The sequence below is a fragment of the Elaeis guineensis genome, chromosome 7, assembly GCF_000442705.2.
Source record: "Elaeis guineensis isolate ETL-2024a chromosome 7, EG11, whole genome shotgun sequence".
NCBI classification, from domain to species: domain Eukaryota; kingdom Viridiplantae; phylum Streptophyta; class Magnoliopsida; order Arecales; family Arecaceae; genus Elaeis; species Elaeis guineensis.
The window spans coordinates 94,709,006-94,853,184 of NC_025999.2; the positions used below are offsets into that span (position 1 = coordinate 94,709,006).

Here is a 144,179-nt window from a genome sequence, read left to right on the forward strand (position 1 = left end):
CCAAACAAGGCTGTCTTCTTTTCACCATGGCATGTTTGTCACCCATGGATCTCATATTTCCGTAATCCTTCACTAATAGTCTCGAATTAATTGATCATTTATCACAATATATATTTTATGAAGCTTTCTTCTCTAATTTATGCTAGCCTGATATGCACACCCTCTTCATCCAAGAGAGAGCATAATTTGAGCAGAAAGTGGATGGGATTTTTTAATTTCTGAGTAGTACATCATTTTCTTTTCAAATTGATATCAATAAGTGGTTTCAGATCAAAGGAGGAGAACAAAAGGTTGATCCAGCCTTTGCAGGAGCAGGCTCCACCCGAAACATGCTATGCAAAAAAAAAAGGGGAAGAAAAGAAAATGATACATAATGAGAATAGGGATGACAATGGATAGAGTTTGAATTAGATATTGTACTGTCCATCTTCAAATCTGAACTTAATATCTTATACCCAAATTCTACCTAATATCTGAGCGAATAAAAAAAAAAAAACTTATCCTCGTACCAAACAGATTCGGAGATACCCACGGATAATCCATTTTTCCATACTCAATCTATACCCGCCCCATGCCTATCCCATATCCAAAAAAATAAACAATCAAAATAATTTTATATATATTATCAATCAAAATAAAATTATCAATTCAATATAGAAGATAATTTATAAATCTAGATTTATAGAAATCAAACATAAAAATAGAATTACAATTTAACATAAAATATATAAATAATCAAAATAATTTTATACATATTATCAATCAAAATATAATTATCAAAATAAAATTATAAATATATATATTTGAATATGAATTTGGATATTATCCATACCCATAGATTCAGATCGGATTCGGATTTGAGTCGAAAACAGCACTATCCATACTCTATCCATATTCGTGCTATAATTTTTAAATTTTATTCAAATTCAAATTCAAATTCGATCAAATTTTATTTTTTAAATTTGATCAGATTTGAATAGGATGTATACTCACCGGATCATATCGATTTTATCATTTCTAAATGTGAAGAACGAACAATATTAATAAATTTCATCCTAATGATGCCAAATACGCGACATTTCGGCCGTGATAATGTCTACACATGCTCGTCCTCGATTAAAACCCCCCAAATGGAGGGCCAGTGTTACCAGCAAAAAAATATAAACAAATCCAGTCCAAGTCATCAAATTTTTATTTTACCTCACGCAATGCAAAATTATAATAAAATGAAGCATTAGTCATTTTATTTTTGCATTAACTTCCCAAACTCACCCCTCGACGCCAGTTCCGATCTCGTAATTATTTCAAAAAATTTACACAACCACAGATGCTGCAATTCTTTTCCCTCTCCACCAACCAGCAGATAAACCACAGTTATATAAATATAACAAATCCAAACAAAGAAGACTCGATCGTCACACGTAACAGATTACAGCACCGATATTAGTACCCAATCCATGCATAAGTCCATTATCAAACGTATATGCTCCTCCGCCCCCGCCCTCCCACCGGCGGCGTACGATCACCGCCAGCGCAGCTGGAATCCGGTGTGCTGTACCCTGCGTGCCGCCGCGTCTGGACGCGAAGCCCACCGCCGACGTGGCTCGGGCTCCGCCTGGCTCCTCCTGAGCTCGACGAGTCCCCACCGACCCCTGACCCCGCCCTCCAAGTCGATTGGTTCCGCTTAGCCCCATAACCCCTGGCCACCGGCGCCTGACTCCGAAACTTGGCCCTAGCTGACTGAGTCGCGGCCATATAACTCGGTACCTCACTGGTCTCGTCCCGACGAGAGTGGACCGGGTTGAATGGGCTTCGTCCAAGGTCCATCTCGACCGTCTTCTCCGACAAGTCGTCGGTGTTGGTGACCGTGACGTAGGAGCTCTCCTGCGGCAGCGACTGCGGTGCCTGCCACTGCTGGGTGGCCATCCAGCGTTCCAGCCAGTTCCAGCCCCACTGGGGCTTTTCAGACTTCCACTGCTGCTGCTCATAATATATTATAGAGTAGCTAGTAATTCATCATGAAGTGTATTTACGAAGGAGAAAGGAAGAGATAGATACCTGAGAGGCGTAAGCATAGGCAAGGGCTCTCTCACGACGAATGACGGCGTCTTGCTTGCGCTGGGAGTTGGCCTTGATGGTCTCCAGGCTCTGATGGCTCGTATCCCAGTCTCCGAAGCCCAAGTCCTTGGAGGGGTTACTGATGGGATGGGTTCCCTGCTCTTCTTCTTCCTCGTCGTCAGCGGCGAAGTCTTCTTCATCATGGTGGTCTCGGTCTTTTGCTTTGAGGTGGTCGAGGTAGTCTGAGAAGGGGTCATGGGGGAGGACTTTGGTAGTGGTGGCGGTGGTGGGGGTCGTGGTGGTGGAGGAGGAGGGAGGGTGGGGGAGGAGGGCGTTGTGGGACTGCTGGGAGAGTTGGAGGCGGCGGGCGCGGACGCCGGCCTGGACGCGGACGAGGGCCTGCATGCAGCGCATCGTCATCTGGGCCTGCTTCCGGACATGGTGGCCTCTGACCAGGGCCTGCAACCGCACCAGGCCCCTCAGCGCGCGCAGGGCTCTCCGGGCCTGTAAACATTTTACTCATGTTACTTAAAATGTAAAAAAATGCTATCCATCCCTGTTTTGCTAACCGATAATGACGATGAAGCATGGGACGATTTTAGTTGTTGTTGTTGCTGTGGTTGTTTTTTTTTTCTTTCCCCTTCTTTCTTTCGATCAAAAGAGGAAAAAAAGTTTAAATTGTTTTAAGATTTTCAAACAATACTGAAATTAAACGTCCGATTCAATTGCCTAAAGGTCCACCATCTAAGCCTACTGATTCAATCACTGGCATTGCTTTTGATGGATGCGGAGCACAAAAGTTTTTTAAAAAAATGCAAATCAATATAAGATCTTTCGAGAGAAATGCTGGATGTGCCTTTTAATATTGCGTTAAGGCGTTTGCAGCTAGCAAAAGTTTTATATTTTTTTTACAGAGTCATGGAGCCAAGCTGTGTAAGCATTGAATATTTGACTTAATCACACAATCATTTGGTATGATGCGTGCTGGCTCTCAACCCAGCCTTGCAAGTATCGCTACAAGGATCTTCATCATCGTATAAGAAAAAGAATGTGCAAAAACGCATATCATTTATCAAACATAATACGTGGTTGCAATATTGAACCCTGCAAGTAAGTGCACATGAATAATAACATTAATATTGATACCAAAAGCTTCGTGCAAGCGAACTGAATGACTCTACTTGGGACCATGACGGTCAAGCCCTAATTCATCTCTGGCGATATAGACCCCTTGGGTGTGCAAATTGTTAGATGGAGGATCTATCAGCGATGGAAATTGTTAGATGGAGGATCTATCAGCGATGGACTTCCAATAGAAGTAATATCTGGAACCAAAAATTGCAGACAGATTGAAAACGGTCCATAGGGAAAACTCTTTTCCTGTCACCTCCAAAAATTTATGGAAGCCATCGTACTTGAGAGAAGACAGAGACAGGGTGAAAGCGCTAATGTGTAATGGCCGAGTCATTCATGTGACCATACCTTGGAGATAGCCAGGCAGTGTTATATATATACTGATAGGGACCGGGTCATATGTTGAGGTCTTCCATTCTAAAAGGTCATCAAGCCTAATCCATGCAACCAAATCTTATTCTCTAATCTTTACGCATCTGTTTTCAAGGAACACATATTGAGAGATAGATGGTACCAAGGATGAGCCAAAATAAAGATTTTGTTAATTACAGTCTGAGTTAGTTGAACTTAATTAATTCGGATCAGCTTTACATATATGGTATCATATTTTTTTACTCTTCGGCAAAATACAAGGATTCATATTGCTGGCCCCCCACCTCAAACATCAAATAGGATCCCCACAAAATGCTATGCTTCTCTGGATGGCTACCATCAGAAAATGGCACGCATTAAACAACGACATAAATACTCAAAGCAGTATTATAAGCCAGCCTACCGCCACCGCCACCTGTCCTAATGGCGGTGCCAAGTTCCAATGGTCTCTGTTGGAAGTCGAAACCTGACCCTCTACGATCTAGACCCAACCTAGCATCCGTAGGCCTTGGGTCCACGACTTTTGCCCTTTTGGTCTGGCAAGTCAGCCAAACCCCCTAATGGACCAAAAAAACCATGACATGCTTAAAGCAACCGCTATCGTAATAATATCATAACTGCCATAATATCCACATCGGCAAAAAAAAGAAGTACCAATAATAATATAAATAACAGGAATACTGGAGTCTCTTGTGTTACACAGACACTAAAAAAAATAGTCGCAGGTTCACATGATTGAAATATAATACTCCTAATTTAGAATCTCTACAAAAGTTCAAAATAAAACGCCTTATTTAATGATATATTATGATGTTATCTCATCATTAATGACAATTATTATTGCAATTATAACTGATGGCAATGTTATCGTAGTCCATATTTTGTTCCTCGAAATATTTAATCAAAAATAAGATTGAGATGCCATCTTGAAGAGGAATTATTTGATGAGAATTATGCATTTTTTTTTAATTTTGATAAAAATTATGCATCTATTTCTTATGAACCGAAAAGGGCGAAAGAAGCACCGCTTAGAAAAGCTATGGAGGATGCTGCCATGCAAATATGGCCTTATACCATACAAAGTTCGTCAGAAAAGCTGCATGTCCTCAAAGAAAAACGAATTCATCACAACCAGCTGTAATCCAAGGATACGCTTGCGCGTCGACATTTGGAGCACCACCGAATAGTAGTACAATCTGGAAGAACTTCTCGCAGAAGTAGTGCTTCTTGTGTTCTTGAAGATTTTTTTTTTTTTTGAGAAAAAAAAAATCTTCACACACACGGAACCGAGGTTACATCATTAAAAAGTGGAATTTTTTTGATAAGAAAGAGGATTTTCGATTAATTGTATTCCATGAGATTATGGGAAATGGAGGAAGGGGAGAAGCATACCAGGTAGCCGCGGTAGTAGGATTGGATCCGCACCGCCGCCTTCTCCTCTCGGGATAACCGCCCGTACCCCGCCAACCTCACCACCTGCGCCGCCGCCTCCGCGGCCGCCGCCGCAGCCTCTGCCGCCGCGGCCGTCGCCACCGCCACCGCGATCGCGTGCTCCCTATCCTCCTCCACCGCCAACCTCGGCGACCCGCCGTCGTCGTTCGTGGCCTCCGGCGACGTCTCCGCCGGGAAGTGCTCCACCGACACTATCTCCAGCGCCTCATTCCCCTCCGCCTCCACCTCCCTCTCCCTCTGCCTCTGAAAATTACAAATGAAAAAAAAAAAAATCAATTTAACCGACGGCGGAGGGCGAATAGACCCAATTTGAACGGTGGGGAAGATCGTCGGAGGAGAGGGGGAGAGACCGACCCTTCGGTCGAGGTCTTTGGAGGAGTGTTTGAAGACTTTCTTGACGGTTGACAGCCAGCCGGTCTTCTTCCCCATTCGTCGAGCTGGTTTCGATTCGCTGCGTCGCGATTCTGCGTCAAAAACTCTGGGATCGCGGGTGCGTCATAACGGGGGTGGGGAAAGAGAGATCGAAGGCGGTGGCGGTGACGGACGGGGTCGGGTGAAGTAATAACTGCGATGCCGTGCAGGGGGCAACGTATTTATCGCTTGTCACGGGCCGCTGCTGCAAACCCGCGGAGATCAGAAGGAAAGGACTAGAGCGAGAGGAAGCAAATATGGTAGTGAGAGGAAAGACGTGGTTGACTAAGGACCCAGGTAGGGACCACACAGTTTGCTTGGGTCTTGCCGTCTTGAATTGGCTCCGGTGCCGGAAGGGGACAAAAAAAAAAAAAAAAACCTATGTCAAAGCCATGCACTATTTGGAACAAGGGGGGTGGAAGGTTACATAGATAATCTTCAAAGGGAAATTATTACCACAGTACCTTCTAAGGAAATTATGATTGGTATATGAATAGCAAACTAGAGATACGAAAGATCAATATGGGATAAGGGCAATCACAGGATAGATAAATAGACCAGACTTTGAGCATGGATGCATTCTTCTTGTACTGAATTAATCCGACAAATGCCACAAGACAATGGAAAACATAAGTAAAGTGAATCTTTGTAAAAAGTAGTTTTGTATTTAGTGAGTCCCTTTCCTTCTTAATTAGCAGCAGTCTTCAGCGGGGAATTTAGCGATTATCTAAAAAAGTATAGAAGTTTTCCTTTTACTTCTAGATGTCAGTACATATTTTGATGTGAAAATTCTATCATTGCAAGCCTTCACAAATCCATAAAGACCCCTTTAAAAATGCTGTGGATGGTAAGAATTTACTACTTTATCAAAAGATACGACGTGGATGGTAGAAATTTCCTACCGCATCAAAATGTAAATTCGTCACCAGGAGAAAAAGGTTATGGAGATTATAAATAGGGAACCTTAAAATGTTGAAGTTATAGTATGCAAATCCAAAAGATAGCAATGTCTTCAACATTATACCAAGAAAATTTTGTTTTGGTATAAGTAGTTCGGAATAAATACCAACTTAGGAGATCTATTCAATAAAATAAGTACTTTAGAAAGGGAGAGTAATGGCGGGAGACCCACTTGTCCTATTAAGATTTTTTGAGATGCACTATCTGGGAATCCAATCTAAAATCTCTAGTTAATAATGATGCTAATTAATATATAAATGAATGTATTTTGGCTATTGACCGGTACTAAATAATGAAGCCATGAGCTTAATTTTTAACATTAAGGAGTAGCTTACATACATAGAAAGCTTTTGAAAACTTGAGATCACACCAATACTTATACACGAGCCATACGTGATCAATTCAATAAAATAGTATTGAGATTGAATTGTTGCACCACCAAATTTTGATTTGGATAGGCGTTCAATTTACAGGGCATTGACCTTCGCTTCTGCCCATGGTCTATTAAGAACTTGGCCCCATGAACAATGGCTGTGTCTGCCCGGGGCCTGAGTTCCATCCTAGTTCACAAGCCTCATGGAAAATCAAGTGCCAAACAAGAAATGCACGGTAGACATTAATTGGTTCCTATTACAAGTCCATATCCCTATCCTCCCATCCAATTGCAAGATCAACTTCGGCAACTAGCAATCTTTTTTGCCGACCCTTCTGACTGAACAATATCTTAGCACTTCTGAGATTAAATGCAAGCAACTAGAGGGATATAAAGTCCAAGTCTAACATAATCTCAGAAAAGCCCGAGGTTTAATTTAAGCTTCAAGGAACCGTTCCATAAAGACAACACAGCTTCAAGAGTACCTTTCTGACTCGCTGGTGATGGTCAAAAAGCTACAACCCTTATCACATTCACCACACGCAATGGCCTAAAAAAAAAAACACGTTTTAAAAAAAAAAAATTTGAAAAATTTTTATTAAAGGGAACTAACTGTAGGACAGGATGGGGATGAGCACGGTTGCTCTAATTGGAACGTCAGTGGATGGTGTTTCCTTCAATGTGAAGATGGACATAGGACCAGAAATTCAGTATGGTTGGCCATTTGTCGCTTTCGTCATGTCACATAGTACCTTTACTTGCTGAGGAATCGCCATTATTCTAAGAAAGAGTGATTACCTTAATAGCCCTATCTTTTAGATGAGGATTATGTCGGGGCAACAAAGTTGCACCGTCCCTGTCATGTGTCAATAGATCACCATCAGTCGATTTAATTATAATCTTCTTCTTGAAGGGTATCCGATTATATATAATTAAACAAGCTTCATGAAAGGAGCATTTTTTTTTTTCAAGAAAAGAAAGTATCAAGATCTCACCTGCATCATCATTAAAAACCGAAAGGCATATTGATGTTGAGTATTTCTGCAAGGATAACAAACAAGTTGATAGCGGTATTTAATTGACTTGTAAGTGATACAGGACTATCAATTTGGAGAAATTATACTCTACATGCACAATGTAAGTGGTGCACCACAGGAACAATCCAACATGAGATTTAGAGGATGACATTTGGAGACGAGTGGCATCATGAATGGGATTCATAAGAACGAGAAATGTAGTTGGCATTGTGCACTACTGATGTGGTGCACCTGGTATAAAATATAATTTCCCATCAAGTTGGCAAGCCTTTTGCTTATTATTGTCAGATGTGGAACAGCAAAAGTTATGGTTCTCCCTGCCCTGGTTGTAAAGAGTTTGCAACATACATACATTCTGCATTTTTGTATTGGAAAGTAATAGTGAATGTCTACAGATATTGAGCAAATGAACAGCTAACAATAGTAATAGGACTCGTCTGCATTAATTTTCTGAATCAGTCATGAAACAAAGACACCTTGGGGTCGTCATCTTTCCGTGGCGGATTAATATTTCTCTGACATCTTTCAATGGGAAAGCCAATGTGCTGACTTCATTGTATCTGCAAGCAAGTAAGTGAGACTGCGTTCATGCACCCAAACAAAACAAGCACGTACACACATGCATGTACTGAAATGATATGACTTTTGAGCAAGATGTTTGTCCTCACATATTGTGCCCTTGTGGAGCTGTTAGTTCTTGTGAAAAGAAGATTGAAAGCCGCTATTTACAAAATTCAACTGGATTAGTCTATCCAGAAAGAGAGGACTGGTTGTTATAATTTTCGTTATCAATCATTGTAGTGGAAAATAATGGGTAGCTTCCAATTCATGGTAGGTATTTAAGTTCAAAAGTGGCATTTTAGCAAAATTATTAGTGAAATGTATGAAATAAAGATTGTTGTATATGAGGACAAAAAACTAAATAATGATAATTATTTGAATTTCTCCTATTGTTCCAGATAAATAACATCATGTTATGCCTCCCAAATGGCTTTGATGGGTCTTATTTCAAACTATCTTGTGGAGGGAAGCATGCATATTTGATCATCTGAAATCATCGAGGACTGGTAAGAGCATATATTTCCATTATATGTCAACCAGAAAAACAAAATATTTTCATTGTTCCTATTTTCGGTATTTTAGAAATTATATGCCAATGATACGATCTAGTTCGCGACACTGGATCTCCACCCCATGCATCCGTGGGAAGAGGGGTGTCCATGGGCCATCCCACCAGTTAGACCAAAGGTTGCATATAGTGATTTTGATTGCTTCTTTTTGGGGTGGCCAGCTGCAAGTCAGGAATATATTAGGGCCTGGGTAAAATTGCATGGTCGAGTCCCAATTTGCTGGAGTCCAACGTATCAATTTATTCCACTTAAGTCAAATATTTTGTTGCCTTCAAACATCGTGCCTATGACCCAAGATTCTATCCAAAAAAAAATGCTAGCGAGAATGTGTGATTTCAATTTTTTAGTCATATATGACTATTTAGAATCTACTCAGTGCATAACCGATATAGAATTAAATATATAATTATATTTTCACATAAAGGCATACAATCAATAAGAGTTAGGTCTACACTAGTTTGAGACCATCTATCCAAACATGAGTTCCAATGATAAAGGATTGTTTGGAAAGTTAGACCATCCATAAATATGGGAGATTTGTACTTGAGATATCTCACTGGGGAGAAAGACAAGCATTGTTGTGAAGATGATAAGGAGGAGATTTCTTTGAAGCCAGTTTATCACCATCAAATGAATCACCTCCAATCCAGAGACAATCAGCAAGTGGTTGCTCCATGGTGTATAAGAATTAACACCACCATCTGTCTCTTTCCTATGAGCAACCTCCAAATTTAGCTTCGTAAATTCTGGATTTGGTACAATTCTTTGGCTGATGCATTGCAGTGTTCACAATCTAAGAGGGAGATTTGGAGGATCCTTTCATTTCTGGCTTTCCAAATGTTCCAAGTTAGACAAATAAATCTAATCCAATCCAAATCTCTAAATCCTTCAACTCCAACCCAATCCAAATCGATCTAAATTTGGGATTTTGCTAACCTAAATTAACCCAACTATACCTTAAATTAAATTCGGGACAAGTAAGGTTGGACAGGTAGTGCCATGTTAATTGGGTTAAATTGAATTGAATAGAAATTTTAAGGTAGAAAAGATGTTTGAGACATTATGTTAGATTAATATTGTTGAATCGAGACTTCAATCATTCATAAGATATCCTGCATATAATTTATCAAAAGATTAAATATATAACTATATAAATACATAAGTAATCCATATAAGATGTATATGATTTATTTATTTATTTATATACTATGTTGGGCCTCATCAAAATTGGGTTAGAATGAAGGTGAATTCTCAATCCTCACCACCTCTGTTGTGGTTGGGTTTAGATTTTTAAGCCCATGCTAAATTTATAAATTTCGATGAGCAGGCTTGGTGGGTGGATTCATGTTGACTACAAGTCAAGTTGCACCCCGTGTATTATTCCTTTGTTACTGGGGTTAGATAATTGAAATAAGAATTACAGTCTTTTGCAAAAAAAATTATTTTTTATAAAATTTTATTTAAATTTTATTTTATTTTTTCTCTCAATTGAAATTGGTCCTACCTTTTAAAGACGTAAATGCTTGATCAGGTTCTATCTGCCCCAATCAAAACCAGCCCAATCCAAGTTCACTACATCCGACAATTGATCTAGACTGTGAGCCCAACCCATTCTGAGTATCATCCCCCCTCTCCCCTTCACTCTCACAATTTCATTTTGAGACTCTTTTACGTCTCGGTTAGGAGAGAATAATAGGAGAAAAAAAAATAAAAAAAAGTTAATATATTTTTTTATTTGAAATATTTTAGTAAAAAAATAAAAAAATAGAAAAAATAAAAATCTTTTCGAATCTGTAATTTTTTCTCTTTCAAATTGAACAGGTTTAGAGAGAAAAAAATGGAAAATTAATAAATATTTTATAATTTTCATCTTATTTTTTTAATGATAAAAAATAAAATAATATTATATTTCATTCTTAGGGGTTTTTTTTTCAAATCTTCTACTTAAGCCTCCCATCCGATTCAGATTCTTAAGGACGATAGAAATTAATAAAAATTAAAAAAATTAAAAAATTAAAAGATAAGATTTTTTTTGATTCTTTTCTTAAATTTATTAGATTCTTTTTGAAGATATAATTCCCTCCTTCGGCGAGCCCTCCGTTCGAAAACCCTCCTCAGCTCTCGCAGGTGGCTCCTCCTCGATTCTCGATTTCTCTCTCAGGTAAGTCCTCTCAACCCCCTTCTTTGGTTCTTTTACATAAGTTTTATTACCAATCAGTCCCTATGTATGGATCCCCAAAAACCTTAACCATTACCCCCTCGTCCTCGCTCTGATGGACTTCAACAGCACCGCAGCCCTCCAAATCCTCTCCCAGTGGTTCCTCCAGTCCCTCTCTACCGACCTCGAACCAGACCCACACCACTGCGTGGAATCCTCCCTCTGTGCCGCCGCCACCTGCTTCGCCCTCACTGTCTTCAATCTCATCGCTACCGACCCCATCGACGCGCAAATCCACTCACCGCCGTCCACTTCAAGAGCCACATCCACTCCCGCTTGTTTGCTGTTGGGTGAATGTTTGGCCAGGACACCACCTCCCAATATCTTTTCAGTACCACGCGATACAATAGGAAGAAAGAAGAAATAAAATAAAACAATCAAAATACATGGATCAACCACAAAAAGGGCTCGCCTCCACGGGGCATGCAAACTTCACTATGAAAAAAAAATTTTACAAGAGGAGATCTCACCCTCAACCCTCGTACATCCAATTTTTCTCTCACAGAAAGTTTTCCTCACAAAAACTCTCTCTTAGAAGATCCCCCTGAACCTTTGAAGCGACCGCTGTCTGCTGTCCAGAGCCTTCCTGTTCTTCTTAGCATCGCATGCTCTCTCTCTTCTCCATGGGATTTACTGTTTCCACTGCGCCATAGTCTTCACAAACCACCATGGGTCGCCGTCCAGGCTTTTCTCCCATGAAAAGCCAAGCCCAAAGACCACGGGTTTTTCTCGTGAGAAACCAAGCCACCATAAGAGCTCTGTTGCACGATCTGGGCCTTTTAAAGGCTTAAAGCCCTAAATAGATCCGTATTAGGACTGCTAAACCAAGCCATAAAACTCCAGATCAAGCTCCAAGCCGTTGGATTACGACCGCAACACCTCAGAGCCGTCCGATCGTGATCGGTCTACGAAATAGTATCATAGACCGCGCGAAATGCATGGAAAACACCCACGCAGTCCACGCACCGAGCTGTGGACTGGGGTACAGGCCCCAAGCACGGCGCCTGGGCCGGCCTGCGTGTGCAGGCCTGGGCCACGCCACGCTTGTGCCAGGCGCCTGGGCCTGGGCTGCGCCCCGCGGCTGGGCCGGGCCGCACGCCCCCGCCTGGCCGCACGCACAGCGCCTGGCCTGCATGTTGCCGCGCGCTGGGCAGCACCCCATCTTTTGCGGTCGCACCGCCACCGCTCCACCGACCTGCCATCGGCCACCGACAGTCCTCCGTCGTCTTGGGTTTCGGGCAAGCTTTAAAAGCACGTATCTCGGCCATCCGGACTCCGTTTGAGGTGATCTTGATCTTGTTGGACTCCATTTTTTGTCATAAACCTCGCTGTGGACTCAATGTGGATCGAATCTCGAGGTATTAAATCCTAACAATCTCTATCTCGACTCGATATTCGATCTCCTCCTAACTCCGAGAGCTTCTGGATCTCCTCGCCCCTATGTTTTGGGACAATCGTCTGCTGATAATAGATGGGCAAATATGGGAGTCAAGCCAGACCGCTCGATCCCATCTCCATCGTATGCTGTGCTCCTCCTGATCTGAGACCTACTCGGGATATTATCATACGGCAATAGAATTCTCACCTTGCGACGTCGCCTCTCATCCTCTCGAGTCTCCTGTCTCGTGCTCGATCCATCTCCACCTGGAGCTCCACCTCATTCTGGGCTCTACCTGGATCTTGAAGCTCCACCTCGCACTAGGATCCTTGCCAGATAATAATGTCCTCTGCTCTCCTTCTTCCCCTCTAGCAAAATCCTATCGCCGCGAAGCACCTTCAGGATTTCTTCACCAGCTACCGTCCTATAGCCTCTCGAAACCAGCCTGCTCAGTGAGATAAGATTCTGCCTGAAATCGGATATGTATCGGACCTCCTCCAATCTTCTCACTGCACCATCATGTGTCCTCCAGCTGACCGTCCCGATGCCTTTGATCGCACAGCTCGATCCATCCGGCAGATATACAGTGTCCTTACTGTTCTCCAGGGAGTCAAACTGCTTCTCTCTGCAACATACATGATGGGTGCATGCAGAATCTAATATCCATTACTAGAAAGAAGTAGATACCTCATCAGATATCTCCAGGATATTTTCATCTGAATAGCTCCCGACCGTCGCTACAGCAGCCACCGTCCGATTTTTGAGTTGAGAGCAATCTCTGACTAGATGCCCAAATTTCTCACATTGGTAACACCTGATTTTGCTCCAATCCCTCCTGGACTTGGACCGCCCTCATCGTGATCTCCTATCTCTCTGTCTACCGCCTTCTGCTCCTCCAGAAGCCACTAAAGCTGAGCTACCTCCACTTGAGCTCGAAGCCGGATTCTTCCTCTTAAGAACCTCATTCTGGAGTATCGCCGTGGTGACCTCGTCCATCTTGATGATGCTCTTCTCCACTAGAAGAGCAGTCACCAAGAACTCGTACGAAGGGAGAAGCGACGCCAACAAAACCAGCGTCCTAATCTTCTTCTCAATATTCTCGCCAATGCTGAGGAGGTCGGTGAGGATCTTCTGCAAGTAGCTTAGATGCTCCTGCACGCTCTGTCCTTCGGCCATCCGCAGCTGCTAAAACTACCTCCAGAGGAAAAGAGTGTTGGTGAGAGACTTCGTCATGTACAACTCCTCGAGCTTCGACCACAGTACCGTCGGAAAAGTCTCGTTCAGCACATGGATCACCACCTCATCCGCTAGGTACATGTGGATGGTACTCACCGTCTGCATCTGTAGCCGTTTCCAATCCCACACATCCATGGTGGTTGGCTTCTCCTCGCACAAGAGAGCATCTATCAACCCTTGTTGGATGAGCACGTCCTTCACCCTTGCCTGCCACAAAGAGAAATTGTCCTTACCATCAAATTTGTTGATCTCCATCTTGATTGATCCAGTCTTCTCCATCTTCAGTCTTGCTCAGCACCGCTGCAATCTGCGTCCTTGTACCGCCTCGCTCTGATACCACTTATTGGATGGATGTCTGGCCAAGACACTACCTCCCAAGATCTTTTCAGTACCACGCGATGCAGCAGGAAGAAAGAAGAAATAAAACAAAACAATCAAAATACGTGGATCAACCACAAAAGGACTTGTCTCCATGGGGCATGCAAATTTCACTATGAAAAAGAAATTTTACAAGAGGAGATTTCACCCTCAACCCTCGTACACCTAATTTTTCTCTCACAGAAAGTTTTCCTTACAAAAATTCTCTCTTGAAAGATCCTCCTGAACTCCTGAAGCGACCACTGTCCGCTGTCCAGAGCCTTCTTGCTCTTCTTAGCGTCGCATGCTCTCTCTCTTCTCCATGGGATTCACTGTTTCCACTGCGCCACGGTCTTCACGAACCACCACGGGTCACCGTCCAGGCTTTTCTCTCGTGAAAAGCTAAGCCCAAAGACCACGAGTTTTTTCCGTGAGAAACCAAGCCACCATAAGGCTTCTGTTCCATGATCTGGGCCTTTTAAAGGCTTAAAGCCCTAATTAGATCCGTATTATGACTCCTAAATCAAGCTATAAAATTTCAGATCAAGTCCCAAGCTGTTGGATCATGACCGCAACATCTCAGAACCATTCGATCGTGATCAATCTATAAAATAGTACTGTAGACCGTATAAAATATATGAAAAATATCCATACGATCCATGCGTTCAGCCATAGACCATCCGATTTATGGTGGATAGGGGTACATGTCTCAGGCGTGGGGTCTGTACCTAGGCTCGGGCCGTGTCCTGAGCGCTCGCGGTTGGGTCGGGCTGTGCATCTCGCATCGGGCCATGCCCTGCACCCTTGGCCTATACGCTGTCGCACGTTGGGCGGCGTCTCATCTTTTGCGGCCACATTGCTACCGCTCCATCGATGATTCTCCATCGCCTTAAATTTTATACAAATTTTAAAAATATGAACTTCGTTTGAAGTGATCTTAATTTTGTTGGACTTTATTTTTCTATCGCAAACCTCGCTGAAGGACATCAATGCCTTCATCGTCTCGCTCATGCTCAAAGTTTCCCGCCGCATCCGCCCCCAGCTCCGAGGCCCTCCCCATTTTGATATCCCACGACTTCCCCCAGGCCTGCCGCCTGGCCCTCCCTCCTCCCTGAGCTCGTCTCCGACTACTCCACCATCAACGGCCTCCTCGGTGCCGCCAACTCACTCTTCCTCAAGTTCCATCACTCCTTCGACACCCCCGCCCTCCGCGTCGACCGCAAGTACTGCCTCGATGGCTTCGCTGCCCCCCTACTCGAGGTCTTCCTCAACACTGCGCAGCCTATATCCGCCAATGCCACCGCTGGATCCCCCGACGTCCTCTGCCCCTTCTTCGAGTGCCAGCGCCTCACTCCATCAACTCTATCGAGCTCCCCGAGTTCTTCGAGGACCACATGCGACAGCGGATGACCGGGTTCCGGAACTACCTCACTACCACGTACTCGCCGGCAATCGAGGCCGAAGGCACTGTCGATGCCCTCCGTGCCACCATCTGCGAGAATCTCCAGCTATACCTGACCACCTCAAGGACTTCGCCTCTGCCATCTGGAATCTTCTCACGACCTCTGCTGCCACCACTTCCCACGACCACCTAACCATCACTGCTATCAAGTTTTTGACCACTGTCAGCACCAGTGTTCCATTCGCTCTTCGGGTACCCTGAAGCTCTCCAGCAGATATGCGAGAGCATTGTGTTCCCGAACATCCAGCTCTGGGAGGAGGACGAAGAGCTCTTTGAGATGAACTAATTGAGTACATTAGGTGGGACATCGAGGGCAGCGACATTGACGCTTGGTGGAGGATGGCCTGTGAGCTCCTGAAAGGGATTGCCTTGAACTACAAGGAGCAGGTAACGGCACAGGTGTCAGTGCAGATTCAGAGGATACTGGTACTCTATGCTGCTATCCAGCCAAGAATTGGAAGGCAAAGGACAGTGCCATCTACCTTGTGGTCACGCTTGCTCCCAGGACAGGCACCGGGGGTGGGGCTACTGGTTACCTGGTTGATGTTGAGGGCTTCTTCACATCGGTGATTGTCCCTGTGTTACAGGGTTAGGATGTGAATGCCACCCCTATTCTGAAAGCGGGTGTGCACAAGTTCTTCACAGTGTTTCGGAAGCAGATTCCAAAGCGCGCTGCAATTGCCCTGCTGCCAGATGTTATGAGGTTCTTGGGTTCTGAATCAAATGTAGTTCATTGATATGCTGCAAACTGTATCGAGAAGCTGTTGATGGTGAAGGATAGGGCTCCTGCTCTCACCTGGGTTGAATGCTGTCAATTTTGTTCCTCGTTATGGTGCGTCAGATATCAACCCTCTCATGCAGCAGCTGATGAGCAATTTATTCAGTGCACTTCAGTTCCCAGATTCACAGGAGAACCCATATATCATGAAGTGTATCATGAGGTTCCTTGGCATTGCCCATGTCACTGGTGAACTTGCTTAAGCCTGCTTGAATCAGCTAGCATAAGTACTTGCAGAGGTGTGCAAGAACCCAAAGAACCCAACCTTCAACCACTACCTATTTGAGGCAATTATGGCACTGGTAGGGCGTTCCTGCAAGGAGCACCAGTCGCTTATTGGGGGATTTGAATGGTGCCTTTTCCAGGTCCTCGAGAATATCGTGGTTAATGACATCTCAGAGTTCTGGGCCTATGCCTTCCCGATATTTGCTCAGTTTGTTGAGATAAGAAAGCCTCCTCTTTCAGATAGTTACATGCAGCTGTTCCAGGTCCTTCTCACTCCTGAAACCTTGAAGAAGTTGGCAAACATCCCGGCATTGGTCGGGCTGCAGCAGGCATACCTGCAAAGGTGCCCAACGAGCTCAACAATGAGGGAAGACTGAGCCAAGTCCTTGGGATATTTAACCAGCTGATCTCGGCTTCAAATACTGAAGAACTGGGTTTCTTTGTGCTGAATACTGTGGTGGAGAACCTTGGCTATCATATGATAGCACCTTACATCAGTGGTATTTGGAATGTCCTATTCATGCGGCTGCAGAACAAGCGTACTGTTCAATTTGTGAAATCTCTTCTGATATTCATGTCATTAGTTTTGGTCAAGCATGGGCCTGGCATTCTTTTGGACTCCATAAATGCAGTTCAAGCTAATATATTTGGAATGATTCTTCAGCAGTTTTGGATTCCTAATCTGAGGTTGATTTTGGGAGCCACTGAGGTGAAGCTGACTGCAGTTGCTGCAGCAAAATTGATTTGCGAGTCTCCAATCCTTTTGGATGCTTCAGCAACTGAACTTTCGGGGAAGATGCTTGACAGTATCCTTACATTGCTAAGCCAACCAGATGAATTATAAAGGGGACCTAGAAAATGATATGCTGGTTATGCATGAGACAGTAGGCTATTCCACAGCCTTTGCCCGGCTTCACTATGCTGGGAAGAAGAAGAGGATCCTGTGAAGGAAATAAGGGATCCAAAACAGTTTCTAGTCACCTCAATAACTAAACTTTCAGCAATTGCTCCTGGAAGGTATCCTGCAGTTATTGAAAAATATGTGGGGCCTTCTAGCCAAGCTGCACTTCTCCAGATGTGTGGCACTTATAATTGTGCCATAGTCTAGGGTAAGAAGATGTCTGACTGACTTCACTATCATTGATTATCTATGGTAAATCATGTTTATTTTTGGCCTTGTTCTTTTCTCGATGCAACTAGTTCTTTAAAAAATAATGTTGGCCCGATGCTATTAACTCATTTTGTATTTTTAAAATTTGTTCCAATTTTTTTTTTGATGTTTGCTTTGCATTGTTGTGGTCTAGTTTGATTCTGTTAGATATTGTTATGGTGTAGAAGAAAGGGCATCATAGTCCCACATTGGTTGGAGTCAAGGGAGAATCTAGCTTATATAAGAAGGGACCATTCTTCCAACGTGAGGCATCTTTTAAGGGACAAAACCGTGAGGCCCAAGAATGGCCCATATAGCCCTCAGGTTATGGGCTGTAGTCTAAAATAGACAATACCTCATGTGCCAAGCCATGAGTCCTTGACTGCAACATTTGCCCTAGAGGAAGGGAATCACCCTTAATGGACTGTGGGGTTCTTTTCGCCTAAACACCACTTTATGGGAGTACACAGATTTTCTCTTGACTGGGGGGCGGGGGTTAGCCCATATAGCCCTCGGACTATAGACTGTAGGGCAAAGCGGACAATACCTCACGTGTCAAGCCATGAGCTCTTAATTACAACAGATACCAAAGCAGCTATATGCTTGCTTGTAATCATGATATTTAAAGCACATAACTTGTCCAATATACATGCTGATTATATCAACCTTTTTTTAAGGAAGTGCTGAACTTGTTTATGCATGTACTGGGAAGAACTAAGTAGAATCTCACCTCTAGTGTTTCTTGCCTTTGATAAAATAGTGCTTCCACTTTCAATATACATTGTTTTGTAACCAAAGACATCCTTTCCAGACATCTGTATGCTAATTTACAATACATAGTATGTTGGAGTGTATCTCCTTTTTCTTTGGAACTAAGCAATATGTATGGTAATATTAATGGATCAATAGGGTTTTGGATCCATTTTTCTGTTATACATTTTTGTTGGCATTGCTAGGCAAAGTGGAAGGAGGGGAGATGTTTGGGAGGATGCTGAGTGGATACTTTTGGAGGTCTGCCTATGCCATAGGTAATGTAGGATCGTGGAGGAAATGGAAACTATTAAGAATGGACTAAGGGTTATTACTAGAAGAACGAGTGAGGAGTGGATTGGTGTTTGGATGTTTAAGTGGTGAACCAAGGTGGTTGATGTAATGAGGGGAGACTAGAATGCAAGAGCTAGGAAGCACATTCGCTTATTTTTTATTGCCACATCAAAAAAAAAAGAAAAATGCTTGATGTTGTCTCCCATGTGTTGGACAAACTAGTTGTGAAATGGAGTTGGCACATAAAATTCTGTTGCACAAAGACACTCTATTCTTTATGAAATCCTAAAATCTGAATACAAATCCATTCTAATTAGGTGCATACTTAGACTTATAATTTTAATCATATGAATTTATTGATGTTAGAAGCATAGAATGCAGGGGTGTGCATGCACAGAAACATGCATGTGATATTATTATTTTATCTGTCTTGGTTATCTTAGCAGTTATTCAAAATTTATTCCACCACCAATTTCAGTCCAGCTAGGTACCCAAATCCTTTCCTCTGGATCTGTTTCTGGAATTCTGTGGCTGTTTTGGATAGGTTATTCGGATATTGAGCAGCTGGCAGCTCCTTTCATATTTTAACTATCTCCAAATAATAGATCAAACAATAATCTTGAAGTTGTATCGGAGGACCTTTTTTTATGAGGTGACACAACATTGATGATTGAAGAGAGAGAAAACTAGTTTGTTTGATTAGAACAATTGACTGTGTTATTGTTCAATTGTCTGACTAAAATAGAGAGTTTAGGGCATTCAAAATCAGCAGACTTTCAAATTGTAATTTTACTTATTGTACTTTTTGTATTTATTTTTTTGGTAAATTTATGTAACCACAATATGGAGGTGTTGTCAATCATGAGAATCCTTTGGAATCCATTATCCCTAAATTTTAAGGATAATATTGATCACATATCTTTTTATTCTATTATCCCCAAAAATTAAGGATTGTTGGATTGTCAATTGATCTCTCTCACTGATCATTTTTTTTTCCTTGCTGCTTCCTGACCATTGTGAGCTTTTGATTCGATAATGCATTATGATTTGCAGAGAAGACATAATTGTAGACCCTATTCAGAAACTCCCTATTTGGTAAGCTTTTGATTCGATAAACTACATCCGCCTTCAAGATCTGATTCAAACTTTTTTTTAAAAAAAAAATATTTGAGTCCCTAGACAAGATCAAGATCTCAAAGTAAGCTCTGAAAATTAGATCATTTGTTTGTTTGTGTTATGGCATCTCAAGTCTGTTGAAGCCATGTAGGTAACTTAAACATGGGACGTAGGGAATCTGCAGCAAATGATGACTGTGCTCTTATATTACAAAAAACATGAATCTTGTATTTTAAAAAGCATGATGTTGGTTTGCCTTGAAGTGGATTATGTATGATATCAACCTCAATAAGAGAACAACTTTAACCTTGTTAAAGATTGAGACAATTTAAAAACCAACCTAAATCTGATGAATGTATTCGTTTTTTCCCTTCCCCCACTCATTGCCTACACATATGGCAGTTAGGTATCACCAATTTGATAAAGCCCAATTTGCAAACTAAGCTTCATTCTTGATATTGGCTCATGCGTGCATGAGGGCTTCACTTGATATGTTTTTTATCTAAAAGGGCAGCTGTCCTTCTTGTTAGTTTATGCCTTGTTCTGTTCCACCTTGGCAAAAAAGTGGGCTGGCTATTGGTCCTATGAGAGAAGAAAACAGACGAGAAGCTGCATCTGGTAGGGAGGTGAATGGTACTTTTGAACTTTGATTCCATAGGTTTCAATAATGATGATGTTGATTGCATGATGCCAGGAAGCTGATAACTCTGCAATTCCTGCTTATATGCCTCCACCGGAACTTTTAGCTTTTTCAGTCACAATTGCATTAGCCATTGGTCCTAGATGAGATATGCACGCTGTCTTTAAGGAATGCCAGTCCTGTATGGTAGATATAATTTGAGGTGTGCATCTTTAACTTTTCTAGGGTCCATTGGCTAACATTATATTAAGATGTCTGAAGAGGAAGTGTGGAAAGTGGCATATGTTTTCTAGGTGCATTCTGGATTTAAGGGACCTGTGAGTCTGTGACTCCTTTGAGGATGTCTGGTGACCTAGATGGTGAACAAGCAAAGCCATCAGAAGTGTTGGAAGAAGAGAACAAAAATGGATGAGAAGGGGTCATAAGGAAACATAAGAATTAATGTAGGAAGAAGAGAAAAAGGAAATGAGAGGAAGGTAAATAACGACGACAACAAATTTTTTATATCAGAATAGAAGTTAGAAAAGTAAAAGAAAAAGAAAATACAGGAGGAATGAAAAATTGTCCACAAAGTCCACACTGCTTAATTGATTCTGGTATTTATATGGAAACATGTCATTATTATCTATGCTGCCAAAAATCCATGTTAGATTGTATGCATTGTAAAAAAGAGTGAGGTTACTTGAAAGTCAAAAAGTGTTGACTTTTTTAAACGAGCATTGATTTTCTTACAGAAAATTGTGACAGATGAATCCTCCATCCAACAAACACAACTAATTGATCATGGAAAGTCTACATGTTGGCTTAGGAATGCCTAAAGATCCAAAACCTTAAACATTCCAGGCAGTATACGGGTTGCTTGGGGGTTGTGCTTAGAGGTCTTGGTAGCCAAAAGGTAATAGTTGAAAAACTAATAAAAAGGAGAACAACAAAAAATAGTTATAATGCCAAGGGAGTATAACATATGGAATAAGATGTAGCAAGTCAATGAGAACTACCAATTTGGCAACATTCAGTACCAATTCATTAATTATCCTCCATACCCAAAAGTTGATGCAACATATTAAGGTGGATGTCTAGGTGGCAATTAGGCAACTTGGATTTTTAAGTATTGCTAAGATCCAGCTTAAAGCATATATTCTCATGTGGAAGTGCGAAGGGTTTGTGTCTGTCGTTTAGCTTGCAAAGTGCTAATCCAATTAATTTTCATGCATTCAGGAGACTCTAAAGATTAGATTGGTGACTAATATATGGTGTAATAATGAACTGAAAATGAACACCTGAAGATCGAGTACCTATTTAATTGATTTTTTTGTGTCTTTCGTGCAAGTAGGTAATGTAGACAGCAAGTGCTAGATACTATATTCCATTACCTGTATCCGTGTCCTGATTTCTGGTGTGGATATCTTGCACCACAAGTCATGCAAATTAGTAGTTATCAATTTTCATTTGTTGTTAGAATTTCATTGTTTCCATCTTCATTGTCTATCCTTTAAGTTTAACCAAACAATGTTATGCTTTAGTTGTTTTATCTGCTTACTAATTAGTGGATCCTGCAAACTTCTCAGAAATCAGCGGAATTGAAGGTGGTGGATTTACTCTAGTGAAAGTTTTTGTCAAAGGATAATTTTACAAATGAGCATCTGGAATTGTGGGTGGGATCCAATCTCCGAGATGCACCAAGTTACTGAGTGCTTTGTCTCATGTCCTTCGAGTCTTCATCAGTGATGTTTGCTTGAGAGCATGTTGTGTCTTAAACTTGCAGAAACAGTGTTTTTGCGGGGAATGGTGTCTGGTATCTTTACATGGAGTTGTCTGGCAGCTTTCTCGCTATTTCTTATTTTATTTTATTTTATTTTTTATTTTATTTTTTTAAATGAAAAGGGAGGCTAAGAAAGTAGCCACTGGGCCTTGTCCTCGCTTTGTTCATTTTCTCAGTATAGCGAGAATCTCAAGTGTCTTTTTTTTTTTTTTTAATGTTTTGAAATGATGTTATAGGCAAAAAAAAAAAAAAAAAAATGCTGATATGCAAATTGTGGAAAATTCCAACTTTTGGCGTTTAGACGAATGGTTTTTATTTATTTATTTATTTATTGTATTTAAGTGGAACGCTGTTGATATGTGGTATTCAAACCATTCTGATGGTCAGCAGGCGGTGCTTGATACACTGTAGCCTTCTGGTCTGCCTGCTCCGAATACGCGCTTGAGTGCTTGGAAGAACAAGTGTCTTCTCGTTGCCAAAACTAATTGCGAGGCCCAAAGTTGTCCGGTCTCCAGAAAAGACATCTTACAGTGCAACAATGAACATTTCTCGGAACCAATTGAACAAAGCTGTAGAAATAAAAAATGCTGAAATCAGGGGATGCTTGATTCTACACAAACTGGAACGTCCGTAATATCAAAGCGGGAAAAAAGACATCTCCCAACGTCCAAACAAGCACCCATTCATAAAGATTCAAGCTACTAGAATGAAGCTAAAGATAAATATTATAGTGGTACCCAACAAGAAGAAATTCTTCAAGTAGAGACCATTCAGCTTTCCAAAATATATCTGCATTTTCAAAGAAATCAGTGGAATTATGTGGGTATATTCAATCAATTTAACCATTACCGTATGAAACAAAAGATTTAACCATTAAACTTAGGTTTGAGGAACAAAAATGGAATTCAGATATTCCTGATGGCTCAACCAAAAGATACCAACATTCCTCATTGTACAAGTATCAACAAAAAGAACATCGGGGGAATTCTCTGCACAGAAGTTATCTACAGAACGAACATGCTAATAGAAATTATCCTGTAATCCTAATCCATATTCTCTTCAAATCATAAACAAAGCGGAAAAAACCCAACCAATTTCTTCTATAACACAAACAAATAACCTCAACAGGGGAAATTTTCCTACTTTCTATGTAGCACAATGCGGTATCTTCCCTGCCATGCTTCGAACCTTAACTGCCATGCTCCGGTGGAAGAACTGCTCCCTCGACAGCGCCCTTACGTTCTTCAAGTACACATCAACAGCCACACACTCCTCGGTCACTGCCCTGTCCAAAGCATAGATGGTGTCCTCCAGCGCCCGGTCCGCCGCTGTGCACTCCATCATCTGCCTCGAATACACATCAGACGGCCCAAATACATCATCCACGCTAACTTCCCTGGCCTTCCTTCTCCTCCCGTTCTTTCCCTTGGTCTCCCGCACCCAACTCTCCATTACATCGGTGTTCGTTAGAATGATCTGAAGTTCTTGTTCCAAATTCTCCCTCTCTTCCTCCAATTCTCTCATTCCATGGACGATCGCTTCTCTCCTTCGCTTCAACTCCGCCTGGACTCCAAGAATTCCCTCCATCTCCGCCTCCCGCCTCCTCCCCAGGCCGGCGAGGTCGCGCTGCACCTTCTCCAAGATCCATTTCATCTCCGCCGGCTCCTTCTTGGGGTCGGTGCCGGTGTAGAGGGGGGATTCGAGGCTGAAGAGGGGGGAGAGGGAGTGGACGAGGTCGGCGAGGTTGGATTTGGGGAAGCGCCAGGAGCGCAGGTAGGGGGCGTCGACGGCGCCGGAGAGGTCAACGTGGGGGTGGCCGGGCTTTATAAGCGTGCCGCGGGCGGGGCGGAGGAAGACGGCGGGAGGGACGTGGGGGTAGGCCTCGAGAAGCCAGATGGAGGCCGGGAGGTGGCGGCCGGGGGTGGCGGGGATGATACCCTCGGCGTGGAGGAGGGTGGCGGTGCGGCCGTCGTTGTAGGTGAAGGCGGCGGTGGAGGGGCGGAGGGAGGGGAAGGTCTCGGAGAGGGAGGCCAGGTGGTGGCGGATCAGCCACCGGTCATCCTCTGCGTAGGGCAGCGCCCCCGGGCCGCGGTGCGAGAGGGCGGCGGTCAGGTACTGGTGCACTTGCCTCGCGTCCGCCATGGCCGAGACTCGCGGTGGTTGCGCCACCGGTGCTTTTGGTGGTGGTCGTGCCTGCGGTGGTTGCGTTTAATCCTTGGCTCTATTTCGCGTGTCTTCTCGACCCCTTCTCATTCTTCTAGAATTCCATCGCCGGGTTAGACTTCGTAGAGATAATTCGCGATCGGCTTCAAAAAAGTCAACAACAAACCAACTTACGCTACGCGTGTTGCAATCTGCGGTTTACCGAGAAAAGGTGTTCGCTATTTGCTGCATGGAGGCCGGTGCAAGGAAAGGAGACGGGCAAAGGTCGCGGACTCACGGTCTTAGAGTGTTTTATCTAAATAATTTAAAAAAAATTATTTATAAAAATAATTTAATTTTTAATTTATTTATTAATAATATAAATATTATAAAACGTCATTCGAAATGATATTTTATAATAACTACATTATCATCTTTTTCTACTCTTTTTCCACGTGAACAATGAAAAAAAAAATAAAATCATCATTTCAAATGATATTTTTTAAAACACCATTTCAAATGACGAGTTTAATTATTAATTTTTTTTAAAAAAATAAAAAAATAAAAAATTATAATTATAATTTTAAATTTTTTAAAAAATAAAAATAATAATTTTGATTCAAATAAAAATCATCACTTCAAATTAGTATCCCAATTTCAAATTATCTTTTTAAAAAATATCTGAAAAAAATGATGTAAAATAAAAATAAAAAATATCATAAAATAAATTGAAAAAAATAAAAATTATAATTTTAAATTTAAAAAAATAAAAATTTTAATTTTAATTCAAATAAAAATCATCATTTCAAATTACAATCCCCTTTTCAAATTATTTTTTTTAAAAAAAATATTATAAAAGAAAAAAAATGAGAAAAAAATAAAAATTATAATTTTAAATTTAAAAAAATAAAAATTTTAAATTTAATTTAAATAAACAACATCATTTCAAATTATTTTTCCCATTTCAAATTAATTTTTTTAAAAAAATATTCCAAAAAAATCTTAAAAATTAAAAAAATAAAAAATACCATAAAAAGAGAAAAAATAAAAATTATAATTTTTAATTTAAAAAAATAAAAATTTTAATTTTAAATCAAATAAAAACATCATTTTAAATTACTTTCTTCATTTCAAATTAATTTTTTTAAAAAAATAATTCAAAAAAATATCTTAAAAAATTAAAAAAATAAAAAATACCATAAAAATGAGAAAAAAATAAAAATTATAATTTTAAATTTTAAAAAATAAAAATTTTAATTTTAATTCAAATAAAAAATATTATTTCAAATTACTTTAATTTGAAATATGGAAAGTAATTTGAAATGATGTTTTTTATTTGAATTAAAATTAAAATTTTTATTTTTTTAAATTTAAAATTATAATTTTTATTTTTTTATTTTTTATGATATTTTTTATTTTTTAAAATTTTAAGATATTTTTTTGGGATATTTTTTAAAAAAATTAATTTGAAATGGAGAAAGTAATTTGAAATGATATTTTTTATTTGAATTAAAATTAAAATTTTATTTTTTAAATTTAAAATTATAAGTTTTATTTTTTTCTCATTTTTTTCTCATTTTTTATTTTTTTTAATTTCTTTAAATTTTTTTGGGATATTTTTTTAAAAAAATTAATTTGAAATGAAAAAAATAATTTGAAATGATATTTTTATTTGAATTAAAATTAAAATTTTTATTTTTTAAATTCAAAATTATAATTTTTATTTTTTTCTTATTTTTTTCTTCTTTTATGATATTTTTTAAAAAAAATTAATTTGAAAAGTAGATTGTAATTTGAAATGATAATTTTTATTTGAATTAAAATTAAAATTTTTATTTTTTTTTAAATTTAAAATTATAATTTTTATTTTTTTTTAATTTATGATATTTTTTATTTTTTTTACATTAATTTTTTTTCAGATATTTTTTTAAAAAGATAATTTGAAATGGGGATACTAATTTGAAATGATGATTTTTATTTGAATCAAAATTATAATTTTTATTTTTTAAAAAATTTAAAATTATAATTTTTAATTTTTTAATTTTTTAATTTTTTTATTTTTTTTTGAAAAAATTAATAATTAAACTCACTACTTGAAATGGTATTTTTGAAAATACCATTTCAAATGGCATTTTTGAAAACACCATTTCAAATGGCGTTTTCAAAAAACGTCATTTTCAATGATGTTTTAAAAAACATCATTTGAAATGATAATTTTATTTTTTTTTCATCATCCATGTGGAAAAAGAATGAAAAAGGGGGGGTGACGTGGCCATCATAAAATGTCATTTTGAATGACGTTTTATAGAGTTTGTATCACTTTGATAAATAAATTAAAAATTATATTATTTTTATAAATATATATTTTTTAAAATTATTTAGGTAAAGCACCTCACTGTCTTAGGGAGGCTGTTTGGAATTTTGTGGGGTTTGGAAAGCGGTAACCTGCCTATTGCAATCCTCATAACAATCACAGCATTTTACCAAGAACGTACCAAGGAAAAGTCAAACTGCAAATGATGCCGGAGATGTCGAACTATTGTGATGTAATGTAGAAGCAAAGTTCACACGATGGATCCAAATTGGAATTACAACAACTCGTGACAAAGTCGGGAGACATTACTAAAAAATTGAAATACGAGAAGAGGATTTTCCAAGAAACATATAAGCTGCTTTACCAATCGAAGAAAGCAACTGCCTGTGATATCCCAAGCTTTGAGATAAGATTTTCTGGCTGGTTGTTTTCGGATCTAAGCAGATTCAAGTACAGTGAGAGAAGAAAAGGGATTTCAAGTAGATTTAAAAGAAAAATAGAGAAGGAAAGGAAGAATTTAGAGGAGAGGAAGAGAGTTCTGGGAGTTAGATTTGAAGAGAAAATTTAGGAGGGAAGTTTTCATTCATTCCTTTTTTACTTTCAAAAAACCATTAGCTCTCTGTTACATGCTATTTATGCTTTAGCTTCAGCGTTAAACCGAGATTACAGTGAATGGGTCTGTATGTGTTTCTATCGTCTTGGGTCTGGACTGCACTTGCTTGCTTCTTAATGGGTTCGAGGTTCGGATCTGAATTTTACCCATTACCTACACACCCATAGAACCCAGATATTTTGGGTTAGGTCGGTCGAACACTCTGAAATCCTCCAGTCCTATCTTGTTAGGATTGGGGCAGTTGTCATTACCTTTTTTAATTTCTCAAAGGCTTCTTGAGCCTCCTCATTCCAATGTAAGTTATCTTTTTTGAGGAGTTCAGTCAAGGGTTTGCTAATGGTTCTATATCCTTGTATGAATCTCCTGTAGTACTCTGTGAGATCCAAAAATTCTCTCAATTCTTTGAGTGTAGTTGGTATAGGCCATCTTCTCATTGCTGCCATCTTATCTGGATCAGTGGCCACTCCTTTTCTTATAATAATGTACCTAAGGTACTCCACTTGCTGTTGCCCGAAGAAGCACTTGGATCTTTTGGCATATAATTAGTTCTTCCTTAATAGATTCAGGATTTCCTTGAGGTGTTTCACATACTCCTCCAATGTTTTGCTGTACACAAGAATATTATCGAAGAAGACTCATAAAAATTTTCTGAGATAGGAAGAAAAAATCTCATTCATGATGGCTTGGAATGTTGCAGGTGTATTGGTTAGCTGAAAAAGCATGACCAAGAACTCATAATGTCCCATATGAGTCCTAAATGCAGTCTTATGCACATCTTCAGGGATCATCCTTACCTGGTGGTATGCAGATCTTAAATCTATTTTAAAATAATATTGAGACCCTGCAAGCTCATCCAATAGATCATTAATCAGTGGGATGGGATACCTGTCCTTCACAGTTGCCTTGTTCAATTGCCTGTAGTCCGCACAGAATCTTTAACTCTAGTCCTTCTTAACTAAGAACACAGGTGAGGCATAAGGGCTGGTACTGGTTTGTATGATCATAGATTTAAGCATTTCTTGAATATGCCTTTTTATTTTATTTTTTTGCTCAAAGATGTACCTGTATGATCCAATGTTAACAGAACTGGTTTCTAGCAGCAGGGGTATTTTGTGATCTTGTGGTCTGCTGGGGGATAATCCTTTAGGTTCTTAGAACACATCCAAGTATTATTTTAGGACCTCCTTCACTATATAAGGTATCTCAGCTTCTCTTTTGTCTTTCTCAATATTTACCAGGTGCCCAATAGCATAATAATTTTCTTTCAGTCCAGTCTTGTACCATTGTATAGCTGTAATCATTTGGAGTTTGGCTTTAGTAAATTTCAATTTTGACCCTTCGATTATGCCTTTAAGTGTCATCTATTTTCCATCATTGGTAAATGTAACAGAATTATTTTGATAATCAAAAGTTACCTTCCCATAGGTTCTCAACCAATCTATTCTCAAAATGATACTAGATCCATCCAGGCTAATCACCCTTAGATCTGTCTGATATGGTTCTCCTTGCATGGTCTATCGAAAATTGGCACATTTTAATTTATTGAGGACCTTGCGTCCATTGGCCACGGTCACTATAAGAGGGGTTGCAGAGATAAGAGTAGCTTTTACTTCTTTGACTATTTAGAAATCTATGAAACTATCAGTGCTGCCAGTGTCAATTAAGATGATCGCTATCTTATTACTTGCTTCTCTCTGTATTTTGATGGTTTCATGCTGATTCTTTCCAACTAAAGCATAAACCACAGTTTCCAACTCATTTTCTTTTTCATCTTCCAACATGGTTTCCTCTTCTTCTTTCTTCTAATGTAAAAGATGCTCATCAAATACTTCATCTGCCTCTACTATGGTATTGATGGACTGGGCTAACTTCTGTGAGCACGGATGGCCTATGTGGTATTTTTTTTCACATTTAAAACAGAGGCTAGTAGCACTTCTCTGTTCCCATTGTTGCTTGCTGACTCCTGAAGTAAGTTGATATTTTTGGTACTTTGAGGTTTGTGGTTTTCTACTTGTGTAGCAATTCTTGGAACATGATATCCAGTAGATTATGAGGTGGTTGTTCTATTAACCATTTTACTCTTTCTTCACATTACTGCCAATGCCTGTTTATGTAATTTGGCCTGTTCATATACTTCTTCCAATGTGGTAGGATGAGATAAATCAATAAATGGTACCAGCTCTTCATTTAATCTACTGATGTAGCTTTTTATGAAATGCCTTTTCGGTAAGTACTGGATTGTAATACAGCATTCTAGCTTTTAGATCTTCAAACTTCTTTCGATACTTCTCCACAGTCCCTGTTTATACCAAGTTGTTAAATTTTCTAATTAGCTAGTTCATACTACTATTATCAAACCTTCTGTTCACTATTTCTACTAGCTCCTTCCAATTCAGATTTGATTTATCTATCAGGTATCCTTCCTTCCATCTGTATGCTTTTCCTATAAAATACATTGCGGCTATTTTCACCCAGTGAGTAATAGGGATTTGTATATTTTGAAGTATTGCTCACATTTGTTGCCCCATTCTCTAGGTTCCTCTCCACTGAAGGTTGGGAATTCCTACTTTAGGTAAGGTATATGAAAGTTTGTTTTATCTAGAATGTCCTCCATCCTATCCATTGGCTTGTATGGAGTGGATAATATTTTCTTGCCCTTACCTTCAGCTGCTAATGCTGAGAAACTTGTGCTAGGTTGATTTTGAATATTTGTCTTTCTATTTTTTATAACCATGGGCATATTGTGTGCAGAGTTTGGAGTAACGGACTGAGATACTAATGGCTGGGCTGGCATAAGCTTTAGCAACTACTCATGCCTGTGATTCTGTTCCCGCATCATGATTTCATGCCTTTTTGCTGTTTTAATCTATAGTGCTTCATATCTCTGCTTTTTTTCTAGTTGTCTCATCTGACTGCCTTGCCAAAACTCCAATTTTGGTGTTATATTCTTCAGTGACTTGCTGAATTCTTCCTTCTATCTGACTATGGCATTCAGTAGCAAGTACCTGCAATTTTTCTTCTAAAATTCTGAGGTTCTCACTAATTTCTCTCAATCTGGTTCTCTCAGCCATTCCTTCTTCTTCTCAGAAGAATTAGTTTTGATATTTATTTCTCTTTCTATTTTTCACCTCTATTTTGAATTCTTTTGAGCTATTTTGAGTAAATTTTTATACTACTTCTTTACTCTCCTGGCTACAAAAAATTTATAGTCAAGATGGCCGATGATGATCTTGAGGTCTGATTGCTGTTTTTAACTTTTTTTTGGAATAGTAATCCCTCCTAGATCTTGATACAGGTCAGATCTAATGCTATTGTTGTCTATTGTGTAAAATTCAGAGATCAAACTCTTGATTCAGATCAGATTTATTGCTATTACTGTCTATTGTGTGTGAAATTCAGAGATCCACTGAATACCTGTTGCTGATCGGCTGAACTAGATAGATCTATGTGAGAGTGGCATCCACACCCTTAGATCCAAAGATTCCACTTCTCTGATATCAAATTTATAATATCTCAAGCTCTGAGGTAAGATTTTCTAGTTGATTGTTCTCAGATTTGAGCAGATCCAGGTACAGTGAGAGAAAGAAAGGGATTTCAAGTAGATCTGAGAGGCAAATAGAGAAGGAAGGAAAGAATTTAGAGGAGAGAAAGAGGGTTTCGGGAGCTAAATCTGAAGAGAAAATTTAGGAGGAAAGTTTTCATTCATTTCTTTCTTACTTTCAAAAAATTGTTAGCTCTCTATTACATGCTATTTATACTTCAGCTGTTAAGCTAAGATTATAGTAAACGGGCTTGTATGGGCTTCTACCGTCTTGGATCTAGGCTGTACTTGCTTGCTTCTTAATGGATTTGGAGTTCGGATCTAGATTTTACCCATGACCCACACACCCGTGGACCCCAGATATTTTGGGTTAGGTCGGTCGAACACCCTGAAATCCTCCAATCCTATCTTATCTGTCTTTTCTCTCTTATCCTCTTTCCGACTGCAAATCCTAACAGCTGTCTATAGTTCAATCTCCTTCGTTGGCCTCAGATCAGTGCTCCAGATGGACAAAGAAGCTCTTTCCGTCCCTTGCACTAATGTTTCTTCATAGATAAATGCTTTTTTCTTCCTTTTTTAGCTATTTCTTTTCTTTATACAACTAAAGGTCTCTCTTTTATTGTAGAGAGTGTTGCACTGCCCAAGTAGGCCAGTATCCATACAGTCTTTGTGCTTACATTGGGATAGGATGGGTAGAGTCTTGGAAAACACAAAGCCCTAAAAATACAAAGCCCTGACCATCGTGTAAGCTTTCAATATTCGGCCATCCCACATGATTGAGACTCTTGAGAATGCAAAGCATAAAGCCATAGCCATCATCTAAGCTTTCCCTATTCGGCCCTCCCATCCGATTGAGACTCCTAGAAAACATGCAGCCCTAGCCACCATCTAAGCTTTCCCTATTCGATCCTCTCACTTGATTGAACTCCTGAGAATGGATAATGCGACCTAGCCATCCTCTAAGCTTCCCTATTTGGCCCTGCCACAGGATGGAGACTCTTGAGGATGGAAAACATAAAGTCCTAGCCATTGTCTAAGCTTCCCTATTTGGCCACTTCAAGCCTCCCATCCGATTGAGATTTTTATGGATGGAAAAAAAATAGAGAAAAAACCAGGGAGAAAATAGAGGAAAAATCAATGAAAATAAAGGAAAGATGGAAAAAATTAAAAGGTAAGACCTTTCTAACATAGCTTGATCACTTTTTTTTGCTTATTAGCTTTTTTTCTTCTTCATTTCATTTTTTTTTTGGAGATATATAGAGAAGGAGAGCACATGTGAGAGATCAAAGGCCCGGAAGATTTTCTTAGGTTCCAATTGGGGAGGATTTTCTTGATTTTGTATGAGTTGTGGCGGCTTGAGTTGGTCCCTTGGGGTTTCGGGAGGTTAATCTTGGTAGAAGCATGATAGTTTATAGGTTTTAGTGGATTGGTGATCAAAAAGATATCCCTGGGCTGTTTCGGGCTTAGTAGAAGCACGATAGTTTATGGATTTTGGTGGATTGGTGATTAAAAAGATTTTCCTGTGCTTTAAAATTTTTAATTTATCGCATTTTGTTCTCCTGATAATATGAATATGATATCAAATTCAAAGGAGTTGAGGGTGTGAGAGATAATGGATCGTATGAGACCCAATCTAATCCAATCCGATTCAACCCAATTCAAATTAAGATAGATATATTCGATCTAATCTGTACCCTCAATTTTATCCGATTCATTTTGGATATCAAGGTATGAATATAGATTTTTTCATAATAAGATAGATACAGATATTGATCGATCCGATCTAGATCCACCGCCATTCTTAATAATTGGACATTGCATTAAAGGTGTATATTATCTTATGCACATAAAAATTTGTAGTCACAAGTGCATGTCAAATTCCCACTTTATGTTTTTATTACTAAAAATGGATTTAGACAAAAACCATCACATAAAGACATTACAAAAAATATCCATGGTAATTGGAATAAAATCTAGAAGAAAATAATGGATGGATCTGCTACATAAGAGCTTAATAGCAAGCTTATAAATCAATTATGGACAGCGTGTGCATCAAATATTCTAGATCAACCTTGAAATTTCCCCCATGAGAATGTTGATGATATTGCACATATAAACAAACTAGTCATCAAATTAATTCCTTCATTGAGACTATCATGTGATGGGAGCAAGGATATTGGAGTGGAAATATTCAAAAAGTTTTTTTTTTGTTTCCTTTTTTGCATCTCAAGTTGATCTTTTGCATTACCCCAAAAAAAAAAAAAAAACATCTAAACCAGAACCATCGTTGACCTACAAAACTAAAACCTCAATCACGGCACCAAGTCTGTAGGTAAAATCCCTAGTCCGATTAACCCAATCCATCGCCATCTTATAAAAGTGATTATGGACCGTGTGTGCATCAAATATTCTAGATCAACCTTGAAATTTTCCCCATGAGAATGTTGGTGATATTGCACATTTAAACAATCTGGTCATCAAATTAATTCTTTCATCAAGATTATCATGTGATGGGAGCAAGGATATTGGAGTGGAAATATTAAAAAAAAAAATTTGTTTCCTTTTTTGCATCTCAAGTTGATCTTTTGCATTATCTAAAAAAAAAAAGCATCTAAACCAGAACCATCGTTGACGTACAAAACTAAACCTCAATCATGACACCAAGTCTATAGGTAAAATCCCTAGTCTGATTAACCCAATCCATCGCCACCTTATAAAGGTGACGAAAACTACACAAACCCATGATGAGATAGATTTGGGGATCAGGTTCGAGGGTTTGCATCAATCAAGTTGGATCCGAGCCATCGTATCCCCATCGTTAGGGTTATGTGATGCTTGGGGGTTTCAGATTTGGAGGTGCTTGCGATCAAGAGAAGGCCCATTGTCCCCTATCCCACCATGACCAAACCCTTCCCTCCGATCCATTCCGCTCCCCAGATCCTCCAACAAGGATGGCCTCCTTTTGGTCTCTCCCGATGTATGGCAGGAGATCGTCCATCAATTTGGCATAGAGCTTTCTCTCTTTAAGTCTAATAGAGCATTGTTGGAAGCTAGATAGATTTTGTTATGGCCGTTTCGAGTATGTGTGTAACTTCGCTGATTATTCTTCCTGCAGCATCTAATTTTTCTTAAACTAGCTTAGAACTCCGTACGATGCACGGCATATAATTATTTTTTCTCAGATAAATCTTATGATAATCAACAATTTTAATTCCGTAAAGCTCTTTCATAAATTCATAATTTTTTATTATTTTTATTTTTAATCATTTTTTAAATTTTTCTATCTTTTATTCTCTTTCTCTTTCAATCTTCTCCTCGCACACCCTCCAACTCTTTCAATAGTAAAATTAACAAGATCGACTACCGGCCACCACTATCATTAATGAGTGTACCTCTAATTAATGAGTTATGAGAGATTTAAATTTTAAAAATTAAAAATATTAATATTAAAATTTTAGAGATCTAAACTATAATTTTTTTTAAAAAAAATTAGAAATCTAAATTTTAATTTTTTTCTCTTCTTTTAATTATTTTTTAAATAATATTTTTATATTGTTTGAGTAGAAAGAAACAAAAGACTAGAGAGTTAAAAACTATTTGACATCAAAAGTTTTAAATTTTCTCAACAATCCCCGATCAATATTAATTCCATCATTCCGTAAATCTAGGATTAAAAGTATATATTATTTTTTTCTCATTTTTTTTCAAAAGAACAGACAAAATGATGAAATTACGTTTTGTAAACAAATTTGAGTGTGTCGGATGGAAACGCCTTAACACGGCTGCTTCATTTATATATATATATATATATATTTATATATATATATAATAGATTAGCATCGATATTATAATATTATTATATTAAAAATTATAATTTAACTCTTGAGATTTTTTTATAATTAAAATTACAACTTATTATCAAATATCTAGATGCTTCAAATTCTAATTTACAGCAAATGGGATTACAAACAGTCCTAATCCAAACCAGTTGGATCGACCAAGTATCCGTGCAGCTTGCGACGTGTTACCACGTGCGAGTGAGCTCCTGCGGTGGATCCATCCCGGTGGCACGTGTTTCGCGCACGCTCGGAGGGATACTCCTCGGAGTCGTTCCTCTTCGTCGTTTGTTCGCGGGTCTCTTTCTTGACATCCATGGAATAAAAATCTTCGCCCATGTTGCGCCTTCCCCCAGTCAGCTACAACAAAGCCACCGGTTACTCCCCTCCTCTCCCAAGCTAACCCATGTGTCTCCTCCGTTCCCAATCCTAATACTAATCCTAACCCTAACGATCGCCATGGACGCTGCTCGGCTCCTCACCCCCTGCTTCTCTTCACCCATTCGATCCCCTTCTTGTCGACCTCTATCCTTTCTCTCCGGCGCCTAAATATATGTTGACCCTGCTTGTCCCCTGCTTCCGTCGCCCTTAAATCCCTTTCCTCTATCCTTGAGCACCTTGTCCTCGCACATAGCCACTTAAACTTTTCTTTTTCCCAAGTTTTCTTTTTTACTTACCAAAGCTTTTTCTTCTTCTCTTCATGGAAGCCAGGGTATTCTGGCCAAAGTTAAGAGACCCTGGTGGTGGCTACGGGGGTTGCCACCAGAGGAGGGCTTCTTCTCTGTGTATATGCGCCAACTCTGAACGCATATGAAGAAAAACAAAGAGAGAGGAAAAAAAAAAAGAAGCAAGACGTTGCAGCTACCGTCTCCTCTGCTCTGCCTTCCGAAGTCCCAGCCTGTTCGCTCCATTTCGAGCCGGACGTCGCCGGAACCTGTGCTTGACCTGCGCGGTGGAGACCCTGGTCGCCGGATTGCGAGGGAGGAAGGGAGCTCACATGTGCTCGGAGGCGAGAAAAGAAACGTATTGTTAGCCACGCGTCACGCATTTTTTTAGCCACGTGTCAAATGGAGACGCTTTAACGCGGCTGCTTCGTTTTTTTATATATAACTAGATATTCACCCGTGCTTAGCACGGGTGAAATTTTGTTTTACTTTAGATGTTATATGAATTTAATAATTTAATAATTATTTATATATAATTTATTATTTTTTTAATAAATTTTATTTATATATATTAAATTTAAAATATAAGAATAAAAAATAATAGGTAGATATATATAGAATAAAGAACACACATAGATTTTAAAAGAATGTGAATTAGTTTTGAATAGATGGTATTTGTTAGAATAAAATAAACAGTTCAACTTTTGTTGATGTTGAATATTTTTTTGTCAATATCATACAAAAATTTTTTCAAAAATAAAATTTTTTATGGCATATCCTTGCAAATATTATCAAAGACATCATCTATATCTTTTAATTTTAAAGATTAAATGACAAATAAAGGAAAGAAATTGAGATAAGTATCAAATCAACTTATCTGATAAAAGAATACACAGCATGTAAATATGTTAGACAAAGAAATGCTATTGGATTTTGGCATTTTACGTGTTATCTATTTTCTAACCAATAATGCATGAAAGAAATTTCAGTTTATAGCAAAAGACTCTAGGAACAACCTATGAATGAAATTTCTTAACTCTAATGCATGCGGTACATGACTGAATTTATGATCTGCATTCTATTCTAGTGGCCGCCACCACTAAGTTGAGTGAGAATTGCTAAGAATTCTAGAGAAAAAATCTAGATTAGAGACTTGAAAAATCATATTTTCTCTCCTATTTTTATAGATAAGGCTATAACAGGACATTGCTCAAGAAGGCCATTACCAGTTAATGGACTACCAAAATAGATCTTTGGAAAGAAGATCCATATGTAGCTTTATGCTTCACAGTATAAACTTATACAAAAAATAGGTAAAAAGAAATTTTTGTTCATGCTAATTAGAAAAAAAAAAAGCTGAGCGATTTGAATACATTGTACTATTTTTACATTACATTATATTCAATTTCTACTTCCTTTCTCATATTTAGATAGTTTAATGAGAAATTGGACCCATTATCTTTGAATTATTTTGCACAAAGATGTTATTGAAAAAATAATTACAGTCATTTAGAAAGCCATTATAGTGAAAACTGTAAAGCCGTTTAATTTTTCAACTTAATAATAACTAACTCCTGATCATCATCCTGCATGGTTGTTAGCATACACGCATTAGAAAAATCAAAAAATTTTTCTTTCTGAAGTTATATAAAAATAATAATAAAGTTTCAACATACTTTTTCATGCTATATTACAGGGTTGTCAACGGTAAATAATAAGTCAGTAGTTACCTTGTTGAAAACAGCTAAACTTTCGATTGGAAGATACTACATGAAATAATAAAATAGTAGACCAAGTTAAATCAAGCAAGATGATATGAATTTAGCTTTAAAAATTTGAAACAAAAAAAATTGAGCTGAAGCATAAAGATTTTTTTACTATGATGATGAATGTTTTCATCATATGCCTGTATTTATGAACATTAGAAGAACGCACCTGCAAATAAATAATAAAAAAATATTTATTAGAAATTATTACATACTCAACTAAGTACTGAAAACATATTAGTAGAGATGTTAGAAAATACTTATCTATCTCAAATTTTGGAAGACTTCTTTATACACTATATTAGTTGTATTATATGAAATCTTTTTTTTATTGTCACAGATTAATATTTTCAAACCACTTCGACTTCTAACTCAGAAAATTACAACATAAAACTGACCATGGCTAAAGACAGATCTTCTAAGATATAATTCAACATGAGAAAGAGATTGATTTTGACTTTTATTGATGGTCATAGCAAATAAAACTGTCAAGGGATATTGTCTACGTTGAAATTTAAAAGGTAATCTTGAGTCTGATGGAGTTAAAGTCATGCGAGTAATGAAGACCTTTTGTCCTATATTACTGGCTGAAATAACTTTGGCCTCAACTACATGAGTGCCTAATTGAGTGATCATCAATTTGGTACCATTACATAATCCAAAAAATTGGTCTATATTTCTTAACAACATTACAGGAACCCCACATTTGAGCTTTAAACAATGAGTTGGAAGATCGAAACATTTAATACTATTCAAGAATTCAGGTGTGTGAATATCATCAGGGGTATTATAATTTTCATCTATTTTGCAAATGGTGTCAAAACTTAAATATGTTCTTTCCTCACCAGGAACCAACGTAAGCATAAATTCATTGACCAAGTCTACAATATCATGAGTGGGAGCAAGTATTGCTCTTTCTTGCAAATAGTTTGGATCCTTTATCTTCTCCAAAAAAGATGGATATGTGCTTTCTACAATGGCTGCAAGTGAATTATTTGACTCTTTTATCAAAAGATCATCCAGAATTTTAATGACTGCTTCACCATCATTAGGCCCACCAAATAACCCATCTCCAATACTCAGTATCCAGTCTGAAAATTCTTTTATTTTATTTGAATCAGAATTAAAACTATCTGTTTGGAGCCTCATATTTTTAGTTAAAGTCAGCACTTTACAAAAAGACCAAAGATACGATGAGTTGATCGTGGTGAGTACAATATCCTGTCTGCTACCTTTAGGAATGACAGAGAGAATTTATCCGAAGTCACCTCCAAGCACAATAATTTTACCCCTAAAAGGCTGTTTCAAACTATTTGGATTAGTGAATATGAGAATATCTCTTAAAGTTCTGTCTAAAGCTTCAAAACAATATTTGTGAATCATAGGAGCTTCATCCCAGATAATAAACTTAGTCTTAGCTATCAATTTGGCCAATGGACTTCCTTGTCTAATATTGCAAGTTGAGTCTTCATTTGCATTCAAAGGGATCCCAAATCTGGAGTGTGCTGTTCTCCCTCCAAGAAGAAATAGAGATGCTATTCCACTTGATGCTACTGTGAGCACGATCTCACCTTTTGACCATAAAGCAGTAGATAGAGTTTTTCAAATAAATATTTTTCCAGTGCCACCATAACCATAAATAAAGAAAATCCCATATTCATTTCTAGCAACAGCATTCATAATCGTGTCATAGATTTTTTTTGTTCAGTTGTAAGACTGAAAATAAGCTTTTTGTGCTCTTCAACCAAAGATAGTTTATCATAATGAAGCTCATCATGAATAAGCTAATTTTGAGCAACTGAAAGGATCATCTCATTTAGAAAAGGCATTGGAGGATAATCATGAAGATTTTTACCACTACTTTGAAGAAATTTTTCAATATCCACAAGTGCATAATTTTTTAACTTATCATCACTCAAATGCAAACCTGAAATAGTAAAAGAACACATTTTCTTTTAGATAATATGGCAACAGCATTAAGTTTTTTTTTCCTATAACCATATAATCACAGCAATAAAAATACAAAGTAAATTTTTTAAGTAATCAAAATGATAAACGAAAAAATAGATAATGCCATACTATCATGATGTAGAAGAGTCGTTTGCCTCTGAAGGATGTCTTCCTTTAAGTATTGCCAACTGTTTTCCCAAATGAATTCAGGCCTTGATAGAGAATTTGACAATAATAACATTGCAAAGAGTCTTCTCAAGTAATTTGCAGTATCCCAAAAACTTGCCTCTGCTATGCCATCAATATATTCTTTGTCATCATCAAGCAAGCCTAATGCATAGCAAGCCTCTTTAAATGAAGGATATCTAACACCATTGATAGTCCTTATATCTTCAAAACATGTGGCACCTCTTACTATATTAAGTAAGATTCTCTCATAGTACATATCTCTACTTCCAGGAGGGACATAAAATACTCTACCAATAGAGAACCCATGTTTTCTTGGAGTCCATTGAAGCTCAGATTGTTTCCATACAAATTTAGTAGGAAATTCTGCATAAGTCAAATCTCTTGCTTCCGGATACTTTTTATTGGCCTCCATCCATGCCAAAAACATTAACTGATTGATTCCAGGTTTGTTTAGAATAGAATCAATTGGATCCTTATCACCAAATACAACCATTTGCTCATCTGGTAGATGAAAGGATAGCCGTTCAACAGGAGGATCTCTATAATTGATATCAAAGCCAAAAATCCTCCAAGCAGCTTCGCATGGAGATATGTACCTACAATCACAGTACATACTTATTTCATCTGCTTCTTCTTGATTTTTTAGGACTTCGATAAAAAGCTACAGTAACACGATCATGACCTTTGTTAATATATTTGAAAAGATATTTTATTGATCTTGATTGATTGCACCATTCCACATTGATATGTGCATGATACTTCAGGAGAAGATATGGATTATATGGAACGACATATCTATTATCAAGAATAACACCATTCTTTTTCACAGTTCTACCATTATCCCTTCTTCTGTAAAGAGGATATCCTTCTTCATCAATAGATGTGTAGCCTTTGAACTGTTTAGGAAAATGTTTCGAACATCTTCCATCCTTCATATATGGGGAACGTGGATTGGAAGCACCACAAGGACCATGGATCATAAAATTATTCAGAAGTTCATATAGCTTTGGATAAAACTCTTGGTCAGGTATCTCAGCTAATATGATTTTATTGATATCTTCACCAGTAGGATATTTGTCCTCAGCATGCAGAAAAACTAAAATATGAGCATGTGGCAAACCACGCTTTTGAAACTCAATAGTGTATATCACTACAAATTAACAAAAAGTACCTTCATCAAATATAATGATATATATGTGCATCTTAATGAATTTATCTAAGTTGGATTATGTATTATACAATATGCATGAATGTTAGACTAATGAAGATTTAAATGTATATGATCTATAAGTTACAACTAATCAATAATTTTAAAAAAAAATTAGAGAAATACAACATGAATGCATATTTACAATTAAAAGATCATTGAAAAAATTCATAAATTTGTCTAATAAACCGGATGTTGAAAAAAATACATGTAAATATAATAAATATATCAGGGTAGCCAACTCACTGGTTCTAACCTTTTGGTGGATGAAATAGTTTCTGAATAACTCATCAAGTATAGATCAAAGTATTAGATATCGCAGAGTAGGCATAAAAATTATTCTATTGCTTCTTTAGATTCATAGTAATCAAATTAGTAAGAATGAAATTCCAGTTATGTTGCATTATATGTGAATCAAACTTGTACTTTGATCGTACTTTTATTTTTTAGTTTTTATCTGATTTTATACTTTATTCTTTGTTGTTGTTAGTAATTAGATTTGGTGCAATGTCTAGTGAGTTTTCTGTCGTTCTAATTGTCTAAATGAAATATGGTTGGTCTTTGGATGGTTATACATGATAGTTTAATTAAACACTTAAAACTTATGGTGAGTTCAATGTGTTAATCAAATTTGTTTATATCATATTGGGAAGGCAATAAAATGTAAGAGTTTAAAATTATTAGTATATTTAGTATAATAGCTGAGTAATGGTACTAATCTTACCAGAGCTTTAGATATCATGGGAAGGCAGAATAGTTATTTTTCTGTGTTACTTTGGTCTTTTAGTTTTAGCTTTTATTGTTTCATCAAACTTATTATTGGTGAATTTAGCTGTATCAGACAACTTGATGTTTTAAATATATCTTCTATCTGATCCTGGTTGAATATTATTTACAAATTGAAAGATACACAGATGATTTATTTTAGAATTTTCTCTTTTCATCAGTAATCCCAAACCATTGCTCTTTTTTCTCAATCCAGAAAATGATTTTATAGAGAGAAGAGAATGTCAAAGAAGAATAAGGGGTTGTTTAGAAAATAATTACTTTAGATTTTAGTCTTTTTCTATATTTAGGCAAGCGTAAGTTGTTTGTATGTGGGGCTTGGAATGGGAAAGTTTTATGTGTCCATTTTCTCTACTCATTCACTACTCATGAGTCAGTAGCTCATCAATTTTTTTAAAAAAAAAAATGAAATAAAAGTAGATAGAGAGAAGATAATATTTTCTTCTTTACACAGTAGGTATTTCTTTTGTTAAATTTCAAACATTATGATCAAACCTTACCCTTGCCGCTAAAGAATGAACCAAAAAAAAATATTATTGTTCACAGATTTACTTCCCACCTTTTCAACCAAGTGTTTACTTATTTAAATTTTTGAAATCTATTTATGTAAAATACTAACTAATAAATAACTACAAAAGTTGTAGAAATGCAATAAAAACTTACAGTTGCCATAGCTTTACAGTTGAAAAAATACATGAAAAAAATATAAAATAATGGTAAACAAAAATATTGGTCCCATTGAGGTTCTGAAAACGGGATACTTAGTCCCATTGATTTGGAGACGTTGGGTTAGGGGCACAAAACACACAAATACTTCACAGAAGAATATGATCTCTAACATGTAAATAAGGTTTATTCATTATATTTCTTTCATTTTGGAAATAGAAAGCATTTAGATTTTATTTTAATTTTGGATTAATCTAATCATGAATGTATATAAAGAATTCAAATACTTCAGAAAAAATATGTAAATAGTAGTATAAAGTGGATGTTGGAGAAAAAATGGATAAAGAAGTTAGATGTACCAACTTTAGCTCTTCCGAAAATATTTTTTTGCTTCAAATCTTTGATGAACTGATCAAGTTTAATCTTGAAGATCCTACAAAGAATATCTGGACGATCAGTAGGTTTAAGGCCTTTATGCTGAACAAATCTGAGAACCTCTAACCAGTTTGGATTGCATGTAAATGTAATAAATAGATCCAGATAGCCAGTCCACTTGCATATAACCATGGCATCTTGATAGTTTTGGATCATGTATCGAGCACCACCAGTAAATGATGAAGGAAGTATTACACGTTTACCTCTTGAAGAAGGATTTGTTTCTCCTCTCAAAATAGCTTCTGTAAGTCCTTTGTACATATCTGCTCTCAAATTATATTGATGAGACCGAATGTATTTCAACCTCGATGATTCAATCATTGTATAGGCATCAACCAAAAACTGATGAAATAACCTCCTAGAATACAATATAGTAGGAGCTTCATTCTTCCTATCCTGAATTCTGTAGGCAAAAAACTCTCATAGATAATTTTATCCTCTTTCTGGAAGAACCACTATCTGAATCTCAAAATTGGATATTCTCATTATAACCGTCTTCCCCATAAGGGAATAGCAAGGAGTATTGTAAGCCAAGATAAGCAGGATTCAATTCAGTGATTCGCTTCAATAATCCAGATTGTGTCTCAACTATAATGTCTCTATCACCAGCTGAGCTTTCAAAATCTCCAATAATTAGTACAGCTACTTCAGATATAGTGGGAATATTATATCTCCTTCCATCACGGTCCCTTTTTTCGATGAGCCTAGTTTAACATTGGACTCGTCTTTCTCTTGATACCTATCTCTAACCATCCTGAATGATTGGGCCAGTACATTATACTCATCAAGCATATATTTCAAATCAGTAACAATTTCAGCATGCAATGAATTTGAATCACCATCTGAACTATTTCATACAAAAAATAGAATATATTATTAAATTCAAATACATAATTATGATAAAAAGAGTATCAAATCCTACATTCTTAAAAAAGTACGTACCTCATAGTCTTTATTCTATTTGATACCTCATTTTCAGTATCATATATGTATAGTTGAGCAAATTTAGGAGATGATCCTGGAGTAGGCAGTAAACTTTCAATCATATGGTAATTTTGGCCACTTAATTTAAAGACAGGGGGACCATTTCCATCATTCATACTTTTATCAATTTTTTCCCCCATTGATGTGAAAGAGAACATCATATTGTATGATCGAATATTCTTTATAAAATGGTTGCTCTTATCATCTTGATTTTGCATATGAGCCCTCAAAATTTTAAGTGGATCTCGTAACAAAGGAAGCTGAACTTTTCTTTGCATACAGCATAGTGAAAACTTTGGTTTTTTTGCATTATAATGCTTCATTATTCTTTCTTCATACCACATCAATGCACCGCAAAATTCACATTCCTATTCTGGATCTCCAATGTCCCAATATTCTGTTTGTTTATTAAATGAATAATTTTAATCTCAGATGATATATCATGATTTATTTATAAATAAAGTTAGTTAATGTGACAACAATGACATACCTTCATTTTGAATAGCAGTATAGTCGATTTCACCACTGGCTGTTTCTTCAAATTGTTTATTATCATTATGTCCTACATTGTCACCAGTATGATTACTTCCTATATATTAAAACAATGATGAATTTATTATGGAAAGTGATGAACTATGACTAAAGAAGTAAAAGAAATTATTAAAGAAATGGTTGGTCAATGGTGAATAAAGTTATAAATAAATAAGCAAGGGTGTTAAAGTTATTACCCACTGCATCTTGTACTACACCGTTGGTGTTATTCCTATCTTCAATATTATTACTTTCACCTACACACAAAAAAATTATCACATTAACCTTTGACTAATAAGAAGACAATGTTATTCAAAGTGATTGATAAACTTGTGATAATGAGCCACTTGGGCATAGCTTACGTATGGAATATCACTCAATCAAAGAATAATCTCATAAGAAACTTACAGATTTAACTGACGTTAACAATAATGTTATTGAAAAATACTCAAATAAGAAAGTTTTTGTGTTTACCATTTGAAACATCGCTCAAAGGAGTCTTCCATCTCTTCACTGATGTCAGTTTTGGATTGCAATTGTAAATAGATAAATTTTCTGTTCCTTGACTTATATAGTTTTCATTCTCTGATCACATATAGAATTATATTTACGTAAATTTTCAGATGCTTTATTGTCATAAAGCATGAACATATAGAAACATGTTTACCTTGAAATGTAGAAGTTGTTCGCATACGTTTCTCACTCCTGATCATTGTCCTCACTATATGGAATATAATGTATTAATTATTAGGCTATCCCAAAAATAATGATAACAATAAAAAAATATGAAGGTATAAATTCAATTTGCAAGGCTCATTCCCCTAATGAACCCATTTTATTTCATCTATCAAGATAAATAGTTTTTAATACATGAAAGAAAAGGATTATGGCAAACAGTGAAAACAAAAGTAAAAGAAGTGATGAAAATCTGTTATGAAATATAGATTGGCATATTTGAGATACAATAAGATACATCAACCCATGAATAAAAGATAAATTTTGATTATTTTATTAGCCATGCATTTTGTAAGAATTTTTTTTTTATTTTTCTATCATTTCTCCACCACCTTAGAAATATCCCTCTATAAAGTCTTGCATAAGCAATCAATATCGAGTGACTATAGAGAAGTTAGAGAAATTGAAGCACAAAAAATCCATTGGTGATGATGTAGTTAAAAAGTGTTCTTGCACTTGCTTTGCTCATGTTGTTGGTGCTACAGCTTTCAATAACAAAGAGTCAAACCTATTGTGAAGTTAAGTGTTCTCTAGACTATCTGAACTGCTCGAATTATTAGGTTGGATGTGAGACTAATATGGAGTGCTACACCATATGTATTAAAAATTATAATTCCCACTAGCTTTTTCTGATAGCCATTCAGTATTGCAAGCTGGGTTGCTCCATTCATCTTTGTAAGAAATTTCGCAATGGTAACCCTATTTTTCAATCATATTTTTGTTTATTTTTTCTCTATAAGTTAATTTGAAGTATTTCTTATATATTTTTAACTTTCAAATAAGGTAGATAAAGAGAATGAAAAGATGTGTAATCAAAGAATACTTAAACAAATACTGCAATGCTCAAAATAGCTTTAACATGGTTGGCAATCCTAATGTTGCAGTTTCCTAAGGCTAGTTAATTTTTTTTTTTCATCTTCACTCTATGTTTCTGGTATTTCTAAATAAATCTTCCATGGATTTGTCTATTTTCATGGCAAATTTGGTTGATCTTTCAAATATATCCTCACTGGGCTAGTGTGTGTGTGTGTGTGTGTTTTTTTTTTTTTTAACTCTCCTTTTGTGTGATGTTTATAAATAAATCTTCTCTTAATCTGTCCACTGTGGTGGCAACTATTTTGTTATTATATCTCAAATCTGTAAATCTATATACCATAAATCTTGGCCAGATCTTATAGTATTTATCTTTCTTCTATAGTATGTATCTAAATAAATCTCCTCTTGTCATTGTTTGATTTTTATAGTCAATAGTCATGAAATAATCTTTTACCTTGAGTAATGCTAACTGTGTTAATGCTATTGATTCCATATGTAACGTGAGTCCCTACACAGCAATGCAACCAAAAAATTATTATTAAAGTAATATGCTAAATTTAAATTTTGTACTTTATAACTGTAAAATAAGAATGATAAAAAAAGATTTAGATAATAGATTCTTAATACCAGGTAAAGATAAATCAATATCATTGATATCCAGATTCAGATTATGAACATTATTATTTTTTCTCATTTCAAAAATATCTATTAAATTATCCCCATTAGATTTGATAGTATGTAGCATCCTTCTTTTTTTAATAATGTGCTTTTCAGAATTCATCGGAGGACTACTTTGTTTGAATAAATTGTCTTTTAAGGAAAGTAGAGTTTCAAAATTTTGTTGACCATTCATTTGATTTGAATTCTGAACATTGACATCCATCAATGATTAAGAAGACAATGTTGAAGCAGCCATCCTGTTCAAAATCACACTCGATGCACATATTGTAGATGGTAGATGGTGGTTATGTTTTTTACGATTGCATTCTCTAAAGATTTATTTTCGACTCTTTTGGATTTAATGGTACAATTGACTTCATTTGTGAAAAAAGAATAAACTGCATGCGTTAAAATATTCACAGATGTTAATAAGATTAACAATAATATTTTTGAAGAATAATAACATGAGAAAGTTTTTATGTTTACCATTTATAACATCATTCAAAGGAATCCTTGATCTAATAACTGATGTCAGACCTGGACTGCAATTGAAAATAGATAAATTTTCTATTCCTTGACTTGAAGAATTTTCAATATCTGAATACATATAGAATTACATTTCAGTAGATATTCAGATGAAAATATAGAAATATGACTACCATGAAACCCTGATGCTGCTCACATATGTTTCTCTCTCCTAATCATTGCCCTCCTCAACCTTCTTTCTTTCGGACTAATATGCTCCATTAATGGATTTTCTATGATATCTGCTAGACTCATAAAGTTTTCATTCATTAATACAATCAAACAAATAAAGTCTCAGATTCTCAAGGATCTCATCCAGCAGAAAATGTTTGTCATAAAAAATATGAAATCAATTAAACTATGTTATAAAAGCCTATACATGAAGGTGTGGGGTGATTGCTTTTTAGGTCATGCATCTACAATTAAGTTTTAGATCTGAAAATGATCGAATTTGAACATAGATCTGAATTTCTGTTGGAGTTATTCACTCTATATTGGAACACTTTGACCATAGATAAGAATTTTCCATACATTTGTTTGTAACATAGATATTCTTTTATTATTAAAAAAATATAAAAGAATAGAGAAAAAAGGAGAATGTACACATACAACAAAAGAAACAAACTTACCTGAAGAGTTCTATGAAGGTAATCTGTCATAAGCATGAGCAATAGAAATGAAGCATCAGAGAAGAAAAGACACAATACGTTGAGTGTTATGTTTTAAATGTTAACTAATTGCTAAAGGTGAAGATGAAGATGAAGAATCTTACTTTTAATGTTTATAAACATGATAGTTATTAGGCTGCTAAAATAGAAACAAAAGAAGCATATTAACGTGTGACCTTATAACCATCTCATTGGAATCTTAAAAACTATCCATTTACTATCACAATAGTTCCTGACATTGAAATTATATTGTACCATTAATTCAATTAAAATAAGTAGCTGATGGTTAGTATTAACCAAAAAAAGTTATAATTCCAAGAATAGTGAACATTAAATTTTGTGATAATAAATGGACAGGAGAGATATAGATGAGCATATATTATGGTAATTAAGAGTATGGTTACGTATCAATGGAGAAGTCTGAATTGATGTGAAGAAGATAAAGAGTTGCATGGGTTGGTGTGCATAAAGAAGCTTATTCTTGCATGAAAAATCAAGTGCTGCTATTATTAGTTGCATGGGTTGGTGTGCTTTCACAACGGAGTTCTAAGTAGAGGGAGATCACAGAAGAGCAAAAAGGAAAGGCCATAGCTTCCCAAGGAATGACTTCTAATTATTTTTAGTAATTACTGTGAGAAGTGTTTAAAACAGCCTAGAAAAATACAAAAAAATAGAGAAAGAAGGGGAACGTACACATGCAACAAAAGAAACAAACTTACCTGAAGAGTTCTATAAAGGTACTCTATCATAAGGATGAGCAATAGAAATAAAGCATCAGAGAAGAAAAGACACAATACATTTAGTGTTATGTTTTAAATGTTAACCAATTGCTAAAGGTGAAGGTGAATAGTCTTGCTTTTAATGTTTATAAAAATGATAGTTATTAGACTGCTAAAATAGAAACAATAGAAGCAGGTTACTGTGTGACCTTGTGACCATCTCATTGGAATCTTAATTCATTTACTTTCACAATAGTTTCTGGCATTAGAATTATATTATACCATTAATTCAATTAAAATAAGGTAGAGACAATCAATGTTGATTAGGGTTAGCATACATTAGAATTTTAGCTCCAATGTATGTTTTAGCTTTCCCTTACCTTATTCTATCTACTTTTGGGATGTTGGTTGGTATTGCTGAAAGGAATTTCCAATTTAGTAAATGATGGTGTCTAGAAAGAATCATTATCAATTCCTACTTTTGCAAGAGAAAAATTAGAAATCTTTACAGACCCTGTTTGGATTTTAAACGCTTTATTAAATCTATGTGGCAAAGATGGTTGTATCATTGTATGAAGATTATAAGCTCCTTATTAAATTCATTGGAAATCTTTACGGACCCTGTTTGGATTTTAAACACTTTATTAAATCTATGTGGCAAAGATGGTTGTATCATTGTATGAAGATTATAAGCACCTAATTAAATCCATTGTATGAAGATTATAAGCACCTTATTAAATCCATTGTTGTTCACCTAGCAAAAAAAAATTCCCAAAAAAATAAAGAGTTTAGCAAACAAATGACAGGAACATGAGTGGCAGTTGGAAGGATTGCTTTTCTCACTCATTGGTTTTTGCTCTCCTAATTTGTGTTGGTCTCTTGGCCATGGAACTAAGGATGGTCCCTGACCTTGGAAGAACAGACATCATCCACAGGCTGAGTCCAGAGCATGAGCTGGTAGCAAAGGAGCCACACATCCTTAAGAATATTGGTGTTGCGAACTTGATTAGTTCAGCATATGTTAGAAGTTTTTTTTAAGAATAGCATTCTTGTTACAGGGAAACATGGTCTAAAGCTATTAACTTGATCGAATAATAAATGTCATTATCTATGTTGCCAACTGTCAAATGCTAGTGGGCTTAACCAAGACCATAGCAAACAACTGGGCTTCTTGCCTTGTCAAAATTGAGGATGATAGGTAGTTGCCAAGGTTTTATATGTTTAACATTTGTGTTAGTTATTCACATAGAGTATGAAGTAAATGAATTAAGATTAAATAAGATAAAATAAAGTATAAAAAAAAACTCTAACCATTCTTTGAGCTTTATTTTTTTTTCTGATGATGTTTGAAGTCCTAACATGACTGTCAGATGAATCAGCATATAGTGATTCAAATTTTGAATCAGGAGAACATTATTTTTCTTTTTCTGCTTTCTGTTTAATATACTTTATGGTACCATTAATTTACTTTTGGAGATAATTGAAACTTACTACTATTACTGGTTAATGTGCCTGATAGCAAGTGCATAATTCAGTCGATCACAACAATTAGAGCTTTTGAACTTGTGTCCTGTATCAATTATTTGATAATATGAAGCTGTTGGGAATAGTATCCCAAAGTCAATCGCCAGCCTGTTGACGGTTGTGCTCCTTTTGTATTAGTACATGAATTATAAATAAATAAAAATTATTTTGATATTTTTTCATCACAAATATTTTATCTTCTAATGAACTCCTGTGTTGTGGCGAAGTCTTTAGGACTATTTAGACTCGACAAAGGAAGATTTATCGCTTAGTCCTTAAACCTGTTCGTGACCAAATGATACATTATTACCAAGGATGACAACGTTTATCGAGCATAGGTCGTTGTGTGCCATATGGGTTGGTTGTCCTCATAATCAAGGAGTGTGGAGACACTGGTATGGCATACAGATGAGATGTAATGGTACATCTGTACTGAATGTGACCGACTTCGGAGCTATTTCTGCTGTCAAAATTTGCTCTGATGGGATATGGGTATAAATGTCCCTCCGACCTGAGACCGCCACGGTGACTTGCAAGCAACTCACTGCACTTAGGCACTGGACTACCTGAATTTCTAATTCAGTGACGGAAGGCTGCTGGGTGTAGTCAAGTACTTGACTTGTCGGTGCGTGTGTCAAGATGGGATTGACCACTCCAGTTTAGGAGCTATGTACAGTCGTGTTTCAATTTAGCAATACCTTGGTCAGGGTAGTCCTAGTGAGGAGTCACAGGACTAATTGAGTTGAGCACGATTCGGATGATCTCATCAGGGTTGACAGTTTAACCCTGAGTCATCCTAAACACAGGGGTCAAAAGGGATGAATTATACGGTAACCATATTCACGTAGGTTCTGAATATTGCGATTGCTACTATTCGACCTATCTGATCGTCGGGTACCATTACTAGATGGTCACTTCGATTAGTACAGAAATCGGTTCCTGTGCTACCGGCTTAGGTTCGAACCTGCGGGATCACACACATTAGAGGTTCCTTTCTGATCTGATGGCTGATTATGAGTCTTATGTGTCTGGGACTCTATGATTGAGAATTAGGATTCTCTGATCATGAGTTCCACACATTTTGGGTATCGAGGTCAAAATTTTGAATTTTAAATTTTGAATTTGAAATTTGAACTCTTTGATCAGGGTTTCATATCGATGGTCTCTGATGCCTAATTGCCCATCGATTTGGACTCAATATTTATGAGAGGTTTAATTAGTGATTGGATCACTAATTAACTTAATTTGATTGAGTAATTATTTTAAGATCAAGTCCAATTGAATTGGATTCAGTTTGGATTAATCCGATTAGGTTAAGTGTTGATCTAATCGCTAAGGTGGTTTAGTCCCTGATTTGATCAGGGGTTAGGCTTAGTTAATTCCTGATTTGATTAGGATTTTATTGAGCCTAATTAAGCCTAATTATGTTGGGTTTAATCTGGTCTAATTGTGCTTAACCTATTTTAATTAGGTTGGCTTAATTTGAATCAAACCACCTTGTTTTAAATTTTCTACGCCACCCAACTTCCTTGCGCCCATTTGAATTCACGAGAAGAAATTTTCTCATAAATTTTCTCCCACACAAAGCTCTCTCACGCCCATGTTTCTGTGCGCCAATTATTTGGATTAACTTGTTTGTTAGCCATCCAAATTCAAAAGGGTTTTGAATTTGAATGGATAACCAAATAATCATGCGCCAGCTTATCCTCTTTTGTACGCCCCATATTCCACACGAGAAATGATTTCTCATGAAAGTCTCCATGCACAAAAAAAAAGCCACGCCATCTCTTCTTTCTCGCACAAATGGATGAGGATAAGATTGGTTGGCACTTGAATTCAAATTTGATTTGAATTCAAGTGAGCAACCACTTCTTCTTATCCACTCACACGCTTTCAACATTTCTTGCGATGTTTTATAAAATGAGAAAGGGAGGGGGTGTGGGAAAAAAAGAAAGAAAGAAGAGATAAGGGGCGTGGGGAGGTTCTGAAAAAATTTTGAAGTGTTCAAAATTTATCAAGAGGAGAGAAAAAGGAGAGAGAAGTGGGCGCAGAGTTTTTGGTGTGTACCCTAGGGTTTTTACCTAGGGTTCGAAAAGTGAGATTGGTGTGCCACGAGTATCGTGAGGCCACCAAATTTTAGAGAGAGATCCATCAGCCTCTCAATTAACCATACAGACGATCTGGAGCATCTGAGGAGTCGGCACACATCGATCGAAGGAGTTCGATCAACATCAACCATCAAAAGGGTGAAATCATGAACTAGCATTCGTGAGGAGCCGATCAGACGGAAGCTTCGTGTGGATGATCCGCAGAGGCTAGACACTTGTGTGGCTGTGACGTGATGATCAGAGCCCCCCGACGGTGATCAGATTACAGTGATCGATTACCCGTAAAAGGTGATGTGTTCTGAACACAGTACAGTAAAAAGTTTACTGTTTCAAATTTGAATTTCAAATTTAAATGCATGCTGTTGTATCATATTTAGATCCTAGTGTAGAATTAATTAGTATTAATTAATGAGATTAATTAATAATTCTGCTGTAAAATAGTAATTTTGAAAAAATTTTAAAATTACCATTTTGCCCCTGCACTGAATTTTCGCTTCAGAAGCATACTACAAATATGCAATAGATGCTCATATGAGCTTACTCAGAATAAAATATCCATTCTTTTAACTATAAACATGCTTAATAATCATTAGTTGTTTAAAATATTTAAAAACATCAAATATTCAAGAAAATCTCAATAGAAACACCTATGATTCTGCATATTTTTTGATAATAGAGCTAGACAAAATAAAATATTTCCAGCATTATTCCTTCTCTTGCTTGATTTTCTTCATTTTTTTGTTGGTTGAGAGTTGTGCAGATAGATCTTCATCACTGATGCTTTCATTTACTCTTTCAGTAGACAGATGCTTCATTGATATTTTATTTGGAGATATCACTTCTGTTTCGGATAAAACCGACTCCTGCTTTTAATGACGATAGGATTCACTTCACTCGTTTGATTAATAAAAAATAATTAAATTAAAAAAAAAAGATAAAGCAAGTTTTATGATAATAAGCTGTAAGGTTAAAAGATTCATCACCTTCAAATTATCAGCAACATTGTTAGATGTAACATCTAAGTTTTCTATCAGTTGTTCACCATAGTCCTACAATTCTCGTGTTAATTAGTAAAATTTATGATCTAATCCATATTAGGAGAACTAATTTATGATGTGTCAAAGTCAAAACCTGTTCAGGCTGAGAAGTTGCAATAAATCTGTCAATCAATTTCAGATTATCTATTATCTTGACAACTGGATAAATTTGCCAACGATCCTTCATCTCAATGTTAGATTGCTTAATCTGAATCTTGAACAATAATTTCTTTTCCAGTATTTCATTTAGCTCTAAAAGATAAGTGTCATCAAGTCCATCCTAAATAGCATGTAGGTAAGAAAAAATCATTACAAATTTATGGTAATTTCAAGATTCATTGAATAGATGTATATTAAGCTGGTGCAAAAATAGATAGTAAATATTACCTCTACTATCCTATCTCTAATTTCAGAAGCAGTCTTTCCTAGAAATTGCACAGCTTCACGATCAAATATTAGAAATGAAGTGGTGCCAGTCTTATCACCCACTTTCACTTGAACCTACAATATAAGATTTTACATAAAATATAAATATGAATAAAAGTTATATATGTATAATAGATTAACACATGAAGAAGCATCTTACTTTGCGACACCAGAGGGATAAAACTTATCACACTTCTCACAAAAAAATATTCCACCAGCTTGTTCCAATTTTTTGGGACATCTTCTATAGGAATTGTAATACCAGCCAAACTTTGTATTTATTGCTATTATTGTTGCCAAGGTGACACATGTGCAAGGCTGTAGAAGAAAAAAACTCCCAAAGCATATTTATTTGTTGTTAAGTATGCAAAAAAAAAAAATCGACAGCAACAGTTATCCATTACATGAAAATAAAGAGTTATTAAAATAGTAGCTCAATCTATGATTAGATATTTCTTCTTCATCAGTATATTTCTTTAAAGCACAATTTTTCAACATATACAGAGGAATCATCCTTGGAGAGCTAATTGGTGCTGGACCGACACAACTTTTTGGAGTTACAAAGGATAGTCCGGATAATTTACCCTCTTTGATTATTTTAAGCACTTTTAGCTCATTATTGCCTTTGCCACTTCTAGGCCTCCTTCTCGAGGATGCATTTGATGCAATTTTGAAAGAGAGTGGAGATATTGAGATAAAGTACAGTTGAATTTAAACATTTGCTTTCTTGTCTTTCAACATGCATTAAAAGAAATTTGAGTCAAAGATGCTAACCCTAACTTGTAAATTTTTTGTTCGATTATAACTTCTTGATATATACCGCACATGTAATACACAAATGGAGAAGGAGAGAGATTTTAGATATCATAATTTCTATTAATAATTTGAGTTGTTGTTTTGTTTCATGTAATGGGCTCAACCTCTCAATGAATATGATATGACATGATTCTAAGCTACCCAGTTAGCATGACTGTGGCAAAAGTGATCTGACTGGCATAATTAATTTAAAGTTGGTAGCTTAGATGGAAGATGGTTAGATTAATTATGAAAAAAAATGAATCGAAGAAATGATTTTTAGTGTAGATTCCATTTTGTAAATTCTTGATATGCAGATTTTTTGAAATTCAAAAAATGAAGATGGTTGTAGCAAATTTAAAAGATGAAGATGGTTGTAGTCATCTAGCTCAAAAAACTATAGAATTTGAGTATCTCTCTCCTATACAATAAATGTCATAATACCATAACTTGATTGTCTCAATAATTTATCAGTAAAAATATACCTCAACAGACTCAATAATTTCATCAATGGTCTTCCTTTCAATCTGATTTAGAAAATTATCCATGATTGAATAAGTTGATTGGCTCGATATTTGACTGATCCTCTGAGAATAAGACTCTTCTCCATTGAAAAGTCTATATGTGAAAAAATATAATGCATATCTTAACATGTTTCTAAACTCATATTTTTTCCTTGATGTAATTATTTGAAAATAAGATGCAGTAATTACTTGTTTCTAAACTCAATAGCAACTGCAATATCTGGATTGATCATCAATTTTGTCCCAAAATAAGCATTCGATATCTTAACCTCATCTGCAATTAACAAACCATAATTAAGAAAAAAAAATTATGTTTTGAGTCAAGAAACATTTATTTGATTTGTATTAGTAAAGTATGATTATTTAGTTTATTATAGGAAAAAATATTATACCTTTAAATATTTTAACACGACATAACTGTAAAATAATAATTATGGGCCCTGGTATTTCCTCCACCATATAGGAATGCATTTTATCTGCAAATTCACCCCATAAAGTACAGGATAATTTGTTCTTCCTGAAATAATATTGTTTTGAAGTTATTTTTTCAAAAAATCAGACAATCAATAAAAATCAATTTTAGGATAGAAACATTAATGTCAGCCATATTATTGCAACATACTCTAAGTCCTCAAGCAAAATATCCATTCTTCGGGTTTTTTTCTCTTCAGTTCCACTCTCAATTATAACGCCTTTCCCAACAACCTCACCAATAACATCTGCAGAAGTATGAGATAGTAATTGTTAAGATTATAAACATGTGTTCTAAGACTTTACTACAATAATCATGAAAATTTACCAACAAAATATGTCTCATCTTTTGCTAAAATAATTTCAGCAAAAGGCACAAATACAAACCCATCTCTTGAAATGTTGGCATGAGCACATACAACCACAGAGGTTTTTGTCATAAAGTTCAACATGTACTTATGCTTTGTTGTTCTATACTTGCCGTTATTGTATCCAACAATAAAGTTAGACATCACATAGTCAACACCTTCTTTCAGGATTGATTTGAACATGCTTAACAGCTGCCGCTTGATTGTGGCATGTATCTTTCCTCCCTAATGACATAATGTAAAATACCAAATTATGTGACAATCTCAAGAAAAAAAAAGGTTGATAATGAAAGAAGGACCAATCAACAAAATACCCTTTCATCCATAACAACCATCTCAACTTTATTGATTTCAATAGGATTAACATATCCCGGTACTTCTCACAATCAAATGATCCGAACCTTTATCCTCCAATCAGTTTTGTGATCAACATTGATTTGATCAACAAAATCAATTCTGGGTGCCATTGTTCTTCATGTAGCAAAAAAAAATTTCAAAAAAAAAAAAAGAGTTTAGCGAATAAATGACAGGAACATAAGTGGGAATTGAAAAAAAAAAGTTTAGAGGTTAGATAATAGATGACTTAAGATAAAAAATATTATCAGCTAATCACTATAAAAAACAATCTTAGATTTATGTGTGTGAATTTTATGTGTGAGTAAAATTTTGTGTGTGAATTTTATGTCTTGGATGTAGCCATAGGATGTCTCTTAGTCCAGTGTTAAGCATAGGTTTATCATTACAAAGCCATATAGTTCAATCTAAAATACTATTAAAAGTTTTAAATGACCAGGTTTGAGGTTGATTTATAAAACTTTGTAAGGTTATTACAATGTGTGTCACAACAAAAGGTCATAAACAATTCCACAGAAATAGATTCTCGGAGCAATGGCTCATACCTTAAATATCAAACAATAGGGAGAAAGGGTTATCTCAAAATAAAAAGAATGTAAAGAAAAAAAGAAGAAGAAAGAAAAGTAAAAGTAAGAAAGAGAAGAAGAAGAGAGACTTGGGTGAAGCCATCAGTACTCGGAAATGAGAAGGAACAGTTATAGAATGATGAGGGTAAGTGAAAGAGAAGCTCTTATTTAAAAAGAGACGAAAACTTTTCTTTTTTCCAAGTTTTCTTTTTCACTTACCAAAGCTTTTTCTTCTTCTCTTCATGGAAGCCAAGGTATTCTGGCCAAAGTTAAGAGACCCTGGTGGTGGCTACGGGGGTTGCCACCAGAGGAGGGCTTCTTCTCTGTGTATATGCACCAACTCTGAACGCATATGAAGAAAAACAAAGAGAGAGAGAAAAAAAAAGAAGCAAGACATTGCAGCTACCGTCTCCTCTGCTCTGCCTTCCGAAGCCCCAACCTGTTCGCTCCATTTCGAGCCGGACATCGTCGGAACTTGTGCTTGACCTGCGTGGTGGAGACCCTGGTCGTCGGATTGCGAGGGAGGAAGGGAGCTCACATGTGCTCGGAGGCGAGAAAAGAAATGCATTTTTAGCCATGCGTCATGCATTTTTTTAGCCACGTGTCGAATGGAGATGCTTTAATGTGGTTGCTTCATTATTTTATATATAATAAATATATAATAACTAGCTTAGAACTCCATGCGATGCATGGCATCTGATTATTTTTTCTCAGATAAATCTTGTGATAATGAACAATTTTAATTCCACAAAACTTCTTCCTAAATTCATAATTTTTTATTATTTTTATTTTTAATTATTTTTTAAATTTTTCTATCTCTCATTCTGCTTCCCTTTCAATCTTCTCTTCACATACCCTCCAACTCTTTCAATAGTAAAATTGATAATATCGACTGTCGGCCATCACTACCATCAATAGTCACGGTATCTTTGAGCTCGAGATGGAGCAAAAATATAGCAATATAATGATAAATGATAGTTTTGATCAGAATCTTGATGAGTGTACCTCCAATTAATGAGTTGTAAGAGATTTAAATTTTAAAAATTAAAAAAATTAATATTAAAATTTTGAAGATCTAAACTATAAAAAAAATTAAAAATCTAAACTTTAAATTCTTGTCATTGTAACAAACGTCAATTCTTAATAACCCCTTCTTTTTTGAACAAACTCAAAATACCTAAGGTTATTTTTATAATTCACTATTTTTTTTAATCTTTTCTTGACATCATCGGATCCTGATGCGATTGAGCAGATGGTCTCCGGTCACTTCTCTATCGAGAATGCTGTACCACATCAGTGATTCATTTTCGATCAAAAGAGCAGTGGAATCCTAGGCCCTACCTTGCTCCTCCTCCACCAACGCCAGCGATTGCTCGGGCCAACCGGTGCCGTAGCTCCGCCACGGGCCATGGAAGCCGCGAGTTGACTCGGTGGCACACGTCGAGCCCAGGAATCACTCCAACGATGATGTGCGATGGCCCTAGCTCCTATGATCCACTTTCGCCTAGCAAGATTCTACCCCCGCTGTCGGTGCCACCTAGGAAGACGACTGTCGCCAACATCAACCGCTCCTTCATAGAGATGGCAATGGGTAGGATTTGGGTTGGGTATTGTACTACCCATCCCCAAATCCAAACTTAATATTCTATACCCAAACTCTATCCGATATCCGATCGGATAAAAAAAGAGATATCCATCCCCATACCCAACGCGTTCGGGGATCTATTTTTTCATACCCAACCCATATCCGTCCCATACCTATCCTATATAAAAAAAATAAATAATCAAAATAATTTTATGCATATTATCCATCAAAATAAAATTATCCATACAACATAGAACATAATTTATAAGTTCAGATTTATAGAAATCAAATATAGAAATAAAATTATAATTCAACATAGAATATATAAATAATCAAAATAATTATATATATTATTAATTAAAATAAAATTATCAAAATAAAATTATAAACATATATATTCGGATATGGATTCGGATATTACCTATATCTGTAGATTCGAATCGGATTCAAATTCGAATTTAAATAAAAAATAATACTACTCATATTCTATTCATATTCATACTATAATTTTTAAATTTTATTTAAATTTAAATTTAAATTTGATCAAATTTTATTTTTAAATCAAATTTGGATAGGATGCATGCCATTGGTCGATTTTGCCATCCCTCCTCCTTCACCGCCCGCAGGTAAAACAAAAACCCTAATGCAGAAGCAATCAAGAAAGAAGATCAAATCACCGAAAAGAGAGAATAAATACTGCCGAGAAAGAATAAAGAAGGCCTGAGGACGCGGCGCCGGGACACGAGGAGGCCGTTGGAGGTCGAGGGAGAGAGAGAGGGCGAAGAGAAGAGGAAGAGAGGGAGGAAAGAGGCTTTCGCACCGATACAGTCACCCTCTCGTTCGTTTCCATAGCATCCTTTCCACTTCTGCCTTCGCCTTCTTCGCCGGACGGGGAGGGGGCGAAGCAGCCGCCCTCCTAGGCGGCCTCCCCACGCTCCTCTTCGCTGGGGTGCTCAGCTTCGCCGCCCGCTTCGACGTCGCAGCGCCGGAAGAGTGACGGGAATAACAGTTTCTTCGATCCCCATGCCCTACATTCTTCACCTGCTCGGTCCCCTTCCCATCGTCAAAAGAGGAGGCGCTGCTCCTCCGCTTATTCAGTAGCGCCCCGTGGGACGTCGGCGAGCTCCGTTTCATCCGATTCATGATCTCCCCTGCACCTTTTCTCTTCGACGCCGACACGGCTTCGCCAACTCCTGTTTCCAGCGTTCCCACCTTTTGTCGACTTGGGTAGTTTTTTCTCCGCCATCGATGTTGCTTAGGCAATTGAGAGCCCATCGTTCTTTAGGGAGACGCTTCATCAGTAATAGTAGTCATGATCTTGTAATTTCCGAGCTTAATAAGGTACATCTGATTATTGTTTTTAATTATTGAGAATATTGTACTTGTTCATTAAATTAATTTTTATTATCTTAAGATGTAGATATCATGTTGGTATTTTGCTCAAACTTCTCTTGATATTATTTCCTATCGAAAAAAATCGAAGCATGATCTTTCCTCTCCCATATCTCAATGATGATGATATGACATAATCTAGTATCTAGTTTCACATTGTGCATGTAATTTAAAAGGAGATTCATATATGTATGTATTTTTTTCATGTTCCATTTGATTGTAGATGAGTTCTGGGAACTTTGTTGAAACATTCCTGGAATCACATAGTACCAGTGATAATATTGGTGCTGACCATAGCTGATATCTTAGGCCAAAGTAATTAGTATTCATGCTGTGGAAGACCATTGTGAGGCATTATAACAAGTACATGGTAGGGATTTAGTATTTTAAAGTTGATCGGCGGGTTGTCTCTGAAGAGACTTTGCTGACACTTTGAATGTAAGGGCCCGACAAGCTGCTCTCTTGTGGATGATCCCCAGAAGTTAGATGAGAGATGACAAAATTATGGAGATCGTCCTTTTTGTTGTAGCAGATAACTATATCTATATCACAAATTCAACCTAGCTGTTTCTTTTCTACTTTTACAATCTTACATTATAGAGTCTCTGTTTTTCTTTCTTTTTTTTTTTTCCTGAGGAGAATCCTTGATCCTTTATATGACAGTATATTTGACCTATTAGAGATAATTGTATGATCATTGTTGGGGAGACACATTCGAGAATCGGATTTGGACCGGTACCTAAGTTTTTGACTTTGCAAGAGGGTAAAAGAAGATTGGGGATACATGAGATAAATTATAATTTAACTAAATTATATATTTATTTGTTTGGACATTAAAAAGAAATATTAAGAAAAAAATTTTTGTTCAGACTTTCCAGTTAACTTAAAGATTTGAGAAAGATAACATTTTGCAAAGTTATTCCAGTGCCTATATCCTCGATCAATTATTAGAAACAATGACTACTTACTTCTAACCTGAAAGTGGAGGGTCCAACTTGTCGTTGGAAGAGCTCAACTATCCGCTTTTTAAAAGAGGGAACCACAGAACTTAAATAAGTATCCAAGTACCATATATTTATATATATCCGACTCAGATATGTATTCAACATGGCTTTTAGTGTCGGATGCAAGTGTTTAGGAAACAGAATATATTATAGCTTTACGATTTTGGATATCTTTTGTGATGTATACATGTTCAATTAGCTATATATTGACATGTACACCCTATGATTTTCCATATGAGCCTCTGCACAGGTAGTTAGACATATTTTATTCATGCATGTACATCTATCACAGTCTCAAGCTCAATGGATGGAAGTCTGACAAGTGTATTAGATCCTCATAAGCACTGATACAACTCCAACGCAAAGCTTGAAAGACTTATGATATGAGATTTGACAGTAGATATATGATGGCTTGCATCTTTTCTGTGAGAATATTCCAGTCTATTGCTCAAGCTTGGTTACTAGTTGCCAATGGTTGCAACAAAGGCTGCAGAATGTTGAAATATCTTACTGCATTTACACAGATCTTTAAATCAGCCTTACTTCTATTGCTAGAAGGTTGCTGGACTTTGGAGGTTTCCTATGAAACATTTTAGTGGGGTGACTAATTTACCTGTTTTTTCGCTTTTCTTTTAGGTCTCACCCTCCTGCCACTGCCAAGGAACTTTTATGCCTCATTGATTATTATTAAGGTGAGCGAAGCCTCCCATGAGAGCATCAGTTTTTTTCCTTTCTGGCAAGCCCTGTTTCTATCTGATCCCAACGTAATAAACTTGATTAAATGCTTCCCTTTTGTTTAGCCACTTGTTGCTCTGCTGGGCATTCTTAAACCTTTCTCTTCTCTGTCCTTATTTCTTTGTGCAGTTTGAGTTTATAGGCCTTATCTTGATCATCCATTTATCATATTTACAGGTCATGAACAATAATTTGTTAATCCTCCATCTTCACTGTCATGAACAATGGCAGGTAGTATCCCCATTCAAATCTCATTTGAGAATTATTTTAACCTTTTAACATACTGTAATAACATATTTGTCTCCCTTTTTAGGTTGTTGCTTGCTGGCTTGACACTATTCCTTTGATTTTTATGTATGAGACCTGCTTATGGATTCCTCTAAATGATACCCATCATGTATTCCACTACCATTATGGCCAAGTGTCCCCTTTGGTGCTCTTAAACTAGTATTTTACCTTGTCTGTTATTGTTTTCATCATTTTCCAAGATCGGGACCCAGTTTAGGCCCAACACCTTGTTAGTTTCTTTCATACACCTTGGTCACCCTACCACAGAGCACCTCTTGTCCTAGACTAGCTGGTTCTTATGAGCCCTGCATCTGTTTTGAGAGACCTAACTATTCCTATGAGTCCGTGCTATTGTCATCTTTTACTGCATGCAATGTCCATCTTACCAGGGAAATTGCTTTTTTGAGCATTAGCATTACCTGCTTGATTGCATGTTGATTGGGGGTCAATGCCCTTTTTTTTTTTTGGGTGTTTGTGGGATGTTGGTGGGGGGGCTTGTTATTGTGCTTTCTTTTGTGTGCTTCTTCAAGTTTAAAAACCCCTGTTTGCATATTTTTGAGCCTCAATACTTGGTGTGCTTATTCATTCGTTAACACGTCTATTTAATTTCTCATGACTAGCTATTCATTTGTTATCCAGTGTCCGATAGCTCACCTAGTAACATCTAATGTCTCATGCAATTTAGCATTTTGCATGCGAAAGACTGTTACATCAATTAGTATATCAGAATTTTTTACATTTAGCACATTATCAGTGAAACATCACTGGCTACCGTTCTTCTTTTCTTCTTGTGTGTGCGCAAATGCCTTGCTACTTTACAAGTTTTCCCTTGGCTCTCTTTTTATGTTTGTGATAGTGTTCACATTACATTAGATTTCTAAGATACAAGATTTGCAGCAATTTCATTTTGTACCTAATATTTAGTGGGTGCACATATCTTTAGCCAATTATATTTCTCAAAAAATCATGCCATGAGTGTTACCTAATGCTTCTTTTCTTCAAGTGTGCATGTTCCAAGCAATTTAAGACTGTAATCTAGTAGAGAAATTAACAAATATAACCATCGAAGTATTTGAAAAATGAATGAACTAAGTCCTCACAGTAGTCTAATACAGAGCCGATAGCGGTGTTAAATATGATGATGATTTTAATCTTGTCACGTTTTCACACTAGGACAGGAGACCTTACTGATTGATAACATCATTGTTGATTGGTTACACAAAAATATTGATGCTTTTAGATTTGTTTTCAGATCAATTGACGAATTAATTGAATTGTAAAGCTTGGTTCAGTTTGGCTACAAACCACAGACATGCACATTTATATCCTTTTATCATCTTACTGGATTTACAACCAGATTCTTGTGACATTCTCAACTGCATTCATATATTCAGGAAATGGAGTCAATCTTTGGTGAACCTCCAGCTGGTTTCAGTTCAAGTACTTCTCAAGAGTCTCATTTCATTTCCACTGGATCTGGTGAAAGCCATCAAGGCCTCAGTCATGTTGACAGCAGTGGGCAGGCCAGGATGGTAGATGTTTCCTCAAAAGAAGATAGCAAAAGAGTTGCTGTGGCTTCTTGCAAAGTTCTTCTAGGCCAAAAGGCATTTCATTTGGTTGCTTCTAACCAGGTAGCAAAAGGAGATGTCCTGAATGTGGCTAAGATTGCTGGGATTAATGGAGCAAAGCATACAAGCAGCCTCATCCCTTTGTGTCACAATATCAGTCTTACCCACATTCGTGTCGATCTAGCACTTAATGAGAAAGACTTTAGTGTGGAGATAGAAGGGGAAGCTGCAACAACAGGAAAGACGGGTGTGGAGATGGAGGCAATGACTGCAGTGGCTGTTGCTGGCCTCACAGTATATGACATGTGCAAAGCTGCTTCGAAGGACATTTCAATCACTGAAATCCATCTTGAACATAAGACTGGAGGAAAGAGTGGGGACTGGTCCAGAAAACAGTGATTATCTGCTTCTGTATAATTCATACATGATCAAATTGCTATCTAAGGTAATGACAATTGATTTATGGATTCTCGGTTGCTCAACATTAGCCACTAGAGAGGACTGGACATACAAAATTGTGTTGTTCCTAAAATAAGTATATTTGAGCCTTCATCCATCCTGACTTATTTTTATGAGCTTTTGTATTTGAATCTACGTGCCCCTGTAAAGGGAATCTCAAAGTTCAGTTTACACTAATTAGCTCCAATCAAATGAATGAGCCAGACGAGAATGACAAATTTTGGAGGCAAATATTCGGTTTTACAACACTGAGTGATAATCTTATTGACCTTCCTTTAAACTATCAACATTTCTAGCAATGCAGAGTCTTATGTTTCCTATATCACAGGAAAATTGTCAGCTAAGGCAACTAAGTCACTTGGTTATTGGGTTGTTTAGCCATTAAAAATTGTATGAGTAATTAAGATGATCAGAAAGTTGCATGGATGTTTATCATGTTTGAATGATCTTGCTTGTCACCACTCTTGATTCTGACCATAACCTTTGTTTATGCAACTTTTTTATTAAAAAAGCTAAAGTCTGGATTGCTCTTGTAGAAATTCATTTCCAATCCCTTGCTTTACCATCCATTTGACTCTGTGTAATGTTTATTACTCCTATGTCAACACGATTTGGTAAGGATGCCGTATACAACAAACATGCTTCTCATTGTGGGAGAAAAAAAAGAGGGGAAAAAACAGATTCTGCATAAGAATCAAGCAAATTAAAATGCGACAAAGCCATCGAGCTTATTTGGTGGCTTAAGTAGACCTAGATTCAACCAAATACCAAACTTGATCGGAACCTACTTCAGACTTCCAAGTTCAAAGCTATTCTTTGGATGTTGGTTTTTAACTGGTCCCACAACTCCAATTGAGTTGAACATGGATCTCATAAATACGTGCACCCCTTTAAATTTTGGTGCCAGTCCCGAGCTAGCCGCAGCCTAACTGGACTTGCATTCGGATGTAGCCTAATCGATCAGAACTGGAGGCCGATTGGGTTGCCGTCCTAGATCATATAATAGCAGTAAAACCGAGAGAGGCACCGGCGGCGCGATAAAGAACCTCGCCAGTTATTGTTTTCTTCCTTATTGCACTCCAAATTGGAGCTTAAATAACCGGTCCTGTTTCTTCACTGCCATTTTATGCTGTTTCTTTGATCGTAGCATTAAATTTTTAATACAACACATTTATTCAAGATTTGCGCACACTTGTATTTATATTGTACGTATGTATACTAATTATTATATATAATCATATTTTTGTCTCTGTATATAGTGATATTTTCCTTGCATATACTTACATGCTGGGATATAACCCGCATGATCGGCAGGCTGCATGTAGTTTTTTCTCTTTTTTTCAAGTATTTCTGAAATACAATATAAAATAGGATATAATAGAAGGAATAAAAAAAAAAGAATAGAATACAATAAATTATAAATTCATGATGTAACCTGCATATAATGATAAATAAAAAATATTATTATATTTTAATAAAGAATCATGTTAAATAAGAGTCCTATCTGTTATCTAAAATAAGTCAAATTTAATAGCGAGCTCGACATCAAACCTCTAACCGAGGCTGTCTTCAAACTCGGAGCAGAATATATCTGAGATGTCTTAGTGCTCTTTATATTCAGCATAAATTCTAGCCTTCTATCCTATTCAATTTTGATTAGACTATGGTTGTGTAAATGACTACGAGGACAAACTTTAGAGGCTAGAGAGATGATTTTTTATTTTTTTGGATTTTTTTTTTTATGATTGTTGTATTTGTTGAATTTTTTTTTTTGATATAGTTGGATCTGTATTTAACTTAAATTATTATATTTATTAGATGATTATATTATTATTTTAAAATTATTGAATTTTTTTAATAGTTGTGTTGTATCTTTTGTCATTTGTTAGTTGAATTTGTATGAATTATATAGAAATTATAGGTGACATCTTTAATTTATATATTTATATATAAAAATTTTAAAATAGATTAAAAAATTAAATAATTTTTATTTTAATTTAGATTTTGCAGATTTTTAGTGGTAATTATGAGCTTTTTAATTTTAAATATCATTGGTTTTGATTACGAAGAGTGGTAGTGGATTTTGGATTTAATTTTTTTTTTTTTTTCACTAACTATGTCGGACCTATCCTGCTGACATCTCTCCGCCGATTAGTGTTACACGTTAATCAAACTAAAAAGATAATGGCATAGTACAAGACCAAGCACATCATTATTAGAGGGAGTAGATAGTTAATGAGATGTGGGGAGTAGAAGTACAATAGTTCGGATGGTTAGAGCTATCAAAGAAATTCGAGCCTAATCGTGGATTGGCACCGGATCTGGTTGGTTATCTTGCTACTTATCAAATTATATATAAATAAAAAAATTCAACCTCAAAAAGGAAACTCTTCTACCTATAAATTCATCATTGTATTTATTTTTTAAATTCGTTTCTTTTAGTTATTTAGTCTAACTCTAGATTATCTGTAGCTGTAGCCTAAACACGTAGTTCCGGCTAAATTTTAGCTCTTTCTATTTCAAATAGATGAGATTATAATAATAAAAATCCTTAAAGATTAAAATACTTGGAGATAAGCTTTTAGCATTCCGTCTTATCCTTCTTCCAACCATTCCATGCAGAGAGGTGCTCTTGTTGTCCGATTCTCTTTTCACACTAGTATATTTCGATAAAGAAATATATTAAATAAAAACTTTAATTTATTTTTTAAAATAAAAATTAATACTATATGATTAATTGGGAGCTCCTCACAAATCGTTTTTTTATTTATATATATTATTATATGTATTGGGTTAGGTGCGCATCGTTGTCCGTACATGTGTGAATTAAGAAAAATTAAATAGCCCAGCAATTATAGGATGGAAACTAATTCTTCGCTCAGCAGATGTTGGACGGCAATCAAAATTTTTTTTTATCAAAATAATATTATTTTTAAAATAAATTATTAAAATAATATTTTTTAAATTATTTATTAAAATACTATTTGAAACAAAATCATCTTATAAATAGGATGATTTTTAATGCTGGCTCATCACTCTCTCCGTCAGCTGAAAAATAGATGGACAACAGCATGAGTCATCTTATCATAGGACGACTTACAGAGTCGTCCTATTATATGATAGGACGACTCTATAAATCACCCTTATAATAGGACGATTTATAGAATCACCTTACCATAAAGCACCTCTGTTAGTCATCCTATCATATTACAGTACATTATGTTAATATCTTATTTTAATATTATAATATATATTATTATATAATAATATATTATATTATTGTTATAGTATTTTATTACTATAATATATTATAATAATATAGTATATCATATTATAAAATTTATTATCGTATTATAATATAATATTCTATATTATATTATAATATAATATAGTATATTGTATTATAATAATATATTATATAAATATTATTATATATAATAATATATTATATTATTATGATATACTATATTATAATATATTATTATATTATATTATTATAATATTAAAAATATATTAGAAATAAATTTAAAAAATTATTGCTGTGCTACAAATAAAAACAGAAAATTTATTTTCATAAGTACACCAAACTCCAACTATATAATCTGTGTCAAACTCAATAATTAATTTTTTATGTAATCAACAAAAATTATAATATGTACATTCAGATTAAAAAATAATTTATAATATTAATTTCAAAATAATATAATTCAATAGTTGATGATTACAAAATTTTTTAATAAAAAAAAATATACAAATATCACAACTATCGAGAGACGTATATATCAAGATACTGAAGCTTCCTCCGCATCTGCCTCTCGTAAATGTATATCACCTCTGACCACTGTCGTGATGGCTTAGGCATAGTATCGACCGGTGGGGAGGGAGGTATTGGCATGCTCGGCCTATCAATATATGCCTGGCGTCTATCTTGAAAAACTCTTAGTCAACCCCTGCTTCTGGTCCTCCCATGCTGATCGACGTACTACTCATCGGGTCGGTACGATGTGTCTCCTGGCTCGCTTATCCTCTGTGATATAGACGCATCATCTATGGGGAGGTTGAAGTCCGAGAAGCCAGGATATGAGGTGTGCTAGGCATACAATGAGGTAATCAAATCATCCATCGATGGCACAGTCTGAAGTCGTCTATCCTTTAAGACTACTCGTATAGTATCGATAAGACCATCCATAACATTGGCAAGTACTTGGTCCTTGCATCCAACAGTGACCGAATGGAAGTCATTCTTTATCTGATGGTACAGTAATGTGATCCTCTAAAATTGTCAGTATAAAAAAAAAATAAATATTATTCATAAATGTAACAATAACAATATAATAAAATGGGATAAAAATAAAATGTACTTACCACAATATCCATCACGCTGTTCGAAGGATAGAACTTCATCTCAGGCTGCTCACTCATGAATGGCGAGATGAATCGCCTAGTGATGCTTCTATACCACACTAGATATGGATTATAATAATCTATTATGGGGAGCATGGGTGGGCCATCCACAATCAAATCCTTCCGTTGCTCCCATGCGTCAATATGCTCCCAATGCTCTCTATCCCAATCGTGGTGATGCCACCCTTGTCGATCCAAACTGTGGAGACCATCGTGAGTGTCGCATGGTGGGGGGATGTCCTGATGGATGCCAAACTATCACATCATGCGCTTCGGACTATAGATCTCTATGATGTCGAAGTAAATGAGAGGTGCGCGTGTTCTCCATACATGCTGATCTGATCGGTATACCTCGAACAATGTGGCTAATATTTCTGGTGTGTAAGGCACCTATACTATTTGATTGTCGTGCTGCTGGTCAAGCTGATCCCTATAGTATGTGACTGTGTGCGGCACCGGATTGCTAGCACTAATCAGTCGAGTCCTCCATCTGTCCAAAACAAAGTCAGTACGATATTGTGCTAAAATGTGTAGTTATTTATCATATAAAATTAGTGATACTGATTACATACCTGCATCTCAATAGATCAGTTTGGTCATGCTGTATGCTGCCAAATGGACCCTCAAAACCAGCATCATTCTCATCTAACGGGCTATGTCTTGCTACATCGTTTCCCGCCGCCGGCTGGTGGGCTCCTACCTTGGGGAGCACTGTATCTAGCCATCCGATGTATAAATGCTTCCACATCTAAAGTTGCAGTAATGCCAATGGCCCAGCTATCTCACGTGCATCCGATCTACTGGCCCAGTAGAGCATGCGATACAAGAAGGCCAAGATAGTGCTACCCCAACTCAACTGCCTATATGCGTAGAGATCACGTAGCAGGGGTAAGTACAATAACTGCACGTTGGAACCAGACTTATAGATGAACAGATGGCCACCGATAAGGCAAAGAATAAATGTTCGTGCATACCTCTGCACGATCTCATCATCCGATAAGTGGTGGAACGTGTTGCGAAGCTAGTGAAATCTCAGCGAAGATCCTGGTAGCATCGACTCTGATGGTCTAATCCCGAATAACTCCTCACATAGATCCGACTAGATGATCCCCGCAGTATCGATGATGGCAGGCACATGCACCTGTAATCTAAGAAGAACTACAATGTCCTGCAATGTGATTATTGCCTTCTCGCAGGTGGAAAGTGTGAGTATCCTGACACCATCGCTCTACTATGGCTGTGATGAGGGCCCAATCCATCTGTACATTACATACTCTAAATACTTCATAAAAATTAGCCATATGAAGATACTTTCGGAGCCTCTCATATCATCGGCGCGCATAGCAATCGAGCCTCCGTGTCTACAGCGTCGGGGCTCCATGTTCTCTCCAGAATATATAAGATCGCTGTGGTGTCGAGTCTGAAGATACAACATGGTAGGGTTTGTCGGCTCCGGATGAATATTGGAGTCTGAACCTATCATGTTTAAGGCACAAAATAAAAAGACTATCTTACCACTAAGAAATATCAAAGATGATAAGCAACACAAATGATACATAGAATAATTTAAAAAATATTTACATGACATTATTACATAACCAAAATAAAGGGACCACAGATGATACATAAAGTCAGTCTATATAATATAAACAAATACATAAATCAGCACCGTTGGGGACATCTGCGTTAGTTGTGCCCTATCTCTTTGCACAATTCACACCATACAATATTTTGGCGCTCCATTGCGTCCATATCATTTTGGATCTTCCTTGATTATGGACGCCGCTTTTCTTATCTTCTTATGGATGGATGTGGTATGAGTCCAGATGCAGTCCACTCAGACCAATAATGTCGACTCTCTGGGGGATGAAAGGTAGGTGCATATGACTACTCATAACATGCAATAATATAACAATCATCAACGAACTGCTTTCAGTCTAAGTTCTCACTGGCATATATAGCAAACAAGAGGAAGCACGGGTAATGCAGTAACTGTCACTTCCTACATGTGCATGTGCGTGTCTCTAAGTCGACTGTCTGTATATAATCAGGTTCATCAGGGCTATAATACCTTTATTTCAATCGAATCTGATACAAATCCGATTGGTTATTGTACTTAATCATACAATATTCTCCAGACTTCAGCTGGCGTCTATTTAACTTTCATCTAATCTTATTTGTGAATATCCTGTCGGCCTTTCTTCTTCGTACTTGGTCCGAAAGAATGCATGGAGATACCAACTGTAAGTATTAGACTGTTTACACACGATGCTCTATTTAACTCTAGTTGATTTGACAACTTTGAAAGAATGATGGGTGCGAATGGCATATTGTTTTACGGCATGTTGGACTTATTCTTTCGACTCGAATACCATTTCCTTTCTTAACTCTTCATTTCCATCAAAGAATGGATGTTCTGACAATGCTCCATTGGCTGCGGCCTCATCATCGTCGGATGCATCAACTAGTCCAAATTCAGGAACAAGAGATGCCTCATGCGGTGGGATATTCTCTTCTACACTAGACTCCCCACTATCACTGCCATCAGACTCTGCATCATCATCCTCATCTTCATCATCAATAGGATTATGATCCTAACTAATAGCGGCTTCATTTTCAAATAAAGTTGTATCGACTATTGCGGTTCCCAATCCTCTAAGTTCGGTATGTGTTGCATGTGGCGATTAGATGGTACAGGGTCATAAGATTCATATTCCACATACTCCACGATAGTTGCCACATAACTAGAACTGACCCCTGCATCATCAAATGCGGTGCTATATAGATGTTGATATGCAGATTTTGTCCTTACCATGTACTGAAGACTATTAGTTATGGATACTGCTAGTCCACCAATAGTATATACAGAGGTGCCTCCATACTCATATCCAGCTTCATCGATCATTGAAGTTGCATTAGGTAGAGATCCCCCATCTCCAATTGCGCAAGTGGGGAAGATACAGCTTGAGATGCACTCACATGCTGTTCACCACCACCCGAAACTCTTATTGCTGCCGGCTCAATGAAAATTTTTACCGCTAGAAAAATCTTCTGTGATGGGATGCCCAATATGGTGTTCGTGTTCTGATCATCTTCAATAGGTACAGTCAAATACTATCCAGCAGTATGAATCGAAAATCTACATACTAAGAAAATTTTACAATAATTGAGGTTCCATCCAATGACAGTATAGTAGATCCGCACAAATTCTTGATATATTACATTATGGTCCATCATAAATATTTGGATCCTTCCACCATCATAATATGTACCATTAGTATCACGACTGACCTCCAATTCTAATGGAAGATAACAGTGATAAGATTTGGATTCATTTTGTTGGAATTTATTGTGAGAAGTAACTACATGAATATATATTTACTAGGAGAAAGTACTTAATATTTAAAATAGTTTACATAATAAATGTATCATATCATCAACTAATAGGTATAGAAGATCCTATTCCATTCAGGAATTATATTAATTCTATAGGCCAATTACAGTAATCAAATGATACGCAATAAGGGCCAAAAAAATTTTTGACAGTATTTTTTCTTTGTTCTTCCTACACGGTTGAAGATGTATGAGGAGAACTAAAAAAAAATACTATCCAAAATTTCTTCCAGCCTCTATTGCACATCGTTTGATTACTGTAATTATCTATAAAATTAATTACAATTCTCAAACTGTCCAAATTGAAAGTCAATTGATCAATGTACATAATTTTTTCAATTGTACAAAAAAATATAAATGTAAGGACGCCTTAGAATATGTACAATAATCAAAAGATGGGTCTATAGTTCTATATAATGTAAAATTTTTAAAAACAAATGACTCAGTAGAAAATTATTTTGATAATTTATTTATAAATTAATATTATTTTGATAAAATTGCCTTCCTTCTGAAGTTGTTGAAGAAATAAATATATAATTAATATAAAAATAAAATTATAAAAATAAAAAATATCTTTGATGGTTTCTCTGGATGGGAGGTGGGGCAACGCACCAGATAGTCATGGAGGACTGTCGAGAGAAGGAGAGGGGGGCGGGGTGGAGAGGAGGAGGGAGGAGCGGCTGTATGTTGGGGAGAAGAAGGGGGGGTGGGTCGAGAGGAGGAAGAAAAGGCGGCGGGGATTGAGAGGGAAAGAGAGCGGAGGTTCTTGCACTGGAGATCAAGAGGGAGAGGGAGGGTATAGATCTGTTTTTTATTTTCTAAGTGATGGAGAAAGGAGGGAGGAATTTAATCGGAAGGGTTTAGGCCTTTTTTTTTTTTTTTCTTTTTAAAATTTTAAGTCATCCTATCACTTAGGGTGATTTTATAGCTGCTGACTCTACATTTTACATAGTGTGGAAGCACACAAAATGGTCTTATAATAGTGCTCTGATAAATATTCTATCAAGAGCATTATTTTTATAATTTTTTTTAAAATAAATATTAATTCAATAAAAAATCTCAATCAAAATGGAACCGGTGTCAATTATCTCAATTTTTCAAAACAAAATCCGTTGGCCCGAATGTCCATGTTTTCTTGTCCACCCCTATCTCTTTCTCTCCTGTCTCGATGTCTGCCACCTTGTGATCGAGGGCCGTCGGGGCGGCGGCGACGGCGACGGCGGCCGTCCAGTCGGTGTACATTTCCTCCCCCGGATGCACGTTGGCAGGATTTCCGATATCCATAGGAAATGCCGTCGGCGGTGGGACGACTTCCGGTTCCGGGCCCCCGGCTTCTTCCGCCCCCTCGAGTTGGTCTCCCTCCAGGGTCACCTCGTCGACCGGGGTGCCCTTGTCCGTGCCGCGCCCTGGCCGGAGACCACCGGGCGGTCCACCGGGGAGGCACCGGAGATCTGGCAGCAGCACGGGGATTCCGGGGTCTCCGTCCACTCGGCGAGCCTGGGCCGGATTAATGTAATTAAGGTTGGAGGAGGAGGTGGAGGGGGCTCCGGGGCTGGAGGCGGTGGCGGAGGGTCTGGCTCGAAGGAGGCGTATTGGGGCGGTTCCGGTCTCGGGAACAAGTTCCCGCCACCCAAGGAGATCTGCTGAGGTCTCGACAAGTTTGTGACCGGCAGGAGCACGCAAAGAAGGTAAAAATTTTCGAATATGTCGATACTGGTTGTGTTATTGTATGAAAAATCAAAAGTCGATCATTGTGCAGCTCCTTCAGAACCTTGAGCAATTTCATTTGATGTTTTATGTGTTATTTTGTGCTTTGTGTTTTTCTCTTATAATTTCTGCGTTAGTTGCTAAAATTCTTGGATGAAAATTTTAAAATTGATCGTCAGGAACTACTCCAGACCAATTTAATCGGATGTTAAATGGAGTTTTGGTGGCCTTCATAACTGGATGTCTGCATTTTAGATCATTTATTCCTGTCGTAGTCCTGAGAGGCAGACAAAGGTCACAGTCACAGACAAGGGTCGGTGTACTGTGAATTTGGAAGAATTTCCCTTCCTGGCGTTTGCCTGTCTTGTACTTGGGAGGCCGACTGCTTTTCTTTGCATTGCTTTCTCATTTATTACATTAAATTTGTTAATGATCATGGATCCTCAAACATGAAACACAAAGTCAACTGGTCACTATTAATTACATTGTAGTTGTATCATGCATGAGCGAACTTTTAAAAAAAATTATATGACCATATGTGTGCCCTGCAGGTACTCTCTGTGGCAGTGTACAATCATTATAAGAGGATATATTATGAGTCCTTATCAAAAGGGTTAGATTCTCACCAATCTTAGTACATTTTGTATTGCAGAAACATGATCATTTTTTTTCTTTTTTTTTTTTTTTTACAATTTAAATCTGTTTGGTAGATTGTGAAGCGATTTCTGGGGCCTTTCATGATTGAATTCACATCATTATGCTGAATCTTAGGTCCACAGGTGATTCCAATGAACATGAAGCTAGTACAAATGACTCTGATATGGTGGAACTTGAGAAAAGCAACATTCTTTTAATGGGCCCAACAGGCTCAGGTATCTAAATCTGCTGTACTTTTCAAATATTTGTGTTATTATGTTTTCGTATTTATTTGAGTTGGTATGCTAATGACCATGCTAAGTATATGACAGTTAGCTAACCTCTCAAGATCCTATGGCACCTGTAGGTTGTCCTTGTCTGGCTTTTGGATCATATCACCTTCTATTGCTAGCCATGTTTGAATGTTTATTACTACTATAAAAATTGAAACTTTAAGTATAGAGTAAGGGATTACTTCCTTTGCATTTTGGCTTCAACTAACACTACCCTTAAATGTAAAAATATTGAACAATCTATTTTATTTTATAAACCAGAAGAACATTTTTTTCAATCTAATCGTAGCCTCGTGCATTGGAATTAGAATGAGCCTTAACATGCTCTAATAATGAGACTCTATTAGGATCAAAGATTTATGCCATGTTGGAGACTTGGGGCTATCATGGTCCATCTACTGCAAATGTTATTCTTTCTCTTTCTCACTTGTTTTCTTCATCCCGAAGAGCTTTTGATTTTGTTAAGATTTATTTTTGATCAGAAATGCAAAATATGATCTCTTTGATTAACTCTCGATCAGTCTCCCAATTGTTTGTTCCTTTAATCCACAGAAAATTGGAATTAACTTTATATCTATTCAAGGACCCAGATTTTTTTCGGTCTATGGTGATGCAATCTGTTCTTCCTTTTTGTAATGTAGAGATGAAGCCCAACCACTGAGAAGAGCCAGTCTCTCCCAAGATTTTGATTAACTTCAGATCTAGTTGTAATATAGGGATACCAAATTTAGTTCCTGTCAATTGGTAAGTGGATATTAGGCAGCAGATGAGATAAATCTGAGCTAATCTTCAATCACTCTATTACTAAATGCACTAAGAATCTCCTTATTGGATAACTGCCGAGATCTTTCATTTCCTTACTTGAAAATCTGGCATATTGGATCCTCAGTTTGCATTTGGGGGGGGGGGAGGATTGATGTAATGTTGTACATGAACAGCATGCACGAAATGTTTACTGGACTAATTCTTACAATCCTGGTAAAGCCTGATTATTTTTGTGCTAGTGATAGTTCTCACTGGTAACCTATCTCTGATTTTTACACAATTAGTTTTTTTTAATATATCAAATCTGTATATCATCTAATAATGATATCGCATTATTTGAGATTCTTGTTTTTGCTTAGTTGACACCTAAGGGGCTTGCCTGTGTTTAGGTGTAAATATGTGAGGGCATAAGTGGAAGTTGTTTTATGCTGTATTCACTTCTCTGATTTTGAGAGAAAAATGAGAGACATACTTGTTCCAGTCCTGTATGCTTGTTTTTCACTTATGTCCTTGTAACATTTCTTCAAAGACAGGGAAAACATTATTGGTAAAAACATTGGCTCGATTTACGAATGTACCCTTTGTAATAACTGATGCAACTAGTCTCACTCAGGTAATTTTCCATATCATATAGGAGTCTGATACCATATTTTTACTGTCATTTGGCAGTATGACAGAACTAATGAAAACAGTTATATGGATATGCTATTCTTGTGTTTCCTTGGCTTCAATAATTGTTATTCCAACTTTATTTGACTGTCAATTCATCTTTGTAGATAACAGCTTTTTGCACCCTCTTCTGTCTTTCTTGCTGGAAATCAGTTGTTTCTTGTGGAACAATTTTTTACAACATAATTAATATAAATGCTAAAAAAATTATGACTATCTTTTCAACATGATGCATCATATTTTTCCTTCATTGATTTGGAATGTACTTGTTGATTCTGGATTGTAATAGGCTTTAGAAAAAAATTGATATGAATATAGGATAAGTAGGAATTACCTTATGATATTCCAGTCATGCATCACTTTGTCAATTACTGAATTTTGGCATGAAATTTGGCATTAGAATTCTTATTGCTTTATCCAATCTCTTTCCTATGCACGATGCTCTCTCAATTGTTACTTGTAAAACATGAGACATTTTGTTGTAGAAATGGATGTTCTAGATTTTGTTATGTTCTCACAGCTAAACTTGCTGGATCAGCTGTTTGGTATGACTGGTATATTGCTATGTGCAGGCAGGATATGTTGGTGAAGATGTGGAATCTGTATTATACAAGCTTCTAGTGGTACTTGTCAAGCTTTTCATGTGAAAGTATCTTAAATATAATTCCTTTACTTTTTTCCTTTAAACATGTGATTCATTCTTTGCTGGTCAATTTACCTATAACTGATACTTCCATTTATATTACTGTACTTGTTGAGTTTTGTTTGCAATTTTGCTGATCTTATGGGCGACAACTCTCTGATCATTGAGAATATTGCTATTGCAAGCTTGATATATGTTACTTAATTTGCAATCAAATTGCATAACTTAATGAATTATGGCGTCCTTGCTGCCTGGGGTTTTAGGACAGAGGATATTTGAGACAACCACCATACAAAGTCCTTTTGAATATTGTGCTGACTTGTATTGGGACATGCATGTTAGAAATCCTCTTACTTTCTTTTTTGTTGAGGATGGGGGAGGGGGAGTAAATGTATTGGCTTGGTGGTGGATCTTTTGTCCTGAATTGCATTCTAAGGATTGTGCCCTTAATCACAATGTCAGATCATTTATTTGTTTCATCATAACCACCGAGCAGCAATTTCCATTGCTGTCCAATATATTTCATTTCTACATCTTGCTCTAGCTTCCATGCCCCTTATTTAACTTCAAGTTCCAGTTTTTACACAGTTTCCGAATGTATCAATTGTATTAGTAGAGACTCTGCAACTTCAGCTAGTAGATGTAAACATTACATTTAAGTACTTGAACCTCAGTTTGTGTTCATAATGGGAAAAAGGGCGTTTGCCCCGCTAGGGCGCTCTTTTTCCTGGGCAAATCATATAGCACTTGAACATGGAACTATTTCAGGGTAACCTCAAGCAAAGAAGCATAATCTTTCTTGTGATGTGCTTCAGCTGGGTGGGCAGAGTCTAGAATAATATGCAAGAAATGCAAGGGTAGATTGTTTTTCCTGTAAATGTCTTGTGGTTACTTGCTCAGTACTTGGCAAATCTAATTCTTTAATTTGGATTCACCTGGTTTTATTATGTTCTTCATTGCTTTCAGACTAGGTTTGTATGCCCTGAATTTACATAACTCAAGCTCTATTTTTTTTTTTAGCTTGGGGTTTTTGTTAGTTGATGACTTAGTTTATGTCAACTATGAGACTATACATTGAAAATGCCAGTAAGCATTTTCAAAACAACCACTAGATCTTTGAACCTATAAATTATGCGTTACTAATCTGAGTTGTTGTTACGTCAGGCTGCTGACTTCAATGTAGCGGCTGCACAGCAGGGCATTGTCTACATTGATGAAGTTGATAAGATCACCAAGAAGGTTTCTGTTAATCTTGTTGGAATGCATGCTACAATTATTCTATGTACTTTCTTTGCAGTAAAGACTTTAACTTTTTAAATTGGGCAGGCTGGGAGCCTCAATATTAGCAGAGATGTATCTGGCGAAGGTGTTCAACAGGCATTATTGAAAATGCTTGAAGGAACAGTGAGCATCTGAACACTCATTTGAATGCACATGTTGCAATCTTTCTCTTATGATCTTTATCCAAAGTTGATTTTTTCTATTTACAGAATTTTTCATGTATTACTGATTATATGAGACTCTGAAAGTAGAAGCAAAATTGTTCTTGTCGATAGAAAACATTCTTTTGATCTGATGTTAGGGTTTCTCACCCCTACAGCCCTACCTGTATGGTGTATGATCTCTACATTGGCAAGTTCTATGGTGCTGCCGGAATTACAACTGCTACTTGAGAAACAAGTAATTAACAGGACTTTAAAAGTGGGCAAATCTTTGGCTCTAGTTATTACAACTTCTCAAAGACAAGGGATTCAAGAAATTAAATTTGGCTACCCAGCACCTATTATTTCTGCTGACTGCTGAGTTCTGACCTCATCTTTTGCTTAGAATTTGCCACAATTTTCAGGTGTCATAATGATTGAACATGATGATATCATAAAACAAAAGTAAAGGTAATTTTAACGAACTTCAACTTTATAACTTGTATGCATAAATTGGACATATGTACATCAAGTTATGTAAAGAAAATGCCTAGCCTTACCTTAAAAACAGAATCAAACCACAGTAGGGCTCCTCAAAGGCATCGCTGATTCAAGACAGACCATCTTACTGGAAATATAATTTGAAAACATCTGAAGCCAGCCATGCTTAGACGGTAAAAGAGCAGAGCTTGAGCAACTCAAAACAGCTCATGTAGGAGATCTAGTGGGAACACTAAAGTTCCTCAAGGATTTCATATGTATCCCTTGAGCTAATTTCATTTGGAGTGCACTCTTCTATAAGTAAATCACATAGGTTTTAGTAATTATGATATAACTCTACTTTATGAGAAATATCATATATTTGAACATTATCAAACAAAGAGCTTGAACCTGCCAAGCCTGGCTTTAGAGTGGTTCATTTACTATTTAAGTAGGCCAAATTTGAGCTGAACAAGAGAATACTCACAAACAGCTCTCATTTGACAGCCCTAGCAAATGAGGCTGGCCCCGCAACCGCCACCCGCCGCACCCCCCCCCTCCCCCAACCAAAAAGCCCCCCACCCCAGGGGAGAGAAAAACGCACCCCCATTTGACTGAGTAGTAATGAAGTGCACTAGCAAAAGTTATCTGTTCGTGAGTCACATAGATAATAGATAGAATATGTGATTGCTAGGGAGATCAAAGTCATCCATTCTCTTTCATGTTCATTGCACCGCCCAATACTGGTAACCTAAAATGTAAACAAATATGACATTGTCATTAGCATCCACTTTGTCGCTTTCAGCTTAAGTCATATCAAATGGAGTACAAATAGGATTATAGTTTCAACCATTTCTTGTATGATGTTTGCAAACATAAAAAAATTGAGTCTATGCTGAATTACTAGTACCTTAGTAACATGAGAATTTTTCTTAGTTGTTATTATATAAGTTTTCTTATGAATCTAAATCGCTTAAAAGATTTCTCATCATCTGATTTGGTGTAAGCACAACCTTTGCTTATAAAACAATGGTTGCGGCTTGCATTCTATTCTAACAGAAATTTTCTGGCCACAAAGGGCACAAAAGGTCAGCGGTATCAGTTCATGATTGTAAACTTGAACATCGTTTTATAAATATTCATAAGGATAATCAGCTAAACTGGGTTTACTACGTACCGAACAGATGATCATTTTGGTTCACAAACCATAAGTTCTTGAACACTTCTGTTGAACTACAGTTAAGTGTGATCTGTGACCTTAATATTCTGATCAGGAATATTAGTCAGCTTTGGATGGACTGCTTAACATTAATTATGGGAGCTTTGGCAAAGAGTTGCTTCTAGGTGGCAATCTTTCCAAGCATTAAAATTTATTTCAAAAGAAGGCCAGCATTTTTAGTGGCAATATGGAATGTGAATATCCTTCTGGTTTCAAAAGGCTCGGTCCAAGACTAGCTATGTGAAAATTATTGTTAATCTCATATAGGGGTTTAGTTCATATGCAGTGAGATTTAAATCCAATTGACCCAGATTCAACCCATAGTTCTCCACTGAGCCTTGTAGAGGTTTCCGATATGATTTCCTGGATCCAAATTTGAAATTGTGCATCAGATTGGACCTGTGTTTTTGGGTCACCAAGACCATGTACTGGCTATTTTTAGGGGTACTACTCCCTTCATGCAGACTACTTTCATTAGATGTTAATATTAGGTATATTATAGATCTGATCGAGTAAGTAAGATGGCTGAAGCAATCTTAAAAAACTAGCAAGATGGGGATGAGATCATTTTCTTTTGTTTTCTTTTTTCAAAAAAGTGAATTCCATATCATGACAAGAGTCTGATGTAAATGTTTAGCCCTCATAAGATATCCTTACTGCAATCGCCATGCCAAAATCCTATGTTGGAAGTGAGATCCTCCTTGGATTTCCTTTTGTTTGATAATAAGATCGGGGAAGATATTTTTGATTATTTTCTCCATCAACTTTTGCGTCTGATTGTAAATGTGATATAGAAGCACTATATTTTTTTTTAAATTTAAGAAATCAATGGTGGAATAGAAGTGGTATTTATAGTGAGCTTGATCTATTCTCTTAATTGAATATAGATTTCATTTCAGGATTTAATATTTTATTGGAGATTTTGTGGGGTCCATTCTCTAGTTTTGAACGTTCAGAGAAACTCTGTATAAGGTTGCCCTACAAATCGGGATGTGGAATTAAAGTGTGGGGAACTTCATTCTGGCTGAACAAGTCAAGTGGTTTGACAAGGATTGAATGACAAAATGATGACTTACTGGTGGTTGATATGGAGAAAATCACTGGAAAATTTAATATTTTCCTATGTTTTGGACATTTTGGAAGTAGATAGCTCTAGTTCTTTCCTTAAGAAAATCTTTTATTTTCACCATAACATCAGATATATGAGTTTCAACCTATCTTATCCTTTGAAGAGAAAACAAAGCATGAAAGTAACATCATTTTATAGGCTTCTTAACACTTATTTTCTAAAACTAATTTAGATACTTCTTTGACAACAAGAATTTGGTTCATGTGATATCATTAAGCTCCCTATCTTTTGGATTTTTGGTCTCCTAAACAGCAGCAGACTAAAATCCTAGTGTTATTGATTGCAGGAGTGGTGAGGGATTTGCAGGGCATTAAGATTCCTAAAATTTGGTAGCCACTGTGGGCATGGATATTGGTTTCGAGTTGGAAATTAAACTCAACTGCCAGGGTGTTATGCTGGCTTCACTAGAAATCTATAATCGTGCTTTTGTTATTTTTTCAGCCTAGTTGATAGATCTGGACTTCTTTTCTTCATCCTTCTCTTTTTGTTTGGTTTGCTTACAAATGCAGTACCTAGCATGATACAAAATTATCTATAATGTTCAATATTTTCATTCTGGGCTACAATATTTTAAGCCTCCAAGGTATGTTTTTCTTCCTTTTGGATTTTAATTTTGTCTCTTGCACTAGGTTGTTAATGTGCCTGAGAAAGGAGCTCGGAAGCATCCAAGAGGTGATGGTATTCAGGTATTTCTTTATTCAATGTCAAAAACTTATTGCGATATGAAATATCATCCTTCTGCTGATAGACAATTAAATAATCTTTTTGTCCTCCCAATTCATGCTTAATATGCCTCTTTGTTGAGTTGAATTTGAATGCCTTGTTGCTTAAGAGTTCTTATTGCACACAGCCTTTATAGCATTAAATATTTAGTTTGTTGTCCTTATCAAGATCTATTTTGTCCATTGAGATCTTTAGGAGACTTGATGCCTTGATGGGCTTCAAAATGAATGCATGTACTTCATTTTCTTGGAAAGTGGCTGAGTTGGTTCATAACTTCAAATAGCTGATTAGCACCCATGCAGATTGTTCAAAGGTAGAGAGTGCAATGTAAACTTAAACATACCCATGGTTCACCAAGTCGGTATTGGAGGGCAGACAATATTCGAGATAGACTCAAATATCAACTGAGATACGCGAGCTCAAGTTGGAGCTTGAATTTGAACCTTAGACTGTTAATAATATATATTATAAATAAAAATAATATTATGAAAATTATATATGAATTTGAATAAGCTTGCGGGCTTTCGAGCTGAGTATTTTGCTGCTCGAGCTCAACTTGAAAAACTATTTGAGCTATATAAGCTCGATTATAGCCGAGTCGAGTCATGCTTAGACTCAAGTTGAGCTTGAGTAGCCCATGAGCAGATCGACTCATTTGCACCTAATTGGATCTCATTGATTGTATCAAAAGACTTTGTCATGAAGAATGGTGATGTAAATGCCATATTCAACTGAACTACTGCAGCTAATATTGCAGCTAAAATGAAAAATTATAGAAATAGATCCACATTCAAGTAATCCTTCACATAGATGGATATCTTTTGCTAATTTATTGGAGATAATGTAGCAATTTTGACTTCAGACTGTTCGTAATTGTTGAAGCCAATAACTTCATAAAGTTACGTCATCATAAAATAAATCTTTCGTTACAATAATCTTATCATCTAAGCACAATTGCTTAGATTTCGCTCATTTTGTTTGAGCCCCTTAAAAGAATCAATTTTGTTTTGTGTAAATAGAGGGGAGAAATACAGCAGACAGAACACTCGTTGTTGTAGCCAAACAATTCTTGACTGGGAGAACCAAAATAAATGGACACTTGTTAACAAATAAATTAATATGATAGACCTAAGATTGAGAATTGAACTCTCTCTATGCTACCCTCCATTGCAGCTTCACACGCATGACATGCACACAAAATGAGCTCTCTCTCTCTCTCTCTCTGTGTGTGTGTCTCTCTGTTGGTTTGTCTCTTTCTCTGTCTCTGTCTAATAACCACTAGAGCTAGGAGTTGCATCCATGTTCAATCCACGGTGCTTGGTTATCCAGACATCTCATTGTTGAAGTTTGGTGCAATAATTAGGTGAATTTCAAAGATCAATCTTGTGTTCAATATAGAAAAATGGATATTGTATTGAAATTGCACAGTGCAATTTTGCAAATTTTATGACATAAAGCTGTATATGAACAAAAATGAGAAGGTCAATTCCATAAGCAGCTAGAATATGGCGATTTTTATTTCCACGATTGATGGTTAAAGTTAGCATCAAGGTCTGCAAAACTGATACCTAGAACCATACCGGTACATTACTGGTTCGATACGGCATACATTCCTGACCAAGACATGCTTCCAATATTTTTTTTTTCTCACTCTTAGCCATTGTATTGCCTGAAACAGGGTGCTACATGTTGGTTCTGCCCAGTTTGGATCGCTATGGACTAGTTCGGCTTATATATTGAACCGAACCAATACCAATACCTTACCAGTAAGGTATGATGAGTACGACAGATCTTAGTTAGTATAATTTTCTTTCATTTGATTAACCATGAAGGAAACAGAATGAGTGTGAATGGTTTGGTTCTTTTTGCAATAGAGTTGATGCTGAGGGAAAAAAAGAAAACTATTCTTTGGCATTTTTATGTGATTGTTAGGTTGTTGTTCATGCATTAAATTTTTAGGAAGATTGAATCTAGAAGTTGTACCAAAATTATTGTTCCCATCAGAGAAATACACCATGTAGCTTGCAACAACCATTTTAGATCTTGATCCATGATGTTCCAGTTTGATGTTTTTAAGCATTCAGCATTAATAGAAAAAGTAAATGCTTTTGCGTCTGGCTTTGTAAATTTTTATGTCATTTACTATCTACATATGATGCTTTTATCATTAATTCTTGTCATTTTGCAGATTGATACTAAAGGTATACTCTTCATCTGTGGAGGTGCCTTTGTTGGCTTAGAAAAAACAATTTCAGAAAGGTTATCATAGCTATACAAAATATAGATTTATATGTTTCTATTCATTGTCCTTGGGACCTTGTTGAAGTCTGGAAAGTCAAAAAATTGTTCTATCTCATGCCAGGCGACATGATTCTTCCATTGGCTTCAGAGCACTAGTGCGTGCAAGCATGCGGACTGGCAATGTGACAAATGCTGCAGTAGCATCCTCCTTGTTAGAATCAGTATGTGCAATACACTATAGGTTGGAGGATCACATCCCTCAGGAATATCCTGGTTTAGTGCTTATTTAGAAATATCTCAGGCAAAGTTCCATGAGAAAAAAAGTCATTTTGTTCAAGTGGAAAGTGGTGATCTCATTGCATATGGTCTGATACCAGAATTTGTTGGAAGATTTCCGATACTTGTTAGTTTGTCTGCTCTGAATGAGAATCAACTTGTTGAGGTAATCTTCGTGTTGTGCAACATCATTCCTTGTTCCTATGCACATGATGTTACTGATTTGTTACTTTTGCTCAGGAAAAAAGAAAAAAATTATGTTGCATCTTTTTACACAATATCTGTTTTGTGCTTGATAAAACTTTTTTCTGTGGCTACAATAGATGCTGTTGTTTGTCTTCATAATCATGCTTCTGTGTATCATAATAACTCAAGCCACAACTGATTACGAGTGGATAAGCTCTCATGACTAACTTCTAACCACTGGTTTCTTACTATTTATATCTCAGGTTCTTACCAAACCAAAAAATGCCCTTGGAAACAATACATAAAGTTGTTTCAAATGAATGATGTAAGTTTCAACTTTTTCATTTTTTGTGTTAAATATTCAAGCTGATAACGTGCTGTTAGTAGCCCTTCCTTTTTTTCAGAATGATGTCTCTGAAGAGCTAAGATACCGTTTCCTGTTCTCCAGGTTAAGCTGCATTTTACAGAAAAGGCTTTGCAGTTAATTGCGAAGAAAGCAATGGCTAAAAATACTGGGGCTCGAGGCTTGAGATCAACATTGGAAAATATGTTGACAGAAGCAACGTATGAGGTGTGCAGTTCCCCCTTTGATATCTCTATTTCAATGTCTTATACCTCTTTCTACGTTTCTTTGTTCTTGTCATATTTTTTTGCTTGCATTAACATGTAAAATGACTTCTACAGATCTGAGGGGAAAATAATGAACGACCCTTAAAACTCCACAAACAACACACCCAACAACAAAGCTTTCTATGATATCATGTACCCTTCCCTCAGTACTGAAACATTAACCATATATATGGAGTACTATGATCTACTTACATATATAAAAGGGCAGAAGGAACATCCAATGTCATATTTTTTTTTCCTATTATGGCATCTTGTATAGACTCGCGCATAATGTGATTCATATAGCTCCTTGGTAATGATTTGTGAAATTTTGGTACGTGCCTTCACAACTCACAAAGGTGTCCATTTTCTTTGGGAACTATCTTCTTCATTAGTGTTGTAATGCAGCCCGATATGAACCAACAGATAGTTTGGTTGATTCTCTTTTTAATTGGTATTTGATGTTTACTTCTCTTCACTCCTACCAATATGTCAAAAATTTTGTCATCTTCGTGGATTCCTGACAAAAGAACAGGGAAAGAGAAAATAGATGCTGTGGTGGTTGATGAGGAATCTGTTGGATCTATAGACTCCCGTGGATGTGGAGCAAAAATTCTTTGTGGTGAAGGAGCATTGGAGCACTATCTTTCTCAACAAAATCTGAAAGAAGCAGAAGTATGTTCCAGTAACGCTTATCGTGTATACATTGCTTTCTCTTTTGATAATGCTAACTTACCAGAGGAACATGTTTATCACATTCTGCATTGTTTTTTGACCATGTAGTTTTGCACATGGGACTTCTACATTATGTGTTGGTGATCAATTGACATCCACAATGATTGAGAAAGATCCTTTCCTTTTTATTTTTCTTTAAATATAAGATTCAATTTGCAGTGTCCCAACTTCCATAGGTGGGACCCTCCTTATTCATCAATTAGTATAATTGCCACGCTTACTCGTCCCACAAAATGACAGGAAACTTTTTAAGTGTCCATGTCTTAAAATATGTGATTTATTAGCTTATAACTTAAATCATATTCCTGTTGGTTCATTGTAATTTTCTATAGCCAGTCTAATCTGAAGTTTTGATGGGATGGTGGGCCATGGCCATGATTTAGTGGCTCTTTACTTGGACCATCCAGTGCTGTGGTTTGGTATCATGGTTCTGATATGAAGCTTTGAATTTAATTCAACATCTAGAATAAAATTAACTCTCATGCGACATCCTTGGAATTGTGCAACTGAGCTGCTCAAATAATATGGCACTCTAGTCTTCGGTCATTTGTGTTTTCTTTGATGGCTTTCTTATTTGTTCATTGTTATGTGAAAGGCTGCTTAATTGTGATTTGTGATGTCATAGTTAACAGCTAGAAGATCCATTCAAGTTCATATAATCACAGCATGCCAGGTCGTGTGGTTTCCCTTCCACACTACTGATGAGTCTCAGTTGTTTCGTAATGAAAAAGACATTCGTAATGGTTTATCTTCTTATGTTTGTTATCTACAAAACCTCTCCGGCATTACACTCTTCATGTTTGCTTGTTATTTTGTTGCAGACGATCTTTGAGAGATCCGAGGCAGAATCTGAAGTTGTACTGGAGCTTTCGTCCAGAGTTGCTAGCATGTAAAACATTTAGCAACTGTATTCCACATAAATTTTATTTATCTGTATGATGTTTTAATTTGAATTGGCAGCCCATTCAAATGTGACATTTCACCCATATAAAAATGAAAGCAACATGCAGGCTTCATGGCAATATAAGATACTGATTATTTTCAGAAACGAGCGGCAATCATCTTCCAGTGCCAACTGGTTGGGACCTGTTGAGGATTTGACGGGCTGCAGAAATGAAATATATTTGGAACTTAAAATTGAACCTGGGTTGTTTATAATCTGCTTTACAGGTTGGACTAGAAACAAAGTGGTTGTGCAGGTTCATATTGAGATGAGGATAAGTCAGAGGCTTATTAGTTGCGTTTGGTGCATCACCAGACAATCTTAAAAGATAATATAGATTATCATCAGGATAGATTGTCATCATTAAATTATCAATAATATTCATTACCATGTTTAGTACATACGGATAATGTTGCAATAAAATTATTGAAAATCTTGATTGGTATTGTTTGTTGTGACAATCAGAATACGGATAATGTAATATCAAATTCTCAAAATATCTCTAATATTTTTATCTTAGTATTTTTTTTTGATAAGAAATAATAGGAATGATATGGGTGTGGTGGTGGCGGCACAGAAAAATGGTGGATCGAGGGGTGTGGGAAACCATGGGTATTGGGGGGCAGGCGGGGGGGCAGACGCGTGTGGAGCCGTAGGGTGGTGGGGATGGGTGTGGAGGAGCAACAGGAGGTGGGGACAAGAATGGAGGAGCCACAGATTAGGAAAGAGAGATGGAGGAGTCATGGGTCGGGGGCATACGTGGGAGGGGTGGGGGTTGAGGGAGGAGGATTGGGCAATGGGTTTTGTGTGATTTTTTTGAAGAATAATTTTATCCAAAATTTTTATTACAATATTGTCAAAAATGTGATAATCTAAATAGCCATCATTCTTTAAGACAATCTCAATTATCAAAATAATTTAAATTATCATCCAAATAATTTAGATTATCATTCAAAAAATATATTAAATGTAGTAATTTAAATTATTATATTAAATTATCAGCAATTTGAATAGATTGTTAACTATCAAACGCAATCTCAGTTCTTGAAATTATGGATGATTTGCCGGTTTTGGATGCATAATTAGAAATTCAGTTTAAATTCTGAGTGGAATTTAGGAATAGACTCATGCACTGACAAGGAGTTGAGAAACTGGATTGCTTCTCTCCATCCATGTCCATGGTGGATTGCTTCTCTCCATCCATGTCCATGGTGGCTTCATTACGAAACCTAGCAAAGCCATTCATGTGAAGATGTGGACAGTCTTTGATTGCCGGCTTGCGAGCCGAGCTCTTGGCTTGTCCTATTACATGGTATGATTGCCCGAAAACGCCGTGGCTTACAGGTCGTTGGTGATGTTGAGATATCAGGGGAAATGGATGCACGCAAAGGCCTGTCGGGGTGGCTCCTACTTGGGTAGTAATCAACGGAGGCCCCACTGGAGTGGCCAGCAGAATCTAGTCCCCAAGTGGTTTGTGTTGGCTTGGTTCTATGGATGATCAAGGCATAATTGATCCTAGCCTATAGGCTAAAATTAATTTAGAATTTTTGGAATAGAAGCTAGCTTGATCGGGCTTCTATGATAAACTTTGTTACAATAGACACAAAATAAGGCGCACACACACTTGCACAATCACACAGAATAGAGAAGAGAAGAAAAATGGACGCAGGATTTATGTGGCTCGATTGTAAAACCTACGTCCACGGATAAGATATGAGAGAAAAAATTTTACTATAATGAAAAGAGAGAGATACAATTACTCAAAACTTTCTAAACCTTAACCCCAGTGTGATTTTTCAAATCTCTTACAAAACTACCGAAATCGACAGAAAATACGATATTTGTACTGGTGCATGCCCTTCGCTATCATCACAGATTTTACAAAATATTCCATTCGGATCGCAATATGGGCTCTTCGGGTCGGGTCGGGTTATAATTTGAACCCATGAAAATATCTAAAATTCAAGCCACATTAACAATTCTTTTCCTTGGCTTGAATTCCCACTATCATCAATAAAATCATCTCAACACTCTGCCTTACCAAATACCCTCGCAAGGGTGCTACCGAGCACTATAAACACCAACCAAGTCTAGGCAATGCCTAAACTTACTAACTGGGACGATCTTGGTCATCATATCTACCGGATTATCATGTGTAGAGACTTTCTGTACAACTACAGTACCTTGTGATACAATGTCCCAAATGAAGTAATATCTGACATCAATGTGTTTTGTTCGCTCATGATACATCTGGTTCTTTGTGAGATGAATGACACTCTAACTATCACAAAACACTGTTGGCTTGTTCTGTATCAATCCAAGATCACTTATTAAACCTTGTAACCATATAGCTTCCTTTACTGCTTCTACTAGAGCAATATATTCAATCTCTGTGGTAGACAAAGCAACTGTAGCTTGCAATGTTATCTTCCAACTGATAGCACTATTAGAAAGAGTAAACAAATAACCTGTCAGACATCTCCTCTTGTCTAAATCCCCTGCAAAATCTAAATCCATATAGCCAACAATTGAAGCACTCATCTTGGCCCTATCGAATGTCAGACCAACATCTGTAGTACCCTTTAAATATCTTAGAATCCATTTCACTGCTTGCCAGTACTCTCTCCCAGGATACGCCATATATCTATTCACAATACTAACTGCATGTGAAATATCAGGTCGAGTGTAAACCATAGCATACATGATGTTACCCATAGCACTCAAATAAGGAATACTAGACATGTGCTCCATCTTCTCATTTATTTTAGGTGACATATCTGCAGATGACTTAAAATGAATAGCAAACGGAACAGTTATAGGCTTAGCATTATTCATGTTGAAACGCTGAAGCACTTTCTCAACATAGGTCTACTGAGATAAGAAAAGCTTTCCAACATTTCTATCCCTGGTAATCTTCATTTCCAAAATTTTCTTTGCAGCAGTCAAATCCTTCATCTCAAACTTATCACTCAACTGCTTTTTCAGTATATTAATCTATGATATGCTTTTAGTAGCAGTAAGTATGTCATCAACATACAACAGCAAATAGATAAAGAAATCATCTGAAAGTTTTTTATGATACACACAACTATCATATGAGCTACGGATAAAGCCATTACGAACAATGAATATATCAAATCTTTTGTACCACTACCTAGGTGATTGTTTTAGACCATATAAAGATATTTTGAGCAAGCAAACGTGATTTTCCATATCTGGAATGATAAATCCTTCGGGCTGACTCATATATATTTGTTCCTCCAGCTCACCATGCAAAAATGCTGTCTTCATATCTAACTGCTCGAGCTCTAGATTATGAAGAACAATCATAGCAAGGACTCTGATGGAACTGTGTTTCACAATTGGAGAAAATAGTTCATTGAAGTCAATCCTCTCTCTCTAAATAAAGTCTTTAGCTATCAACCATGCCTTGTAATGAGGTGCTTCTACCTCTGGAGTGCCTTTCTTTTTCTTGAAAATCTAGTTGCAGCCTACCACTTTCTGTCCCTTAAGCAATGTCACAAGCTCCGAAGTTTGATTCTTGTGAAGAGATTCAATTTCTTCACCTATAGCACTGACCCACTGATCTGCATCTGAACAAGAAATAACTTCTCTGTAATTGCTTGATTCATGCACATCAACTGTCTCAGCAACTGACAAGGCATGCGCAACTAGATCTGCATATGCATATCTCTGTGGGGTTCTGATCTATCTTCTCTTCCTACTAGTTGCAATGCTATATGGCTCTTGTTGCTGTTGCTCAGGTGCATCCTCTTTTTGATCAGGATCCTGCACCTCATTCTCTGGATTACTGGACTGAACTGCTGAAGTATCAACCTCAAGCTTCACCTGTTCTTTGACACCGTGATCTGATTCTGACTTCTCCCTCTGACTATCCAATAAAGCAGACTCATTAAATGTCACATCCCTACTGATTATTAACCCTGGAGACTTTGGATCATTGCACCACAACCTGTAGTCTTTCACTCCAGATGCATACCCTAGAGATATGCACTTCTTTGCCCTCGGCTCAAGCTTACCATCCCTCACATGAGTAATAAGCAGGACAACCAAATACTTTCAACTGAGAGTAATCAGCAGGTGATCCAGACCAGATCTCAAAAGGAGTTTTACACTCAATAGCTATAGATGGAGATCGATTTACCAAGAAATAGGCTGTATTAATTGTTTTAGCCTAGAAATCCTTTTCCAAACCTGCATGCGAGAGCATGCTTCGTGCTTTGTCACAAAGCATTCTGTTAATACATTCTGTAATACTATTCTAGTGTGGTGTCCCAGTACAAGTGCGGTGTCTCACTATACCTTCATCATTATAGAAAGCATCGAACTTATGATTACAAAATTCCAACCCATTATCAGTTCTAAGACGCTTGACCTTCTTTTTTGTCTGCTTCTCAATCATCATCTTCCACTTCACAAAAGTTGAAAATGCCTCATCTTTTGCTTTCAGAAAATACACTCAAACCATCCGAAAGTAATCATCAATCAAAGTCATGAAGTACCTGGCACCGTTCTTGGAAGGAATTCTATTAGAACCCCATAGATCCGAATGGATGTAATCCACCGTACCTCTAGTCTTGTGCACTATCTTTTTGTTGAACTTCATCCTGATTTGTTTGCTAAATACACAGTATTCACAAAAATCTATAGATTTTGTTTTCTGTCCGTCCAACAAATCGCACTTGCTCAATACAGATAATCCCTTCTCACTCATATGACCAAGATGCAAATGCCACAGCTGAGTTTGATTCTGATTACTGCTCCCAGATGCTACTGTAGCTTTCTTTGAAATTATACTTTTTTGAAGAATATACAATCCTGAAACCAAACTACCTTTCATAAGTATCATAGAGCCCTTGCACACTTTGAGAATTTCAATCCTTGCATGGTATTTGTATCCATGAGAGTTTAGCATTCTGAGAAAAATCAGATTCCTCTTCAGTCCTGGAACATACCAACATTTCATAGTTTTGACAATCCCATCAAATATCCTCAATCTGATGTTACCTACACCCTCCATAGATAATGTACGATCATTCCCCAAAAATACCTTACCACTCATCTATTTGTAAGTGACAAACCAATTTCTATGTGGGCACATGTGATAAGTAGCACCAGTATCAAGAACCTAAGAACTCTGTCTATGATCTGAACTCACAGATAAAATTTTTTCAGCACTATTACTGTCATCAAAATTATTAAACCTGTCAACAATATTCGCAGAACTCTCTAGTGGTTTCTCCCTTTTATTTTTCAACTTGAAACAATCTCTTCAGTAGTGTCCTTGCTGTTAGCCTTTTTTATTCTAGATTTTGATCAAGCTTTAGATTTCTTTTTGCTTGAAGAACCCTCCATTGACTGTGTTCTTCCCCTGCTCACCAAACTTTCTCCCTCAGACCTGTCTCTATTATCTGAAAAATTCTTTTTCAACTCCTTCAATTTTAGTGAATTACCAACATTATCTAGTGAAATACTATCTTTTCCATACAACAGAGTATCAACAAAAGTCTCATATGAGGGTGGCAACGAACATAACACAATCAAAGCTTGATCTTCACTATCAATATCAATATCTATATTCTTCAGATCTATAATGATTGAATTAAATTCATCCAGATATTCTTTAATGAATGTACTTTCGTTCATTCTGAGATTGTACAATTTTTTCTTCAGATAGAGACGATTTGATGAAATACAGCTCCTCCAATTTTTTCTATAGCTCAGATACCAAATTTTCATTAACAATCTCTCTTAAAACATTATCAGTGACACTCATAAAAATCGTATTCAAAGCTCTATCCTTCAGATCAGTCTTGTCCGCCTTCTTCATACCCTCTGAAAAGTTATCCTCGACTGTCTTCCATAAACTTTGTAGAATCAAGGAAGATTTTATTTTAATCTTTCACAAACTGAAACTCGATTCTCTATTAAACTTCTCCATCTCATACTTTATTGAAGACGACGCCATCTGTGAATCTTAAATTGCATGTACACAATGCTCTGATAAAGTTTGTTATAATATGCACAAAATAAGCCACATACAAACTCGCACAATCACACAGAATAGAGAAGAGATGAAAAATGGACACATAATTTATATGGTTCGACTGTAAAGCCTATGTCCATGGGCAAGACATGAGAAAATTTTTTTTACTATGATAAAAAGAGAGAGATACAATCACTCAAAACTCTCCAAATCCTAGCCCCAATATGATTTTCCAAATCTTTTACAAAACTACCAATATTGACAGAAAATATAATATTTATACTGGTCCGTATCCATGCCCTCTACTACTACCACAGACCTCACAAAATATTCTATTCGGATCGCAATGTGGATTTTTCAAGTCGAGTCATAATACGGACCCATGAAAATATCTAAAATTCAAGCCATATTATCAAACTTCCACACTATTCTTAATTGAGCTATTTTGTACTGTCAAGTATCTATTTGAAAGAATAATGCAAACAAAATTTCTAATCAAGTATTACCTTGCAATAGTGAATAGCGATCTTAAATATCCAAAATTGATTTTACAATATAAGTTGTTCACTTTGATTTATTCATTTGCGACTCCCCTCATGTTTCACATGTTAGTATGGTACGTAGAGATAGATCTTTGTATGTCTTTCTTTAAAAGCATGAAATTGTTTTGGATATCAACTATTTTTATTTAAAGAAAAAAGGAAAGTGACAAAGTTGAAGGTTCGTTCTAGCTTTAATAATATTCACATGCATCCGTTGCATACAAAAATGATTTAATTGCTAAACGCTTCCATGGGGTTATATGCAAAAAAACATTGTACTGAGTATGATTTTCTGCAATTCACAAGTCAAACATCCATGGTAGTTTTAAATTTTTCTTCCTTTCTTTTTTGTTTCCCCAATTATGTTAAACGTGGACCACAGTGCGATTGTAGCTAGAACTTGCTCTTTGCTAGTTTATGCGAGCATGTACCATGAAATTAAGAGATTGACGGTTGATTTCTTTTTTTTTTTAATAAATAAATATGGGTCTCTCTTTGTTCTTGGAAGTCATGCATTGACCTCCAATTATTCATTATTTATAATAATTATCATTTGAATTTGTTAACACAGTAAATTTTATACTTGAATCTCCCATCAGCTCTTGATATTGTGCTTTTTCTTTTTTTTTTTGGTAATTAAAAAGTAATTAATGTATGGCATCTTTCATGAGATACACTGGATTTGCTCTCCTTTAATTACAATGAATTGTATTAAATTTATTTGTACTCTTAAGGGCTTGGTCACATGAGGCTGAAAATTTTATTACATTTATGAGCTCGACGGGTACAACTAGCAAAATCATAGGACTATAAATTAGGTTGGACGATTCATAAATACCTAAAAATAGTTTTAGAGTAGGCCAACCCAAATCACATAGGGGGTAAAAAAAAAAAAATCTGTTGAGGTTTCAATTGATTTCCTCGAAATACTGGTTTTTTGGATCTTGGATTTCTTATGAAGCCTACACACTGATCATCCATTTGGCATAAAATTTGTAATCAAGGGAAAAATATACAATATCAAATTGCATCGTTGGTGGGCAATGAGCATTCGATTAATGTATGATCTCATCCTTGGATTACTAATATCCCTTTAAGCCATTGGACTTCATTTACAGATGCTTCAGTTGATCTTGCTCAGTTCACTGTTGCTAATTTTATTACATTAGATGGCAGTTGGGATTCTGATAAATTGGCTCGGGGATTTTATGCTGATACGACGATCCTAATTTTATCATTGCCCCAAGTGCAAGGATAATGGTCTGATCAACTCTGGTTGTCTTAGGTCAGACCGTAGTTTATTGCAAATGTGGATGTGGCTCCCGTTCTTCCCGGGGTGGGTATATTAATTCTTTTTATAGCTTTTCATGAATTTAGAGGCCGGCAGTATCTACGAAGGTCCGATAATATTTTTGTTGGAAACTTCAATGGCAGACTCCCCTCTTGATTAATAGGGGAATACTGATTTATGGTTGTTTAGAAGACTCCCCACATGCTATTGTGTTTCGTATTTTTGTTGTTAGTTATTGGACCCTCTTGGCACAAGAGGTAATTGATCTCAAATCAAATTCCTTGGTAGTATCACTGGACTTCCTATTTAATGACTTGGTAGTAGGGGTGAAAATGATATAGATAATATCTATCCAGATACATTTTCGTATCCGAATCAATTTAAGTATAAATAAAAATTTAAAGATTCGACTAATATCTGTATCTATATCCACATCCATAAAAAAATATATATATATATAAATATAGATAGACAACTATCCGATCTGTATCTAAATATCCGAATTTATATGTAATCCTATATAATTTTATACAATATTTATTAATTTTTTTAAAAAATATACAATCATATAAATATCTTATTAACTTGATTTATCATCTATTTAGTAATATCTTTAATTTTATAAGTATAAAATTTAATTATTTATATTATATCTATTATTTTATCCATACTTTCAGTATCCGAATTATATCCATATTTGTTTAAAATAAATATGAATATGAATTTTTGTATCTGAATAATATCTGTATCCATATTTGTGTTCATCAGACAAAATAAATATGAATATGAATATGCTGATATCTGATCCGTATTCGATCCGATTTCAGCCCTACTTGGTAGGGAAGGAGATGCGAGTAGTGATTATTTACATGCTTTGCTTTATTTGGAATGCCCGATACAAATGACTTTTGTTAGCATAAACACAACCTAACAATAGGTTTGCTGCACCTAGCTCCCGCGCGTGAGGTCAGATGGATGAGATGATGGAGTAGTTTGAAAAGTTGCCTGAGCTTCGACTCGAGAACCTACGAAAAAGGTCATATCAGAGTATTTTTCAGCAAGGATCCTTCGACGTTTAAGTCAGAAAATAAAGAATAACGAAAAGAAGAGAATGAGAGTCAAGAGCTTACCTTAAAGATCCCCGCACCCCTCTATTTATAGAGGGGGAGTTAGAGTCGTACATGCATTGGAGTTTTGTCAAATTTTGGTTATTGTGCATAGATTAGGCTGGCGAGAGTTTTTTCCTTTCGGAGCATAATTCGATCGCGAAGATATTTTTTCTTATCTGGTTATTTCGAATTTGGAAGAGGGGCGGAATCTGTCAACGAAGATAATTGCACACCATAGTTGGAGGTCAGCTTGGGCCGGCCTGAGGGTACCATAATTTTGGCCGAGGTGCTTACCTCAGATAGGTCTGAGGTCCAACCTGTCGTTCCCTAACTCATTCCGGTTAAGACATACCTCTGATGCCCTTAGGTTGACTAGAGATAGTCTACGTGCTTGCCGAACTTCGGTCGTCAATGTCTTTGCTCGATGTCAAGGATCCAATTGGCCGAGACCGAAGTAAAAGTCTATAATAAATTTTGGGTGGAGGTCGGCTTGGGACTGTTGTGGTTCTAATAATGTGGAGGGCATCAATAGTTTCACATCAGTTGTGAGTCAAGAGGGACTCGCATTTATAAAGAGAAAAAAATTTTTCTCACATGAGACGCCTTTTAAAGGAAAAAATCATGAGGCCCATGGGCCGGCGCAGATAATACCTCATGTAATGGGTCGAGCCTTTGTCCGCAACAATGGCACGCTAGGAAGGAGTTGAAGTCCGTCTCGATTCTCTAGGATCGAGATCTGTCTCGACTGACTGTGGAGCTCCTTGGACTATACACATCGGAGTCCTCCTTAACTAAGGGGGCTATGTTGTAGTTCTAATAATGTGGAGGGCACCAATCCCACATTGGTTGTGAGTCAAGGGGGATTCGTGTTAATAAGGAGAAAAAAATCTTTCTCACGTGAGGTGCTTTTTAAAAGACAAAATTGTGAGATCCATGGACCAGAGTGGACAATACCTCATGTGATAGGTCGAGCTTTTGTCCACAATAGAGACGATCTGAAAGTAGCTCATCCAAAGCTGAGGTGAGAATTTTGTTGGAGCTATCGTGAGGACTTCGATCAAAATCGAGGTCCAAACTGCCATCTATTGCCTGCGGTGGATTTGTTTCAACTTTAGGACGTATGCCGCATTCATAAGTCGGCTCTAAAATGCTTTTTGTAATTGCTGAGGTTTGGTCCACAACTATCTTGGCTGCTGCCAGGAAGATCTAGCCGAGATCGAGGTGAGGATCTACAGTAGATCTGGTTAGGTTTCATGAGTTGGCACTTGGTCAGAGGCCGAGGATACCTCTAAGCTGTTGAATCAGCAGTTGCTGACTTCAAACCTTGCTTCTTGAGTACCCTTTCCCTTTAGAAGTATGAAACACCAGTGGGCTTCTTTAATAGAAATCATAAAGGAGATATATTTCGAGTTGGTGGGATGGTCGAACCGCCATGCAGTACCTTATGTTGAGTTAGTGGGAAGTGCTTGGGCCCTTGTGCTCTAACATTTTAATCCTTGGGAAGTTTAATTGCTGGGTAACTCAATAATTGTGGTGGCATGGATTAATTCTAATGCACCTCGCAGGTTGGTCGCTCTACTAATTTTAAGATGTTGCATATTGGAAAATCAAGCTGCAGATTAGGCAACTACACATGCATTACATGGGGATTTCTTTCTTGGTGAAGCAGAACAGAGCCATCTGGATCTTGCTCTGCCGATGCTCTCAATATCATCTTTATTCGATATGCCTAACCTTTTTACATTAGTTTTTTCTCTCCTGTAGGTGCTTCAACAGGCTTGTACAGGAGAGCTGCAAGGCATCTTTTCTGGGTCCACATATTGCTGGGGTAGTTGTTTGGGCTGCCTTCCTTACTGTTGTTTCAATTGTCTTTCGAGATTAGACACTTCCAACCAACTTAGTTATGGTTGCTTTCATATGAATGGGTTGAATATGTGCATTAACTTTGCACAGGCTCTACCTATTCCTTTATCTGCTGCTGGACCCTCTGCTGATGGTATCTTTGGACTTGGTTGATGCCTAAGGATATGGTACACTTACCGTTGGAATCCACCATCTACTGTTTATCAAGGGTCTTCCATGGAGGTGTTGTTAGAGGTTCTAATCAGCTGCAAATTCGGGAGCCTGATGATCTGTGAACTCTTTTTGATGGTTCTACTCATCTCTGGCTGACCTGTAACAGTAGTTTCTTGTCTAGATCTCCCTTTCGGTTGTTTGGTCTTTTCGGGATACGTGCAATGTCGATATTTTGTCACAGTTCTTTGCACTAATGTAAATTTCAGTCTCTCTTTACCAAAACAAACAGGAAAGTTGTCTCCAAGCCAAGCAAACGATTCCCCGACAGCGGTGCAAACCGCCCTGCACCAAATCTAATCGTCCCATCACTCTAGATCTTCCCTATGCCGCCGCATTATGATCATTCTAACGGCTATTATAATAGCACCAAAAATAACTTTAAATTTAAAAATAGATTATTTTATTTATAAATGTGAAATATTATTTATTATTTTCTTTATATCTATACCTATTAAATAGGTAGAAGAGAGAAAATTTTAATTTTTTAAAATTTATAAAAATTAAAAATTATAAAAAAATCAAGCATACCATATCATGAATTTCAGTCTAGTTGGACACTCCTTAATAGGTTGTTTTCTATTATTTTTTTTGTTAAAATATGTATCCCTTAATTTGATTCATTAAATCAAAATGAAAAAATCATGACCATCAAACTTTGACTTGAAGGGTTTTAATAAAATCAAATTTAGATCAGATTCGATTTATTATTTTAACTAGGCCCAAGCATTAACATGCTTAACAAAACTTTCTCCTTTCCCAATATGAATGGAGAAAAGAAGATGCCTTTTAGATGAGTTCTCCTCTATGCTGAATATTGATGGAAGCTACATTAAATAAGTCTATTTTCGATCCAAAATTTTTCAACAATCTTTCAATTGCCTGCATGATAGCCACTTCTTGGATGAGCTTAATCCAACCTTTCTCTCCTCCTATCTTACAGCAAGATATTCTATAGATCATGTTACAATTGGATTGACCTCTATCACTTTCTCTCTTTGACATATTTGAGAATAACAACTTTACTCATTGCTTTCAGAATGCATTGCTGATGAAATATCCACACATTAACATATTCTTTTATAGCATAACTTGATGTTTATAATTTTCTTATCTTCGTGTGTATCGTGCAAATATTATTTTTATTTTATTATAAATTATTATAATAATTTTTATTTTAGTAATTATTTTACTATTAGATTTAAAAAATTATATTTTGAGATAAATAATAGTTTTTATAACTGTTACGGTTTTGGTGAAAGGTCACTGTAAAGGAATAATGCATTATTTAAAATCTTGGCTTGTTCTCTCCTCTGTTTCACTGTTTCCGTACTATCCTTCTTTACCCTCAAATTACAAAAAAAAAAAGAGTCACAACAAAATACGAATAATGAGGTCTATTTTTTGTCAGATTCGTTCAATTTAGTTCTGGTTTCCCGTCTCTTCTTTATATTTTTGGCTCCAATATATATATATATATCGACGGCGATCAGCGTGTTCCTGGTTACGTGGTCACAAGCGAAGCCCCAAGGGAAAGCTCCTCCATTGGCGGTTCTCGTCTCTGTCTCCCTCTCCGTTCCGTTCCTTCACGTCCCGTCCCAATCCGTTTCTTTCCCCCTTTCTGGAGAGAAGAGAGAGAGAGAGAGGGGAGAGGGGGGAGGATCGAAGGGGATGATGGAATTGGACAACATCGAGTGCATCTCGTCGTCGGACGGGATGGACGACGACGAGGGTACCGCCCACCATCTTCCCCACCCCTTCTTGAAGCCCCACCATGTCGGCAGCGGAAACGGCGGCTGCGGCGGCGTAGTGGGAATCGGGGGCATCCCAGCGCAGGTCATCTCGCCGGCGACCAGCGTGCACGAGCTGCTCGAGTGCCCCGTCTGCACCAATTCCATGTACCCCCCGATCCACCAGGTGGGTTCCCACTTCTTGATTTTTGTGTCCCTCCCTGATTGTGAGGGGAAGTTTTGATTCCTTCGCTTTCTTATCCGAGCGGGACGGAATTGTTTAGCGATCTCACGATCCGATCTTTTCCACCTTTATTGGATGCCGAAGGGATATGTCTTCTTTTCGGATGCTCATTGAGTTGTTCCGGAGGTGGATGTGGAAATGTTCAGTGATCTTGAAGGGCATTTAGCTGTCTGTTGATTTCTACAAAGGTGTGATGAGATTGGAGCACTGAGTGCCTTTTGGGCCTCAGGATTTTCTTTTGAATTTTGATTTTTTTCCCCTTCTCCTTTTATAAGTTGCCCGTTTCTTTTCTATATGGCATTTGATTTACTCTCTATTTTTCTTTCTTTCTTTTGGTTTGAATATAGGTTAGAAGTTCGATTGATCTTACGTTTCCGTTTCTTTTTCTTTTTGTAATGGTGTGGAGCTCTTGATTTTGGTAGTTTGGGCATGCGGATTGGAAGCTATGTGGATATTTTTCATCTAATTTTATTGCTTGAGGCGATAATTTGAATCTATATAATTCACGTTTTTCTTCTCCCTTTGGTCCGTTCTTTAGATTTCTGGGTCTATTTTTTCAGCCTAGAGTTTGTTTGAGGGAACATGCCAAATAGCTCATCTGTTTAAAAGGGATATCACACTGGGTCATCTTTCTGTTGAACAAATTAAATCCAATCATCATGTACTGCATGACAGCTTCTTGTTGTTAACAGTTGGGTATTCATGGTTTTTTTCCTGCTATGAAATTGGATCGAAAAATGCTTTATAAAAGTTTGGTAATTGCAATAAATGTCGAGGAAATTTGCTTCTAAGTACAAGATTTCTTGCCGTGATACATTTTCCCCGGGTATTTAGGATCTGAACTAATTTGCTTTTCTTTTCGTTTGCCTCCTGTAGTTTTATGTTATGGCTTTTGTTTTAAAGGATTTTTCTTAATTTTTTTAAAGTTAGGAGCTTCCTTATCTGATTATTAATTTTCAAAAAATAATTGAGTTTGGTGTTTCTTTGAATAATGCTTCTTTTATTTGCTTTGTATATTTCTTGTGGCAGTTCTTAATGCATGGTTGCTGGTCTAGTCATCACCTTTAGTGGCGATTAATGTAGATGTCTTATGCTTGCCTTGATGATCTCTCCATCTTTAAACATGTATAATGCACTGGGAGAATTTGTTCTTTAATTTCTTAATTTCATAGTTAGATTTGAAACTGTTTGAATATCATTGATTGTAAAACCTTGGAACAGTATACTTCATTTACTTATTTTTTGAATCGTGTTTATAGTTAGAATACATATCTTTATTTGCTACTTGTCGTTCTAGGTTTTGACACCTGCATTTTCAAAGGTTTCTAAAATTTTTGCTAGAAAAATGCAGTGGTACATGAATTTGAGGTAACAGCTTTTCAAATGCTATGGTAATTTTGGTTGGGGAATCTTATGGACAGCAAGCCTAAGGAGTTCAATTTTATTACTTGAGCTCCTGCATTATAAAACTAAATATGGGGTTTGATTCATTTGGGTTGATGGGAGTATGCTGAGATTTGCTTTGCACTGGGCATTTTCAGGAATACACGAGTACATGAATGCATGCATGTCGGGTTTTATTTCAGTGAGGCTGTTTGGCTTATACATAGTATTCAAAGATGAATGCATTTCTTTGTATCAAACCTTTCCTTCTTCCCTCTTTTTCAAGGGTTCTTTTATGCATGGGGTAAACTTGGAAGTTTGCTCAGTTGAATGAGCTTGAGCTTGAAGTGCCCACCGAATCTAGTGGGTTGATATTAGTTGCTGGGTTGGTCATAACATATTCTCAAACTTTAATCAATCATGCAGTGACCCTTAGTTTACCCTATGTTGATGAGATAAGGCTTCTTGGTCTAGTTGTCAAAATTTCTATGGATAACATTTCTAAATTTGGGGATGCCCACAGGCTGATATGTGAGATTGGTTTTATATTGTTTTAGGCTGGATTGCTTCTGGGGCCTATTGAAATTTGAGATCTGCTTGGCCTGGATCTGGCTTATCGATGTTCCTAATTATGAAGGATATGATTTGTTACTAATGTTGCAAGTTTTTTTGACTTTATCATGCCTTTAGCTGGTATATGCATGTTTAATTGTACAAAACATATGCCAACCAAAGAATGTCATACCACCATGAACAGACTTATGGTCAACAAAACAACTGATTTCAGTTTGCTTTATATCTTCAGAAAATATTGAATTATGAATACCTCAGATGTTGTCACTATCTTGTTACAAAATGACAGGTATAACCACCAGAAAACTATAAATCATATGCAACAATCTCAACATAACTGAAGATAAGATACAAACGCTAAGCAATAGCTTAAACAAATAAAACATGTGCTTTTGCGTGTATACCCCAATAAATATGCCTTATTGCATACTTACCCTTTGAGAATCACTACCTGCATATATACCCAATGCCCCTCCCATCAGATTTTTGACTATGTCAATAAATAAATGTGTTAGGTGTAAAAGGACAATACTATCCTTTTGCACTGATACCCCTATCAAAAATTCAACATTCAATCTATACCATAAAGAGTTATATCTTTGTAATTTTTTTTTTCAAATTATTAATGCAAAACAGTAATCAGGTTATTCTACATTCAAAATAGTTACTGCATACATAATGTAAATGTGCATATTGAGAACTGCCTACCTTGATCATATTCCACTTAGCTCGCTCGCTCTGTGTGTGTGTGTGTGTGTGTGTTTGTGTGTCTATATATATATATATATATATATAACTATTTATTGGCAGACACCTATTATGTAAATTTCTTTATTCAATATCAATTATTTTGCATAAAGGAGAATCTATATGGTGATTAAGTAAAATTCAAATGGTTGAAATGAAAGTCAACCAGTCCACTCTTAGATGAAAATAAAACAACTAAGATCCAAAGAATATATGTAAAAGTAGGTGAGGGAAATTCAAGTTCTTGCTGATCCCTTGAATGTGCCATTCATAAATAGCTTGATTTCTCAAATCAATCAATTCAAGACTAAGCTTGGATTTAGGATTAAGATTATAACTGTCGCCTTACTGAAGTTTGTTGTGCCTCTGGCTCAATATTTTCCTCAAAAAATAATTAAATTGATATAGACTCAAGCTATCCATGGAATTTCAAGGATGACATGCCCTGCACAATCTTTGGTAGATTATACCCCAATGTACAATTCTTCACTTTGCGAAAGGAGACTTGAGTGAAAATTTAAAAAAGGATCTAAGTACTGGTGGCGCAGGACATGCCAGTGAATGGTGGGCATTGCACATACCATGTTCTGCTGTGCCATGCCAACTAAATGCTGACCCAGTGTTGTTGCAATATTGGCCCCGCACATGTGCGCACTGCAATGAATCAGTAACTAAAACCTGGACTTTGAAACGATCTGTTAAGATATAAATATTTCATCATCAAATACAATTTATAGATTCCATTAGATGTTCATTGTGTATTCGTTCTTTTTGTTAACAAGTAGAGGTCAGCCATCAAAAATATCTTTGATAGTTTTATTTTCTTTAAAAAGCTTCTTCAATTTTGAGTTCTTAATCATAGATCTGAAATTCTTTTGAAGAATCTTTGCTAGTGAACAACAAATTCTGAGTTGTACGCTAGCTTCAAAGCTTATATTTGCAAATAGATTGTGCTTGGATTCATCACAACTTTAGAATACAATGGTTCCTAGGTATGATTCCCAAACCCCTCATTTTTCTTTTCCTCACAATCTTGCAAAATTCCTTTTTGCAAGACCTCGGAAACTAAGACGTGGTTTCCTTCCACTACATCCATTTAGGCTTTTACACAGCCTCCCTGAAACATCTTTTATCTACCTTCATATGAGGTTCATCCATCATCATCCAGTAACTAACATCCCAGACTGTGCCTTATTTAACTCATATCTGGTCAATGAGACATAAAATTGAAGGGGCTGGCCACTTCATAAAGCTTAATTTCCCAAATTACATAAAGACTTGAAACTTAATGATCGACAAAAGAATGGAAACTACCACTGTTTCTTGTTTAGATTGAATCTCCATTTCAAGCACAACTAAAAAGGAAGCAGCCAAGCAGGTTATATGTCAGCAATTCGGAGGGATCTGATTTGTTGTACCAGTCACAATCTTGAATATGCTTTCACTAAACTTTATTAATTGTAGAATCTTGCCTTTTTATATAAAAGATTCTCCTTGTCCAAGTCACACGCTTTTGGATTCCAATAAAGCAAGAACGCAATCCTTCACATGGTAGGTCACTATCATGAGGATTTTATCATCAAGAAGCTATCAAAATCTGAATTCATAATACAGGGATATAAAGATAGGAAACTAAAGAGCAGCTTATGGAGCTCTTAAAATTGCAGGTGAAGAGCAAAAACAAATGATCCTTTTTCTTTCTTAGAATTATTAGGTGCAATGCTGGTCCACCCATGCAGACGACAATCATGCAAGAGCACGCATGGAGAAAAGGGAAAGACATGGGGATAGGAAGCAATCCTAATGAACAAACAGTACTAGTTACTCTAACTGACAGCTTGTTTCATAGACATGCTCCTAACAAAATTGACAATGGAGCAAAATCGAATAAACATTCTAATCCTCATTGTGAACTTTAAGATTGAGTTTGAAGGCAAGCCTGAGTCTAATTAGAAAGTTGTGTGATTGCTTTATGCTTATCTGGAACTATGGAAAACTTCATAAGAACAGTTACATTGGTAATGTTGTATGGATTACAATTACTTAATGCGTTCAAGAAAATTTAGGAGCTAATCAGATAGGAGAGTTGACTGAATGAAATCTGTAGGACACCTAGTGAAAATAGGGGCTTGGATTATGATGATTAAAATCATTTTTTTGATGGGTCATAAGAAGTCTCAAAGAGTCAAACCATATCTTCTATTGTAATACAAATGGTGTATGCCGCATGCTGCCTATTGTTGAATCTCATTTTCAACAAGCTCCATTTTATAACAAATATATCCTATTGATGCTTCTCATCCACACAAAAAAAAAAAAAAGAAAAGAAAGAAGAAACAAGAGAATTTTGCTAGCAAAAGATAGAATGGATGCATTATTTCCAATTATAATTTCCTCTTGATTTAAACATGAACATTGAATGTGCCAAAGCTAGTTATTAATATAGTGATATTTAGTTAGTGAGGCAATGAAGGGGCATCATAGCATTTCTCATGTCAAAGATCTGATTTAAACTCTCCCTTATGGATAATCATAGCTCTTTAATTACATATAATATCATGCTAAAGATATTGATGCATGGCTAGTACGGTTACAAAATAAGTTCTGTCTATAAAGAAATTAATGCACATATAGCGTATCTAGGTAAACGTTGTGCATTTATCAGTTTCCAAAAATATCTTGTGGCACCAGCCATAGATACAGTTGAAATCTTTCTGCTTTCTAGAGCTTTGAAGTCATGTTGTCTCATTAAGTTCCTTCCTTGTAACAAACAGTTGAGATCATTTGGTTTCCTAAATGTGCAAAACTGTCATCTTTTTTCTTCTTATTTAAGTCCCTTCTAACTTTCAAAATCACAATTGATCCCATTATTCAAGGCACCTTAGATTTGGAGCATGTGCAAGACACTAGTAAATGGTAGTAGGTGGGTTGGTTATTATGGTATGATTGAAGTTTTTTTTTTTTTTTTTTTTTTGAAAAAAAATATTCTCCATGTGTCTTTCTAGGCACGTAATAGCTCGTATATAATTTCGGAATATGTAAGTTATAGGCATCGTAGCAGTCTGAAAATCTGGATCTGTAATTGGAGGTTTGGGTCCACCAGGTACTTATGTGGGCAAACATTATGATTCTTTGTTAGCATTCTACATGTTGATCATTCTCTATTAGTTTTATGCTTTTGATTGTTCTTTCTTTTTTGAGTTATGCTTTATGACGCCAGAAAATCATTTTTCCATCAGTACGACAAATCGCATTACATCTTATCTTGGTGAACTGCTTGTTCTCATTTATGGCAGAAAATTTTTGATCTTACTGGAACTTGAATTACTGATTATTGAAAACAATCAGACACTTCTGGATCATAGTTTCCTTTATAGAACAATTTAATTATGCAGTAGATCCCTCAATGTGCTTTCTTTCAATTAAATAGTACTATATTGTTCAATTTTAGTTTATCATGAACTATACCTATATTTTTTCATTTTCTTGAGACATATTTAAATTATCATCTGCATCCTCTAGAAGTACATAGCTGTATTGCAAAGTTTCATATTAAGGCAATGCTACTTACAATGCTATGAAGGGGGCCTAGTGAAAATATGAGGTATCTTGGTATTATTTATTGTGGAATTCTGCCATGTCCAGGACAACTGTTGGTGCATCAAAAAAATCTCTCTCGCACATAATCAACTAAGTCTAGCTAGTCAACAATTTTTTGCAGTGCCACAATGGGCATACTTTATGTTCAACCTGTAAGTCAAGGGTGCATAACAGGTGCCCCACTTGCAGACAAGAGCTTGGAGACATCAGGTGTTTAGCATTGGAAAAGGTGGCTGAGTCACTTGAGCTTCCTTGCAAGTATTTCTCACTAGGTTGCCCAGAAATCTTCCCGTACTACAGCAAACTCAAGCATGAAGCCCTGTGCAATTTCAGACCATACAACTGTCCATATGCTGGGTCTGAATGTTCTGTTGCTGGGGATGTTCCTTTCCTGGTTGCACATTTAAGGGATGATCACAAGGTTGACATGCATACTGGCTGCACATTCAATCATCGTTATGTGAAGTCCAATCCTCGAGAGGTTGAAAATGCCACCTGGATGCTAACTGTGAGTATTCTCACATGCTTTCAGTTTGGCTTTGTGCTCTATGTGCTCATGTTTTTATGGGAAAAGTACTCTAGAATGGCTTTTTTTCAATTAATTGTTCATGCAATGTGCTTGTTCGCATGGTATGCTATTGAAGGGAAGCATACCAAGGGAGATATTGTTTTGCAACAAAACCCTAAATCTCTAATACTTTGAAATATAGCATATCATCTGATGTGGCATTCAGAGAAGTTTCCATATTGGTACTTTAACTAAAAATCAATTTCATCTCTTCTAAAATCTCCAGGTGTTCCACTGCTTTGGGCAGTATTTCTGCCTGCACTTTGAGGCCTTTCAGCTTGGGATGGCTCCGGTTTACATGGCATTCCTCCGTTTCATGGGGGATGAGAATGAGGCAAGGAACTACAAGTACAGCCTTGAGGTTGGTGCTAACGGCAGGAAGCTCATATGGGAAGGCACTCCTCGGAGTATCCGTGACAGCCACAGGAAAGTTCGGGACAGTCATGATGGCCTCATAATCCAGAGGAATATGGCACTCTTCTTCTCTGGGGGTGATAGGAAGGAGCTGAAGCTGCGGGTTACTGGCCGAATATGGAAGGAGCAGCCAAACCCTGATGCTGGAGTGTGCATACCCAATCTGTGTAGCTGATAGTTGTGAAGGTGTGCGCAATTTGGGTGTTACTTTAATTGGGTTTGTATTTGCATCTCTTTTGCCTAAGTTGTTGTTTGTTGTCAGCTGACAGTTTGATTGCACCGGTTAAATTAGTGATAGGGCAAGACGTTCTGGGAAAGATCTTAAACAATGCTGATACTGGGACTTTGAGCTCTTGTTAAATTGTTATTAAGTTTTCCCTCTGTAAACTACTGCTTTTGCTTATGTGGAACTTTGGGTCGTCTGAGCTTATCTCTGTATTTAATGGACGCAAAAGATTGGATAAGTCATCTTTTGTAAGAAAGAATATATTTTTCTTATGATTTTTATATAGTGTAGATCAGCACAAAGTTATTTGTATTATGTGGCCCTGTTCTAGGCAAGTTTGTTTGCTTGTAGCGTGGTTCGCTGATATGGTCGCCCATAATTGCAATTTATGGTCGAATTATTGTTGAAACTGTGGGTGTCGACCACCATTTTTGTTTGCTATCGAGTTCCACCTACCGTATCGTGCATGTGGTTGTGAGTTTGCTATCTATATACATATAGAGAGGGATACAGGGGAGGGGGAGACTCTAAATTATATTATTTTTGATCTCTAAGCAGTTGAGAAGTAGATCATATTCAATAATTTAGATCATCGATGTGAGATCCATATCATTCGATCTAAGCCTAACTGAAGCTAAGTGACGGTCTACTCAAGTTATAGATGTATACATATAAATTGTTAAGGTCCTTGGTTATGATGATGTTGAGTTTTTGACAAACAAGGATCTTGCTGCATCATATGGCCAACTACATGCATGATTGTTGGATCTTTTTATGTTGGTTCGTTCCCAATGTTGATAGAATCAGCTGGTTGAAGGTTGTTGGGGCATCACCATGGATGAGGGTCTACTGAGGAACGAGAAGTGTATGCAATATTATTGCCCGGTAGGTAGTATGACCTCAAACATTTCTCCGTTTGATGGATGATAGATTCTTAGAAGATGATAGTTGAACGATTCATCATAAATTTTCTGGCGAACAAAGTACGTGTTGCGGGCATGGTGATGAGTGGAGAAATCCAGAGGAGGAAATCCGAGTCCGGAAGCCCAAGAGGTGCTAAATGGCTAAATTGATTAAGGAAAATTCTTTGATTAAGGAATTTAATGTGGGAGATTGTAATAAACTAACCAACGGTGGCATGCAACAGAACTTTACGGACTCAACTCGGGCCAGCAATAATTGGGCCGAACCCGACCCAACTCGGGCCGGACAGCTCCGGCGATCCAAGAACATGGACCGAATAAAAGGAGCAGGAACGGAAGTGTCCATCATACTCTCGATCATTCGCCGAGCACGTATGCTGTAAACCCTGAAATCCCTAACATCGGGCCATGGAGATCGCTTCTTCTTGTGCTGTGGGACCTTCGATTCCCCTCCGAATACGCTCTCTTCCAACCTGGAGCTCGGTTGCCTCCCGAGAGCCGTCTCTTCCTATCCTTTCTCGGAGAAGATTCTCTGGTAGATGTGGAGCCGTTCTTTTCCGCTCTGAATTCCAAGGTAACTAAGAGTGTAAATGGATACTCGATAGAAGAGCTCTCCTTCAGTCTGCAGAATTCTCATTTTTTTTTCCGTATTACGAAAAATCTTTGCCATTGAATGATTCGCATAAATTCCATCCCTTTTTGAGTTGATGATTTCAATAATCATTCTCTATTGGAAAAATATTTCCATGTACTATTATTATTATTATTTTTTTTTAAAACTTCTTTGCAACCCGGGCTGTATCTTTCCATGGTACATATTTATTGATTGATTGTATTTTCTGTTCCTTTCTACTGCATTTTTTTTTTTTTAATCGGTGGTTTTTTTTTTTCCTTGTATCCGTGGGAGCTTATAGCAACTCGGCTTTTTGGGCTCCTCATTTTTTTGTGAATTCAATTTGTGCGGTAAAAGAAGTGAGATTGCATAGGTTCTTAACAGGGTACTGGAATATATATATATATATATATATATTATAGCAACTCGGCTTTTTGGGCTCCTCATTTTTTTGTGAATTCAATTTGTGCGGTAAAAGAAGTGAGATTGCATAGGTTTTTAACAGGGTACTGGAATATATATATATATATATATATATATATATATATATATATATATATATATATATTATATATATATATATATATATATATATATATACACTCGATTATGATTAGGCTTAACAAATTTACATCTAACTGACTTGGTGCATAGTCACACGTTTGGTAATTGGATAATTAAGCTCGAGAAACGATTCCAAATTCATAAAGAAATACTATGTGTAGGGTCTTTTTGGTATATTTTATGTGTTCATAAGAAGCGTTATAAACAAGTAGTAGAAAGAGAAGTAATGAGCAGTTCATGAAGAATAGGTAATTTGCTTGATTTAATAATTATTCCTGGATTATTTGATTATTCAGGAATAGATTGGAGAATCATTTGACGGAAATTCAAGAACAATTCAAAAATTCTTTTCAAATGATAATTGTACGTAAAAAGATCATAAGGATGTGTGCTGTGGATTTGATGATGCAAGAACTGCTAGGTGGTTTGATGCTGAGAATGATAATTATCTGTAATTCTTTTTTTCAGAAAAAAAAGGAGGGTAATTACCGTTGTAATGGCTTTATATGTATATGTATGTATGTATATGTATATGTTTTTTTTTTTTTTTTTTTTTTGCATGGAACAAGTTATAGTTTCACAATGGATACAAACCTGATATAATTCTAATAAAAGAGAAAAAAAAAATCTGAATTTGAACCTGAATTCATAAAGGAATATAAGTTTTGAACAAAATTGGAACTGAAACCTTTAGTTTGCTAAAGGCTGGCTTCAGGTTAAGCCTTTATAAAAGGACTTCATGCAAGATGATTGCTTTATATTAGTTTTTCTGCTCCCTCTCAACCATATAGAGAGTGCCATGTATAACATATTTTATTTTATATAGAAAAAAATATTTTGTCAACTTCAGGGAGAAATGAATTCATAATACTTGTCATTTGCAATCTGAAATTATATTTGCATGCAGATTTACATGTCTGGTCAGTTATGATAAAATATTTCATTTTTGCCAACTAAGGAAATGCGCATTGTGAAGGGTTCTAAAGTGGAACTTAAACAGTTAGGACGAGGCTTATTGGTTATGATTTTGCTTACCCCAGCCAGAAGCATGTTCTACATAGATTATTTTTCTGGATGAAATTAGTCAGATGTTAATCCAATAATAGATGTGACTGATTCTATGATGCCAGGCCGTTTATTGTATGGTTCATTCCAGTCAAAGTCCTCAGCTCTCAAAGCAGTGGGTGATATGACGATGACGCCAAGTGACTGTACTGAAGACTTGCCATCAAACCCTATACAGTCTAACAATAGGACTGTATATGAACAGTGCCCTGAAGATGATGAGGAAATAGAAGATTGCAAAGCTGACACAGAATACATGGATGACTCTAAAATGGTCAGAGTTTGTGACAAACTAATTGAAGTATTCATGGTCGATAAGCCAACAGCAACTGATTGGAGAAGGTTATTAGCTTTTAGCAAGGAGTGGAGCAATATTCGACCTCATTTTTATAAGCGCTGTCAGGAAAGAGCAGATGCTGAGAGTGATCCAGGGATGAAGCACAAGATTCTTCGACTTGGTAGAAAACTGAAGGAGGTACATCTGACTTCTGCTCTTTGTAGTTTACTCTCTCTTTTGTCTACATTTGTATCTTCTCCTCCCATAACACACATTTAATGGACAATCATCTATCTAATATCTTCTAGACTTTTGAGGTGTTGTAACCAACTTTAGATATCTGCTCGATGCTATAGTGATTCCTAACTGCTTAAAACTGTTTCTGCTAGCTGGTGCAATTTATGAGGAAAAGGCTTAATGGAATTTTCCTTCTTGCATGTCAAGTGGTAGCAGTTTTCGGTTTTTCATGACATTATTTGATCGCTTATTGTCATTCACTTGTTTCAGATAGATGATGACGTGCAAAGACATAATGAACTTCTTGAAGCAATTAAAGAAGCACCATCTGAAATAAATACTATTGTTGCCAGGCGCCGTAAAGATTTCACAAAGGAATTCTTTGTACATCTTCATACTGTAGCACAATCTTATCACGATAGTCCAGCAGAACAAAATGGTACAACTGGATCTATCTTTTTTCTCATCCTATTTGATGTTTTTTTTTTTTTTTTTTGTGTGGTTAAATATATATTTTGTCTATTGGATTGGACATTGTCTACGGATGAGAAAGGACAACAACGATGTACCATATCAGCTTGGGCATTTGATTTGCAGTGTAATGTAAGCTTACCGCTGCTATATGCATCAAAGTATTTTACCAAGTCATCTATTGATAGATGATACATTCTTCTCTTACATGAGCATTAGCCTCTAAGAATGTACTCTGTTTGAAAACATTGTAGCACAACTGGACAACATGAATCCATGCGCTGCAAGACAAACATAAGACCTTTCAAGGGAGTTGATGACCAGACAAACCTGAGGTCATAGTTTTTCAGAGATAGACACTTAGCCATTGAATGTTTTGATTGCACTGCTTATACAAATTGAGGACATCCTATTGATGTATTTATACTCTGTCATCTCACTTGCATATCTTCAGTGATTCAACCTTTGCATTGCGATGCTAGAAATTGGCAAATGTTCGAAATTATATAGGAAAAGAGATTCCAGAATTTATTCTCCATCAGATATAGGACTGAATTATGATTAAGAAACTTTGACTTGCTCTTTTCATCTCTCTTCATATTTTGTAATTGTACATACTTTGATGATAAAGGGTTGTTACAAGAGCTGTCAAACCTAACCTTGTCAATTTATCTTATTGTTGCTGGCGTACTTCAAGATGAACTTTACCTCATTCCCCACATTTTTGTGCATTTATGTGGTGATGCTTGATGAATACCACTACAAAAGATCACTCCCTTTATCCAGAAATGCCAGTGACATACTTCCATTATTGTCTGTTGATTTCATAAATAATCTGGAGGGTTGCTTTCCTGATTGTAATAATTTTTGATTTATAAAGTACGGTTTATGAACTAAAAGATCTCATGAAACTCTCCTGTACTTTCGAAATTTTAGTTCATCTTATTTGGATGGAGCTAATTTGAGATATTTCTGACTTTGTTCCTCTAGATTTAGCAAAACTTGGAAATGTTTGTCTAGCTGCTGTACAAGCGTATGATAATGCATCAGAAAGTATTGAGGCTCTGAATGCTGCCGAGTTGAAGTTACAAGATATTGTCAATTCGCCTACTTTAGATGCTGCATGCAGAAAGATAGATGATTTAGCTGAGAAGAAAGAACTTGATTCTGCTTTGATGTTGATGCTTACCAAAGCTTGGTCAGCTGCCAAAGAATCAAATATGATGAAAGATGAGGTATTATCCTGGTCAAAAGCACAGAAGCAAATCGTAAAATAAGTATTAAAGGCCTAATTATCACTAAATAAATGTAATGGATTGAGATCATTTATTTGTATACAGCATTTTTTTGTTGACAATAGTTTCGATATTAACTCAATTTCTCCAAAATAAGAAGAGAACAAAGCCAAAATGCTCAAGCATGCTTATGCCCATGCATCTATTAGCATTTCCTTTTTTATTTTTATTTTGTTTATATATGTTACTTTTTCTAAGAGCATTTTATTTCTACCTTTTCTTTTACTGTGCGCAGGTAAAGGATGTATTGTATCATTTATACAAGTCTGCAGTGGGTAATCTTCAGAGACTTATGCCAAAGGAAATCAGGATACTAAAATATCTTCTCACAATTGAGGATCCTGAGGAGCAATTGGCTGCACTAAAGGATGCTTTTACACCTGGAGATGAACTTGAAGGAAAGGATGTTGACTGCTTGTACACGTATGCTTTCCTGCACTTGAGATGAATATTTATTTTTATATCTTCATTCCATCTGATGCTATTTGTCCTCCGAAAGTGATGTGTTCTTTGTATGCACAATGCACCAGGCATTGCACACGAAATAGTTATTTTTAGCTACTTCCAGTCCATCTTATACTGTTTATGCTAGAAAGTACTTTTGGTTAAAGATGTGTTCTTTGTATCCAGAACGCCAGAGGCATTGCACACTTGGATAAGGACTGTGGTGGATGCTTACCATTTCAGTAGAGAAGGCACACTCATAAGGGAAGCAAGAGACTTGATGAACCCAAAGGTCATTCAGAAACTGGAGGAGTTAAAGAAGCTAGTCCAGAATAATTTCCTCTAGATTTCACTATTCATGTCCCAAGCTGCATGGTTCTATGCAGAAAATGGATGATCTTGGATAGAAGGCAGCATTTACAAATTTCACTTCCCAAAGTCCTGAAAAAGCACTACTAACTTGGAATTGACTGCTCCAATGTCCCTATTATATCTACTAACGGTCGGATATGTTTGTATTTGCAAAGCTACGAAAGTCACCATGTATGATATCAGAAAAACATTTTACATTTCTGTGCATTCTTTGCCTTTTAGTTCTTTGAAGTAACAAAAAATATATGGCTGCTCTCCTGCTCCTTGTTTTTGTTAAATTAACTACTTATGCCCTCAAGCTGTTTTGCTCTGTCAGAAAAAAGAGAGAGAAAAAAGCAACCCTATAGCCTCAAGCCATAAATTTGTTCACAGGACCATTGCCTTCGATCAATTATTCTTTAGCATTCCATATTTTGCCAGTTGACCGCTTTCGTTTGTGCTTATGGCATTATCTAATAAAGGAGGGATATCATAATGTTGTATTTGACATAATCTGTTATTTGATTCTAAGAACTCATCCTGACTGCATTTTTATAGTAAATTTGAGTCATTGCAAGTTACAACCACATATTTCATTGATTGTTTAATAATGCAGATTCAATCACTAAAGTAGAAATAATATTTATAATAATTAGACAAATTTTTTAGGAGTAGATGTCCAACAGGGTCTACTCGTATCTTGGAAATCCAGCACACCAATATGAGCGAATTCAATCTTGTGGGTGTACTTTGACATCATTACCTTACATTTTGAATTCATTCTTGAAAAATTCGAGTTGCTGGATAATTGAAGGTTGCAGGAATTCCCATCAGATTCAAACGTCACCTGTTTTTCTGATATGTAAACAGGAACTGATTCCTTTGGTTACATATTTAGCAAGGGTTGGCACGAGACTAATGGTTTGGTTATTATTATGTTCAGAGTGTCCTTAGGGACTTAATCTTTTTCAGTTTTTTCCTCATTGTTCTCTGATCTTTTTTTATTCTGACATATATATTTTGGCTTCATTATTCTGCTAGGCTAGTTGCACTCTTTTTAGCTTCTTTGCTGATTTAGTTTTGTATCATCAGTAATTCCTGAATAATGAATTATCATCTTAAATATTTAGCCAAAATAAAAAGTAACACATCTAAATACAACATGTCAAGTATCCCTGTTAATTGCAATGGAAGTAGTATTCCAACGAGCACAAATCTTAAAATGTTCACTTCTATATCAGCTTTGAAATATGTCAGTGCTTCACATGCCAATGTGCACTTTACCGTAGCTCATGCTTGCAAAGAGTAGTATTAGGTTGCTTGTCGGTCCTATTGTAATCATACATAGTTTCTTGACTGGAAATCCCATTTGTTCCATGTACAAAACCTTGCTTCAGTGTTCTGCGCAGCAGATTATGCATGCAAGTTATTCGTTTTTAAACTGTTTATGAGAATATGGTTTAGGATGTACACATCAGGGGATTCACAGTTTTGGTAATATTTTCTTTGAGAAGTCTTAGGACAATGTTAATCACAGAAGTTATCAGTTTATGTTTCCATTTGAATCCATTGATTCACAAATAGTATCACCTTCTGTTTTAGTGGGGACTAGGAAGTCTTGGCCAGAAAATCTTCGGAACAGCTGACCGCCAAGGCTGAGGAGCTTTGTCAAATAACAAATTTATATGTGGCAGAGTTTCTGTGGTGGAATCAAAACGAGTTCCAAGTCCAACTATTGACCTGTTGAACTAAAAATTTATGGATCCATGCATGTGTCTTATTACACTAGTTTGTTTCAGACTCGAGATCTTTGCTCAAATTTACACATCTTAACATGCATAGGCAAAAGGGAGAAAAAATTTTTTCCCCGGGATGTGCTAATTAATTAATTTTTTTTTTTTTTTAAATTGTTGTTTCTCATTTGGCAGACATCTATTCTCCAAGTCTTTAGGAAGGTCCAAAATTCGAACCTTGGCACAGGTTTATTACTCTATATTACTACCGTAATGCCCCACATTGCCACAATTATCTACACTCGATGCCATGTTGCTAACTTGCTATGCTTAATTTTATTTTTTTAAATGCTTGCTACAATAAGCACCGGTACACACATTTTCATAATAACAAGCTGCAAACTGTATTGTGCATATTTCCTTTGGTAAAACTAATGATAAATACATTACAGACCTTGCATTTGTAGAAATGATGAACATGTAGCAGCTGTTTATATTGTTCACAAGAGAGTGGTCTAGAATAATTATGATGGCTGGCCTATTTGGATATACCTGCAGGAATATTCTATAGGAATCGGGTCTATTGGTCGGCACCGCTTGTAGTCTTTCAAAGACCCATCTAAGTTCTAAACCTAAATCCTAGTTTGTAAGTCGATCTGCAAGAATGAAAAGGATCCATGAAGGTCATTTTTTCCTCCATAGAATTAGGGATTGAGGGGTGTTGAGTTGATATGGACCATACTTAAATAGGTTGTCCAATTTATGAATCTGATAGGAAATCCAGTCCAATTTTGTTGGATCTCCCAAGTAGACCCTCAACAAAATTATGTTCTCTATTTGAGTTCCTGAAGCCCTCAGCTCAATTTGTTTGGACTTATAAATTTTATCTGTCATTTCTTTTGTAGTCAAAGATTAAGAATTCTTGAATTATCATGTTGATTGTTTCCTCCTCTCTCTGCAGAGAGAGAGAGAGAGAGAGAGAGAGAGAGGCACGTCGGAGAGCTTGCTAGCGCCTTTTTCCCTCACTGGGTTGATCAACAAAAGGATTGCAAGCTTGATGGCTGTATCAGATAGATGAGCGGATGTGCCATCAATATTGGATTAGCTAGGAATAGAATAATCAAAGAATGATGATAAAATAACATGGGTCTTTTTACCTTGACATTCAAGGACTTTTGCTAGCATTACATCACCCCCATTTAAATGAAGTATTGGATTGGATAGGATATAGGTAGGGCTTCAATCGAAGTACTCTATTGCTATTCTTAAGATTAAATTAGAGTTTTATTGCTTAAGGTTTTTTACGTACATACCCTTCTAATATTATAATTTGCATAAATATCTTATCAAAACCAATATTTGCATATATATACACACTTATAAAACATTTGCTTTCATGTATATCTTTTTTCTCTTTTCTTTTGTATATATACCCACACCAGTTTCTAATTTAAATAACTGAAATACCCTTAGTGGGTAGGTATGTAAAAAAAAATATTTATAAGGATATACATACAAATGACATCTTTATGGGGGTATTCATATAATTTTATATATTTAGAGGAGTTTATATATAAAAATTTTAATTTTATTTTTATCTATTCAATCTGTTTAAATACTTAAATTATTCTTGTACTTGCTTCTTAGTATTGTTTTGTGAAAATATTTCTCAGGAAAAGATAGATTCGATAATTAAATAACAAAGAAAGTTTTGATTTTATTCTACTTTATTTTTTTTATTTATAAGATTATTCTATTTTATTCTTTTTATTTATGATAACCATTATATCTTATCTTATCGAAAATTAGCTTGTAATATTTATTATTATAAGTGCATATAAGAGGGTATATATTAGAATATAGACTGGGATTAGAATCTCTTAAATGCACATGATTGATTGTAATGATCAAGCTCTTTGCTATTGTTGTATTCATGGATGGAAGAATAATATCAATCACCTATTGAAAGACTTCAAAACCCTTTGGGTTACATTTGGTGCATTGCCAAGTAATCTTGGAAGGTAATATGGATTGCTTTTAAGATAGATTGCCATCATTAAATTATCAGTAATGTTGATTACTGTGTTTGGTACACACAGATAATATTGCAGTAAAATTACTGAAAATCTTGATTGATATGTTTGTTATGACAAACAGATTATCGATAATGTGAAATCAAATTTTTAAAATATTTTCAATAATTTTGTCCTAGTGCTCTACTTTTTTTCTGATGAGAAGTAACGGGAGTGATGTGGGTATGATGGTGCAGAGAGGTGGCAGACCGAGGAGTGTGGGGAATCGCGGGCATTGGGAGGGTGGGGAGAGGGTAGGCTCGTGTGGAGTCACGGGGGTAGTAGGGATGGGCGTGAAAGAGCCACGGAAGGTGGTGGGGGATAAGGATGGAGGAGCCACGAGCAGACAAAGGGACATGGAGGAGTCGCGGGCCAGGGGCACATGCAGAGGGGGGTGGGGGGGAGGAGGAGGGTTAGACAATAGATTTTGTATGATTTTTTTAAGGGATAATTTTGTCCAAAATTTTTATTGCAACATTGTCAAAGAAGTAGTAATCTGCATAGCCATCATTCCCTAAGACAATCTGTATTACCACTCAAAAAGCATACCAACTGCAATAATTTAGATTACTATATTAAATTATCAGCAATCTGGATAGATTGCCAGCTACCAAATGCAACCTTAAGCTCATTAACAATCTCAATGACTATATGGTAGAAGGCCATGCTTTACATTAGATATCTTAAGCTAATTTTTTTTGGAGCTTTAATTTTTTGAAAATAATAATAAGTTCACTTTTCAATTCAGCAATTAAGTCAAGTTGCTAGAAAGATAAGAAGATTGCTGGTATAGATATTCAAGCCTTCAAAAAAAAAATATAGACCTTTTTTGATTAGCTAATAAGGAAGATTGTGGCTAAATTTGGATGAAGACTCTTAATATATCTCTTTGTATGAGCCCAACCATAGTCGATCATTCATCATTCATCAGATCATCCGATTTTTCTAGCTCAAAGCTCATCTGATCTCTCCAACTTAGAGTTTGTTAAATCTCTCCAACTTGGATTTTAGTTACAATAAGCCCCCTATCCTGAGGCACCTTTAATTTTTTTATAAATTTTTATGATGCCTCGTGAATATAACATCTATAATTATAAGTTTGCAAGTGATACAAATAAATTTATAATCAATTTGTTCAAATGAGCAAAGTATTTGTTTGAGCTTGACTAAAGCTCAATCTAACTCTAGTACTGTCAAGCAAGCTAGGAAATGAGTCAAAGTCTCTTGAGTCTAGTTTTTATATCTAATTTTTATTTTATATATATATATATATATATATATATATATATATATATATATATATATATATATATATATATATATATATATATATCTTAAGCTAGTTAACATGTGAAATCTTGACATATGCAAGAATGAAATTAGAGCATAAAGATTGAATCAAGCCCATGAATAGTTTTATTTATTTATTTTTTAGGGAGAATGAGAGGGTATACTATCTTTTTTCCCAAGCGATATTTTCACAAAAAATATTAAGAAGTGAGTATTAGAATACTCTAAGTATTTAAACAAGTTGAAATAGATAAAAATAAAATTAAAATTCTTTGCATGTAAACTCTTTTGAATATATGAAATTGAATGGATACCCCTGCAAAGCTACTATTTGCATGTATACTCTTTTAAATACTTCTTTTTGCATGTCTACCTATTAAGGGTATTGCAATCAACCATTAATTTCCTAGCAACATTAGATAGTGTGGGTACATATGTGACAAAAAGAAAAAAAAAGGATTTATATATAAAATAAGTATTTTACAGGGTATACATGCAAATATCAGTTTTGGAAGGGTATTCGTGCAAATTACAATATTTAGGAGGATATGTATACAAAAAATTCTACCGCTAAATTATGAGCGTAAAAAAGTAAAGATAATTAAAAATAAGCTAACTTCATTGATGTGGTGAAAGGTCTTTTGTTCAGGTTACAATATACATATAAGTGACTTATTAATTTTTAGGGCAAATATCACTACTTAACTATAGACATTTGTTCCTGCTAATTTTTATATTATAGACACTATTGTTATGCACGATAGTTATCTTATCTCCACTACTGCTACAGTCTGAGTAGTTTCTATATTATTTCTATATTTGGTGTAGCGGTAAGGTAAGTGCAGCCACTTCACTCCTCTCATGTTCCATGTAGTTGCTACGTAAATACAATCACCATTTTCGGACTTCACTCCGTTAAGATTTCATTCCTGGGTCGATAACTCTTGCTCTTTTAGGCTTAAACCACATTCATTCAAACTTGCAACCTTGGTGTATCGACTTGCACCATCTTTGGTGTATCGACTTGCATCTCTTTTGTTTCTGGTATAAACACTAATATATGCCATTAAAAGCTGTGATTGAGATTTATTTCTCTCTATTATTTTCGGAGGGCAATGATGTACCATATTGAATAAAATCTTGATGAACCGATTGCTTTTTTTTTGGTAGTTAATCAACTGCTTTATTTCACATGCAAATTAGCTTTTTGTTTTCTCCATAAGATGTTTCGAGTTATTCGTACACTCCTAGCAGCTTCTTATGCCATCCCGTTTCTCTTTCATTATTTCAGTAGCCCAAATATTTTTCATGGTGAATTAAGATGTCTCCATGATAAGAAAAGAAAAAACTTTCACCTGTGGTCTATCTTCCAACTCGAGGCTTTATCTAAGAAAACTTTACTGTTCCTCTCTCTCCAAATTGCCCAGCAGATCGCCAGCTCAATGGGTGCAGTCGAACTCCAGAGCTCCAGCCGGTTGCTTTCCATGCTAAAATGAGACCAGGACTTTCTTAAGGAGGTAGTGTGTGGAACTAGAAGAGCAACAGCTTGTGTAAATGATAGACCAGACATTGTAAGCAAAGACGTACGAGATCAGGAGATGATCTATAGTTTCCTCGTGGGCAGAACGTAGTGGGCAGCAGAGAAGATGAAACCAGCCCTTCTTCCTGAGTATCTCTCCCGTATTCAATTTATTTCTAAGGGCAAGCCGTAGGAAGACCTCGAGTTTATCCAGGCAGGAGTGACGGGGCAATCAGAGCATGAGCTCACCATGGTTAAGGAACCAGTATAAAGAATTAATGGAGAAGACTATTCTTGTTCCATCTCCAATTAGGCTTACCGAGGAGATTGCAAGGCTTTGTAAACACAAGCAGATCAGACAGGTTTTTCGTACAGTTAAAGAAAATCTATAGACTGTCTGATAGTAGGTAGGATGGTACAATCATTTGCGGAATAAATCCGCTGGCCCAGGATTAAAAGAACAAGCACCGATAATAACATAGAGAAGGATTGTGAGAATAATAAAGTTGAGGAAAAATAAATAAATTTATTAAAAAATAAAACTTACAGAAGCTGGACTAAATATCTGGACGTCTACTCTAAGAATATCTTACAAAATCTCTCTCCAACGGTTCACACCAAGAACCAGAGCACTCCCGCTCTTCAAGTTACAAAGACCCTTCACATAAAAGCCAAAGGCGGCTACTCTTCGAACTCAAAAGGGCACTATTCTTGGCTCATTTGAAATAAAATTTTCCTGAGCCCATTCTACCGATACTTTTGCTGTGTTCTTATGAGCACGATGTTGGATACAGGGATATAACCATGGCATTACCCAACTCTGTTGGAACCCTCTGGTTGATGCTGAAGATAGAAGCATGTAGCACATTCAAAACCATTGTTTTCTTTCGAGCTTCTGCAATCTAAAGCCCTAAATGCCTTCACATTGTTGAGACCAGCAGTGAAAGCACTCACACAAATAATAGAGAGAATAAAAAAGAAAAAATAATACAAAAATTTTTATGTGGTTCGGTCTCTCAAATAGACCTATATCCACGATCCCGAAAGGGATATTTTCACTAAAATAAAATTGCTATAATTTTTGAACGGACAAAATTGCAAACCCTCTCTTCTTTACAACTCCCCAAGACTCCGATTACACTCTCTTAGTTAACCCAAGGCTTGGCTTGTTGTGATGGTTACAAACAAGAACCAGGAGAGCCTATTTATAGGAGCACTAGGCTCTCCTTGTTTTAGTTCCAACTGATGTGGGACTTTAAAAACTACTATGCTTGCCACAACAATTCTTTCTTTTTTAAAAAGTCCTATATATCTCTATTTTGTCGGAGAACCGAACTCTCTTCTCAATCTTCAGAGTGTCTGTTTTTCTGCTGCTTTCCATCTTCTCTGACTAGGCATGTCCATCTAAGTAGTAGATGTTCTTCACTTTCTTCTTTTCTTGCATAACTAAGTTTCCATGCTTGTACACTCTACACCAATTTCCAATGCTAACACACTTGTATGCATGTGAAGCAAACTCACTTGATGAAATAATATTAGCTCCATCAGTAGGCACATACCTTATATCAGGAATTACTTTGACTTTATCATTATAGAGCTTTAGGTGAACTCTTCCAACGCCTTCAATCTTCTGCTTCAAATTGTTTCCCACATTGACGTAGCCAAAATTTTTCTCAGTGTGTAAAGTGTCAAACAGGTTTCGGTTAATGCATACATGGATATCAGTAGTAGAATCTATCACTTAGTTAGAATTACTCTCAATAGCAGTCGTGTTTGAGAGATAAAGTTCATCATCAGTATTAACTACATTTATGGAATAATCAACCTTTAACTTACCCTTCAACTCTTTCAGGCTTTTTAAGTCCTCCCTGAACTTTGGGTAGCGAACTTGGATGTAACCAAACTCTCCACAGTAATGGCACCCAACAGTGCTAAAGTCTTTCGGTCGAAATCTTGATCTTCCACCACATTGGTCACCTCTCTTCTTCCTCCCTCTCTCAGAACTCTCCACAGTTAGTACTCGACTCTCTCTGGGGTAATCTTCATCTTCCATCATCCGATGATTCTCTTTCAAAATCTTCATCACCTCATTTAACTATAGTGTGCTTTTCTTTGCTAGTATTAACTGCATCAGTGGTTTGTAGGATCTGGGTAGTGAAACCAATAAGAGCGATGTCTGCTCTTCTTCTTTAATCATCTCCCCTGCATTCAATAGTCGAAATACTGACTCATTAAATTTATTTGAATGGTCAATAACATTACCTCCTTCCTCCATCTTCAATAAGTACAGATCCATCTTCATCATCAAGTGGTTAGTTAATGTCTTCGATGCATACTTCCTCTCCAATATATCTCACAACTTCTTCGGTGATATCTCTTTCAACATCGTGACTTTAATTTATGGGGCCAGTGCCGTTTGAATCATACTAACTATCTTTTTTTAGGTTATACTCCAATCTTAATCTTTCATTTCACACTCCTTGCACACTACCGGTCGCTCTGGCGCCACCGCCCTCCTTGCAATGGCATCCCACATGTGCGATGGCGATGAAATTGGAGGACTCGTCGATGGGGACCTTGCGGCGGACCTCCGACGAGGCGTGGGCTTTCTTGCAACGGACGAGGGAGAAGGAGATCTGGTAAGGAGTGATTCCCGTCGATGTTGGCCTCCCACTCCCCATCGAAGGTGGGGTGGACCGCGATGGTGCCGACGTCGACATCCCGCTCCTCGTAGAAGAACACGACAGAGAAGGAGGAGGCGGCAGTGGCGGCAACCGGCAGTTTCATCATCTCACTCGCGAGGTCGCAGCGAACTCCGACACGGATATAGGGGACCAATGGGGTGGGTGAGGGAGGTGGCATTGATAGATGAGGACGGTGATGGAGGCGGCTGCGGGGGCGGCAGACGGGGTGCCGTTGGGGGTAGAGTGCGCGGAGCAACCGGGGGCCGCTGGGGGTGGGGGGAGCGGAAGTTGGGATGTGGCGTGCGAGAGAAGGAGAAGGAAGGAGGAAAAATAAAAAAAAATTAAATAATATAAAATAATAATAATAAATATTAAAAAATAATAAAAATAGTAATAAGTATTAATTAATAATAATAATAATTAAATAATTAAATAAATAGTTTAATTATTTTAAAATTTTAATATATCAAAAAAATTAAATTTTTTAATATATGTTACATAGATTGATCTAGCTAAGGATTTGGATCATTGATTCTGCTAAGTATATGTTAAAATGCTAAACTAATAATTTGATTTAAGAATATTTTGAAAATATGATGTTACATTATCAATAATCTGATTGTCATACCAAATATATCAATTAAGATTCTCTGTGATTTTACTGTAATATTATCTGAGTATATCAAACACAATAATCAACATTACTGATAATCCATATTACTAGTAATCTACGTTATTGACAATCCAGATTGTCTGATGATATACCAAATACCACTCAAGAACCAGGGCACTCCATCTCTTCAAGTTACAAGGACCCTTCGCATAAAAGCTAAAGAACACTCCTCTTCGAACACAAAGGGCACTATTGTTTGCTTATTTGAAATAAAATTTTCCTAAGCCCATACTACCGATACTTATTACTCTGTTCTGATAAGCACGATGTTGGATACAGGGATATAACCATGGCATTACCCAACTTTATTGGAAACCTCTGGTTGATGCCGAAGATAGAAGCATCTAGCACATTTGTTGGGTATAAAATACCCCCCAACCGAAGTTCGCACCAGGAGTGACCCTCCCGGGACTCTGTCGACGTCCAACCTTGGGCGGCATATTTTCGAACTTCTCCGACGGTCGAGCTTCCGCAACATTCTCAAGTTCTGCTGACGGACGAACTCCTGCCGCATCTTCCGGACTTCTCCGACGATAAGCTTCTTCGATTGTCCATCAGGCTGCTCCTAGTGCTCTCTGGATCCTACCTTCGGTCGATCTCCTACAAGGATCAACCGTCCGTCGGACCCCTTCCGGATCTTTTCCGACAGGATTCGATTGACTCCAATCCAAGTTTCTTCCAGAGCTACGTTAGTTCGTCAGTGGCCGAACTTTTTCAACAGTAGATCTCCACGATGGACGGGCTCCATCCAAATTTCTACGGCGGTCGACCGCCTTCCAGGTGTCATCCGGGCTCCTACGGGAGTCGGATTTCTTCCTCGAACTCCTACTGCAGGTAGACTTCGTCCGAGCTCCTACGGGAGCCAGACTTCAGCCCTGAGCACCCATTGCAGGTAGACCTCATCCGAATTCTTACAAGGGCCAGACTCCGAGCTTCTGTTACAAGCGGTCTACTTCAAATTTCTACTACGAGCGGTCCGCGTTGGATTTCTACTATAAGCCTCCACCCGAGCTTCCCTTGTGAACGAATTCCTTCCGGACTTCTATTACAGGCAGGCTTCGACCAAGCTTCCTCAATAAATGATCTCCATCCGGACTTCTACGGCCGAGCTTCCTCAACAAATGATCCCCATCCTCTACGGGAACCAAACTCCGACCGAACTTCTGTAGCAGACAGATTTCGGATGAATTTCCACGACGCACGGGCTCCAGCGGTCGAACCTCTCCAGCGGGTGAACCTCTCCTGACGGATTCTGCGTGGAACTGAACTTCGTCCACAGAAAGCCCCTAACCGAGCTTCTACAGCAGATGACCTTCGCCTGCAGTACTAGCGCCCAAGGCACCCAACGGTAGGAAGCTCGCCAGCAATATCCGAGCTCCTCTCAGATGGAGAGCTACCCCTCTCCGTCAGACACCCCAACCGAGCTTCGGCCGACAGGCCTGGACTCCCTGGCAGGCCACAGTAATGGCCGCGACTCTGCTCCACTTCCTATAATGGATCCCACGCGGCTCCATCATGCTCTGGCGAGTCACGACACCGGACATCACTCCACTCTCCACAACAGGCTCCACGTGGCAGACCACGACGATGGCCACGACTCCACTCCACTACTCTCCGTAACAAACTCCTCATGGCTCCGAACGGCCCACTACCAGGCAGTTACAGACATCGCTGTCAATCTGTTACACCCTCCGCCTATAAAAAGGAGACCCCCATATACGTTATTCTCTAAGCTCTAATCTCTATCTCAAAACTCTGCTAAAATTTTTGTTCGAGCACTCCATTCTTGTTGAGGCAGAGAACTGACTTGAGCATCGGAGGATCTTGCCGGAGCACCCCCAACTCCGGTTTAGACTTTCTTTGCAGGTCCCGACGGCGACCGCGACTCCCTCGACTCCAGCTTCTCCGACGCCGGTGGATTTTTGCACCAACAGGATTGACGCTAGAGGAAGGGCACGTGTCTTCGCAGTACCCTTATTCTTAAAGGAGCGCTCAACGGGTCTACCTCCGATCATCTTCTCCGACATCTCCTCCTCTGGTTGCCTGCCTGATCTCCACCTGATGCCTCTCTGAAGGGCATCCACCAGGCGGTCAACGACCTCCGCGACCAGATCTCAGCGAGCTCCGCAAGCCCCGACCTCATCTCCGATTTCCCAGGCTCCTCCTCCTCCGACGACGGCAATCGGCATGGAGCAATTTGACCTGCTAGTTCAACAGGTCAGAGGCCTCACCGAAGCAGTGCAGGCCATGCAGCAGCAGCCGCAGGCGTCGGTGCCGCTGGAAAGAGCATCTCGGAGTTCTAGAATCCGACGACCGGGCGGGCCACATGGGCCAGCCACCCTGTCTTTCCCAGAAAAGAAAAACAGAAGGCAGAGAGTCCTCCGTCCGATCATGATTCAACCCCCGGAGAGTCCCTGCCTCCGCTCCACCAGAAAACCCTCGAGGCCCGTAATCGAGAGGACCTCCTGGATCAGAGATTCCAAGAGATGAACCGGCGGATCGAAGAGCTCCGCCGCGCTCCCACTGCTTACGATGAGGACATCTGCACTGACCCTCCTTTCTCTCAAATGATCATGTAGGAACCAATCCTGTCGAACTTCAAGCTCCCCCAATTCGAGAGCTACGATGAGATCTCGGATCCGGTCGACCACCTGGAGGCCTTCCGGACCATGATGCTGCTCCATGGCACGCCAGACGCCATCTTGTGTCGAGCTTTCCCGTCTACCTTGAAGGGAGCAGCAAGGAATTGGTACTCGACATTGAAGTCGGGTGTGATCTTCTCCTTTGACCAAATAAGTCACCAGTTCATGGCTCATTTCGTCAGCAGCCGGCGTCTCCGGCGAGGTTCGGAGTCCCTCATCAACATCAAGCAAAAAGAGGGAGAATCCATCCGAGCTTACTTCAACCGCTTCAACGCCGCCGCCCTAGAGGTCCGAAACCTGGACCAATCGGTTGCAATGGCCGCCTTAAAGAGCGGCCTTCAAAAGAATGACCTCCTCTTCTCCCTGAAAAAAAAGTATCCTAGAGACTTTGCCGATCTGCTGGCTCGAGCCGAAGGATATGCCCGAGCGGAGGAAGCCTTCAAGCTTAAGGACGAGGAAGCCGCGAAGGAGCGACAGGCGGGCGACTTCGGCAAGCCCACAGTTGAAAGAGGCCCGAGTGAAGCCCGGCCACATTCTCGGACTCCTTCCGGGCACAAGCGCGCCCAGACTCCTCCCCGAGCACGCAGTCAGAGAAGCCCGGACCGCAGGGTTCGGCGGGGCTCTCCCCCAGGAAGATTTCGCAGCTATGCCGCCCTCAACGCGTCGAAAATCCAGGTGCTGATGGAGGTCAGAGAGCAGCTCCCAAGGTCAGAAAGGATGCGCACACATCCCGAGAAGCACAATCCTAACAAGTTCTGCCTCTACCATTGTGACCACGGTCACGACACAGAGGAATGCATTCAACTTCGAGACGAGATCGAGGAGCTCATCAGATGAGGTCGGCTCGACAGGTTCATTCGACGCCGGTCTGAGGGTAGAGAGGATCGGCCAAGGGTCCTGCCATAACCTGAGCCACCGAGGAGGGAAGAGCAGCCCGGAGATCGGCCTCCAATTGGGATCATCAACTCCATCTCTGGAGGACCTCGATGGGGAGCAGACCTTCTACGGCCATGGGATTTGAAAAACCTGTAAATGTATTACGAACGATTTTGCTTTAAATCAAGATTTCTTTCAGATTTGCATATCTTTCTCTTTTGGCATGGACTCGTAACGACAGGGGATAACTCCTTCAGACAACGAAAACAAAGCTGTGTTAGGAACAGGAGGAGAACCTTGTCCTAACATGGGCAAAGTTGAAAGTCCGATTATTTTAAGACCGGACGGGGAGCGAGGCCCATATAACGGTCCATATGTGCCCCCACGGCCCTGTTAGAGACAGGAGGAGAACCTCGCCCTAACATGAGCAAAGTCGAAGGCACGGTTCTCCTTAGACCGGATGGGGGGAGATGCCTTGCAACGCCTATATGTGCCCCCACAGCCCTGTTAGGGACAGGAGGAGAACCTCGTCCTAACATGAGCAAAGTCGAAGGCCCGGTTCTCCTTAGATCGGATGGGGGGAGAGGCCCTGCAATGCCCATATGTGCCCCCACAGCCCTATTAGGGACATGAGGAGAACCACGCCCTAACATGAGCAAAGTTGAAGGCCCGGTTCTCTTTAGACCGGATGGGGGGAGAGGCCCTGCAACGCCCATATGTGCCCCCACAACCCTGTTAGGGACAGGAGGAGAATCTCGTCGTAACATGAGCAAAGTTGAAGACCCGATTCTCCTTAGACCGGATGGGGGGAGAGGCCCTGCAACGTCCATACGTACCCCCACAGTCCTGTTAGGGACAGGAGGAGAACCTCGCCCTAACATGAGCAAAGTCGAAGGCCCGGTTACTTTTAGACCGGATGGGGGGAGAGGCCCTGCAACGCTCATATGTGCCCCCACAGTCCTGTTAAGAACAGGAGGAGAATCTCGTCCTAACCTGAGCTGAAATCGACTACATCAGGAATAAAAGGAGAACCTCGTCCTGATGCCGACTAAGATCCGGTCATTCAAGATCTGATAAGAAAAAAGAAAACCTTCTCGACGGCCCCTCTACGCTCCCGCGACCTCGTAAAAAGTTAGGGAGAACCCTTACTTAAAAAGAAGAGGGAGATGTGAAGGAAAAACGACAAACTACACCAGTGAAAAATGGAAGCCAAACTATACCAAAGACACAAAGAACCTCGTCTCCATGAAGAAGGAGAAAGAGAAAGAGAGATCTACGGTCATGAACGAAAAGGTAAATCAACACGACAACGGCTAGAAACCTTCAAACGATGTCGACGTCGAACAAATCAAAAGACACAAAAAATTCGGTAACGACGACCTAATACAAAAATGAACAAGGAACCTTCGGACAACATCGACATCGAACGAGACAAAAAATGAAAGAAGTCCGACGGACGACAATTCAACACAACGTGCAGACAAGGTAACCAAAAATCTTCTTTTCATTTCGTTAGCAAGGTATACGTTACAGAGCCCAGAAGGCCCAAAAAAAAAAAATGACAAGAACAGAAAAAGAAGACACATAGACGGACGGAAGGCAAAAAGAGCCCTCAGGGGGCCCGGCTTTTTCCGACTTCGAACTTTCGACTTCGACCCTCATCAGAGAGTGCCTTAAGCTTTCGACTTCTTCTTCCAATTCTTTCTCCCTCATTAGCATCTCCATATACCTCCCATGAAACCGTTGGCTTTCGTTCTCCGCCTCTCGGAGCCTCTTTCTCAGGACCTCGGATTCCGCCTCCGCGTCTTTGACCGCCTGCTGCTCGTATACCAGCTGGATCTTCAACTGCTGCAGCTCGGCCTTCCCCTCCCCAAGGGCGACGGATAGCTCTTCTATGGTTCCTCTCAGGGATTGAAGTTCGTCGGGGTCCCGAACAGGGACGAACTGAGCTCCTTCAGATAACTGCCTTTGAAGGCGAGCAATCTCGTCGGTCGCCATCCTGAGCTTCCTCCTGTAGTCATCCACCTGCTCGCACCAGCCGGCCCGGTATGCATTGTAGTTCATCTCGGCGTCCTGGAGCTGTTGCTGAAGATCGGAGAACTTCCTCGACCATTTTCGGTCGTGGTCGGCCCGGGTCGAAAGCCAGGATGAGCTTCCTTCCAGCTGACCGATCTTCTCCCGTGCAGCCGACAGCTCCACTCCAAGAGAGCTGATCTTGGAAGCCTGAGCCCAAGATCGGTCGCTGGAGCGCTTCTTATGTTCCTCGAGCTCCTTCTCAAAGTTCGCCTTCCTCCGGCTGTAATCCATGATCCCTTTCACGTGGAGGTTCCGGAAGTAGGTGGCCTCCGCAGTGGCCTCTGAGTGGCTCTCCCTCAGCCTGCGAAGCTCGTCCTCCATCTCCCTCGATTTTTCTGTTAAATGACGGACTTTCTTCCTCAGATGTCGGATCGTGGACCTCAGCAGAACTCCCTGTGGTAAGGGAAGCGCTTCGGCAGGACGCTACCATCGGGAGACAAAAGCGTCAAGGCGCGGCTCATTACAGAAAGGAAAAAGAAAAGAGAAGAGAAGTTTCCCATAAGGAGGAGCCCAATTTTATTGATTGAATGTCTCTTAAAGACAAAAAGGAAAAAGAAAAATCACAGTAAAAGAAAAATATAAAGTCAGAGGTCTCAGAACTCCGAAGCAGGAGTTGGGGAGCCCGGTGTTCTTGGAAGGGGGGCTGTGGTGGTAGCGGCAGTAGGAGAGGGCCCGGCTTCATCTTCAGACGCCTCATCCAAGAAGCTGAGGTCGAGCTCGAAAAATTTCTTGACCATCTTCTCTTGGCAGAGCTCGAATCCTTTGATGAATGCATCTTGGCCGAACTTGACGTTCAGGTCTCTCATTTCAGCGAAGGCCTTGAACTCCTCCACCGATTGGCCCCTGACCTCCGAGATCAAGATCGAAATCTGCTCCGTCAAATTCGCGACCTCGGCCTCCGCCTTCCTCACCATCTCCTCCGAGGCTTGCTTTTATTTCTTGAGCGCCTCTTGGAGGTTGCCTACCTCGGTAGTCTTTTTCTTGAGGCGGGCAGTCTCGGCCCGGCGACCTTCCTCCACCTGGATAGCGTCCCTCCTCGCCTTGTTCATCACCTCGATGTTGGCGAGGAACTGGTGCCCGATCTGCAAGGATGGTCGAAAAGTCAGAATGAAAGCTGAGAAGTTAATTGAATGAAGGAGCGAGGGGAAGGAGGAAAGTGAATCTGCTTACCTCGAGAAAAAACCCTAGAGAGTCCCAAACCCGCTGTTCGGGATCGGCGCGAACGATCCTCTGGACGACTTCAGACAGAACGCACCCGTCGACCAGTCGCTTTATCAGGTCCCTGTCATTAAAGGAATTCTCCACCGGCTCTTCCTCGGAGCCGTGGGATTCTTCGATGGCAGCTCGGCGGCCGCTGACCCTGCGGCCACCGTCTTCTTTCTCCTCCCCCTCTCAACCCCTAGCACCTCCTCGAAGCGGGCCCTCGAAGCGGGAACCTCGGCGGGAGAACTCCTCGAAGAGGCTCGGGGAATCAGAGGCTCGACGTCTGAAGGAACATCAACGGTGAGGGCCACCTGGGCGGGCGTGGCCGAGCTCGTCTCTTCCGTTCTGACCTTCTTTGCCGACCCGGAGGCCGCAGCGCCTTTTCTTTTGTAAACCTTGAGGCCCCTGGCAAGCATCCATGCTGCTTCGGCGTCCATTCTTAAAAAAAAAAAGAGAAAAAAAAAAGAAAGAAAAAAAAAGAGAGAAAAAAGAGATCAGCAATGGAGTGAAAGAAGGAAGAGGTGACGCGCAGTTAAAAAAAAAAAGGGGGGGAGAAGAGAAGAAGAAGAGAAGAAGAAAAGAAGAAGGAAAGATGGAATACTCGCAGGATCCAGGAGACTCAAGCCGATGTTGAACAGAAATTGCTCCTTCAGAAGGTTGGAAAGGGAAGGATTTGGATAACTAAGAAGTTTCCGGACGGCTCGAAGGTCGTCCTCTCCCAGGCTAGGAGCCCGGCGGATGGAGTCCCTTAGGGAGCCCCAAGGGGGCAATCCCAGCTTTAAGGTCGGACATTGGACGTAGAGGTACTTCCCCTTCCAGTTATGAATAGAAGAGAGAGCATCTTTCAGCAACCCCTTTTTGCCGAACTGGGGGGAGAAGTACCACCAGTCCTTCGTCGAGGGATGGCGCTTGAAGGTGTAAAAATACCTAAACAAAGGAAGAGATGGCTGAACTTCGACTACGTGGCAAAGGGAGAGGAACCCTATCAAAAACCTAAAAGAGTTCGGCGTGACTGAAGCTAAAGAAATATCTAGAAAATGGAAAAGAGCGACGACGAAGGACGGAAGCGGGAGCCGGAGCCCGGCACGGAAGGCCTCCTGGTACAGGCAAAAGCAGCCAGATGGGGGGGTGCTAGCCCAGTCGGTGGGACCAGGAAGCTCCAGATCGTACTCCGGAAGAACTCCATACTAAACCTTTATCAGTAGAAGTTCGTCCAGAGTCAGAGAACAGAAAATGGCATCCGGTGCAAAAATCGGACGAGGCCCAGCCCTAGATATGGATTCGTCTACAGTATGAGGGTTCTGAGGGACTGAGGCAGACGAACTCCTGAAACCGCTAGAGGCGGAGGTGTCAGAAGATATTTCAAGCAAGAACCCTAAAAATCCTAGAGAAATCGGGAGAAATAAGAGGCGAGAGGTTCGTGGGGAACCAAACAAGTGGAATGCGGCAAAAGAAAAATAAAGAAGAATGAGCACCTACATGGCAAGAGAAGGAACGAAAGTTTCGGAACTAACCTAAGTCACTCCGAAGGATGCAGAGGTGCGGAGATAGGGATGACTCGAAGAACACCTAGGGCCAAAACGGATGTCAAGGAAGGTCAGAGCTCTCGGAAAGAAGGCGGGCACCAACAGGACTTTCAGGCAGAGTGAAACTCCCGGAGGAAGAAGGGCGGGTTTAAATAGACCCTGGGATCTGGCATAATAATGATTGTGGATTTTCCCAGGCCGACCCATATTCGCCACGTGTCCCACTCGCCACAGCAGGCGGCTAAAAATGGCTGACAGCTGGCAGAGCCATCATTGCGTCGTACTCGGAGCCATGCTCCAGTGGAAATTTTGAAAAGTCTCTTCGGGTCACCCCGATTTGAAAAGACTCCAGCATGCGCGCATTAAATGCCAGGATATCTGAGGGCGGTTGCGCACAGAATTCAAGGGGGTAACTTCGGCTATGAAAATTTCTCTATACTTTCTTCATTCGAAACTCAAACTCGGAAGTAGAGAGACTGGTGTTGGGTATAAATACCCTCCAGCCGAAGTTCGTGCCAGGAGTGACCCTCCCGGGACTCTGCCGACATCCAACCTTGGGCGGCATATTTTCGAACCTCTCCGACGGTCGAGCTTCCGCAACATTCTCAAGTTCTGCCGACAGACGAACTCCTGCCGCATCTTCCGGGCTTCTCCGGCGATAAGCTTCTTCGGTTGTCCATCAGGCTGCTCCTAGTGCTCTCTGGATCCTATCTTCGGTCGATCTCCTACAAGGGTCAACCATCCGCCGGACCCCTTTCGGATCTTTTCCGACAAGATTCGATTGACTCCAATCTGAGTTTCTTCCAGAGCTACGTCAGTTCGTCAGTGGCCAAACTTTTCCAACAGCAGATCTCCACGACGGACGGGCTCCATCCAAGTTTCTACGACGGTCGACCGCCTTCCGAGTTTCATCCGGGCTCCTACGGGAGCCGGACTTCTTTCTCGAACTCCTACTGCAGGTAGACTTCGTCCGAGCTCCTATGGGAGCCAGACTTCAGCCCTGAGCTCCCATTGCAGGTAGACCTCATCCGAATTCTTACAAGGGCCGGACTCCGAGCTTCTGCTACAAGCGGTCTACTTCAAATTTTTACTACGAGCGGTCCGCGTTGGATTTCTACTGTAAGCCTCCACCCGAGCTTCCCTTGTGAATGAATTTCTTCCGAACTTCTATTGCAGACAGGCTTCGGTCGAGCTTCCTCAACAAATGATCCCCATCCAGACTTCTATGGTCGAGCTTCCTCAACAAATGATCCCCATCCGAACTTCTACGGGAACCAGACTCCGACCGAACTTCTGTAGCAGATAGATTCCGGATGAATTCTCACGACGCACGGGCTCCAGCGGTCAAATCTCTCCAGCGGGTGAACCTCTCCTGACGGATTCTGTGTGGAACTGAACTTCGTCCACAAAAAACCCCTGACCGAGCTTCTACAGCAGATGACCTTCGCCTGCAGTACTAGTGCCCAGGGCACCTAACGATAGGAAGCTCCCCAGCAAAATACGAGCTCCTTTCAGACGGAGAGCTACCCCTCTCCGTCAGACACCCCAACCGAGCTTCGACCGACAGGCCTGGACTCCCTGGCAGGCCACAGTAATGGTCGCGACTCTGCTCCACTTCCTATAACGGATCCCACACGGCTCCATCATGCTCTGGCAAGTCACGACAACGGACATCACTCCACTCTCCACAACAGGCTCCATGCGGCAGGCCACGGCGATGGCCACGACTCCACTCCACTACTCTCCGTAACAAACTCCTCATGGCCCCGAACAGCCCACTACCAGGCGGTTACAGACGTCGCTGTCAATCTGTTACGCCCTCTGCCTATAAAAAGGGGACCCCCAGATACGTTATTCTCTAAGCTCTAATCTCTATCTTAAAACTCTGCTAAAATTTTCGTTCGAGCACTCCATTTTTGTTGGGGCAGAGACTGACTTGAGCGTCGGAGTGTCTTGCCGGAGCACCCCCAACTCTGGTTTAGACTTTCTTTGTAGGTCCCGACGGCGACCGCGACTCCCTCGACTCCAGCTTCTCCGACGCCAGCAGATTTTTGCACCAACAGGGTTGGCGCTAGAGGAAGGGGGCGTGTCTTCGCAGTACCCTTGTTCTTAAAGGAGCGCTCAACGGGACTACCTTCGGTCATCTTCTCCGACATCTCCTCCTCCGGTTGCTTGCCTGATCTCCTCCTGATGCCTCCCCGAAGGGCATCCACCAGGCGGTCAACAGCCTTCGCGGCCAGATCTCAGCAAGCTACGCAAGCCCCGGCCTCATCTCCAGTTTTTCAGGCTCCTCCTCCAACGACGATGGCAGTCGGCATGGAGCAGTTTGACCTGCTGGTTCAACAGGTCAGAGGCCTCACCGAAGCAGTGCAGGCCATGCAGCAGCAACCGCAGCAGCCGCAAGCGTCGGTGCGGCTGGAAAGAGCGTCGTCGGAGTTCCAGAATCCAACGACCGGACGGGCCACATGGGCCAGCCGCCCTGTCTTTCTCAGAAAAGAAAAACAGAAGGCAGAGAGTCCTCCGTCCGATTATGATTCAACCCCCGGAGAGTCCCTGCCTCCGCTCCACCAGAAAACCCTCGAGGCCCGCAATCGAGAGGACCTCCTGCATCAGAGATTCCAGGAGATGAACCGGCGGATCGAAGAGCTCCGCCGTGCTCCCACTGCTTACGGTGAGGACATCTGCACTGATCCTCCTTTCTCTCAAATGATCATGCAGGAACCAATCCTGTCGAACTTCAAGCTCCCCCAATTCGAGAGCTACGATGGGACCTCGGACCCGGTCGACCACCTGGAGGCCTTTCGGACCATGATGCTGCTCCATGGTGCGCCAGACACCATCTTATGTCGAGCTTTCCTGTCTACCTTGAACGGAGCAGCAAGGAATTGGTACTCGGCATTGAAGTCGGGTACGATCTTCTCCTTTGACCAAATGAGTCACCAGTTTGTGGCTCATTTCATCAGTAGCCGGCGTCCTCGGCGAGGTTCGGAGTCCCTCATCAACATCAAGCAAAAGGAGGGAGAATCCATCCGAGCTTACGTCAACCGCTTCAACGCCGCCGCCCTGGAGGTCCGGAACCTGGACCAATCGGTTGCAATGGCCGCCTTAAAGAGCGGCCTTCAAAAGAATGACCTCCTCTTCTCCCTGAAAAAGAAGTATCCTAGAGACTTTACCGATCTGCTGGCTCGGGCCGAAGGATATGCCCGAGCGGAGGAAGCCTTCAAGTTGAAGGACGAGGAAGCCGCGAAGGAGCGACAGACGGGCGACTCCAGCAAGCCCGCAGTTGAAAGAGGCCCGAGTGAAGCCCGGCCATGTTCTCGGACTCCTCCCGGGCACAAGCGCACCCAGACTCCTCCCCGAGCACGCAGGCAGAGAAGCCCGGATCGTAGGGTTCGATGGGGCTCTCCCCCAGGAAGATTCTGCAGCTATGCCCCCCTCAATGCGTCGAAAACTCAGGTGCTGATGGAGGTCAGAGAGCAGCTCCCAAGGCCAGAAAGGATGCACACACACCCCGAGAAGCGCAATCCTAACAAGTTCTGCCTCTACTATCGTGACTACGATCACGACACAAAGGAATGCATTCAACTCCGAAACGAGATCGAGGAGCTCATCAGACGAGGTCAGCTCGACAGGTTCATTCGACGCCGGCCTGAGGGTAGAGAGGATCGGCCAAGGGCCCTGCCACAACCTGAGCCGTCGAGGAGGGAAGAGCAGCCTGGAGATCGGCCTCCAATTGGGATCATCAACTCCATCTCTGGAGGACCTCGACGGGGAGCAGACCTTCTACGGCCATGGGATTTGAAAAACCTGTAAATGTATTATGAACGACTTTGCTTTAAATCAAGATTCTTTTCAGATTTGCATATCTTTTCTTTTTGGCATGGACTCGTAACGACAGGGAATAACCCCTTCAGACAACGAAAACAAAGCCCTGTTAGGGACAGGAGGAGAACCTTGTCCTAACATGGGCAAAGTTGAAAGTTCGATTATTTTAAGATCGGACGGAGGGTGAGGCCCATATAACGGCCTATATGTGCCCCCACGGCTCTGTTAGGGACAGGAGGAGAACCTCGCCCTAACATGAGCAAAATCGAAGGCTCGGTTCTCCTTAGACTGAATGGGGGAGAGGTCCTGCAACGCCCATGTGTGCCCCCACAGTCCTGTTAGGGACAGGAGGAAAACCTCACCCTAACATGAGCAAAGTCGAAGGCCCGATTCTCCTTAGACCGGATGGGGGAGAGGCCTTGTAACGCCCATATGTGCCCCCACAGCCCTGTTAGGGACAGGAGGAGAACCTCGTCCTAACATGAGCAAAGTCGAAGGCCCGATTCTCCTTAGACCGGATGGGGAGAGGCCCTGTAATGCCCATATGTGCCCCCACAGTCCTGTTAGGGACAGGAGGAGAACCTCGCCCTAACATGAGCAAAGTCGAAGGCCCGGTTCTCCTTAGACCGGATGGGGGGAGAGGCCCTGCAACGCCCATACGTGCCCCCACAGCTCTGTTAGGGATAGGAGGAGAACCTCGTCCTAACATGAGCAAAGTCGAAGGCCCAGTTACTTTTAGACCGGATGGGGGGAGAGGTCCTGCAACGCCTATATGTGCCCCCACAGTCCTGTTAGGAACAGGAGGAGAACCTCGTCCTAACTTGAGCTGAAATCGACTACATCAGGAATAAAAGGAGAACCTCGTCCTGACGCCGACTAAGATCCGATCATTCAAGATCTGATAAGAAAAAAGAGAACCTTCTCGACGGTCCCTCTATGCTCCCGCGACCCCGTAAAAAGTTAGGGAGAACCCTTACTTAAAAAGAGGAGGGAGATGTGAAGGAAAAGCGATGGACTACACCAGTGAAAAATGGAAGCCAAACTATACCAAAGACACAAAGGACCTCGTCTCCATGAAGAAGGAGAAAGAGAAAGAGAGATCTACGATCATGAACGAAAAGGCAAATCAACACGACAACGGCTAGGAACCTTCAAACAATGTGGACGTCGAACAAATCAAAAGACACAAGAAATTCGGTAACGACGACCTAATACAAAAATGAACAAGAAACCTTCGAACAATATCGACATCGAACGAGACAAAAAATGAAAGAAGTCCGATGGACGATAATTCAACGCAACGCACGGACAAGGTAACAAAAAATCTCCTTTTCATTTTGTTAGCAAGGTATACGTTACAGAGCCCAGAAGGCCAAAAAAAAAAAAGAAAAATGACAAGAACAGAAAAAGAAGACACATAAACGGATGGAAGGCAAAAAGAGCCCTAAGGGGGCCCGGCTTCTTCCGACTTCGAACTTTCGGCTTCGACCCTCATCAGGGAGTGCTTTAAGCTTTCGACTTTTTCTTCGAATTCTTTCTCCCTCATTAGCATCTCCATATACCTCTGATGAAACCGTTGGCTTTCGTTCTCCGCCTCTCGGAGTCTCTTTCTCAGGATCTCAGATTCCGCCTCCGCATCCTTGACCGCCTGCTGCTCGTATACCAGCTGGATCTTCAACTGCTGCAGCTCGGCCTTCCCCTCCCCAAAGGCGACGGATAGCTCTTCTATGGTTCTTCTCAGGGATTGGAGTTCGTCGGAGTCTCGAACAGGGACGAACTGGGCTCCTTTAGATAACTGCCTTTGAAGGCGGGCAATCTCGTCGATCGCCATCCTGAGTTTCTTCCTGTAGTCGTCCACCTGCTCGCACCAGCCGGTCCGGTATGCATTGTAATTTGCCTCGACGTCCTAGAGCTGTTGTTGAAGGTCGGAGAACTTCCTCGACCATTCTCGATCGTGGTCGGCCCGGGTCAAAAGCCAGGACGAGCTTCCTTCCAGCTGGCCGATCTTCTCCCGTGCAGCCGACAGCTCCGCTCCAAGAGAGCTGATCTTGGAAGTCTGAGCCCAAGATCGGTCGCTGGCGTGCTTCTTATGTTCCTCGAGCTCCTTCTCGAAGTTCGCCTTCCTCCGACTGTAATCCGTGATCTCTTTCACGTGGAGGTTCCGGAAGTAGGTGGCCTCCGCAGTGGCCTCTGAGTGGCTCTCCCTCAGCCTGCGAAGCTCGTCCTCCATCTCCCTCGACTTTTCTGTTAAATGACGGACTTTCTTCCTCAGATGTCGGATCGTGGACCTCAGCGGAACTCCCTGTGGCAAGGGAAGCACTTCGACAGGGCGCTACCATCGGGAGACAAAAGCGTCAAGGCGCGGCTCATTGCAGAAAGGAAAAAGAAAAGAGAAGAGAAGTTCCCCATAAGGAGGAGCCAAATTTTATTGATTGAATATCTCTTAAAGACAAAAAGGGAAAAGAAAAATTACAGTAAAAGAAAAATACAAAGTCAGAGGTCTCAGACCTCCGAAGCAGGAGTTGGGGAGCCCGATGTTCTTGGAAGGGGGGCTGCGGTGGCAGCGGCAGTAGGAGAGGGCCCGGCTTCATCTTCAGATGCCTCATCCAAGAAGCTGAGGTCGAGCTCGGGAAATTTCTTGACCATCTTCTCTTGGCAGAGCTCGAATCCTTTGATGAATGCATCTTGGCCGAACTTGACGTTCAGGTCCCTTATTTCAACGGAGGCCTTGAACTCCTCCACCACTTGGCCCCTGGCCTCCGAGATCAAAATCAAAATCTACTCCGTCAAATTCGCGACCTCGGCCTCTGCCTTCCTCACCATCTCCTCTGAGGCTTGCTTTTCTTTCTTGAGCGCCTCTTGGAGGTTGGCTACCTCAGCAGTCTTTTTCTTGAGGCGGGCAGCCTCGGCCCGACGATCTTCCTCCGCCTGAATAGCGTCCCTCCTCACCTTGTTCATCGTCTCGATATTGGCGAAGAGCTGGTGCTCGATCTGCAAGGGCGGTCGGAAAGTCAGAATGAAAGCTGAGAAGTTAATTGAATGAAGGAGCGAGGGGAAGGAGGAAAGTGAATCTGCTTACCTCGAGAAAGGACCCTAGAGAGTCCCAAACCCGCTGTTCGGGATCGGCACGAACGATCCTCTGGACGACTTCGGGCAGGACACACCCGTCGACCAGTCGCTTTATCAGGTCCCTGTCATTAAAGGGATTCTCCACCGGCTCTTCCTCGGAGCCATGGGATTCTTCGATGGCGGCTTGGCGGCCGCTGACCCTACGGGCCACCGTCTTCTTTCTCCTCCCCCTCTCAACCCTTGGCACCTCCTCGAAGCGGGCCCCGAAGCAGGAACCTCGGTGGGAGAACTCCTTGAAGAGGCTCGGGGAACCGGGGGCTCGACGTCTGAAGGAACATCGACGGTGAGGGCCGCCTGGGCGGGCGTGGCCGAGCTCGTCTCCTCCGTTTCGGCCTTCTTTGCCGATCCGGAGGCCGCAGCGCCTTTTCTTTTGTGAACCTTGAGGCCCCTGGCAAGCATCCGTACTGCTTCGGCGTCCATTCCTAAAAAAAAAGAGAAAAAAAAAAGGAAAAAAAAAGAGAGAAAAAAGAGATCAGCAACAGAGTGAAAGAAGGAAGAGGTGACGCGCAGTTAAAAAAAAAAGGGAGGGGGAGAGAAAAAGAAGAGAAGAAGAAAAGAAGAAGAAAGAAAAGATGGAATACTCGCAAGATCCAGGGGACTCAAACCAATGTTGAACATAAATTGCTCCTTCAGAAGGTTAGGAAGGGAAGGAGTTGGATAACTAAGAAGTTTTCGGGCGGCTCGAAGGTCGTCCTCTCCCAGACTAGGAGCCCGACGGACGGAGTCCCTCAGGGAGCCCCAAGGGTGCAATCCCAGCTTTAAGGTCGGACATTGGACGTAGAGGTACTTTTCCTTCCAGTTATGGATAGAAAAGGGAGCACCTTTCAGCAACTCCTTCTTGCCGAACTGGGGGGAGAAGTACCACCAGTTCTTTGCCGAGGGGTGGCGCTTGAAGGTGTAAAAATACCTAAACAAAGGAAGAGATGGCTGAACTTCGACTACGTGGCAAAGGAAGAGGAACCCTATCAAAAACCTAAAGGAGTTCGACGCGAGTGAAGCTAAAAAAATGTCTAGAAAACGGAAAAAAACGACGATGAAGGATGGAAGCGGGAGCCGGAGCCCGACATGGAAGGCCTCCTGGTACAGGCAGAAGCGGCCAGGTGGGGGGTGCTAGCCCGGTCGGCGGGACCAAGAAGCTCCAGATCGTACTCCGGAGGAACTCCATACTGAACATTTATCAGTAGAAGTTTGTCTAGAGTCAGAGAACAGGGAATGGCGTCCGACGCAAAAACCGGACGAGGCCCAGCCCTAGATATGGGTTCGTCTACAGTATGAGGGTTTTGAGGGACTGAGGCAGACGAACTCCTGGAACCGCTAGAGGCGGAGGTGCCAGAAGACATTTCAAGCAAGAACCCTAAAAATCATGGAGAAATCGGAAGAAATAAGAAGCGAGAGGTTCGTGGGGAACCAAACAAGTGGAATGCGACAGAAGAAAAATGAAGAAGAATGAGCACCTAGATGGCAAGAGAAGGAACGAAAGTTCCGGAACTAACCTAAGTCGCTTCGAAGGATGCAGAGGTGCGGGGACAGGGATGACTCGAAGAACACCTAGGGCCAAAACGGACGCCAAGGAAGGTCAGAGCTCTCGGAAAGAAGGCGGGCACCAACAGGACTTTCAGGCAGAGTGAAACTCCCGGAGGAAGAAGGGCGGGTTTAAATAGACCCTGGGATCCGGCGTAATAATGATTGTGGATCTTCCCAAGCCGACCCATATTCGCCACGTGTCCCACTCACCACAGCAGGCGGCTAAAAATGGCTGACAGCTGGCAGAGCCATCATTATACCGTACCCGGAGCCACGCTCCAGCAGGAATTTCGAAAAGTCTCTTCGGGTCGTCCCGATTTGAAAGGACTCCAGCATGTGCGCATTAAATGCCAGGATATCTGAGGGCGACTGCACGCAGAATTCAAGGGGGCAACTTCGGCTGTGAAAATTTCTCTATACTTCCTTCATTCGAAACTCAAACTCGGAAGTAGGAGGACTGGTGTTGGGTATAAAATATCCCTCAGTCGAAGTTCGTACCAGGAGTGACCCTCCCGGGACTCTGCCGATGTCCAACCTTGGGCGACATATTTCCGAACCTCTCCGGCGGTCGAGCTTCCGCAACATTCTCAAGTTCTGCCGACGGACGAACTCCTGCCGCATCTTCCGGGCTTCTCCGGCGATAAGCTTCTTCGGTTGTCCATCAGGCTGCTCCTAGTGCTCTCTGAATCCTACCTTCGGCCAATCTCCTACAAGGGTCAACCGTCTGTCGGACCCCTTCCGGATCTTTTCCGACAGGATTCGATTGACTCCAATCCGAGTTTCTTCCAGAGCTACGTCAATTCGTCAGTGGCCGAACTTTTTCAATAGCAGATCTCCACGACGGACGGGCTCCATCCAAGTTTCTACGACGGTCGACCGCCTTCTGAGTTTCATCCGAGCTCCTACGGGAGCCGGACTTCTTCCTCGAACTCCTACTGCAGGTAGACTTCGTCCGAGCTCCTACGGGAGCCAGACTTCAACCCTGAGCTCCCATTGCAGGTAGACCTCATCCGAATTCTTACAAGGGCCGGACTCCGAGCTTCTGCTACAAGCGGTCTACTTCAAATTTCTACTACGAGCGGTCCGCGTTGGATTTCTACTGTAAGCCTCCACCCGAGCTTCCCTTGTGAACGAATTCCTTCCGGACTTCTATTGCAGGCAGGCTTCGGCCGAGCTTCCTCAACAAATGATCCACATCCGGACTTCTACAGCCGAGCTTTCTCAACAAATGATCCCCATCCGGACTTCTACGGGAACCAGACTCCGACCGAACTTCTGTAGCAGACAGATTCCGAATGAATTCCCACGACGCACGGGCTCCAGCGACCGAACCTCTCCAGCGGGTGAACCTCTCCTGACGGATTCTGCGTGAAACTGAACTTCGTCCACAGAAAGCCCCTGACCGAGCTTCTACAGCAGATGACCTTCGCCTGCAGTACTAGCGCCCAGGGCACCCAACGGTAGGAAGCTCGCCAGCAATATCCGAGCTCCTCTTAGATGGAGAGCTACCCCTCTCCGTCAGACACCCTAATCGAGCTTCGGCTGACAGGCCTGGACTCCCTGGCAGGCCACAGTAATGACCGCGACTCTACTCCACTTCCTATAACGGATTCCACGCAGCTCCATCATGCTCTGGCAAGTCACGACAACGGACATCACTCCACTCTCCACAACAGGCTCCACGCGGCAGGCCACGGCGATGGCCACGACTCCACTCCACTACTCTCCGTAACAAACTCCTCATGGCCCCGAACGACCCACTACCAGGCGGTTACAGACGTCGCTGTCAATCTGTTACGCCCTCCACCTATAAAAAGCGGACCCCCAGATACGTTATTCTCTAAGCTCTAATCTATATCTCAAAATTCTGCTAAAATTTCCGTTCGAGCACTCCATTTTTGTTGAGGCAGAGAACTGACTTGAACGTCGGAGGGTCTTGTCGAAGCACCTCCAACTCCGGTTTAGACTTTCTTTGCAGGTCCCGGCAGCGACCGCGACTTCCTCGACTCCAGCTTCTCCGATGCCGGCGGATTTTTGCACCAACAGTTTTTTTATACCAAAAAGTAGGTGAAGATGAAGTACATAGAGAAAGCACATACGCTTATAATGGCTTAGCATAAGCTTCCAGTAAATTGTAAGCCTGTATAAGGATCATATGTCTGGATGATTAGAAGAATCTAATCAACATGAGCATGTGCCTTCCTATGATCTATATTTGCTGCAGTGATAAGCACAGTAGTTTGGAGCTTTAAAAAAAAGAAAAAAAGAATTGCTAGTTATCGACACACATGCTTGTAAACTTGCTAAATCATGTCTCGCAAGTGCATAGGGGAGCACATGGTGGTGTGCTCACCAGACCACACGTTTTCTGCAAGGATTCGGTTCACTGCATCTGTGGGGTGGAACTCATCCCACCAAACATGGGTCGATGCATCGCTGCAGGCCATCTCTGGTAGCAGGCACATGATCAATCCTCCATACTTGCCCAATCCACAACAAGCATCAGCTGTTGTCTCAAAACCTGGAAAGATAGAGAAAGTCTGTTAGCAGGCACTGGACCTTTGTCTTAGGGAGTAAAGTGGCATGCTGATCAAGTGACTGTGACTCACCATAGCGTTGGCGGTTTGTGAGTATGTCCATGGAGCCTTCAAAAGCATCACAGAAGGTGATCATGGCACCTGGGAGCTCATGGTTTAGCACGTACACCATGTATTTCATGGCATAGTTGAACTCGATTACTACATTGTTTATCTCATCAACGCACTCCCCATTTTCACTGCCGTACTGCCACAAGTAGTGAGGAGTGCAGCCAATTGGAGCTAGCCCCATGACAACCACTTTCCTCACATTTGCATTATATAGATTCTGCATTCAGGTATTTATATCAAAGAATCAATGAAAGTTGGCCAAAGAGCAGGTACTACATTCACATCAAACAAACCTCATATTCATTATACCAATAACAAATTAAAAGGATTTAGCAAGCCATAATCTGAAATTTGAAGGACAAGAGATCTCATCTATAGCATAAAAACATATAATGGGTATACATATTGTCAAGGGGCTTCATCTCAAATTGCAGGAATTTAGCAAGCTGTAGTCTGAAATTTAAGGATAACTAGATGCAAGACACGCTTATGAATGGCAACCAGGTAGGCTCCAATATATTCCAGGAATGCTCCAGTCGAATTTAAAGGTTTAACAGAAGCAGATATTAAAGATAACCATGATGGTATATTCCAGCCACAAATTCATGGTACATTTGAATTAACTCTCTTGGGTGCAGCAAGCATGATCTAGAAATTGCAGTAAATATATCAAATTACAGGGTACTGGCCATATTTAATGCATATATTCAGGGGATAAGATATTATAATTGATTTGCCACAGATTCTGCAAGATGCAACTGAGAACTAAAGATTAAATGATATGAAACATATCTATCGGGGACATGCTAATCAAATTTCAGGAATTAGACAAATCTTGTTTTCTTTTTCCTTTTTTTTCTTGGAGAATAAGACAACAAATATTGGAAACCTTTCAAGAGAAAAGGTACAAATCGCAGCTCAGACAGGAAATATTGGGCATTCCAAACTGTACAAATTCCAGTTCCTGAATATGGGCATTAGTAATATTCCAAGGAGGAGATAAGAGAAAACCTTGAGTTCCTCGTTCACAGTGGTTGCCAGGAGCTGGTTGAACTCCCATGGCAGGTATAGTGACTGCACACTCGAGGTATTCCTCAGATAGTAATGTATGAAGTCATTACTCCCAATGGACACATAGAACACCGACCTCGCGACTAGGTCCGCTGCTGCCTCCTCCCCGAGACCTAGTGCAAACTGCTCAAATGTATCGGTGACCTGCTGGATCTGTCGGGTCAGAGAGACGTGCTGCCCCTGCGCACCAAAATTACCAAAACCCAGGTAGCGCTACGATCAAGAATCATCCTTCCAGACCAATTTTGGCATCAAAATCTCATCTTTCTCAAAGAAAGCATCGATTTTGGGGGTGAATTTTACCAGATCGGACCCACTCAAGAAGAGGATTCCGGCGGCGGCTGACGCATAGTTCACGCCGTGGATCATTTCCTCGATCTCCCCGCTTTGCCCCAAGAACGGAGGCACGAACGGGAGCCCCAGTCGGAGTGCTATATCAGAATTAATCAAGAAAACTGAGTTTCTGGAGAAAGATTTTTCGAGACCCAAGAGGAGGATTTCGAATCTTGATAGAACGAGAGGGTTCAAGAAGGGAAAGGGAAGGAGGAAACGGACCGAGGTAGTCGACAATGATGCGGCCGTTGGAGAAGCGGCCGGTAGGGCGGTGGGTGTCGAAGTCCCGGCCGTATGGGGGGCGGTCGGCGCGGGCGAAGGTGCCGAGGTAGTTGTTGGTGCCGCAGTCGACAGTGGAGTCGCCGAGGACGAAGAGTGCAGGGGCGAGAGGGGAGCCTGGGGACGGGGAGGGGGTGGGGACCGCCGGCGGAGGAGGAGGCTCTGGGCCCGGGTTGATGGGTCCGATGGCGGAGATGACGGCGTCGATGAGGAGATCGACGGCGAGGTGTTGGCGTTCTTGGAAGGACGAGTAGGGGAGGGAAAAAAGGAAAAGGAAAAAGAGGCAGAGAGAAGAGGTGGGCGCCATCTCTGTGTGGTTCGAAAAGGTCGGTGGAGGTTATATATATATATATATATATATATATATATATATATATATATATATATATATATATATATGATATATAAATAAATTATCAATTCTTGATAGATGGGTTTTGTAAGCTTTTGATCAAAGTTAAATTAGTGCAGCATCTCACCGTTAATTAACTTAGAGTGCGTTTGATTATATTTTTTAATTTTTAATTTTTAAAAATATTTTTTATTTTTTTAATTTTTATTATTGAATAAAAATAAAAAAATAAGAAATATGTTTGATAATTACGTTACTGT

The 144,179-nt window shown here is 38.7% G+C and overlaps 6 protein-coding genes and 3 pseudogenes across 9 annotated transcripts; 5 read left to right on the forward strand and 4 right to left on the reverse strand.

Annotated features, from left to right (window-relative positions):
- Nucleotides 1-1,205: 1,205 nt before the first annotated feature.
- LOC105048353 (protein IQ-DOMAIN 21) lies at nucleotides 1,206-5,717 on the reverse strand. Of its 2 annotated transcripts, none has more exons than XM_010927645.4 (4): nucleotides 5,371-5,717; nucleotides 4,957-5,259; nucleotides 2,059-2,562; nucleotides 1,206-1,977 (listed from the first exon to the last, which is right to left on the reverse strand). In XM_010927645.4, the coding sequence occupies exons 1-4, from the start codon at nucleotides 5,443-5,445 to the stop codon at nucleotides 1,474-1,476; spliced, it is 1,386 nt and encodes a 461-aa protein (XP_010925947.1). In that variant the 5' UTR covers nucleotides 5,446-5,717; the 3' UTR covers nucleotides 1,206-1,473. The 2 variants fall into 2 exon arrangements, with proteins under 2 accessions (XP_010925947.1, XP_010925946.1); XM_010927644.4 differs by having other exon boundaries at nucleotides 1,206-1,980; nucleotides 5,371-5,703.
- Nucleotides 5,718-12,079: 6,362 nt separating this feature from the next.
- On the forward strand, nucleotides 12,080-22,354 carry LOC105048352 (exportin-2-like; annotated as a pseudogene).
- A 776-nt stretch (nucleotides 22,355-23,130) lies between these two features.
- LOC105048351 (protein ELC-like) lies at nucleotides 23,131-24,683 on the reverse strand. Its single transcript, XM_010927642.4, has one exon. It carries the CDS (start codon nucleotides 24,433-24,435, stop codon nucleotides 23,440-23,442), a length of 996 nt encoding a protein of 331 aa, XP_010925944.1. The 5' UTR covers nucleotides 24,436-24,683; the 3' UTR covers nucleotides 23,131-23,439.
- A 12,751-nt stretch (nucleotides 24,684-37,434) lies between these two features.
- Nucleotides 37,435-43,527, reverse strand: LOC140859371 (uncharacterized; annotated as a pseudogene).
- Nucleotides 43,528-58,402: 14,875 nt separating this feature from the next.
- On the forward strand, nucleotides 58,403-63,342 carry LOC105048348 (cyclic pyranopterin monophosphate synthase, mitochondrial). Of its 3 annotated transcripts, XM_010927640.4 has the most exons (4): nucleotides 58,403-59,140; nucleotides 60,832-60,887; nucleotides 61,108-61,161; nucleotides 62,613-63,342. In XM_010927640.4, exons 3-4 carry the CDS (start codon nucleotides 61,111-61,113, stop codon nucleotides 63,183-63,185), a joined length of 624 nt encoding a protein of 207 aa, XP_010925942.1. In that variant the 5' UTR covers nucleotides 58,403-59,140; nucleotides 60,832-60,887; nucleotides 61,108-61,110; the 3' UTR covers nucleotides 63,186-63,342. The 3 variants fall into 3 exon arrangements, with proteins under 3 accessions (XP_010925942.1, XP_010925943.1, XP_010925941.1); XM_010927641.4 differs by lacking the exon at nucleotides 61,108-61,161 and having other exon boundaries at nucleotides 58,404-59,140; XM_010927639.3 differs by lacking the exons at nucleotides 60,832-60,887; nucleotides 61,108-61,161 and having other exon boundaries at nucleotides 58,406-59,140.
- Nucleotides 63,343-72,210: 8,868 nt separating this feature from the next.
- On the forward strand, nucleotides 72,211-86,214 carry LOC105048347 (CLP protease regulatory subunit CLPX1, mitochondrial-like; annotated as a pseudogene).
- A 12,017-nt stretch (nucleotides 86,215-98,231) lies between these two features.
- On the forward strand, nucleotides 98,232-106,539 carry LOC105048346 (E3 ubiquitin-protein ligase SINAT5). Its single transcript, XM_010927638.4, has 3 exons — nucleotides 98,232-98,656; nucleotides 105,138-105,524; nucleotides 105,811-106,539. The coding sequence occupies exons 1-3, from the start codon at nucleotides 98,411-98,413 to the stop codon at nucleotides 106,171-106,173; spliced, it is 996 nt and encodes a 331-aa protein (XP_010925940.1). The 5' UTR covers nucleotides 98,232-98,410; the 3' UTR covers nucleotides 106,174-106,539.
- Nucleotides 106,540-107,482: 943 nt separating this feature from the next.
- On the forward strand, nucleotides 107,483-112,682 carry LOC105048345 (uncharacterized protein At4g37920). The gene is made up of 6 exons (XM_010927637.2): nucleotides 107,483-107,721; nucleotides 109,455-109,864; nucleotides 110,174-110,342; nucleotides 111,365-111,609; nucleotides 111,905-112,092; nucleotides 112,300-112,682. The coding sequence occupies exons 1-6, from the start codon at nucleotides 107,556-107,558 to the stop codon at nucleotides 112,457-112,459; spliced, it is 1,338 nt and encodes a 445-aa protein (XP_010925939.1). The 5' UTR covers nucleotides 107,483-107,555; the 3' UTR covers nucleotides 112,460-112,682.
- A 28,631-nt stretch (nucleotides 112,683-141,313) lies between these two features.
- Nucleotides 141,314-143,874, reverse strand: LOC105048394 (GDSL esterase/lipase 7). Its single transcript, XM_010927689.3, has 5 exons — nucleotides 143,511-143,874; nucleotides 143,259-143,386; nucleotides 142,896-143,135; nucleotides 141,846-142,101; nucleotides 141,314-141,757 (listed from the first exon to the last, which is right to left on the reverse strand). The coding sequence occupies exons 1-5, from the start codon at nucleotides 143,872-143,874 to the stop codon at nucleotides 141,540-141,542; spliced, it is 1,206 nt and encodes a 401-aa protein (XP_010925991.1). The 3' UTR covers nucleotides 141,314-141,539.
- Nucleotides 143,875-144,179: the final 305 nt, after the last annotated feature.

Coding starts and splice junctions, on each gene's coding strand:
- LOC105048394 (XM_010927689.3), bottom strand. CDS start 143,874: ATGGCGCCCACCTCTTCTCTCTGCCTCTTTTTCCTTTTCCTTTTTTCC. Junction 143,136..143,258: donor TCTTGAGTGGGTCCGATCTG/GTAAAATTCACC, acceptor TTTGGTGCGCAG/GGGCAGCACGTCTCTCTGAC. Junction 141,758..141,845: donor CACAAACCGCCAACGCTATG/GTGAGTCACAGT, acceptor CTATCTTTCCAG/GTTTTGAGACAACAGCTGAT.
- LOC105048353 (XM_010927644.4), bottom strand. CDS start 5,445: ATGGGGAAGAAGACCGGCTGGCTGTCAACCGTCAAGAAAGTCTTCAAA. Junction 5,260..5,370: donor CCAAAGACCTCGACCGAAGG/GTCGGTCTCTCC, acceptor TGTAATTTTCAG/AGGCAGAGGGAGAGGGAGGT. Junction 2,563..4,956: donor CCTACTACCGCGGCTACCTG/GTATGCTTCTCC, acceptor AAATGTTTACAG/GCCCGGAGAGCCCTGCGCGC.
- LOC105048345 (XM_010927637.2), top strand. CDS start 107,556: ATGGAGATCGCTTCTTCTTGTGCTGTGGGACCTTCGATTCCCCTCCGA. Junction 107,722..109,454: donor TTTCCGCTCTGAATTCCAAG/GTAACTAAGAGT, acceptor CTATGATGCCAG/GCCGTTTATTGTATGGTTCA. Junction 110,343..111,364: donor TAGTCCAGCAGAACAAAATG/GTACAACTGGAT, acceptor TTGTTCCTCTAG/ATTTAGCAAAACTTGGAAAT.
- LOC105048346 (XM_010927638.4), top strand. CDS start 98,411: ATGATGGAATTGGACAACATCGAGTGCATCTCGTCGTCGGACGGGATG. Junction 98,657..105,137: donor TGTACCCCCCGATCCACCAG/GTGGGTTCCCAC, acceptor AATTTTTTGCAG/TGCCACAATGGGCATACTTT. Junction 105,525..105,810: donor ATGCCACCTGGATGCTAACT/GTGAGTATTCTC, acceptor TAAAATCTCCAG/GTGTTCCACTGCTTTGGGCA.
- LOC105048351 (XM_010927642.4), bottom strand. CDS start 24,435: ATGGCGGACGCGAGGCAAGTGCACCAGTACCTGACCGCCGCCCTCTCG.
- LOC105048348 (XM_010927639.3), top strand. CDS start 59,048: ATGTTGCTTAGGCAATTGAGAGCCCATCGTTCTTTAGGGAGACGCTTC. Junction 59,141..62,612: donor TAATTTCCGAGCTTAATAAG/GTACATCTGATT, acceptor TCATATATTCAG/GAAATGGAGTCAATCTTTGG.